Below are 118,138 nucleotides of genomic sequence, written 5' to 3'. Positions count from 1 at the left end.
GAAATTGGATTGGAATTCGAAGACGAGATTGAGGAATGTGTATTGTGTTTTTTTATTTTTTTCTAATACCATTACTGTGTATTTACTTTATTTAATTACAATTTGAATGCGATGAAAATTTAAAATTTAATTTATGCTTGGTCATTTTATCTTCACATCCTATAATTTGGCGCTTGAAGTTTACATTTTTTGCACATGATGGCAAAATGCCAAAAAGAAATTGGAATAACAAAACAAATCAGATGGTACAAGACTATACTTCTCGCACTCCCCGCAGCGGAGTGCGGGCAATTTGACTAGTTGTATCTATTGGTCATCGTGCTTGAATATTATGGCCTAATTTTTTGTTTCTTAGTTTCTTAGTTGGTTGGTTGGCTTGTTCCTTTTTTTTTTTTTTAAGGAAAAGCTCGACTGCATAAGAGAAATTTTATAGAATCAGAAAAACCAAGTGCATAAAAAATAAGTTGCACTTAGTTACGGGGAGATAAAGTTTAGCTCATAATATGAGAATAAATAATAGTAAAAAATACAATAAAAGAGCGGGGAATATAAACTTGATTAAGAAAACAAATAAAAATACAAGAAAATAAGAACGACGTGCTGCCCCGGATGGTCCTATTGGCGGGGGTGGGAGGGGGTTTGCATGCGGTCTAGCAAGGGTGCTGCGGGTCATTACAGCTAGGAGGCGGAGGCACCATACTTTTGATTGGTCTTAGGCTGCGGCGAACGGGCATCACTTTCGTGCTCAAAATATCACTTTGACATTTAAAGCAACCTTGTTCAATTATATGAGAAAATCACATAAAGCAACAAATTAGTTACCAAATAACAAAATTGGTAAAAACTAAGTCGACTTAAGTAGCTAATGCTAATGCTTGGAGATCTCATAAAAGGAAGATAATTATTAGTTATACCATGAGGAAGTAGTTCACAAGTTGCTTGGAAATCCCCCATCAGAAGCAACACTAGTGTTGTAATTGCCACCAGCTTTGCTGAAGGACCATTCATCTTCGGAAGCAGAAACAATAACTTCGAAAATCCTATCACCACAACGTGGAAATGAATGATAGTGCAAAGGGAAAGCAAGATTTATAGACTTTAACTTGCAGGGGTTTGGAAAATAATTATATGCTTCTGTTTCTTTCTTTTTTTTGGGTCAATATATGCGTATGTTTCTAATTGGACTATCAAAGGGAGGACCCTTGAGTCGTCCGCTGATGTAGAATAAATGGCAGAATGAACCAATGAGGAAATGGACCGTTGAAAGATAAAAGGACAGTGAAATTTGAATATTCAAGATTCGATTTGGGCCCGTGATAACTTTCCAAAAAGAAAATGATGCCACAAGTCCAACACACTGCTTATGCTTTGATGCATGATGGATTTTGGCCGTCCAGGATCATTTTAGCCTCCAAAATAGTGTTTAAAGTTTCAAAATAAAAATCAGACTCTTCGTTTGTAGTCCGATTAATGTTTAACTAATGTTGTTGTAATTATTAGAAGTCATTTGTGTTGTTCCAAACATTTGTAATCTTTATTTAAGTCATCTAGATGTATCAACGACAATCATTCAAGAATTAATCAAACAAAAACCCTTTGGGATTTCATTCAATTTTCTGATGGATTCTAGATTTTGTTCTGCAATAGATTACATTGATAACCCTTACATCGCTTTATGTTGCATCATCCACTCTTTTCATTTATTCTCTACCATACAAGAGATTCTTCATTTATTTATTGAAAATAGTGTAATTTTAAACACGTGACGATTTTTTATTAATCTTTAACGTCATTGAAATTAAAACTTGATTACAAATCAGAATTTCTATATACCATACACCTCAATTTAGTACAATCACCCATGTGTAGTGTGACAAGTAACTCGTCACAAGTCGCGTAAGACTCCTCAATAGGAGAGTCGTTTTTTTACCAATATGTCATTTGCATTAGGTGCCTAATTTTTTCTTGGTTAATTATCTACGAATAAAGTCTTTTCTAAGTTAATTATCTACGAGAATAAAGCGAGAAAAAAAAAAGAAATTAGAAACTTTTTATGACGGTTGCTCATATGTAGGGCTCCATTTTGCAATAGCTTCGGCCCCCAAATTTCAAGCCCCCAGCGGCGGTGCCGGAACAAACTGCTTCCTTATTTTATTTTTTATGGGTGAAGGTGGAGATGAATGATAGTGCAAAGGGTAAGCAAGATTTATAGACTTTGATTTGACTTTGATCTGCCTATGAACCTTGGCTCACGCTCTACGTATATTTTTTTTAAGTTTTCTCTAGTCATCCTAACTTATTTGCAGGGGTTTGGATTAGAGTTTCTAATTGGACTTTCAAAAGGTTGACCACAAGTTTTTCACCGTGGAATCGTGGACAATGGGTTCCTACTCTTATGATCATTTTCTTCCGCTGCGGAATCGTGGATAATGGGTTCCAGCTCTTATGATCATTTTCATCAGGAAAATTTTATTTGAATCCACATAATCTCTATTTCCCCTAACTTTTTAATTAAGCTATCAATATCTTTTTAAACTCAAAATTACCACATAAACTACCCTCACAAACCCAATTCAATATGTAAATTTATCTTTACACCTATGTTGATGCACAAAATCAGCGAAGACTTTGGTACAACAGAAAGTGTCAGGTTTTGTGACCTTCGCTTGGTTGCTTCGGTCACTAGTGAGGATAAGTACGTAAATGAATAGAGACAGAGAAGCAAACACAGGATGTACGTGGTTCACCCAGATTGGTTACGTCCACGGAGTAGAGGAGTTCTTATTAGTAGTGAAGGGCTTACACAAGTACAAAGGATCAAGCTCTCAATTTAGTGAGTTCTTGTGAATGATTTAACACAAATGGCATTAGGCCATATTGTGGGGGAATGACCCCTATTTATAGAAAAACTTGTAGCTTTGTCACATTGACATGTGTCATATTATGATTGGTTCTTGATGTCGACACGTGCTGCGCTCTGATTGGCTTCTAATCTTGACACGTGTCGAGTAGTGATTGGCTTCCTGGTCGGAGGGGAACTCTTCTGGGTCCTTGACAGTATAGCGTTGGCCGGTGCTCGGTAGTTTCGGGATTGGTCAAGTATGGTACAAACAGTGCTCCCCTAAGTTCCCGAGTGAGGGAAACTCCTCGGTTGGGGACTTGCAAGATCCAATCCCTTGAGTAATCACGAAACTTCTAAGTACCAAAGTGTGGTCTGATCTTCATCTGCCCTTCTCTGGAAGTACCTTTCCTCCATCCGGGAATGGTGTATTTAGCTGATGAAGATGCACAAGGTAATGTATCAATTTCACTTTGAAGCTTACTTGTAGTTTCGGGCTTGGTCAAGTGCGATACAAACCCTATAGTAGGAGTCCCCCAAGTCGCCGAGCTAGGAGATTTGCCGAAAGAGGTGACAGACAAGGTAAGCAGTCAAACTTCCAAGTAAGCAACCCAGGATCAAAGGTTTGACTTCGGCTTCCGGTTGATTGTTCTCCTTCTCCTTGTCTCTCATTCAACTGCCAGGATAAGGAGAAGCAAATGGATAAGAGATGATATGAGAGACTTTTGCTTTTGAAGAAGTAACTTTCCACAGGCTTATTCTTGAACTGTGCTGGAGGGTTTTCTGGTGCCCTTCAGAGTATAAGGCCGACTCAAAAATTTGAGGGTCAAAACAAGTCCATCAAATCTAGAGTACGTTCGACCTTGATGATATGGGATACTTTTGCTGTTGACGGAATAATGAATGTGGTATGGAAAGGTGTCGTGCTGTAGTGATCTGTTTCAGCTTACCGTTGAACCTTCTGCTTCAATCTTTTGCATGGTAGAAGTGGTGTGCAACCTTTGCATTTAAATGGTCATTCAGAACATTCCTTCATAGTGACTCATCCACGCTTGGCAGCTTCAGTGTAAAGAGCCAATATCTGATCAACTGTCATGAGATATTTGCCGGTGGAATTCGTGACCTTGACAGCAGTTGAGGATGAGTACTCGAGAGCAATGCTAAGTAAGCAACCAGGCAAAGGCTCCAGGCAGTCAGTTCCAAATTGGAGGTTTGATTTCAGGTTCCGACTGACTGCTCTCTTTCTCCTTGTCCTGCAGGTGTGGACAAGGACAAAGACAAAGACAGGGAGAAAGCATGATATGGGATACTCTTGCTTTCGACCCTGATGATATGAGATACTCTTGTTCTTGGTGTGGCTTATTTGCTGAGGTATTATCGGGGGGAAATAAAGCTGAGTATTTCGAGAGGTTATGTTGAGGGTGCCTTTTCGAATGCGAGAAAGGGTTGAGCATTTTTGCAGGTTTGCCTGTCCGTTGAGGAGGGAGGTCAATGTATATAGGGATTTCCCAATAACAAGTAGTAATGCTATTCCTTTACCCTTCTTGGTCACAGCAATGTAGTGGGAGCTGCCAGCTTCACGTGTTTTAATTTTGTCAGAGCACTTTGAAAAAGTGGTATGTGGTATCTGGAAAGCTGATGTTACGTGTGAAGATTACAGACAAGCTTTATCTAAGGAAATCTGGCTCTCGAAGTTCTGAGAGTTGTGCCTCTTCGGTTTTCGAACAAGCAATCCCGTCGAGGATCTGACTCTCGAGATTCGGAAAGCGGTGCTACTCCGGTTTTTGAGAAAGTAATTATGTTGGGAGTCTTTTCTCGAATGTGAGTAAAGGTTGGACGTTCTTGCCAACCTGTCTTGCCGCAAAACACGGAGGTCGACACACATAGGGACTTTCCAGTTGTCAAGCAGTGGTGCTGTTCCTTTACCCTTATGGGTAATAGTAGGGTAGCTGGAACTTCGAAATTCTCGTGCCTAAACTTTGTCAGAGATCTTTGACAAAGTTATATGTGGTACCCGAGGAGTTGATGGTGCATATGGAGAGCGGTGATTGAACAGTAAGATTCACGTGCTTTCTACTTCACCAGAAATCTTCGACAGATTGCCCGTAATTTCCGCAAAGCTGAGTGTGCATGTGACAGGTGCTGATGAGGCTGAAAAAGCAGGTGCTTCTTCGATTTCTGAGATCGGCCCTCGTGGTCTCTGAGCAGCCCAGCTTTTGAGAAAGCAAACGCCTCTTCGATTTCTGAAGCTCCGTCGAGTGCAGATTTTTATAGAGGCTGGCATTAAGTTCCACAGCACACTTGAATCTCTACCAGTAGAAGCTCATTTCTTGCACTTCTAAGATCTTGATTTGTCTGACCTCTTCCCTCTTCAACACATTTGAAAATGTCTGGACCCTCCGACCGTCGTTTTGACTTGAACCTTGGAGAAGAGACAGCCACGCCTTCTCTAGACAACATATGGCGCCCATCCTTCATATCCCCTACTGGTCCTCTTACCGTTGGGGATTCTGTGATGAAGAATGATATGACCGCTGCAGTGGTGGCCAGGAACCTTCTCACTCCCAAAGATAACAGACTACTTTCCAAACGGTCTGATGAGTTGGCTGTTAAGGACTCTCTGGCTCTTAGTGTTCAGTGTGCAGGTTCTGTGTCTAATATGGCTCAACGCCTATTTGCTAGAACCCGCCAAGTTGAATCATTGGCTGCTGAAGTGATGAGTCTCAAACAGGAGATTAGAGGGCTCAAGCATGAGAATAAGCAGTTGCACCGGCTCGCCCATGACTATGCTACAAACATGAAGAGGAAGCTTGACCAGATGAAGGAATCTGATGGTAAGGTTTTACTTGATCATCAGCGGTTTGTGGGTTTGTTCCAAAGGCATTTATTGCCTTCGTCCTCTGGGGCTGTACCTGGTAATGAAGCTTCAAATGATGAACCTCCAATGCCTCCTCCTTCTGGGGTTTTGTCAAGTACTGAGGCTCCAGATAACCACCCTCCGGTGCTTTCTCTTTCTGGGGCTCTACCGACTGCTGAGACTTCCCCTAAGCAACCTTTGTGAAGGCTCCCTTTTGTTTGTTTATTTTGACTCATGTATATGTACATATTTGTGGCTTATCGAAAATATTAATAAATAAGCTTTGCTTCATTTCAACATATTGTGTTAAATACACCAAAGCCTTCTTCATAACGTTCTTTGAATTTTTGCTTTTGTTGAAACCTGTATTGTTGAAGCTTTGTGAGTGAAGCATGTAGTTTGAGGTAGTGTTCCCTTAATTTCCCGAGTGAGGAAAACTTCTCGGTTGGAGACTTGAAAAATCCAAGTCACTGAGTGGTTGTGAGACTGCCGAGTATCAAGGTGCAGTAGCATATGGTGGGAGTCCCCCAAGTCTTCAGGCGAAGAGAGTTGCCGAATGAGGTGTCTAGCTAGTAGTCAATGTCATGAGTAGGAAAACTTCACTTGTTTCTTTTCGAAGTGGTAACCCAGGGCTCTTTCTTCATATATTGTTTTTTGTTATGAAGATGTGTTAGGCCCAAAGAAGTGGAGGCCTAGGCCCTTTTTTTTTTTTTTTTTTTTTTTTTACTCCCTCCCTTTTTCTTTGGAATGTTTGTACAGATATCTATAATGTGGCCTTTGTCATGATTTTGGAGGATGGGTGTATTCGAATCCAATGAGGGGTAGGGTATGACTCATTATCATGTGCCATGATTTTGTCTTCCTTTAGCTTTTCTTTTGCTTTGCTTTACCATTTTTGCTTTCCTTTAGTCTTCCTTTAGCTTTTCTTCAATATAACACCATTTTCTATGGCTCAGATCGCAAAACCATCTTCATGAAAGTTGTTCCTTAGCTCGTGAACTACAACATATCCGAATTGGAGATCCATCGGAGCAGTACAACTCCAGAAATTTAGGTATGATGAGTGATTGTTCGTCATTTGTATATCAACGCGTCAGACTTGTTGTGAGCTTCAAAAACTCCATTTTCTCTTGCTCAGATCAACATACTTTCTTCATCGAAGTTGTTCCTTAACTTGTGAACTACAACATATCCAAAATTGAGATCCCTCGGAGCTGTATAACTCAAGAAATTCAGGTATGATGAATGACTGGTTATTATTTTTCTGTCAACCCGTCATATTTGTTGTGATCTTCGAAACTCCATTTTCTATTGTTCAGATCAGCATGCTTTCTTCATTGAAGTTGTTCCTCAGCATCTCTTTCATAACATATCAAAAATTCAGAATGAACTAATGGTTAAATATTTCCAGATCTTCGAAACATCACAGCAGCTTCGAAATCTGCAAGAATCCGACTGTCATGTTTGGAGCTTCAACACTTTAATTTCCGTCGCTCAAACAGAAATGGTTCCTTCTTGAAAGTTGTTCATATGCTCAAAAACTATAGGGTGTCCAAAATTCAGATCCATTGGAGAAGAGCAGAGGTTGCAGAAATTTGATAGATGAAAGGAGGCGGAAGAGGGAGAGAGAGAAAAAGTCTCTTGGGTTGGATTTCTATTTTGGGGCAGATTCCAATTTTTGTAGCACCTTCATTATTGATGAATTGCTTGTACTTTTGTCCATTAAGAAACCTGGGACTTTGGCTTGTTGTTGGATCTATTATAATATGTTTGGGAACATATATAAGTAAATAAATAAGAAGGAAGATTTTGGGCCCTTGTGGGTGTAAAACAAAAAATGTTTATGTTTACCCAAGTGTTTTTGTACAAGTTCAAGGGCATCTTGGGTTTTGTGAACAAAATTTGTTTATTTGGAGCAAGGTTTTGTGTTGAAGCTTTGTAGGTGAAGCTTTGGTGTTGAAGCTTTCTAGGTGAAGCTTTGATGGTGAAGCTTTGTAGATGAAGCTTTGTAGATGAAGCTTTGATGGTGAAGCTTGGATGGTGAAAGTATGTAGAGGGAGCTTTCTAGGTGAAGCTTTTTTAGGTGAAGCTTTGTAGGTGAAGCTTTTTTAAGTGAAGCTTTTCGGGTGGAGTTTTTTGGGTGAAGCTTTGTGGGTGAAGCTTTTTAGGTGAAGCTTTGTGGGTGAAGCTTTTTTAGGTGGAGCTTTTTGGGTTAAGCTTTTTGGAGGTGAAGTTTTTTTTTTTTGGGTGAAGCTTTTTTAGGTGAAGCTTTTTGGGTGAAACTTTTTGGATGAAGCTGTTTGGGTGAAGTTTTGGAGGTGAAGCTTTTCGGGTGAAGCTTTTTGGATGAAGCTGTTTTTTTTTTTTTTTTTTTTTTTTTTTTTTGGCGCTTGACACGGTCTTCATTTGCTTGTTTTGTAGTGACTGTGGAAGACGGATTGCTTTCTGATTGAGAAGGGTTCCGGCATCGTTTTGCACCATCGTCATGTGGGTAATATAGGAACTTCCTTATGTTTTGATCATGCATGTAGTGATAGAATTTGTTTCTTCTTATTGTAGATGTCAGAGCCTGAAAGTTCTAGTGATGAGGGCTCTTCTAGCTTTAGCTCGAAGTCTGAGTCTGCAATGTCGGAGTCTTCAGGGTCTTTGTTAGAGTCCTGTACTAGAGAAACATTGGATGATCTTCCCAACCGTCAAACTTTAGCTATTGCTAGTTCTTCCTCCATGGCGTTGGGTGAGGGGGTTGTTTTTGATGCCATACCCATAGTTCGCTCTGAGTTCACAGCAGACCATCTAAAGAATAACTTGTTAGATAATGAGAAGCAGGTTGAGGCGCTAAGGCAGTCATGTAATATCCCTCGTAGTGTAGGGATACGTTTGGTACATGATGAAGAATGGCCTTCTGAGCCTCCCCAGGGTCATGTTATGTTCTATACCCAGATATTACTGACTTTAGGGGTGAGACTACCTTTACATCCGTGGTTGCAAAAGATGTTATCTTTGATCGGATATGCACCTGGGCAACTCAATCCTGGTTTCTGGGATACTTTGATTGGATTTTATATCATTTGGATGGAGTGTGGGTTGTGTGAGCCTTCCTTCCATCAGTGGCGTTACTGTTACAAGATGCGCCCAGCAAAATCATGCACTGGTTATGCCAAGTGTGCATGCCGGAGTGAGAGAGAGCGTATTGTGTATGGTAAGAAAAAGGCATACTACACATGGAAAAACCGTTGGTGCTTTCTGTATAATGATTGGGAGTATGATAAGGGTGTCACGCCTGAGCGACGTGTGCTTACTCACTTCCAGACTGTAGGTTGTAACGTATCAACCGTTCGTACTATTTGCTATTTGTTGTGGTCTTTTCTTGCTTCTAACACTTTGCTTCATGTAGTGACACGGGGCACCATCAAACTGTTTGGGCAGGAGCTATCTGACATAGAGAAGGTGTTGAGGGTGCCCAAAGAGGATAGACACTTAAGCAAGCTACGACCCTTATTTCGTCGGTACGGTTTCCAACCCTTAGTTTCCGAGAGCCAGGGACGATCGAGTAAGTTATATCCTTCATGTAAACTTTGCTCTTTTCCTTATTTTATTTGGAAAGTTGTATTTCTTATTTTGATTTTCCTTATGCAGTGGAGAAGGTAAGCAAGAAAACAGGGACTAGCACCAATAAAAGGAAAGCACCAGTGTTAGTTCCTTCGGAAGATATCCTACCGCATAAGAAAATTCATAAGTTCCGAGGGGAACCATCCGTTAGACCTAAGTCCCAAGATGGGGTCCTTAAGGGGCCTGCCTTTAGGAAGACTGGAGTCGAGGCCGTTGAAAATGCTGCTGCCGTAGTTGCAGGAGAAGGGAGCCGACTGTTGCCTCCTCCTCTTACTATGGAGCACACTGTCCAGGAAAGTGATCCTGGTTCCCGCCATGAGGGGAAAGGCAAGGAAAGAGCTGGCAGTGTCCCGTGGAAGGACTTGAGGGTTGCCACGCGGCCAAAGGATTTTGAGGATATCAACAATTGCTTGGCAGGGCGTCGATTCGCCTTCGATGAGCTCGGAGAGCCCTTAGCTAAGGATGAATCGGATTGCGACCGGATGTTGAAGCTGTCTTCATATGTGAGTGTTACTTTGTCATTGCCTTACTGTTTCCTCTTTATTATCATTATTTAGGTAGTGATGATCGTCTTGCCATGCAGGTCATGGCCGAGTATCACGACAGACTGCAAGAGGTTGAGCGGTACAAGGCAAAACTGAAGGAGAATAAGCAGCTTGTGGACGAGGCCCGAAGGAATAAGGGACTTTTGACTCAGGCTCTCCAACTGAAGGACGAAACCATGGAGAGCTTGAAAAGGCGAAATGGTGAGAACCTAAGGCTTAAGAAATTGCTTGAGGCAACTAAAAAACAGTTGGAGGTGGCTACCTTGGAGGTATCCAAGGTTAGGGGAGAATTGGATGGTGCCTTAGTTGAGATTTCTGAACTGGAGAAGAGCATTCCAACTGAAAGGGAGGCTGCTGTGCAAGAATACTTAAGTTCTTCGACCTTTCATCTTGCTATTAAACCCTACTGTGCTCAAGAAGCTCACTTTGAAAAAAGGAAATGGATGGCCGTCCTTGATCGTTATGATGATGGGAGCATTCTTCGAAAATACCACGAAGATATAGATGAGCATCATCGAAAGGGCGAGACATTTGTCCTTGCTGTTGATCCTAGCAGCGAAAATGAGTTTGATAATGAAGGTAGTGTTGATGCACAGACTCAGCATGGTGAAGAGGATCTTGGGGATGCAGAGGATGATGGTAGGACGCGGAGTGATACTGCCAGGGGTTCGGCTTCAGATGAGAATGAATAGCAGTGTCTTTACTATCTGCATGTATTCTGGATGTAGTAGTCTGATGTGTGTATAACATGTGCCCATGTTATAAGCTTGAGAGTTTTGGATTTTAGGTGTTTATGAGTGTTTGCACTATTATTAATGCATGTTTGGCTATGTATGAATAGATCTATTGTTTGGATATAAGCCATTGTTTGGTTGTTCCTTTCTTTGTATAGTCTTGTCGACACATACTTAGATTTTGTTTCGTGTTGGATATATCTGCTTTGAGGTTTCAACACTTGAGTGTTCCATTGCTAGGAATGTAAAAGAGTGAGGGCTGAGTTGGCTAAATTACCTCTTTATTGAATTCATTGCCAAATGGCCTTCATTACATAGGATGCCGAACGGCTATAGCTCAACACTTGTACATCGTGAGTCTATTTGTAGTAGTACTTCAAGTGATCAGCGTTCCATGGATGGCCAAGGGTCTTGTCATCGGAGCTTCTAAGTGTGTAAGAGCCAGGGCGACTGATGCCAATGACTTCATACGGTCCATCCCAGTTTGGACTAAGTGTGCCTTCACTCGGGACTCTGTCGCAGAGTAATCTTTTCTTTAAGACCCAGTCTCCTATTTTGAAAGAACGAGGCTTGACCCTAGAGTCATAATAGTTGGAGATGCGCTGCTTGTAGGCGACATTCCTCAAGTGAGCTTGGTTTCTGTGTTCCTCGACTAAATCCAAGTTGAGGGTGAGTTGTTTGTCATTTTCACTTTGAATGTAGTTCTGGACTCGGAATGTTGCTTGCTCGAGCTCAACAGGGACAACCGCCTCTGTGCCAAAGGCAAGTGAGAATGGAGTTTCTCCTGTTGAAGTCCGATATGAAGTGCGATATGACCAAAGAACTTGGGGTACAAATTCTGGCCAACAGCCTTTAGCTTTGTCCAAGCTGGTTTTCAAAGTGCGCTTGATTATTTTGTTGATGGCCTCAACTTGTCCATTAGACTGGGGATGAGCTGGAGAGGCAAAGCATAAGTTGATGTTGAACTTAGAGCAGAACAACCTGAACTTCTTGTTGTCAAACTGTCGCCCATTGTCAGTGACTATCGCATTGGGAATGCCGAATCTACAAAGGATGTTCTTCCACACGAAGTCTTCTATCTTTGCCTCAGTAATGGTTGCCAAGGGTTCTACTTCGGCCCACTTTGTGAAGTAGTCCACTGCAACGACTGCGTAACAGACTTTGCCCTTCCCTGCCGGCATTGGGCCGATCAAATCAAGTCCCCACTGGGCGAAGGGCCAAGGGGTGATCATAGGAGTAAGAGGCTCTGGAGGGGAATGAGGAATAGTTGCATATCGTTGACATTTGTCACATGAGCGGGATACTTTGATGGCATCCTGGTGGAGTGTTGGCCAGTAATATCCTTGGCGAAAAGTCTTGTGTGCTAGGGACCGAGATCCAGCATGATCTCCACAAACTCCCTCATGTATTTCCCGAAGGACGATTTCCGCCTCGGCAGGCGTAAGACACCTTAAGTATGGCAGGCTAAAACCTCGCTTATAGAGTTGATCATTGATGATCAGGTAGCGGGTAGACTTGTATCGAATTTGCTTAGCCTGGACTTTATCATTTGGGAGGGTGCCATGAGCAAGGAAATTATAGATCGGGGTGATCCAACTATCCCCCTGTTGTAAGTTGCATACTTCTGCGGCCATGGTGCTTGGTGTTGCCAACAGTTCGACATGAATTTTTCTTCCAATCTTGTCTTCCACAGCTGAGGCGAGGCGAGCCAGGGCGTCTGCATGACTGTTTGCCGCTCGAGGAACTTGGGTGATCTAGTAGTGGAAGTGCTTGAGCAAAAGTTGTGTTTGCGCAAGATATGCTGCCATGGAGCTGTCCTTAGCATCAAAGTTGTTGGTAACCTGGTTGACCACTAATTGGGAGTCACTGAAAATATCAATTTGTTTAACCCCGAGGTGTTTGGCCAAACGTAATCCTGCTAGAAGGGCTTCATACTCGGCCTCATTGTTTGATGCCTTGAATTTGAAACGAAGAGCATACTCCATTGCTACTTTGTCGGGCGTAGTCAAGACTAGTCCCGCTCCACAGCCCTGTTGGTTGGATGAGCCATCAACATACAGACTCCATGCTGAGGTCGTTGATTCTACTTTCTGAGCTTCCGATGGTAATGAAGCTACTGCTTCAGGTGTAGAAGCAATGTCAACAGGATATGTGAAGTCGGCGATGAAATCTGCTACTGCTTGACCTTTTTCGGCTGGTTTTGGTTGGTAGGAGATGTCAAACTCACCCAATGCTATCGCCTATTTGATCATTCGCCCAGACGTGTCAGGACTGGAGTATCTGTCGAAGAGGGTGATTGGTAAGCACGATGATGGCGTGTGCTTGGAAATAAGGGCGAAGTTTCCGAGCAGACATGACCAATGCTAGAGCTAATTTCTCAATGTTGGAGTATCGTGTCTCCGCATCTTGTAGGGCCTTGCTAGCGTAGTAGACGGGCCGTTCGACACCACTGTCCATTCGAATAAGAACAGAACTGACTGCTGAAGCCGAAACCGATAGATAGATGATGAGAGTGTCACCAACTTCTGGTTTGGATAGCAGAGGGGCTTTACTCATGTACTCTTTGAGGTTCCTGAATGCCTTGGCACATTCCTCCGTCCATGTAATGTACTTCTTATTTCCCTTGAGTGCTTTGAAGAAAGGAGCACATCTGTCTGTGGCCTTAGAGATGAATCTGGTTAAGGCTGCCACCTTGCCAGTAAGGCTTTGGATGTCTTTTGAAGTTATTGGCTCTTTCATGTCGAGGATTGCTTTGATCTTTTCAGGGTTAGCTTCAATGCCTCGTTGGCTAATCATGAAGCCTAAGAATTTGCCAGAGCCCACGCCGAAGGCACATTTGTTGGGGTTCAACCTCATTCGATACCTCTTTAGAATGGTGAAAGTTTCAGATAGGTTGGTGATGTGTTGGTCAGCATGTTTGCTTTTGACTAGCATATCATCAACGTAAACTTCCATAATCTTCCCAATTTGTTCGGCGAACATTGAATTGACCAGTCTCTGATAAGTTGCTCCTGCATTCTTTAGGCCGAAAGGCATGACTTTATAGCAATATAGTCCCCTGTCAGTAGTGAAGGCCGTGTGTTCTTGGTCTGAGGGGTTCATGAGGATTTGGTTGTATCCTGAATAAGCGTCCATAAAGCTCAAGAGCTCACACCCTGCCGTAGAGTCTATAAGCCTGTCAATAAGAGGAAGAGGGAAACTATCTTTCGGACACCCTTTGTTTAGGTCGGTGTAGTCGACACACATCCTCCACAAGACCTTTTGAAGCGAAAGATTTTCTTTGGTCGGATTTTTCCTAACAAGGACCACATTTGCTACCCATGTCGGGTAATTGACTTCGCGGACAAAGCCTATGCCTTTGAGTTTTTCAACTTCTGCTTTCATTGCCTCGTATCGTTCAGCGTCATAAGATCTTCGCTTCTGTCTCACCGGCTTGATCTTGGGGTCAATACTCAAACGATGACAGATGACATCGGGAGAGATGCATGGCATGTCCTCGTATGACCAGGCGAAGACTTCAGTGTTCTCTTTCAAAAAAGATATCAATGCTAACCGAATGGGTGGTGACAATGTGGTGCCAATATTCACCATGCGGTCTGGATGATCTCTTGAGATAGGTACCTTCTCCAACTCTTCAGCAGGTTGGGCTTGCTGGGTGAAAGAGTCGTCTCGAGGATCATCGGGTTGATTGTTGCTATCAGGAAGATCCAAGGTCGCTTCATCTAGGCTGGTCTTTGTGACTTGGTCATGTACAGACAGGGTTTCCTTGGGTCCGGGCAAGTGTTGTTGCTTAACTGAAGTGTTGTAACATGATCGTGCACTAAGCTGATCTCCTCTGATGTAGCCGTTGCCATGGGGGGTTGGAAATTTCATCAACAGCATATGCGTGGATACCATAGCCTTGAGATCATTGATGCCTGTGCGCCCAAAGATGACATTGTATGCCGTTGGGCAGTCAACCACTAGGAAGTTAGTGGTAATGGTAGCCGTGTAAGGGCCTGTACCAATAGTAAAGGGTAAATGTATGCTCCCTAAGGGTTGCACGATATCACCGGAGAAGCTTATCAGAGGAGAAATCGAGCGATCGAGCAAGTGTTCAGCTACACTGAGTGCCCTGAAAGCTTCGGCAAACATGATATTGACCGAAGCCCCTGTGTCTACGAGGATTCGTCGAACATCAAAGTTGGCTATGTGAGCCTCCACGATCAATGGGTCGTTATGAGGGTAGATGATGCCTCTTTCTTCCTCAGGGTAGAAACATATCAGATCCCAGTTAGGTTTTTGATACTTCCCTCCCCTGATGTCTTCCACGTGAAACACTTGGTGACCAGGCCTCAGACTTCGTTCACTGTTTTTCATGGCCCTATTGGAAGATTCAGATATGGGTGTGCCGCCGCTTATGGAATATATGACATTCACCTGGTGTTGGTTACGGTTATCCCTTTGAGGGTGAAGAAGGAATTGATCAATTTTTCCTTCTCGTGCCAAAGCTTCAATACGATCACGGAGGATGATACATTTCTCGCTATCATGGCCGTTATGCTCATGGTAGCAACAAAACATGCCCGCGTTATTCGGGGGCGTGTAATCTGGGTGCCTCGGCTTTGGCTTTGGTATCAGGTGAGCTATGCTGGGGTAAATGGCCGCGCATGTGGCATTCAAGGGCGTGTATGTCTCATACCTTGGGGTAGGGGGTATCTTGACGCAGGTTTGACCCACTGCATTGACTGCCTGGGGGCGAGCGTTATTGTGGCGATACCCTTGGTTATCGGGATAGTGTCCCTTACTCTTTTTACTGAAAGGAGAGTGGTGAGGATGGAAATCCTTCCTCTTGCCTTGAAATTGATATGTCTGTTGATTCGGTGAAGCATTATGCAAGGCATGGGGAGGTGCCACTGCTGTTTGGAAAGTCGAGGTCTTCTCATTTAGGTGAGTCTGGCTTCCACCTCCCACTTGTTGATAAATGATGGTTGTAGGGGGTTTCTCCTATATGTCTTTGCCTCGGCGGAGGCATGGTTATAAGCCTGCGCCATCACCTCAGAGTAAGTCTTCCAAGTATTGGCATTGATCATGTATTTAAAGAAACAATCACGTAGGCCTGCCGTGAAGGCTTTGAGGGCAGTCTTGTCGTCTGCCTCGGCACACCGGGAGTATTCATGGCTGAAGCGGCCAGCATACATACGTAATGACTCGTCTGGCTTCTGGCGGATAGTGTACAAGTCATCTGCAGAGTGCAAGCGATCGGTTTGGAAAATGTGTTGGGAAACAAATAGTTTCCTCAATTCCTCAAATGAGTCTACCGTCTCAGGTGTAAGACGACAATACCAATTTAGAGCTCCACTAGAGAGGGTGGAGGGGAAGAGAAGACATCGATCTTCGTCGGTGTGCATCCGGTATGCCATGGTGGACTCAAAGAGGTTAAGGTGCTCAATCGGGTCCTCTTTTCCAGTATAAAGTTGCAAGCCAAGCTTTTGCTTTGTCTTTGCTTGAAGGGGGGTGTTGAGGATCCTCCTTGTAAGAGGGCCAGGCCTGGGTTGGTTCCAGTCAGGTATTTCAGCCTGACGTTCAGCCTTCAACTTGTTTACTTCCTCAAGAAGTTGTAGGATAAGGGGGTCCTGAGCGGAGTTATGTGTCACTGGAGCTTTCTTTCGTAAATCTCCATCTCCTATTGGAATTAGGAATGTTTGATCAAGGGCATGTGATTTTTCCCTGGACTCGCTGTACTGGCTTCCAGGGTATGTCTGTCGGAACACCTCTGAGTCCCCTGTACCCTCATGTCTCTCTAGGACTTGTTGCCCCTTCCCCAAATTGGTGGCCGGCTTGGGCCGTGGCAGGGGACCGAGTCTCTCAGAAATCCTTGGGTCATTAATCTTTGAGCTTATATGGATGGAATTCTCTCGACGTTGCTTCAGGAAATCCCGACAATCGCGAAAGACGGCTTTCGATCCTTCTGCCCCTTCAGCAAAGAGGTGTCTCCCTCCACTTCTCATGGTTCGGGTCGAAGCAACTGGGTTAAGAGAAGCCTCATGTTGATTATCAAGTCGAGGGGTAATCTGTTCCCTATCAGGGATATCTATGTCGAATGCATGTGACCCTCCATGTTGGAGGGCACCCAGTTGATGGTTGACTTCCACGGGGGCAACAAGCTCGCGTGTCTGAGCTTGCCTAGCTTCGTGGAGTGTCTCGAAGTGCTTCTCATATTGCTCCTGGAGGACCTCATTCCTCATTGCTATCTTGTTGTTCTGAGCTTCCAACTCATCGACTTTAGCTTGAAGAAGAACTCGTTTTCCTTCCTTCTTTCGTTGTTTCGCACTATGTGCAAGGGGGGTGTCATTCTGTGTGTTGTGGCTTCCTTCGCTTCCCATGTTGGAGAGGGATGCCTGATCAAAAGAAAGTGTACGAATGATAGAAACCAGCTTGACACAGCTGAAGAGAGTAGGAATAAGTGTCGTTTCCCACAGACGGCGCCAAATGTTGATGCACAAAATCAGCGAAGACTTTGGTACAACAGAAAGTGTCAGGTTTTGTGACCTTCGCTTGGTTGCTTCGGTCACTAGTGAGGATAAGTACGTAAATGAATAGAGACAGAGAAGCAAACACAGGATGTACGTGGTTCACCCAGATTGGTTACGTCCACGGAGTAGAGGAGTTCTTATTAGTAGTGAAGGGCTTACACAAGTACAAAGGATCAAGCTCTCAATTTAGTGAGTTCTTGTGAATGATTTAACACAAATGGCATTAGGCCATATTGTGGGGGAATGACCCCTATTTATAGAAAAACTTGTAGCTTTGTCACATTGACATGTGTCATGTTATGATTGGTTCTTGATGTCGACACGTGCTGCGCTCTGATTGGCTTCTAATCTTGACACGTGTCGAGTAGTGATTGGCCTCCTGGTCGGAGGGGAACTCTTCTGGGTCCTTGACAGTATAGCGTTGGCCGGTGCTCGGTAGTTTCGGGATTGGTCAAGTATGGTACAAACAACCTATATTACTAACTTGTTGAATTTGTGATAACTTTTTCTCTTGCAGAATAACCCAATTCAATATGATTTAGATTCTGATTTATGCATTCCCTAATTTTAGTTTTTACTGAGTTTGATTTCGAGACTTACCTAGTTGCAGTTTTTCTTTAATCTTGTTATATTTTGCATTTGTTAGAAAATCATCAGTTGCTATTTTGTTTGACAGGTTTATATATACATGTTTAGGTATGGTAATTGATGTCCACCTCAGCACCCTTTGCGGTCATATTGTTGCCAATTCCATCAGCAATTTTACTCTCTTCATTGTATCATTTTTGGTGATTACATCTTTTCTATTGACATTCGGCTTTAAATCTTTGTTACATTGTTCGAAAAAAACTTGGCTAGTGATTTTCACGCTCGATTGAATCTCTTGCACTCCTTCCTTTGAGTGCAAAACACTTAAAATGAGTGTCCAAAATCGCTATCCAAAAGTTTATGTATTTTTCCTTTGACTTGTTACCACTTTTTAGCAATAACCCATAATTTTTCTATAGGTGCCTATGCTCTTTGCCATTTGAATTTAGTTATATGAATATTTACATAAATATCATGCTATCTGGTTTTGTGCTTGACCAATTTTAACTAGTACATAATCTCCATCTTCTGTCTTCTTTGCCTTGACGTTGGCGTGATTGCCTCAGTTTTCTATAGGATGGATTGGTAAGTGGTATATGCCTTCATGGACTTGTGATTTTTATGTGAGGCACTCAGTCACAAATCTAATTTCTTTGTCTCTTTTCAAGTTTCGTAGAAGAAGGATTGGTGAAAGTATTGGGTGTGGGTTTATTGATAAAATTTAGTTTTATTGTTAATTACATCTTGCACTTTATAGTAATTATGTAAGAGGTTAAAAAGGACACCTTATATTTAAAATTTAAGTTGAGTGTAGGAAGATGTTATATGGGTTCAAATAAAATTTCTCTTTTCATAATTACCTGATTAGTTTAATTCAGAATTGTGGATAATGGGTTCTGGCTCCTATGATCATTTTTATAATTCCCTCATTAGTTTAATCTGGAATCATGGATAATGAGTTATGGCTCCTATAATCATTTTCATATTTCCTTGATTGGTTTAATTCGGAATGGGATCGTTGATAATGGGTTCTAACTTTTATGATCATTTTCTTAATTCCTTGATTAGTTTAATTTAGAATCGTGGATAATGGGTTCTGGCTCCTATGATCATTTTCATAATTCCTCCCTGATTTGTTTAAGGCTAAATAGCCAAAATGATTCATTGAGATTTGCATAACTCATCACTTTGGTCCCTAACATTTCAAATCGATAAAAGTGGTCCCTGAGATTGTCCATCATCCCTCATTTTGCTTCTTCCGTTAAAAACTCCGTTAAGTGTCCTGGAGCTCTTGGCCGGAAGTTTGGACAATTTTCAAAGCTTCGGAACTCAATCGTTTCTTAACTAAATTCAACCCATAATGTATCAAAATGAAGATAGGAAAGTGTAGAATCAGATTATACCTATTTAGAAGCCCAATGGCTTCCAAAGATAGCCGGAAAATAGTCTCAAAGTTGACTGGTCCGAAGGAAAACTGGAAAACTCTCCGAAAACTAAGTAAACTTTAAACGTTCATAACTTCTTCAATACTCAACGAAATCAACTGATTCAAAAACGAAAATCATACTTCTCGACGAGACTAAGAGCATGGTACCTTTTTTATAGCTAAATCACCGTGGTTTAGCCGGAAAACGGCTCGAAAGTGGTTGTTTTGGTCTCGAGTTAGCCACTTTCGAGCCGTTTTTCGGCCAAACTACGGAGATTTAGCCGTCTACAAAGGTACCATTCTCTTTGTATCGTCGAGAATTATGCTTTTCGTGTTTTAATCACTTGATTTCGTTGAGTATTGAAGAAGTTATGAACATTTAAAGTTTACCCAGTTTCCGACGAGTTTTCCAGTTTTCCCTCGGACCAGTCAACTTTGAGGTTATTTTCCGACCATCTCCAGCATCCATTGGGCTTCCAAATAGGTATAATCTTATTCTACACTTTCCTATCTTTATTTTGATATATTATGGGTCGAATTTGGTTAAGAAACGATTGAATTAAGAAGCTTTGAAAATTGTCCAAACTTCTAACCAAGAGCTCTGAGACACTTAACGGAGTTTTTAACGGAATGACCAAAATGATGGATGATGAACAATCTCAAGGACTACTTTTATCGATTTGAAATGTTAGGGACCATAGTGATGAGTTATGCAAATCTTATGAACCATTTTGGCTATTTAGCCTTAGTTTAATTATGCCAGCTTTTACATGTTTTCTCTGTTAATGCAATTGTTTCAATAAATTATGGATTGCGATGTATGCTCAAATACGTGTTGGAACTAATATTGATACGAGATCATTGGATTCCTTGTGAAAAAATGCAACGATAAATAATGAATTTAGAAAATTAATTATGGATTGGTAGAAGAAAGGTTGCCAAAAGTTTTGTTTGGAAATTATACACAAAGATCACATCAAAAGTTGGAAGCTTCGGGTTCTCTCTCGAGTGTGAGTCTCTCTCTTTATGAGAGTATTTCTCACATCTTCGTGTGAGGCCTCCAAATTTGAGCAGAATTGGTGGCGCTGACCCTAGTTTCGGTCAGGATCGATTTCCATTCTCCTATTTCTCTCATTCTTTTCATTTTTCCTTACTTTTACTATTTTTTAGCCTTGATTGTTATACCGATTTTAGAAAGAAAATACACTTGTGAGGAGTGTAGAATGAGATTATTAAAATGCTAATAATAGTTTGCTTATAATATTAGCACGATAATTAATGTTAAATTGTGAAGTGCCAAATAATTCATAAAGAATCATTAGCATTTTTCTTAACACGCACTCTATTGTAGACTAGTTTTAGTCATGAATATGACGAGCTTGAATTTAACATACCCATATCCCTTCATATGTTAAGCTTGGCATTTGCGGCTAAAATTGAAGTTTTCACGGACAAGCGCTTCAACATCTTAATTACATAGTGTTTATCGCTACCTAACACAGACGATATTTAGAGATAATCTATATTCTGACAAATTGAAATAACATTTTCATGAGCAACTGTCATCTGTTCAGTATTATTTATGACCAAAATAGTACTCGTGGCTGAAGGGTTTGCCAGTAAAGATCATTACATAAAGACCCCCACACCTCCCCCAACCCTAAACATGTTTAATAAGAGGAGCCAAGAGTATGAAATTCTTGTCACATGGTACTACAGTTTAGTGGTATTCCTTTTTCACTTGTAAGTGAGAGATTTTAGGTTCGATTCTCGCAAAAGGAAAAATTAAACTATATTATTGTTACCCCATTGTAAGGTTTAGCCCATCTCCTCCCTGTAAATGGGTGCTTTAATGGTTTATGCCGGACATACCCTATGAAAGCAAACAAGTCATAAAGAAAAATATCTAAGAATGAGAAATGTTGACTTTCTCAAAAGTTGTACTCTATGTGGACTCCATGTCACAGTACAATTTAACGTTAATTTTTTGAGTCAACATTTTAAAACATTGTGTAAAAAACATGAGGTGACAGAATCTATAACTAATTCCACTTTTGAAAAAATCTCGTTTAACATTTCTCTGTAACAATTTCAAGAGGCACATTCCAAATTAAATATGCATTTTGATATAGGCACCTGAACTTTTATTTTTTTTCACATTAGATTCTCGTTAATTATGAACGAGAGGCATCGATGCTTGTTTGAAACTGTCTAATGCGGAGAAAATGGTGTTTAAATTTTTAACACAATTTATGGGGGAGGGGAAAGGTTTGGAAAAACATCTTCTTAGACTATATTTTGTAAACTGTATAATGATGCAGTTGATGGTTAGAATCAATTTTTAATGTTTAAAAAAAATAGAATGTCGCCCTAGAGCCATAATTGAGTTTTCATTTGAACCAAGCATAAAGTAACAAAAGAAATCAATAAAAAAAAAAAATAAAGAGTAATTTTGGTAGTACATACCATCATTATCGTTCATCTCCATCCTCGTCCCATATCAATTAAAATCATGTTATATTTTTATTGTATTGAAATTTTATATTAAATGTGATTTTACAAAGCTTAACCATAACAAATTTGCATCTGCTACCATCTCAGAGTCGCATCAAGCTGCATAAGCTATCAACACATTTGTAGAACACCATATGGCTAAGTTCAAATACCATCGAAGGAGAGATAAGAAAACAAAAACTTCGAAGAGAACTAAGAAGTTGAGACATCAGCTTCTTCATCATCTCTTCCGCTGCAGGCTGCTTCGATACAAAGCTCAACCATCACAAACTATAAGCCTCTATTTCCACCACGAAGTCACATCCTGAAGCTTTCTAAGAAATGGTCTACAAGACCACAACACTACGACAGGCTTGAAGGAAATGCAAACAAGGATCAAACTGCAAAGCATATATACCGTATGACATAATCTCTAACCCATAAATATTGCTATATTTCTCTTCTGTATGCAAATGCAAAACACAGTTGGTAGATCTCTATGGCTAGTTCAAATACCATTGAATTTGAGATGGAAGAAAATAAAGACTCTCAAGACAATGAAGAATCTGAGACATCAGCTTCTTCTTCATGTATTCCATAAAAAATATGTTGTAGAGATTTACCTGATTCTCTTTACCACTGCTTGATATATTGTTCCATCTTCCCTGAGAACCACTGGATTTCCAAAGGGAAACTTATTCGGTTACTAGTGGCTGAAGGACTGGTTCAAGAGAAAGTAGGGCAGATTATGGAGGAAGTAGCAGAAGAAAATATAAATGAATTGATCAACCAGGGCTCGCTGCAAGTATATGATGACCACCCTTACACAGGAACTAAATTGCAGGTCCCCAGGTCCCCAATCCTCTTCGAGAATTCTGTCTTCACCAAATGGAGACGTTACCTGAATACTCCAACTAGAATTCTGTCTTCATCTCTTCGAGAATTCTGTCTTCACCAACTAGAATACTCAGATTCTATGAATATCCTCCACTTGCACTGTTGCTTGCGGGCTGAAGATGTTACCTGAAGGTTTGCAGTTTCTCACTACACTTGAGCAGTTAGACTTGCTGCCTTTGATGAATGATCATGCAGAACGATTGACACCTGATGGGGGAGAGGAAAACTACAAAATTAGGCACAATGTACATATCATTTAGTACCATATCAACGGCGTAACAAATTGCTGCCACCAAGGAATTATAAGGATCTAATAAAGTTTGGAGATCTTCGGATGGAGAGGAGCCAATGCGGGTGAACAGATAATTTTTAAGCTGTCTGATATATTCAGGATCACATTTGTGACAATGCAAAGCTGTAATAGTTAGGGTTGTTTCCATATACAAGTAGTTGGCCCTCAAATATTATGATTGACTCCATACAAGTAGTTAGGGTTTTATACACACTTTCAATTCCAGTAAAACATCACAAATCAGAATAAAATCCACTGCTACGGACAGTTGCATTTGACAATTCATCGTCTTTATAGCTTAATAATTACAATATTATATCCTTCAGTTTATCATCTTCATATCTTAATAGTTGCCTCTGGCCTTCTTTATGCATCACTAGAGAGCTGCTTATAAGATCAGAAGGTAAAACAAGCAAAACCAATCCGAGATTTTATGGCATTCGATTAACGCAGAAAGTAAGAGCTTTGTCAGATTTCCGTACTTATAAAAAATATTCTGTTCCTAGCACAGATAGCTTGTTTTGTCACTAATTTTAAATCCTACTACAAGGAATATTTTGATCAAACAAAAATTCACTACCTTTAATCCAGTTGAGCCCGGGCATTTTCATCAGTTTTCCTTCTGTTATGGAATCCCTCAACTTCTTTGCATCATCCCACCTCCCATCACCACCATATATATTCGAAAGCATGACTCTGTAAGCACTTTTCTCCGAATTACTTTCAAAGAGCCTTCGGGCTACAATTTCTGCCAGCTCCAAATTTCCACATACATCACAGCACAAGAAAAGGGCTCCCCATATGCCGCTGTCCACTGGCTCAGGCAGGACAAAATTAGATAGTAAGCCTCTTCCAATCTTCCTTCCATCCCAAGAAGTTTCACCATATGAACATAATGCTCCGTTCTAGCTTGAATGCAAAACTCATCTTTCATTCTTTTGAAAACTTCCCGGCCATCTTCGACAAGGCCAGCATGGCAGCATGCACTAGGGAGAGCATAAAATGTAGACTCATCAGGTTTCAATCCGTTTCTGAGTATCTCATCAAACATTCTAAAGGCCTCGGAGGCAAGTCCATGCAAACCAAGACCCAATATTAAGGAATTGTACGAAACAATATTCTTCTCTGGCATGATCTAAAAAACACGAGTACCCATCCCCAAGAAGCCGCACTTTGAATACATGGCTATAGGTGCAGAGGAAATCATGACATCCGATTCGATTCCATGTCGAAGAACATAAGCATGTATCTCACAACCAGGCCCTACATGCGCCATCTGAGCAGCAGCAGCCAACATACTGGCAATCAAAACCGAATCCGGCTTTTTACCTTCCATGTTCAAATTCTTGAAAAAGAACAATGCCTTGTCATACTCTCCCGTCTGCGAAGACCCAGTGATCAAAGCAGACCGTGTTACTAAATCTGGCTCGAACAAACCACTAAAAACTCTATGTGCAGAATTCATTGACATACATCTCGAATACATGCTCACAAGTACACTGCTCACATGAGCATTAGAATCTAAATTCCATTTCAAACAAAGACCATGTATTCCCTCTCCAATACTTATCAAGCTCGAATCCGCTAAACCCGAAAGCAACCCAACAATTGTGTATCCATCCGGCACCATCTCCATGCTTCTCATCTCACTAAACAGCTGCAAACCTGTATCCCAAAACCCGCCACTTCCATAACCCGAAATCATCGAATTCCATAAAACCAAATCCGGCTGTCGAATCCCATTAAACACCCTGCTTGCTTCATCAACAAGGCTGAGTCTTGAGTAAGCTGAAACAAGTGCACTGCTACAAATGGAGTCCAATCCCAACCCTGCAACCATTACTCCACAATGCACAAGCTTCAGTCCATCCAAATCAAAACTATCAGCGCAGGCACGTACAATGCAAGCATGAGTGAAGTTATCCGGTTTGATTTCAGTTCTACGCATCTCAGCAAACAGAGAAAATGCATCTTCAAATCCGCGTGCTTGAGCGTGGGCTCGAATGATGGAGTTCCAAAGGTAGACACTCCGGTGGGGACTTTCGTCGAACACTCTTTACGTGCGGAGCGAACGTCTCCGTTGATTGCATAGAATCTGAGTAATCTGGTTGCGTAAAAAGGGTCGTGGGGGAGATGGGTTTTGAGAAACAGAGCATGCAATTGGTTGGTTCTTGATAACGATTGGTAAACTTTGGAGAGACAGAGGCACGGCCCCTGCATTCGAAAAATAAGTTCACTTGCAGAGGGCTCCGGCAACTTGCGAATAAGAAGAGGGTTGTGGCCCTACTTTTTCACTTTATAAAATGAAACAATTAATGTTCAGCCAAGTCCAACGGGAAAGGGATCCTCTCTCCGGATTCCTTCCACCAAATTATTTCTATTAATTAATCTGAATCTTTTAAATTTGATCAAATTGCTACAAACAAGAGTTCATTTTAAAAGTTATAATAATTATAGTCGTTTGATCAAATTTCAAGAAACCGAATTGTTTGATGGAGAGAATTTTGTGGAAGGGATCCGGAGAGGATCCCTTTCCAGTCCAACGTAAACAAAAATACCTACACGGAGTACAGTAGAATTCCCCGCTAAGGTCATTGGGGAAGGGAAAAGGATCTGGCGCCAAATCCTTTTCCTGGGGATTCCGTGATCGGGACCGTCTATCACGCAGTCAGAAATTATTTTAAAATTTAAAATTTAAAATTAAATATAAATAGTACCTAACGAAAACTGACCGTACGATGTACGATGAACGGTCGCGATCACGGATGATCCCTAGGAAAAGGATTCGGCGATGATCCTTTTCCTTGAAGAAGTACCTCTGAGGATGACTCCCATACAATTCTTTTGAGAGATGGAAAAATATCTACAGATAAAGCACCGTATTCATATAACTGCTTGCCATCTACACTTCACCAGCAAGCAATTACAGGTTTAGGAATATCACTCGGCTCGCACACAACCCGTCCAATTATGTTCAAGAGGAATTTAACATATTGATAGGCCGGTTATTCAGAGCCAGCAACTGGCTGCTAGACTTTGTCCCGCTATTAAAAGTAAATGCTTACTTAAAAATGAATAAATTGTTTGATAATCAATTTTGTTTCCAATTTTCATTTCTTATTTTCATTTTTTTTGAAAACTAAAAACTAAAATCTTAATTAGTAACTATTTTCAGTTTTTAGTTTTCAAGAAAAATAAAAATAAAAAAACCGAAAATTAAAAACTACTTTCTTGAGTTTTCAAAATTTGATCTTGAGTTTTCACTTTTTGGTTTTCAATTTTCATTTTTTGTAAAATTGAAAACTGAAAGTAATAAACAAACAAGATTTCAGTTTTCAAAAATGTGAAAACTAAAAAAATAAAAACAAAATAATCATCAAACAGCCCTTAATATCGTTGGATTCAACATTTCCTATTTTTCACTCCTCATTTATAATTTTACACCAAATTTCTTATATGACTACTAGAATTATAAAAACCGACCGTATCACATTCATTTACTTTGGCTCTAGTGGCTTTGTAGAGATTAAGACTCCAAAGCCAAACGGAAACACTAATCGTTCACATCCCGGTACTTTATACGTAGGCAAATTCTCTTCCGATTAATATAAAAATCCATGTGACATTACTCAGGCGGAGTAGCAGAATGCTTGAACGGTGACGGAGGTGGTGGTCCGGGAACGTTAATAAGGTAGTGCGTTCCTATATATATTTTTGGTGGGTATCCCGTATCGATTGAAATACTTGCAAGAAAACAGGTAATTGTAGTATGAACCATTTGTATTTAAAACTCGTACAACTGATATAAATAAATTGTATTTAAAACCTATTCTTAGCTGACTATTTAAAACAAGATTTGAAATTGTGAAAAAATAAAAGAAACAGAAAATAAAAGAATTGAAATTAGTTTTAGTAAAAACTCGGCAGCAAAGAGAAAATAAAAGATTGAAATAGTTTTGAAGAAAAAATCAATCATCTGTAGTTCTACCAATTACGTATAAGTTGACACATGCAAACCATGAAGGTTATGTTTTCCTAAAGGAAAACTAACGAAAAGTCCAAAAAAAACTTTACTTTTAATGAAAAATGACAAATAAATGTGTAGTGAATAGTACCTGGAAAAGGTAAAAATGTGGTTTTTCGTTCAAAGTGAACAATACCGGGAGTCTTTCGTTAAAACTCATTTTTTCTAATGCATATTATACTTGTGGCATTCAAGCTAGAAAGTATATGAAACATGCAATCCGTCTATGATATTTGTTGATGCACAAAATCAGCGAAGAATTTGGTACAACAGAAAGTGTCAGGTTTTGTGACCTTCGCTTGGTTGCTTCGGTCACTAGTGAGGATAAGTACGTAAATGAATAGAGACAGAGAAGCAAACACAGGATGTACGTGGTTCACCCAGATTGGCTACGTCCACGGAGTAGAGGAGTTCTTATTAGTAGTGAAGGGCTTACACAAGTACAAAGGATCAAGCTCTCAATTTAGTGAGTTCTTGTGAATGATTTAACACAAAATGGCATTAGGCAATATTGTGGGGGAATGACCCCTAGTTATAGAAAAACTTGTAGCTTTGTCACATTGACATGTGTCATGTTATGATTGGTTCTTGATGTTGACACGTGCTGCGCTCTGATTGGCTTCTAATCTTGACACGTGTCGAGTAGTGATTGGCCTCCTGGTCGGAGGGGAACTCTTCTGGGTCCTTGACAGTATAGCGTTGGCCGGTGCTCGGTAGTTTCGGGATTGGTCAAGTATGGTACAAACAGTGCTCCCCTAAGTTCCCGAGTGAGGGAAACTCCTCGGTTGGGGACTTGCAAGATCCAATCCCTTGAGTAATCACGAAACTTCTAAGTACCGAAGTGTGGTCTAATCTTCATCTGCCCTTCTCTGGAAGTACCTTTCCTCCATCCGGGAATGGTGTATTTAGCTGATGTTGACGCACAAGGTAATGTATCAATTTCACTTGAAGCTTACTTGTAGTTTCGGGCTTGGTCAAGTGCGATACAAACCCTATAGTAGGAGTCCCCCAAGTCGCCGAGCTAGGAGATCTGCCGAAAGAGGTGACAGACAAGGTAAGCAGTCAAACTTCCAAGTAAGCAACCCAGGATCAGAGGTTTGACGTCGGCTTCCGGTTGATTGTTCTCATTCTCCTTGTCTCTCATTCAACTGCCAGGATAAGGAGAAGCAAATGGATAAGAGATGATATGAGATACTTTTGCTTTTGAAGAAGTAACTTTCCACAGGCTTATTCTTGAACTGTACTGGAGGGTTTTCTGGTGCCCTTCAGAGTATAAGGCCGACTCAAAAATTTGAGGGTCAAAACAAGTCCATCAAATCTAGAGTACGTTCGACCTTGATGATATGGGATACTTTTGCTGTTGACGGAATAATGAATGTGGTATGGAAAGGTGTCGTGCTGTAGTGATCTGTTTCAGATCACCGTTGAACCTTCTGCTTCAATCTTTTGCATGGCAGAAGTGGTGTGCAACCTTTGCATTTAAATGGTCCTTCAGAACATTCCTTCATAGTGACTCATCCACGCTTGGCAGCTTCAGTGTAAAGAGCCAATATCTGATCAACTGTCATGAGGTATTTGCCGGTGGAATTCGTGACCTTGACAGCAGTTGAGGATGAGTACTCGAGAGCAATGCTAAGTAAGCAACCAGGCAAAGGCTCCAGGCAGTCAGTTCCAAATTGGAGGTTTGATTTCAGGTTCCGACTGACTGCTCTCTTTCTCCTTGTCCTGCAGGTGTGGACAAGGACAAAGACAAAGACAGGGAGAAAGCATGATATGGGATACTCTTGCTTTCGACCCTGATGATATGAGATACTCTTGTTCTTGGTGTGGCTTATTTGCTGAGGTATTATCGGGGGGAAATAAAGCTGAGTATTTCGAGAGGTTATGTTGAGGGTGCCTTTTCGAATGTGAGAAAGGGTTGAGCATTTTTGCAGGTTTGCCTGTCCGTTGAGGAGGGAGGTCAATGTATATAGGGATTTCCCAATAACAAGTAGTAATGCTATTCCTTTACCCTTCTTGGTCACAGCAATGTAGTGGGAGCTACCAGCTTCACGTGTTTTAATTTTGTCAGAGCACTTTGAAAAAGTGGTATGTGGTATCTGGAAAGCTGATATTACGTGTGGAGATTACAGACAAGCTTTATCTAAGGAAATCTGGCTCTCGAAGTTCTGAGAGTTGTGCCTCTTCGGTTTTCGAACAAGCAATCCCGTCGAGGATCTGACTCTCGAGATTCGGAAAGCGGTGCTACTCTGGTTTTTGAGAAAGTAATTATGTTGGGAGTCTTTTCTCGAATGTGAGTAAAGGTTGGACGTTCTTGCCAACCTGTCTTGCCGCAAAACACGGAGGTCGACACACATAGGGACTTTCCAGTTGTCAAGCAGTGGTGCTGTTCCTTTACCCTTATGGGTAATAGTAGGGTAGCTGGAACTTCGAAATTCTCGTGCCTAAACTTTGTCAGAGATCTTTGACAAAGTTATATGTGGTACCCGAGGAGTTGATGGTGCATATGGAGAGCGGTGATTGAACAGTAAGATTCACGTGCTTTCTACTTCACCAGAAATCTTCGACAGATTGCCCGTAATTTCTGCAAAGCTGAGTGTGCATGTGACAGGTGCTGACGAGGCTGAAAAAGCAGGTGCTTCTTCGATTTCTGAGATCGGCCCTCGTGGTCTCTGAGCAGCCCAGCTTTTGAGAAAGCAAACACCTCTTCGATTTCTGAGATCGGCCCTCGTGGTCTCTGAGCAGCCCAGCTTTTGAGAAAGCAAACGCCTCTTCGATTTCTGAAGCTCCGTCGAGTGCAGATTTTTATAGAGGCTGGCATTAAGTTCCACAGCACACTTGAATCTCTACCAGTAGAAGCTCATTTCTTGCACTTCTAAGATCTTGATTTGTCTGACCTCTTCCTTCTTCAACACATTTGAAAATGTCTGGACCCTCCGACCGTCGTTTTGACTTGAACCTTGGAGAAGAGACAGCCACGCCTTCTCCAGACAACATATGGCGCCCATCCTTCATATCCCCTACTGGTCCTCTTACCGTTGAGGATTCTGTGATGAAGAATGATATGACCGCTGCAGTGGTGGCCAGGAACCTTCTCACTCCCAAAGATAACAGACTACTTTCCAAACGGTCTGATGAGTTGGCTGTTAAGGACTCTCTGGCTCTTAGTGTTCAGTGTGCAGGTTCTGTGTCTAATATGGCCCAACGCCTATTTGCTAGAACCCGCCAAGTTGAATCATTGGCTGCTGAAGTGATGAGTCTCAAACAGGAGATTAGAGGGCTCAAGCATGAGAATAAGCAGTTGCACCGGCTCGCCCATGACTATGCTACAAACATGAAGAGGAAGCTTGACCAGATGAAGGAATCTGATGGTAAGGTTTTACTTGATCATCAGCGGTTTGTAGGTTTGTTCCAAAGGCATTTATTGCCTTCATCCTCTAGGGTTGTACCTGGTAATGAAGCTTCAAATGATGAACCTCCAATGCCTCCTCCTTCTGGGGTTTTGTCAAGTACTGAGGCTCCGGATAACCACCCTCCGGTGTTTTCTCTTTCTGGGGCTCTACCGACTGCTGAGACTTCCCCTAAGCAACCTTTGTGAAGGCTCCCTTTTGTTTGTTTATTTTGACTCATGTATATGTACATATTTGTGGCTTATCGAAAATATTAATAAATAAGCTTTGCTTCATTTCAACATATTGTGTTAAATACACCAAAGCCTTCTTCATAAAGTTCTTTGAATTTTTGCTTTTGTTGAAACCTGTATTGTTGAAGCTTTGTGAGTGAAGCATGTAGTTTGAGGTAGTGTTCCCTTAATTTCCCGAGTGAGGAAAACTTCTCGGTTGGAGACTTGAAAAATCCAAGTCACTGAGTGGTTGTGAGACTGCCGAGTATCAAGGTGCAGTAGCATATGGTGGGAGTCCCCCAAGTCTCTAGTCGAGGGAGTTGACGAATGAGGTGTCTTGCTAATAGTCCATGTCGTAAGTACCAAAACTTCATTCTTTTGTTTTCTAAGTGGTAGCCCCGGACTTTTTCTTCATAGATTTTGTTGATGAAGGTTGCTAGGCCCGAATAAGTGGAATTGCAGAAGGTGTAACCGTTGGTGCATTAACATCATAATGGAAGCATCACAATGATGGAAGCATCACAATGATGAAAGCATCATAATGATGAAAACACCATAATGATGAAACATCATAATGATGTTTCTTTGGTGGAATTGTTTTTCATTTCCCCTAACAACCGGAATTGTTTTTCAACATAACACCATCATCTGTAGGTCGAATCACAAAGTTGTCTTCATGAAAGTTGTTCGTTAATTCCTTAACTACAACATATCCAAATTGGAGAGCCATCGGAGCAGTACAACTCCAGAAATCCAGGTATGATGAGTGACTGTTTATCATTTGTCTGTCAACCCGTCAGATTTGTTGTGAGCTTTGAAACTCTATTTTCTCTTGCTCAGATCAGCATGCTTTCTTCATTGAAGTTGTTCCTCAGCTTGTGAACTACAACATATCCAAATTTGAGATCCCTCGGAGCTGTATAACTCAAGAAACTCAGGTATGATGAATGACTGGTTATTATTTTTCTGTCAACCCGTCAGATTTGTTGTGAGCTTCGAAACTCCATTTTCTCTTGTTCAGATCGGTATGCTTTCTTCATTGAAGTTGTTCCTCAGCTTGTGAACTACAACATATCCAAATTTGAGATCCCTCGGAGCTGTATAACTCAAGAAACTCAGGTATGATGAATGACTGGTTATTATTTTTCTGTCAACCCGTCAGATTTGTTGTGAGCTTCGAAACTCCATTTTCTCTTGTTCAGATCGGTATGCTTTCTTCATTGAAGTTGTTCCTCAGCTTGTGAACTACAACATATCCAAATTTGAGATCCCTCGGAGCTGTATAACTCAAGAAATTCAGGTATGATGAATGACTGGTTATTATTTGTCTGTCAACCCGTCAGATTTGTTGTGAGTTTCGAAACTCCATTTTCTCTTGTTCAGATCGGTATGCTTTCTTCATTGAAGTTGTTCCTCATCGACTCTTTCATAACATATCAAAAATTCAGGATGAACTAACGGTTAAATATTTCCAGATCTTCGAAACATCACAACAGCTTCGAAATCTGCAAGAAGCCGACTATCATGTTTGGAGCTTCAACACTTTAATTTCCGTCGCTCAAACAGAAATGGTTCCTTCTTGAAAGTTGTTCATATGCTCAAGAACTATAGGGTGTCCAAAATTCAGCTCCATTGGAGAAGAGCAGAGGTTGCAGAAATTTGATAGATGAAAGGAGGCGGAAGAGGGAGAGAGAGAAAAAGTCTCTTGGGTTGGATTTCTATTTTGGGGCAGATTCCAATTTTTGTAGCACCTTCATTATTGATGAATTGCTTGTACTTTTGTCCATTATGAAATTTGGGACTTTGGCTTGTTGTTGGATCTATTATAATATGTTTGGGAACATATATAAGTGAATAAATAAGAAGGAAAATTTTGGGCCCTTGTGGGTGTAAAACAAAAAATGTTTATGTTTACCCAAGTGTTTTTGTACAAGTTCAAGGGCATCTTGGGTTTTGTGAACAAAATTTGTTTATTTGGAGCAAGGTTTTGTGTTGAAGCTTTGTAGGTGAAGCTTTGTAGATGAAGCTTTCGAGGTGAAGCTTTGATGGTGAAGCTTTGTAGATGAAGCTTTCTGGGTGAAGCTTTGATGGTGAAGCTTTGTAGATGAAGCTTTGTAGATGAAGCTTTCGAGGTGAAGCTTTGATGGTGAAGCTTTGTAGATGAAGCTTTCTGGGTGAAGCTTTGATGGTGAAGCTTTGTAGATGAAGCTTTGTAGATGAAGCTTTCTAGGTGAAGCTTTGATGGTGAAGCTTTGTAGATGAAGCTTTCGAGGTGAAGCTTTGATGGTGAAGCTTTGTAGATGAAGCTTTCTGGGTGAAGCTTTGATGGTGAAGCTTTGTAGATGAAGCTTTGTAGATGAAGCTTTCGAGGTGAAGCTTTGATGGTGAAGCTTTGTAGATGAAGCTTTCTGGGTGAAGCTTTGATGGTGAAGCTTTGTAGATGAAGCTTTGTAGATGAAGCTTTCTAGGTGAAGCTTTGATGGTGAAGCTTTTTGGGTGAAGCTTTTTAGGTGAAGCTTTGTGGGTGAAGCTTTGTGGGTGAAGCTTTGATGGTGAAAGTATGTAGAGGGAGCTTTCTAGGTGAAGATTTTTTAGGTGAAGCTTTGTAGGTGAAGCTTTTTTAAGTGAAGCTTTTCGGGTGAAGCTTTTTAGGTGAAGCTTTGTGGGTGAAGCTTTTTAGGTGAAGCTTTGTGGGTGAAGCTTTGGAGGTGAAGCTTTTCGGGTGAAGCTTTTTAGGTGAAGCTTTGGAGGTGAAGCTTTTCGGGTGAAGCTTTTTGGATGAAGCTGTTTTTTTTTTTTTTTTTTTTTTTTGGCGCTTGACACGGTCTTCATTTGCTTGTTTTGTAGTGACTGTGGAAGACAGATTGCTTTCTGATTGAGAAGGGTTCCGGCATCGCTTGCTATGAATGTAAAAGAGTGAGGGCTGAGTTGGCTAAATTACCTCTTTATTGAATTCATTGCCAAATGACCTTCATTACATAGGATGCCGAACGGCTATAGCTCAACACTTGTACATCGTGAGTCTATTTGTAGTAGTACTTCAAGTGATCAGCGTTCCATGGATGGCCAAGGGTCTTGCCATCGGAGCTTCTAAGTGTGTAAGAGCCAGGGCGACTGATGCCAATGACTTCATACGGTCCATCCCAGTTTGGACTAAGTGTGCCTTCACTCGGGACTCTGTCGCAGAGTAATCTTTTCTTTAAGACCCAGTCTCCTATTTTGAAAGAACGAGGCTTGACCCTAGAGTCATAATAGTTGGAGATGCGCTGCTTGTAGGCGACATTCCTCAAGTGAGCTTGGTTTCTGTGTTCCTCGACTAAATCCAAGTTGAGGGTGAGTTGTTTGTCATTTTCACTTTGAATGTAGTTCTGGACTCGGAATGTTGCTTGCTCGAGCTCAACAGGGACAACCGCCTCTGTGCCAAAGGCAAGTGAGAATGGAGTTTCTCCTGTTGAAGTCCGATATGAAGTGCGATATGACCAAAGAACTTGGGGTACAAATTCTGGCCAACAGCCTTTAGCTTTGTCCAAGCTGGTTTCCAAAGTGCGCTTGATTATTTTATTGATGGCCTCAACTTGTCCATTAGACTGGGGATGAGCTGGAGAGGCAAAGCATAAGTTGATGTTGAACTTAGAGCAGAACAACCTGAACTTCTTGTTGTCGAACTGTCGCCCATTGTCAGTGACTATCGCATTGGGAATGCCGAATCTACAAAGGATGTTCTTCCACACGAAGTCTTCTATCTTTGCCTCAGTAATGGTTGCCAAGGGTTCTACTTCGGCCCACTTTGTGAAGTAGTCCACTGCAACGACTGCGTAACAGACTTTGCCCTTCCCTGCCGGCATTGGGCTGATCAAATCAAGTCCCCACTGGGCGAAGGGCCAAGGGCTGATCATAGGAGTAAGAGGCTCTGGAGGGGAATGAGGAATAGCCGCATATCGTTGACATTTGTCACATGAGCGGGATACTTTGATGGCATCCTGGTGGAGTGTTGGCCAGTAATATCCTTGGCGAAAAGTCTTGTGTGCTAGGGACCGAGATCCAGCATGATCTCCACAGACTCCCTCATGTATTTCCCGAAGGACGATTTCCGCCTCGGCAGGCGTAAGACACCTTAAGTATGGCAGGCTAAAACCTCGCTATTGTGGCGATACCCTTGACGCGGGTTTGACCCACTGCATTGACTGCCTGGGGGCGAGCGCTATTGTGGCGATACCCTTGGTTATCGGGATAGTGTCCCTTACTCTTTTTACTGAAAGGAGAGTGGTGAGGATGGAAATCCTTCCTCTTGCCTTGAAATTGATATGTCTGTTGATTCGGTGAAGCATTATGCAAGGCATGGGGAGGTGCCACTGCTGTTTGGAAAGTCGAGGTCTTCTCATTTAGGTGAGTCTGGCTTCCACCTCCCACTTGTTGATAAAGGATGGTTGTAGGGGGTTTCTCCTGATATGTCTTTGCCTCGGCGGAGGCATGGTTATAAGCCTGCGCCATCACCTCAGAGTAAGTCTTCCAAGTATTGGCATTGATCATGTATTTAAAGAAACAATCACGTAGGCCTGCCGTGAAGGCTTTGAGGGCAGTCTTGTCGTCTGCCTCGGCACACCGGGAGTATTCATGGCTGAAACGGCCAGCATACATACGTAATGACTCGTCTGGCTTCTGGCGGATAGTGTACAAGTCATCTGCAGAGTGCAAGCGATCGGTTTGGAAAATGTGTTGGGAAACAAATAGTTTCCTCAATTCCTCAAATGAGTCTACCGTCTCAGGTGTAAGACGACAATACCAATTTAGAGCTCCACTAGAGAGGGTGGAGGGGAAGAGAAGACATCGCTCTTCGTCGGTGTGCATCCGGTATGCCATGGTGGATTCAAAGAGGTTAAGGTGCTCAATCGGGTCCTCTTTTCCAGTATAAAGTTGCAAGCCAAGCTTTTGCTTTGTCTTTGCTTGAAGGGGGGTGTTGAGGATCCTCCTTGTAAGAGGGCCAGGCCTGGGTTGGTTCCAGTCAGGTATTTCAGCCTGACGTTCAGCCTTCAACTTGTTTACTTCCTCAAGAAGTTGTAGGACAAGGGGGTCCTGAGCGGAGTTATGTGTCACTGGAGCTTTCTTTCGTAAATCTCCATCTCCTCTTGGAATTAGGAAGGTTTGATCAAGGGCATGTGATTTTTCCCTGGACTCGCTGTACTGGCTTCCAGGGTATGTCTGTCGGAACACCTCTGAGTCCCCTGTACCCTCATGTCTCTCTGGGACTTGTTGCCCCTTCCCCAAATTGGTGGCCGGCTTGGGCCGTGGCAGGGGACCGAGTCTCTCAGAAATCCTTGGGTCATTAATCTTTGAGCTTATATGGATGGAATTCTCTCGACGTTGCTTCAGGAAATCCCGACAATCGCGAAAGACGGCTTTCGATCCTTCTGCCCCTTCAGCAAAGAGGTGTCTCCCTCCACTTCTCATGGTTCGGGTCGAAGCAACTGGGTTAAGAGAAGCCTCATGTTGATTATCAAGTCGAGGGGTAATCTGTTCCCTATCAGGGATATCTATGTCGAATGCATGTGACCCTCCATGTTGGAGGGCACCCAGTTGATGGTTGACTTCCACGGGGGCAACAAGCTCGCGTGTCTGAGCTTGCCTAGCTTCGTGGAGTGTCTCGAAGAGCTTCTCATATTGCTCCTGGAGGACCTCATTCCTCATTGCTATCTTGTTGTTCTGAGCTTCCAACTCATCGACTTTAGCTTGAAGAAGAACTCGTTTTCCTTCCTTCTTTCGTTGCTTCGCACTATGTGCAAGGGGGGTGTCATTCTGTGTGCTGTGGCTTCCTTCGCTTCCCATGTTGGAGAGGGATGCCTGGTCAAAAGAAAGTGTACGAATGATAGAAACCAGCTTGACACAGCTGAAGAGAGTAGGAATAAGTGTCGTTCCCACAGACGGCGCCAAATGTTGATGCACAAAATCAGCGAAGACTTTGGTACAACAGAAAGTGTCAGGTTTTGTGACCTTCGCTTGGTTGCTTCGGTCACTAGTGAGGATAAGTATGTAAATGAATAGAGACAGAGAAGCAAACACAGGATGTACGTGGTTCACCCAGATTGGCTACGTCCACGGAGTAGAGGAGTTCTTATTAGTAGTGAAGGGCTTACACAAGTACAAAGGATCAAGCTCTCAATTTAGTGAGTTCTTGTGAATGATTTAACACAAAATGGCATTAGGCAATATTGTGGGGGAATGACCCCTAGTTATAGAAAAACTTGTAGCTTTGTCACATTGACATGTGTCATGTTATGATTGGTTCTTGATGTTGACACGTGCTGCGCTCTGATTGGCTTCTAATCTTGACACGTGTCGAGTAGTGATTGGCCTCCTGGTCGGAGGGGAACTCTTCTGGGTCCTTGACAGTATAGCGTTGGCCGGTGCTCGGTAGTTTCGGGATTGGTCAAGTATGGTACAAACAATATTCATATCAAGTATGAGCATGCAAGACTCATTAAGTTTTGTGAATATTAAAAAAAAAAAAATCATGCAACACTTACGACGTGGCATTCGCCTTAAGTGAAATTACAATTATTAATCACAAGAAACCCCACTCAATTTCAGGATGACATTCCAACAGAAGTTGCATCAAATTACTTGTCTAAATATCCTAATGGTGATCAAGCATTAAAACATATAGATAGTTTAAACACGATGATTAATAATTCAAAGCAATATGCTTTAAGCAAATTGAAAAGAAATTACATATTCATACTAAGGCTCGTGGACTCACCCTAGTAAAAGGAATTAGTTACACATATTTATAATTGAAAAGTAAAAATATTATTAAGAAGAAAAGATAGAAAAGACCTTTGTAACAAATTGTCAAAAGCTCCTAAGCCGAGATCTCCAAGTCTAAAAACATTTTGGCCCTAGAAAAAGACCCAACTAAATATATATAGTGTGCACAAATGATCTAAATTAGGTCTCCCAACAAATTTGGAAACCCAATTAAAATAATAAACTAGGAAACACAATTCTATCCAAACTTGGATAATCTAGGTAGCCAAATTTGGAAACTCAAAATCAAGCCTACTAGGTGGAGTTAGAAAGATAAAAATGTCTACATTTTATAAAAAGGACTTTCCTGAAAAAACGTCATCTTGAATTACTTATGGCCCAAACAAGAACAAAATGTAAAGCTGCCAGCACTGCATGATCAACCTTCTTTGATTCGCTACGGTCAAACGGCTGAGAAATAAATTATGAAACTTTGACACAATCATCTTGAAAGACACATGAATCTACTCCAAAAAAATTTCATTTCATCATTTTTTGCTCAAAATAAATTCACATGTTCTCCAATTAAAATATAAAGTAAAGTATCAAAATTCTCACAAAATAACAAATAAATTACTTTAGTCTAAAGTAAGGATCGAAATTGGAGCTGTTCAAATGAACAGTGTTTTGAGATGGATTTTGAGTTATTTATAAAATTGCCGGTTTGCCACTGCCTTTTCTGTTTCAGTCAATTACGATTTATTTACGAAATTGCCATCGCTTCTCCGGTGCATGTGTCGACCTTCGTAGAAAGGGTTCCGTCGGGCTCAATCAGAGTGGGTTGAGGGCAGTTTGCAGAGTGACAAAGGGTACTCCGGCCTCCACACCAAGGCCAGCATCAGCCCCACCCTCATCCTCTCCAACATGTATCAGCGCCCCGATATGCTCACCAACCCCGACGCCGACCCCTAGGGCTGAGCCCTCGACCCCCGCAAGATCCAGGACAACTTCGAGATCCGTCAATTTCTCTCTCCCTCTCTCTCTCTCTCTCTCTCTTGAAAATACTTCTCGGGAAAATACTTCAATTTTCTGGTAATCTTCTCCCCTTTCTGTAAATTATGAATTTTATTGTCTTCCTTATATAAATTGATTCATACATAAGACGCTGCATGTTTGAAATTCCAATAATATTCTAAAGAGGATTTTTATGTTCATTGAAACTGCAGTTCATATAATGTAGGAGGATAGTTTGATATAGCAGTGGTCATGGTATCTCCCTGAAGAGCTGAAGAAGGAACTTGAAGATCCTCATAGTAGGTAAGGCAATATAGTCCTGTCCTTGTGTTTTGATTTCTCTTAAGCCACCAGAAAACATCAATTTGGCAGCTAGCCGCATGGATGTATTCCTTATCTTCTTCTTACCCGCATGTATTAGGTACAGTTTTGGATGAAGTCGTGGAAAAGAGAAGCTGAAATCTGGAAAGTCTGGTATCACCTTGTATTCTTTTGTTTTATAGTTTGTTTTGTCAGAAACTCCAAGAACAACTTACGATTTGCGAAGTGAAATGACTGTTATTTTACTCCTTTTCGTTTGTGTTTTGTTTTTGCATATACGTTGAAAGGCTAATTTTATGCAAATTCAATATTAGACAAGTGTACAACAGACGGATCTCTAATTCAAAGGTAAAATTGTATAGGAGCAGCAATGTCTGAGGTCACATGGTATATGGCTCAAACCAATAATTGTTTGGCCAAACTGTTGTATTTGTCGGTTACTAATAATGAGCATTCCCTATAAGGTTGTATAAAGTTGGCCAGGCCAAATTTTCTTTATGCTGGGATATATTTAGCAGCATTAACTTATTTGAAAACTTAGATTTGCACAAACACAACATAATCTTTGCGAAAGCATGTATTTGATTGATGTATTATATCATATATATTAACAGATAAGCAATGCTCTAGTGGGAGTCGACCGAAAAGACTTGATGAGGAAGCTATCAAAATTTATTTATGAGGAAGAGAAAGCTCTTGAGGTGAGGTTTTTTTTGTTCCCTGATTCATCTTAGTTTAAAGCAATGAGAAAGGTCAAGTTTATGATAGTTTCTAGATATGTAGATTGAGAAATTATCATTAAACTAAGATTTTACATGCACTTCCAAGGCCATTGTGCGTGGGTTGTACTTTTTCTTTAGGGTGCTATTTGTTTTTTCTAAGTGGGAACTTTGATTGTTCAATCCTGTATATTTGGAGTAGATATTTGTATCCTGAGCCTTACCCATAGGAGAATTAGGAGTTAATCCGTTCTCAGAATATTCAGTTACATCTTTTTGGTAAATTCACATATGTTAGTTGTATTTGATCTTGATAATGGATGTATGTTTACGTGAGCAAACACATTCATAAATTCTTGATGCATTATTAAAAGTTACAATATAGTTCAAATCCTTTGAATCATGTTCTTGAATTTTACTATATGTATCTTGTTCTTTGCATTTCGTTATCCGAACTCTGTTATTTGAATTTGGTTACTGGAATCGTGTCTAATGTTTGATGTGGTTAGTGGCTTTGTATGGCTGGCTGGTGTGATTTGGGAGTGTTTTTAGTTAATGGCAGACATAGGATCTGCTTGAAATGTACTACCTACTTGAAGAGTCCTGATTGGTGGGACGAAATTGACAGAAGTCAATTTTGAACAAAATTTATTTGTTGTTTTAAAATCCATAATTTCCTTATTTGTATTGTCTGCTCAACTTCGGTTTAGCCAAAATGGTGTGTTTTCCTACTGAGTTATCTTGCATTAGATGTAAAAAATTGTAATATTGTGTTTTCTTACTGAGTTATCCGTATTGTATTCTGTCTGTTTGATCCAGCTTTCGCATAGAGTACATTTGGGGTCCTACAATTCCTGTGTTGAGCTTTCAGTGCCCAATTGAGAGACAGGGAAGTGTGAATAGATCAAAGTTTAGGATTTTTGTTTGGCCACCATTGACGAAGTGTGTTGATGCACAAAATCCGATGGATCTTGGACTAGCGTAAATCCGACCGTGAATCACACAAGCGCACGAGAACACAAAGATATATCGTGGTTCACCTCAGGTTGAGGCTACGTCCACACTGGTGTTGATTCCGTTTCACTCTGTAAATGAATGTTGAATATACATGGAGGCTCTAGAGGCAGTGTCTGATCTCTTGGTTTCCCTCTCTCTCTTCTTGAGACCCCCCTCAGTGAAGGTGATGAGGATCCCTTTTATAGAATAAGAGTTTCCTCTTCTTACATAAATCATGGGCTCAGTAATGAAGCCAATGTATCGAGGCCCAATATATGGTACAACAGGAGTCCTTCAAGTCTTCAGTCAAGAGAGTCTTTTGGCTGGAGACTTCAAATCCAATCCATGTGCGGGCCGAAGTGACTAGATGTCCAGAACTAGTACTCGACATGAGACGGTGCTTAACGTCAAGCAATACTTAGTTAGAGGTAGCACATGTTGCGAGGTTGCTCGGCTAGAGGCAATGCTCTCAACGAGGCGGTTGCTCGGCTGGAGGCGGTGCTCGTTGCGAGACGGCTCGGCTTGTGGCGTTCTTCATCGCGAGTATGTACTCGACGTCAGCGTGAGCTCATTATGAGTTAATTCTCGACATGACTCGGATCCGCTTGTTGGGTTTGTATATGGGTCTATGCCTTGGCTGGAGACTTCAAATCCAATCCATGTACGGGCCGAAGTGACTAAATGTCGTCCAGAACTAATACTCGACATGAGACGGTGCTTAACGTCAAGTAATATTCAGCTAGAGGTAGCACACGTTGCGAGGCTGCTCGGCTAGAGGCAACGCTCTCGACGAGGCGGTTGCTCGGCTGGAGGCAGTGCTCGTTGCAAGGCGGCTCGGTTTGTGGCGTTCTTTGTCGCGAGTATGTACTCGACGTCAGTGTGAGCTCATTATGAGTTAATTCTCGATATGACTCGGATCCGCTTTGTGGGTTTGTATATGGGTCTATGTGTCGGATCCACGGATCGGGTCCACAAGTCGGGTCTTTAAGTCGCGGCCATACGTAGGGTCATCGAGTCGCGGCCGTCTGTAGGGTCTTTGAGTTGGGTTCATAAGTTGGGTCCGTGAGTCGAGGTTCGAGCTCAAGGGTGTTCAATTTCGTAGGTGCCCAAACGAATGGGTATCCAAGCTCACGGGTGTTCAGGCACATAGGTGTCCAAATAAGCAAGTGTCTGAGCAAGTGAGTGTCTGGTCAGACAAGAAATCACCATTCAGACTAAATCTTTGTCACCATTAGCATGTGGCTCAGTGATCTATAGGCTGATCCATAGTGTTGACCACCATAATTTTGGTCCTTGTTTAATCAATAAATTGTATGAGTATCGTATACAAGCAATCAATCATTAAAGTGTGCATATTGCGGGTAACATCACACATAGATCATATAAACATACAATAATGTAGTATGCCTCGTGAAATGTGTATGACAATATAATTTAATGAAATTTAATAATGTAACATAGAATGCGTGTGGTGTGGTTGCCATGAATTTATCTCCTTAGTGGGTTTTTCCAAACCGACAGTGAGACAGTGGGTAATCAAATAAAGGCTAGCTCAAAGTTTTATTCTAATATTTAAATAATGAATAAAATATTCTAAAAAATGATTAAGGTTATAGCATTTTAAAAGGAGGTGGCCGACAATATCAAAGGGTAATAATACTAAAGTTATGATAGGAATGATTATGGTTTGAGATGTGATGTGTTTCTGGTCAACATAATATTAAAATAATAAACAATGAGCTGGAAAAGATGATAACAATGCTTTTATCTCATTTGTGAGTTTTTTCGTAGGTTTGTCAGTGGGATAGTGGGTTGTACTCGTCCCCTTCATGATGAAAGTTTCATCATAACATTTAAATAATAAAGGTAGCTTAAATAATGAATGTATTGGTCAGGAATGATTAAAGATAAATAATAAAATATTAAATAAACAGTGATAATATTAAACAAATCATTTGAGAAAAGATAAAGTTCTTATCTTCTTCCATGTTCTCCCGTGGGTTGAGCATGACCGACAGTTGTAGGATGCATGACCTGCTCGCGGCCAGCGTTGACACTGATTTTTAGACGAGTTATCCAGCGTCGGCATCGCTTGGGTTGAGAAGTGATGACAGTTTTGAGTCCCCCAGAAGTAAACTGCATGGCTCCAGCAGATAAAAAAATCCATGAACTGTGTCTTCGTCAGGCAGGCCAGGCCGTTGCAGCCGTCGATGTTCATGGCGCAGGAACCGCAGATCCCTTCCCGGCAAGATCTTCGAAAGGTGAGGGTGGGGTCCATCTCGTTCTTGATCTTGGTGAGGGCGTCAAGCACTATGGGCCCGCACTCCTTGAGGTTGATCTCGTACTCCTTGAGCTTCAGCTTTTTCGGGTTGTCCGGGTTCCACCGATAGATTGAGAATGTTTTGATGTCCATTTTGTCTCGGGACTTGAGGTCCACCTGCTGGGCCTGGGCCTCCAACGCCATAGCCCGGACACAGGCGTAACGAAACGATACCGTCGTCGTTGATCCCGACGCCGCCGCAGAAGCTATGGCCCTCCGTATCAACCTCGTCGCCATTGTTGCGTCTTCGAGCTTCAACAACTGCGGACAAAGAGAGAGAGGCTGTGATTGTGTTTCCATTGCTGCTGCCGTGATCGGGAGCTGGAGCGGAAGACATGGGTTTTGCAGTGACTGTACAGGTGTTTGGTTCTTAGGTTTCTACAGATTCACGGTGGAGGTTGTGAGGTTTAATGAAAAAAGTAGAGAGAATCGACATAGCTTTTCGTATCGATTCCCACAGACAGCGCCAAATGTTGATGCACAAAATCCGGTGGATCTTGGACCAACGTAAATCTGACTGTGAATCACACAAACGCACAAGAACACAAAGATAAATCGTGGTTCACCTCAAGTTGAGGCTACGTCTACACTGGTGTCGATTCTGTTTCACTATGTAAATGAATGTTGAATATACATGGAGGCACTAGAGGCAGTGTCTGCTCTCTTGTTTTCTCTTTCTCTCTTCTTGAGTCCCCCCTCAGTAAAGGTGAAGAGGATCCCTTTTATAGAATAAGGGTTTCCTACATAGCATTTCGTATCGATTCCCACAAACGGCGCCAACTGTTGATGCACAACAGATTCACGGTGGAGGTTGTGAGGTTTAATGAAAAAAGTAAAGAGAATCGACATAGCTTTTCGTATCGATTCCCACAGACAGCGCCAAATGTTGATGCACAAAATTCGGTGGATCTTGGACCAACGTAAATCTGACCGTGAATCACACAAACGCACAAGAACACAAAGATAAATCGTGGTTCACCTCAAGTTGAGGCTACGTCTACACTAGTGTCGATTCTGTTTCACTATGTAAATGAATGTTGAATATACATGGAGGCACTAGAGGCAGTGTCTGCTCTCTTGTTTTCTCTTTCTCTCTTCTTGAGTCCCCCCTCAGTAAAGGTGAAGAGGATCCCTTTTATAGAATAAGGGTTTCCTACATAGCATTTCGTATCGATTCCCACAAACGGCGCCAACTGTTGATGCACAAAATCGGGTCGATCTTCGACCACAATAAAACCGGCCGTGAATCACACAAATGTACAAGAACACAAAGATATATCGTGGTTCACCTCAAGTTGAGGCTACGTCCACACTGACGTTGATTCTGTTTCACTGTGTAAATGAATGTTGGATATACATGGAGGCGACAGAGGTAGTGTTTGCTCTCTCCTTTCCCCTCTGTCTCTTCTTGAGTCCCCTTCAGTGAAGGTGAGGAGGATCCCTTTTATAGAATAAGGGTTTCCTTCTCTTACATAAATTATGGGCTCAGTAATGAAGCCCATGTATCGAGGCCCAATATATGGTACAATAGGAGTCACCTAAGTCTTCAGTCAAGAGTCTTTTGGCTGGAGACTTCAAATCCAATCCATGTGCGGGCCAAAGTGACTAGATGTCGTCCAGAACTAGTACTCGACATGAGACGGTGCTTAACGTCAAGCAATACTTGGCTAGAGGTAGCACACGTTGCGAGGCTGCTCGACTAGAGGCAATGCTCTTGACGAGGCAATTGCTCGGCTGGAGGAGGTGCTCGTTGCGAGGCGGCTCTGCTGGAACCATGCAGTTTACTTCTGGGGGACTCAAAACTGTTATCACTACTCAACCCAAGCGACGTTGTCGCTAGATAACTCGTCAAAAAATTAGTGTCGGCGCTGGCAAACTTGCCGCGAGCAGGTCATGCATACTACAACTGTTGATCATGCCCAACCCACAGGAGAACATGGAAGAAGATAAGAACTTTATTTTTTCTCAAATGATTTGTTTTGTTTATTTAATATTTTATTATTTATCTTTAATCATTCATGACCACTACATTCATTATTTAAACTACCTTTATTATTTAAATGTTATGATGAAACTTTCATCATGAAGGGGACGAATACAACCCACTATCCCACTGTCAAACCCACGGAAAAACTCAGAAATGAGATAAGAGCACTGTTATCATCATTTCCAGCTCATTCTTTATTATTTTAATATTATGTTGACCAGAAACACAGCATATCTCAAACCATAATCATTCCTATCATAACTTTAGTATTATTACCCTTTGATATTGTCGCCACTTCCTTTTAAAATGATATAACTTTAATCATTTTGTGAATATTTTATTCATTATTTAAATATTAGAATAAAACTTTGGACTAGCCTTCATTTGATTACCCACTGTCTCACGGTCAGTTTGGGAAAACCCACTAAGGAGATTAATCTATGGCAACCACACCACATGCATTCTATGTTACATTATTAAATTTCATTAAATTATAGTCACATACACATTTCACTAGGCGTACTACATTATTTTATATTTATATGATCTATGTGTGACGTTACCCGCAAGATCCACGGGATTTTGTGCATTAACAAAGTGAAAGGTAAGTCTTCCTGAATTTTATTATTTTGGGTTTGAAAGGAATGACAAATGAAGTTGGTCATAGTATGTTGTAGTAGGTATACTAAGGTATATCGTTATCAGAGTTTAGTGTGTTGGATTCAAAATATTTCTAAAATCTCTTTTTTTTTTTTTTTGGTATTTTCAGTGAGGCCAAAAGAGAAGAGTCGGTTGAGAGAAAAAGAAGTCTCACGGTGAGAGGCCAGTTTCATTTGTGATGTATCTCGAATGCTGTTTGTTATTCCTTTATTTTATTTTTATTTTTTTTGGTATTCTTTTGAAGCTACAGTATTTGTTAACAACTGTTTCCATTTCTACATACCCTAAACCCTCTCTGGAAATTAATTAAAATGATTTCTGGTACATGCAATATATGTTACAATTGTTATATGTGAATTCATATCTTTTACTCCCAAAACTGGGATTTATTAGTTCATCCAAGTATTTTGTAAGTTGGTCCGAAAAATCTCTTTTACATTAAGCACGTCCTTAGATTTTTGGTCAAATGGGACATGGAAACTCAAATGTTGTTTGTTATTCCTTTATTTTTTAGTATTCTTTTGAAGATCTGCATGTCGATTGCTGCTTCTGTTTCTTATACAAACACAGTATTTTTTGCGATCACAACTTTTGTGATCAGAAACGTTTAAGGTCATCCAGTTAATTGTACAATGGGTCTTGATGTCAGCTGAATTGAATGTAAATGAAAACTAAGCTGCTGATCCTACCAGCCCAGTTCACCCATCTCTTGCTTATTTAAATTAATTGAAGATGCCTATGTTTATACAAGTTCTTTTCACAAAGAAACGTATATTATAGTTTCACTTTAACTTGCTTTCGCACAGGGGGAGGTGTCTGGACATGTAATTGGGGTGTCATTACTCACTATTTTTTTTTATCCTTATCTTCTATATTAATATCACCATTTATTTTGGTGCTCAATGAGTGGTTTGGCAGATAATAGATAAAGGTTTTAATGCATTCATGTAATGTTATTGTAGATCCACTACATTCTTCAAGAAGTCCGATTTACAGAACCGGAGCTGTTTAAGTACATGATGTCCCAGTTTATAGCTGAGGTTTGATAAACTTATTTAAAAAGGGTCAATATGATCATTGCTGATCCTTAACATTTAACTATCAAAGCTTGAGTTTATATATGTCATTTTAGGGATGCTTAGGGCAGGTGTAGGAAAGGAAATGAAAATTGACATTTTGAAGCTTACCCTTTGGTTGGTGGCTGAGAAAAATGGGGGAAAAGGAAAAGAAAATTGTAGTGTTGAGTAGCTCAATGGTGGTGTTTATGTAGTGCATTTTTTTTTTTAAATTAAGTCTAAATGCATTTTTGTTTGTGTGTGAATCTGCCACAGATTAAGTGCACTGCACTGTCATAGATTAAATCCATTATGTTGTCGCAGGTTAAGTTCATTTCCCTGTGTCCATTTGTTTTCACCTCAAATTCTTACTCTGAATCTCTCTTTTTCGCAGTTTAGTTCGGCCACCATCTCTTATCTGCAAAGCGAAGAAGAACTCAGCAGATTGTATGTTACTCCTCCCCAATATTTTCTGTATGTTTTCTTCAATTATTTGTTTTTGGGTTTGTTTCTTTCCCAAGAATAAGAAAGAAACAGGAAAAATTAATATTGGGTAGTTAATTTATGTTGGAGTGTTATATTTATTCAAGACATCCAGGGGAATTAGGTACTTAATTGATTGATGACCTGATTGAATTTCTTTGATTTTTCTGAAAGAATTTGTTTTTTATTCTGGGGTTTTGATTGTTTTGTAGGCAAGACTGACGCCGATGATGCCGAATGAAGCGGAACTGATGAGTTTTGGCAAGATTTTGGAGAACAACATGACAGTGGGTCAGTGTAAATTACCTTTGGTTGGATTGGTTGAGGAATTGTCGTGATGTGTGTTGTTGTACAGCCAGCTATGGGAAAATCTAAAACAGGTAATGTTTCCGTTAGGAGCTTAATCTTGGGTTTTGTATTAAGGGGTTGGGTGGCCTAAGACAAGAACATATTAAATTTGTTGTTTAGCGTGCTTAAACTGGTAGGGATGATCAGAATTGATGTTTTTAGTTATTAAAACGTGGTATTTATCCTGAATACTACACCAAGGGGACAGGGGTTGGTTAGAACTTTGAACCCGGGATGCAGTGGGGCTAAGAGAATTACCCTCCCTACCTGGCCAATCAATCACTTGCAGAATTGTTAAAATCCCTCTGCTAAAAATATGAGCTTTGCTTCATGTACTTTATTTTTACTGTGATGTGGAAATAGTCTTTACAATGGCTTATTTGTGATAGTTGATGAAGAGGTTTGTGTTTAAGACGAGAGTAGTGCAGTCTCTTTCTTGCAGTGAAATATGTATTTGTGAATGTGGGTTTGTGGGATTTGCTGCTTTGATAGGTGAATATCTTTGTCCTGCAACTTTTCCTTTCAATTTGATTGAACAATTAGTTTGCAACATGCTATCGTGCTTTGTCTATTGTTTGGTATGAAGCTGAATTGCAATGTCTTTAACCCTTTTTATATTTTTGGCAAAGTGTCTTTAACCCTTTTATTCACCCACTGTAAGCTTACTTAGCTCCAGCTGAAGCCATTCAAGTCAAATTCACAAACTTATTAATTAATTTAAAAGTTGGGAAAAAATTTTGGAATGCTTTTGCATTCATCCATGCCACAATGGTAAATTCAAATTTTTTTGTCCTGCCAGATGGACCCAGTAAGTTCATCAAACCCAGATTTTACTAGTGTTGATGGTGCGGCTGTAGTGGAGGGGAAATAAGAAAAGTAAATCCACTGTTTGATTTTACAGTTTTCTTCTCCTGTGTTATGCTTCCTAACCTTAGTTCTATATTATCTTATTCAGGCAAATGAGAAAACTGAATACACTATTTCATACCTGGTGGTTTGTGTTCTAACAATAAAGATGTGCTTCAGGCTGTTTCTTCAATCAGCAAGAATAATTGGAACAGGTATTAACATCACTACAAAGACTTAGTTTAGATAAGTAAGAGTAAGGTCACTTTTATACTTTTGCTTTTAAACGGAATTTAAAAAATGATTGACCATCAAGTACTTTGTCAAAGTATTTGGTCTAGAAAGCATCATGTTCGATGATCTTACTACTAAATTCATTTTGTAATGATTCAATTTCATGTTTGATGATGGTAATTTTTGTTGGTTTTCTATTCAGGTTGAACCAAAAACTCTCCAAGATGCCAATTTTCTTAAAGGCAGTGTTAAGGTAAATTTTAATTACCATTATTCCACATGGTATACATTCTGAAAACATCTTTGACAAAATTTATGATCTAGGAAGCCTCTCAATAGCTTTTGGCATTTGATTCAACAGGTAATGCACTGTTTCCTCCCTAGATTTCTCTGTTTCGTCCACTATATCCACCAGCCAAAAAGCACAAAAGCAGTTCCACTGAACACACACACACTCACACACACACCCCCACAACTGACCACCCCACCTCCATTTCAGCTCAGCTCAGCTCAGTTCCGGGTGTCCAAATCAATCAGTTTTCCAACCCATCCTTCTGAAAGCCATGCCTGCTTGCTAAGCTTCACAATCCCGAACCCGGAAATCCTTTCAATTTCTCAGTAAAACTATATTCGATGGCTTGAATGTCTTCAGGTACTTTTCTGTTTCTTTTGGTTCCTTTTTTTTTTTTGTTGCTTAAATTCATGTGATTATCTGCTGTTTATTTTAGCATGGATTTTACTATCACTCTTACTTTCAGAGTGCATCTCAATATTCTTTGATCTTCATTGCTTTTAGCTTTACCTTCTGACTAGCCTTGCTATATTGAATCAGTGATAAAATATATATGTATATAAGTGGTAATATGTGTGTGTGTGTGTGTGTGTGTGTGTGGATTGCACAGATGCTCGGACATGCCACCCATGCCTAAACATTAGAAAAGGTTTGTTCTCCTTAGTTGGTAATAGAATTTGGCATCTTTCAGTGCACGATGAAGGTATATTGTCAATAATAAAGTTGGGATTGTTATTATGAGAATTTGTTTAGGAATTGAGAGATTGAATTGCTGTTTCGGAATTTGGAAAATTTCTGTCTTCTGTGTGATCATTTTGGTTTAGGAATAGATAGATTGTTTTCTTTGATGCATAATATTGAATTTGGATGGAATTGATTAAATTTTGTGTTGTTTTAGTCCGTTGTGTATATTAAGTCCGTAGTCAAAATTAGGGACTGTTTTGTATAATTTTCTACATTCGTGATTGTTCGACATGATAAAAAATAGGGTTTTTTTGGTTTGCTGATTTTCATGTGCTATGTATTCATGATTGTTTATTTTGTAAAGGAAATGCGGAATATGATAGAGATGCAAGCAAATTTCTAATCTTTGTCTATCCGGTTTTCACTTTGTTCAATTTGATCTGATTTATCCTCCTTTGCGTTGCTTTTGAGGAAACCAAATTAAATTTGCCCTTCGATCGTTGTATGTCATGCTTATGTTCTCCTTTATTGGGAGACTGATTTACTGTTTAAAATTTGTTACATTCTCTTGAGTTGCCCTTTCTGTTGGTTCTGAAAAAGCAAACTGACATGTGGATTTCTGTCTTTCTATATCATGCTTATGTTGAAATGTTATACCTGCCAAAACCATATGTTGAAATGTTGGATTGGTAAATGTTTTTTGTTGTTCTGTTTTTAGGACTTCATTAACCGTTTAGAAGCGGAGCCGACGATGCGAGAGCAGAAGGGGAGCAAGCATGTGAGGTAATTTTTTATATTGAATTAAGTGGTTCTGAATTCAGTCAAACATTTGTGTGCAAGTTTGCAGTGATATTATTGTAACATCAATCCTAAAATGTATTGTGTCAAGAACCAATAAAAGGAATGTAATGTGTAAGTGCATTTGATCATTCAAATGCAAATTTTTTTAATTTTTAGAATGAGTTGCAATTAAAATTAACGGACTGCTGAGCAGAAGTTTAATTAATTCAGTTTTGATAAATGATTGAAGGTTTCTCTATGATTCTATTGCTGTTTTGATAATTATAAGTTTAGATAACTAAAGAGAGAATGAAAATGAAAGCATAGAATATGGTGAATAATATGTTGGTATGTGTGTGTGTTCTATTCGGGAGAATCAGTTGCTGTTTTGATAAATTGTAAAATTTATTTTGCTTGGTCTGAATGTACGTCCGATTGCTTGCCTTCCCATAGATGGGTAGAGTTGGACATCCAGAAGAATTTGTTTGCATAGGAATTTTTTTTTTCTTTTCGCTATAATCTGTTTTGTTAAGGGTGATGATAAAGATTTATCAATATTGTTTGTTCGGAGTTAGGTGGAAATTGGAAGGGAGTAAATTGTGATCGTTTATGCAGCATTTGATAAAATTGGGAAATAAGATTGGAGAAATAATGTTAACGGTTTGTAGATGCTTAGGAGACTGTCTGGGGCTGCTTAAATTTTATATATTCAGTTGCATAGAGTCGACATGACATGCACGACAATGGTCAGATTGCCACCCTTAGTTGATGGTATTATCTTTACAACACATTCAAATTGAGGATTTAGAAAATCTAATAATAAATCTGAAATATATGTTCCATGCTTTTTGTTTTTATTTTGGGTTAAAAAGTTGGAGATTTGGATTGGGATTTACCTTTATTAACCTATAATATTGTGCTCAAGACACCATCTTGGGAGTCTTAACATGATTGTTCTTCTATTTCATAGATTCGAAATGTGTTTAGTATCTCATTTAATTGGTGTACCTATGCACATTTAACTCAAATTTAATATGATTTGGTCCTCCAATTTCTCTGAATTGCTAACGGATTTACTTTCTTTGGAAATTTCAGGAACTCTGGTTGTGGGAGGAAGAAGCTGGTTCCTTGCTATTTTTAGGTATACGATTATGTGCCCTGATTGCATGTTTATTTATCTTTGCAAAGCTTTCGTACTTGGATTTTAAATATGTGATTGGTTTGTGAAAAATAAATGAGAAGACTAATCATGGGGACATTCTTATTCAACTTAAATGTGTTTTATTCATCTGATTACGCCTGAAACAGCTGGTTTTCGCAGCAACGTGCGGGCCTATTTTCTAGTTATAACTAAGATTAGGGTAAAAATATAGAATAATATCGACTCATCACCTATCGATTGAAATCTTTTGCTTAATAAATTGGATGTGTCCTTTTTTCTCTTTGGTTGAAATTTGATGTTCTTTGAATTCAATTTTTTTTTTATTATTATTCAATTGCATTGATGAATGTTAATAGAATTCAATTATATCTATCTGTCATCTTGCTTGAATATTATGGCTTAATTTTCTGTTTCTTAGTTTCATGGTTGGTTGGTTGGTTTGTTCCATTTTTTTTAAAGAAACCTTGACTGCATAAGAGAAATTATATAGAATTAGAAAAAGAAGTTGCACTTGTTAAGGGGACATAAAGTTTAGCTCATAATATAAGAAGAAATAATAAAGTGAAGAATACAATAAAAGAGCGGGGAATATAAACTTGACTCTTAAGAAAACAAATAAAAATACAAGAAAATAGGAACGATGCGGTCCCCCGGATGTTCCTCAGGGGTCTGCTGCAGGGGCGTTTTGGGGGGAGGGGGTGTGGGGGTAGGTCAAGCCTTATTTGGAGTTTCTGGAGTTTTTTTTTTTTGGGGGGGGGGGGGGGGAGGGGGGTTGGGGAAGGGTCGGTGGATATGCAATTGCGGTTGATTTGGAGTTTCTAGAGGGGTGGGGTCTGCCACCAATGCGATTGCTGATTGCGAGCAGGTGGAGGTGGCGGGCTATTGAATGGTGTTCTTAGGCTGCGGCGGACGGGCACCACTTTGGAGCTCAAAATATCACTTTGACATTCAAAGCAACCTTGTTCAATTATATGAGAAAATCAAAAGAAGCAATAAATTAGTTACCAAATAATAAAATTGGTAAAAACTAAGTCGATATAAGTAGCTAATACTAATGCTAATGTTTGGAGATCTCATAAAAGGAAGATAATTATTAGTTATACCATGAGGAAGTAGTCCACAAGTTGCTTGGAAATCCCCCATCAGAAGCAACACTATTGCTGTAATTGCCGCCAGCTTTGCTGAAGAACCATTCATCTTCGGAAGCAGAAACAATAACCTCGAAAATCCTTTCACCACAACTTGGAGATGAATGATAGTGCAAAGGGAAAGCAAGATTTATAGACCTTAACTTGTAGGGGTTTGGACAATAATTATATGCTTCTGTTTCTTTCTGTTTTTTTGGGTCAATATATGCTTATGTTTCTACTTGGACTATCCAAGGGAGGACTCTTGAGTCGTTCGTTGATGTAGAATAAATGGCAGAATGAACCAAAGAGGAAATTTGAATATTTGAGATTCGATTTGGGCCCGTGATAAATTTCCAGAAAGAAAATGGTGCCACAAGTCCAACACAGTGCTTAGGTTTTGATGTATGATGGATTTTGGCCGTCCGGGGTAATTTCAGCCTCCAAAATAGCGTTTAAAGTTTCGAAATAAAAATCGGACTCTTTATTTGTAGTCCGATTAATGTTTAACTAATGTTGTTGTAATTATTAGAAGTAATTTGAGTTGTTCCAAACATTTGTAATCTTTATTTAAGTCATCTGGATGTATCAATGACAATCATTCAAGAGTTAATCAAACAAAAACCCTTTGGGATTTCTTTCAATTTTCTGATGGATTTCTAGATTTTGTTGTGCAATGGATTACATTGATAACCCTTACATCGCTTTATTCTGCGTCATCCACTCTTTTCATTTATTCTCTACCATACAAGAGATTCTTCATTTGTTTATTGAAAATAGTGTAATTTTAAACACATGACAATTTTTTATTAAACTTTAACGTCATTGAAATTAAAACTTGATTACAAATTAGAATTTCTATATACCATACACCTCAATTTAGTACAATCACTCATGTGTAGTGTGACAAGTAACTCGTCACAAGTCGCGTAAGACTCCTCAATACCAGAGTCCTTTTTTTACCAATATGTCATTTGCATAATTTTTTCTTGGTTAATTATTTACGAATAAAGTCTTTTCTAAGTTAATTATCTGCGAGAATAAAGTGAGAAAAAAACAAAGAAATTAGAAACTTTTTATAACGGTTGCTCATATGTAGGGCTCCATTTTGCGATCACTTCGGCTCCCAAATTTCAAGCCCCCAGCGGCGGTGCCGGAACAAATTCCTTCCTTAATTTATTTTTTATGGGTGAAGGTGGAGATGAATGATAGTGCAAAGGGTAAGCAAGATTTATAGACTTTGATTTGACTTTGATTTGACTTTGATCTGCCTATGAACCTTGGTTCACACTCTACGTATTTTTGTTTTAAGTTTTCTCGAGTCACTAACTTATTTGCAGGTGTTTGGATTAGAGTTTCTAATTGGACTTTCAAAAGGTTGACAAGTCTTTCACCGTGGAATCGTGGATAATGGGTTCCAGCTCTTATGATCATTTTCATCAAGAAAATTTTATTTGAATCCATATAGTCTCTTTCCACATAACTTTTTAATTAAGCTATTAATATCTTTTTAAACCCAAATTTACTATATAAACTACCCACACAAACCCAATTCAATATGTAAATTTATCTTTACACCTATATTACTAACTTGTTGAAATTGTGATAACTTTTTCTCTTGCAGAATAACCAAATCAATATGATTTAGATTCTGATTTATGCATTCCTTAATTTTAGTTTTTACTGAGTTTGATTTCGTGACTTAGCTACTCGCAGTTTTTCTTTAATCTTGTTATATTTTGCATTTGTTAGAAAATCGTTAGTTGTTATTTTGTTTGACAGGTTTATATATACATGTTTAGGTATGGTAATTGATGTCCGCCTTAGCACCCTTTGCGGTCATATTGTTGCCAATTCCATCAACAATTTTACTCTCTTCATTGTATCCTTTTTGGTGATTACAGCTTTTCTATTGACATTCGGCTTTAAATCTTTGTTACATTGTTCGAAAAAAACTTGGCCAGTGATTTTCACGCTCGATTGAATCTCTTGCACTCCTTCCTTTGAGTGCAAAACACTTAAAATGAGTGTCCAAAATCGCTATCCAAAAGTTTACGTATTTTTCCTTTGACTTGTTACCACTTTTTAGCAATAACCCATAATTTTTCTATAGGTGCCTATGCTCTTTGCCATTTGAATTTAGTTATATGAATATTTACATAAATATCATGCTATCTGGTTTTGTGCCTGACCAATTTTAACTAGTACATAATCTCCATCTTCTGTCTTCTTTGCCTTGACGTTGGCGTGATTGCCTCAGTTTTCTATAGGATGGATTGGGAAGTGGTATATGCCTTCATGGACTTGTGATTTTTATGTGAGGCTTTCAGTCACAGATCTAATTTCTTTGTCTCTTTTCAAGTTTCGTAGAAGAAGGATTTGTGAAAGTATTGGGTGTGGGTTTGTTAATAAAATTTAGTTTTATTGTTAATTACATCTTGTACTTTATAGTAATTATGTAATAGGTTAAAAAGGACACCTCATATTTAAAATTTAAGTTGAGCGTAGAAAGATGTTATATGGGTTCAAATAAAATTTCTCTTTTTATAATTACCTGATTAGTTTAATTCAGAATTGTGATAATGGGTTTTGGCTCCTATGATCATTTTTATAATTCCCTCATTAGTTTAATCCGGAATCATGGATAATGAGTTCTGGCTCCTATAATCATTTTCATATTTCCTTGATTAGTTTAATTTGGAATGTGATCGTTGATAATGGGTTCCAACTCTTATGATCATTTTCTTAATTCCTTGACTAGTTTAATTCAGAATCGTGGATAAGGGGTTCTGGCTCCTATGATCATTTTCATAATTCCTCCCTGATTAGTTTAATTATTCCAGCTCTTACATGTTTTCTCTGTTAATGCAATTGTTTCAATATATTATGGATTGCGATGTATGCTCAAATACGTGTTGGAACTAATATTGATACGAGATCGTTGGATTCCTTGTGAAAAATGCAACGATAAATAATGAATTTAGAAAATTAATTATGGATTGGCAGAAGAAAGGTTGCCTAAAGTTTTGTTTGGAAATTATACACAAACATCACATCAAAAGTTGGAAGCTTCGGGTTCTCTCTCGAGTGAGAGTCTTTCTCTATTTATGAGAGTATTTCTCACATCTTCGTGTGAGGCCTCCAAATTTGAGCAAAATCGGTGGCGCCGACCCTAGTTTCGACTGGGATCGATCTCCGTTCTCCCATTTCTTTCCTTCTTTTCATTATTCCTTACTTCTACTATTTTTTAGCCTTGTTATACCGATTTTAGAAAGAAAATACATTTGCGAGGAATGTAAAATGAGATTATTAGAATGCTAATAATAGTTCTCTTATAATATTAGCACAATAATTAATGTCAAATTGTGAAGTGCCAGATAATTCATAGAGAATCATTAGCATTTTTCTTAACACGCACTCTATTATAGACTAGTTTTAGTAATTAATACGAAGAGCTTGAATTTCACATACCCATATCCCTTCATATGTTTAAACTTGGCATTTGCGGCTAAAATTGAAGTTTTCGCGAACAAGCGCTTCAAGATCTTAATTACGTAGTGTTTATCACTACCCAACACAGACGATATTTAGGGATAATCTATATTCTGACAAATCGAAATGGCAACTTCATGAGCAACTGTCGTCTGTTCAGTATTATTTATGACCAAAATTGTACTCGTGGCTAAAGGGTTTACCAGTAAAGATCCTTATATAAAGACCCCCACACCTCCCCCAACCCTAAACATGTTTAAGAAGAGCCAGGAGTATGAAATTTTTGTCACTTGGTACTACAGTGTAGTGGTATTCATTTTCACTTGTAAGTGAGAAATTTTATATTCGATTCTTGCCAAAAAAAAAATTAAACTGCATTATTGTTACTCCATTATGAGGTTTAGCCCATCTGCTCCCCGTAAATGGGTGCTTTAATGGTTTCCAAGCTTGGTATGCCGGACATACCCTATGAAAGGATAAGTCATAAAGAAAAATATCTAAGAATGAGAAATGTAAGGACTTTCTCAAAAGTTGTACCCTTCGTGGACTCCATGTCACGGTATAATTTAACTTTAATTTTTTGAGTCAACATTTTAAAACATTGTGTAAAAAACATAAGGTAACATAGAGTCTATGACTAATCTCACTTTTGAAAAAATCTCGTTAGCATTTCTCTGTATCAATTTCAAGGGGCACATTCCAAATTAAATATGCATTTTGATATAGGCACCTGAACTTTATTTTTTTTTTTTCACATTAGATTCTCGTTAATTATGAACGAGAGGCGTCAATGCTTGTTTGAAACGGTCTAAATGCGGAGAAAATGGTGTTTAAATTTGTAACACAATTTATGGGGGAGGGGAAAGGTTTGGAAAACCATATTCTTAGACTATATTTTGCAAATAATGAGGCAGTTGATGGCTAGAATCAATTTTTTAATGATTTAAAAAAAGAACCAAGCACAAAGTAACAAAAGAAATCAATAAAAAAATGATTGTCGCCCTAGCGCCATAATTAAGTTTTCATTTGAACCAAGCACAAAGTAACAAAAGAAATCAATAAAAAAAATAACATAAAATAAAGAGTAATTTTGGTAGTACATACTATCATTATCATTCATCTCCATCCTCATCCCATATCAATTAAAATCATGTTTTATTTTTATTGTATTGAAATTTTATATTAAATGTGATTTTACAAAGCTTAACCATAACAAATTTGCATCTGCTACCATCTCAGAGTCGCATCAAGCTGCATAAGCTATCAACACACCATATGGCTAAGTTCAAATACCATCGAAGGAGAGACAAGAAAACAAAAACTTCGAAGAGAACTAAGAAGTTGAGACATCAGCTTCTTCATCATCTCTTCCGCTGCAGGCTGCTTCGATACAAAGCTCAACCATCACAAACTATAAGCCTCTATTTCCACCACGAAGTCACATCCTGAAGCTTTCTAAGAAATGGTCTACAAGACCACAACACTACGACAGGCTTGAAGGAAATGCAAACAAGGATCAAACTGCAAAGCATATATACCGTATGACATAATCTCTAACCCATAAATATTGCTATATTTCTCTTCTGTATGCAAATGCAAAACACAGTTGGTAGATCTCTATGGCTAGTTCAAATACCATTGAATTTGAGATGGAAGAAAATAAAGACTCCCAAGACAATGAAGAAGCTGAGACATCAGCTTCTTCTTCATGTATGCCATAAAAAATATGTTGTAGAGATTTACCTGATTCTCTTTACCACTGCTTGATATATTGTTCCATCTTCCCCGAGAACCACTGGATTTCCAAAGGGAAACTTATTCGGTTACTAGTGGCTGAAGGACTGGTTCAAGAGAAAGCAGGGCAGATTATGGAGGAACTAGCAGAAGAAAATATAAATGAATTGATCAACCAGGGCTTGCTGCAAGTATATGATGACCGCCCTTACACAGGAACTAAATTGCAGGTCCCCAGGTCCCCAATCCTCTTCGAGAATTCTGTCTTCACCAAATGGAGGCGTTACCTGAATACTCCAACTAGAATTCTGTCTCCATCTCTTTGAGAATTCTGTCTTCATCTCTTTGAGAATTCTGTCTTCACCAACTAGAATGCTCAGATTCTATGAATATCCTCCACTTGCACTGTTGCTTGTGGGCTGAAGACGTTACCTGAAGGCTTGCAGTTTCTCACCACACTTGAGCAGTTAGACTTGCTGCCTTTGATGAATGATCATGCAGAACTATTGACACCTGATGGGGGAGAGGAAAACTACAAAATTAGGCACATTCCACATATCATTTATTACCATATCAACGGCGCAACAAATTGCTGCCACTAAGGAAGTATAAGGATCTAATAAAGTTTGGAGATCTTCGGATGGAGAGGAGCCAATGTGGGTGAACAGATAACTTTTAAGCTGTCTGATATATTCAGGATCACATTTGTGACAATGCAAAGCTGTAATAGTTACGGTTGTTTCCATATACAAGTAGTTGGCCCTCAAATATTATGATCGACTCCATACACACTTTTCTTTCTTTGTACACCTCATGGATATCATACTTTCTGGTTTTACCAGCACCATGTCAGCACACTACAACCTTCCTTATGATGAATTATATATATAGTTTTTCTATAAAATTGCACGCACACACACACACACACACATATATATATATATATATATATATATATTATGAACTGAGAGAAGCAACCTCTTATCACGAATAATAACCCACCGTACAGGACACTGTACGGGCAAGACATAATGACTGCCAAAACACACTCCCTTCAATATTTCATCCTAAAATGTCAGGGAATTCCACAACAGCTCAGATTGATTTTCCCTACGCACCACTGAATTGGTAAATTATCGCAAATTACATAACTCCAATTCAGTGTTGATATTATTCCATACACAATAATTTACCAATTCATTTCATACATCACATGTTGCAAGGATTCAATTTCAGGATAAATGTTTAAAAAAATAGAAACTTCTATTTCTAACTAAACAAATTAGAACACCACAGAGAATAAGCATATGTCCTCACGTACAAAACACCACTGCTATCAATAAAAGAAAAGTCGATTCACCAACAAAACTCAACAATAAACAAAGCTGTTAAAACATTAGGAATAATGGAATTAAAACATGCATTAATCGATTAGTTACCTGCTTCATTTAAATAGGAAATCCATATACAATTAGGAAGGAATGAAGGCAGGGAATACATAACCAAACCAACAGTAGCCTTCGAACTCCTGTTAAATCTCAGATTTATCAGCGGAGTAAACCAAACGCAAAATCCACTCTTAGCCGACAAAGCCTCAACAAACTGCCACAACTCAGCATAAAATCAAATTGTTAAGGTTTCGTTCAAATCAATGCAAATTCGAAATAACTCTCATATAAGGGTTGCAGAACTTACCTGAGTTAAATAATTTTTTTTTTTACGATGATCTGAACAAAGATCGCACCCAGACCGCACCAAAAATTGGTCGGAAAGCCGATGACAATTGGGGAGAAACGATTTACAAAGATGCAGAACTTGTCTCAAAACAGAGAACCCAAACAAACTCCCCAAAAAAAAGGAACACAACGATCTTTGCGATGAATATTTTGCAAAACGAAAAACACAGGATTACAGACGAAAGGAAGGCGAGACCAAGATGGAGAGAAGCAGAGATTGCCGACACAGAAAAGGCAAAGCAAATGGTAAACCAACGAAAACCTATTCGACGCATAAACTGAACGATGACAGACGCGTGGCCATGAGGGCTAAAACAGACTTTTCACTGCACAAAATAGCAGAGAGCACCGCAAGCAAACAAGAATCCGAGGGCAGTTTCGCCCTTTCACTGTTGGTGAACAGTGCCGGGGGAACTGAGTTTTAGCATATATGACTAGCAATAGTGCCCGCGCGTTGCTGCGGGTCTTAAAACTACTGGACATAAAAGAAGAAAACGGCCAGTGCAAACTTGTAATGGATAGTTTGTAATTAACAGGTTTTTAGCATGTTCATGCTATTTAAACACAGAAAAATATAATAAGAAAAAGAAGCAGAGTGTTGGCAGAAAGTGATGTAATTTGCGCCATACCTGTAGTCAAGTCTGTGTAATAGATTTTAGTTGTGAACACCGGTAACATGTATAACTCAGAGAACAAAAAACAGCAGAAACTGAAGAAGAAAATGATGTGCACATAGATTATACTGCAGTAACTATAAATTAAGGTTAGAAGTGTTTTAATATCGATATAAATTTGTGGTGGAGAATTATGCATAAGAGGATAACTGCTTTTATGAGTAAGTATATAATACGTCAAAACGATTATTAATAATTAACGAAATGTTTGAAGTAAAAAAATATACATTTGATGTTGAAATTCGAGATAATAAATGTAGCTGTAACTTATTAGGAGTGTTTAAATTGGCATTAACTGGTCTAGAACAGTTTGTCCAATTATATTGAATATCATTAGATCATGTTACAATACGATGTTACATGAAAACAAAGAAAAAATTATATAAGCTATTAGAAACAATATATAATTGCAAATGTAAAGTTGTATCATTTGATTCTTAATAAGCATGTATATATACCATTTGGATATGAAGAATTAAAAAGCATATAGAGCTGTACACTTGTTGAGGTAAGAGTTTAGATGATAGGAATCCATGCTGAAAAGTTGTTGAGGATAACAAAACTTGAGTTTAATGTTGTTCTGTCAGATGGAAACAGACAGAAAGAACAACAACAACAACAACAACAAAGTCTTTTCCCACTAAGTAGGGTCGGCTCTATGAATCCTAGAACGCCATTGCGCTAGGTTTTGTATCATGTCCTCCGTTAGATCCAAGTAATCTAAGTCTTTTCTTAGGGTCTTTTTCAAAGTTTTCCTAGGTCTTCCTCTACCCCTTCGGCCCTGAACCTCTGTCACGTAGTCACATCTTCGAACCGAAGCGTCAATAGGCCTTCTTTGCACATGTCTAAACCACCATAACCGATTTTCTCTCATCTTTCCTTCAATTTCGGCTACTCCTACTTTACCTCGGATATCCTCATTCCTAATTTTATCATTTCTCGTGTGCCCACACATCCAACGAAGCATCCTCATCTCCGCTACACCCATTTTGTGTACGCGTTGATGCTTCATCGCCCAACATTCTGTGTCATACAGCATCGCCGGCCTAATTGCCGTCCTATAAAATTTTCCCTTGAGCTTCATTGGCCTACGACGGTCACACAACACGCTGGATGCACTCTTCCACTTCATCCATCCAGCTTGTATTCTATGGTTGAGATCTCCATCTAATTCTCCGTTCTTTTGCAAGATAGATCCTAGGTAGCGAAAACGATCGCTCTTTGGTATTTCTTGATCTCCGATCCTCACCCCTAACTCATTTTGGCCTCCGTTTGCACTGAACTTGCACTCCATATATTCTGTCTTTGATCGGCTTAGGCGAAGACCTTTAGATTCCAACACTTCTCTCCAAAGGTTAAGCTTCGCGTTTACCCCTTCTTGAGTTTCATCTATCAACACTATATCGTTTGCGAAAAACATACACCAAGGAATATCATCTTGAATATGTCCTGTTAACTCATCCATTACCAACGCAAAAAGGTAAGAACTTAAGGATTGTTGATGCACAAAATCAGTGAGGACTTCGGTACAACAGAAAGTATTAAGTTTGTGATCTTCGCTAGATTGCTTCGGTCATTAGTGTGGATAAGTATGTAAATAGATAGAGACAGGAAAGCAAACACAAGATGTATGTGGTTCACCCAGATTGGCTACGTCCATGGAGTACAGGAGTTCTCATTAATTGTGAAGAGTTTACACAAGTACATAGGTTCAAGCTCTTCTTTAGTGAGTACAAGTGAATGGTTTAGTACAAATGACATTAGGAAATATTGTGGAAGAATGATCTCGTAATCACGAAACTTCTAATTACCGAAGTGTGGTATCGTCTTCACTTGCCTTATCTGTCTCATAGGTAGATGTCACATCTTCTCTGGAAGTACTCTTACTCCATCCAGGGGTGGTATCTTTAACTGGTAGAGATGCACAAGGTAATGTATCAATTTCACTTGAAGCTTACTTGTAGTTTCAGGCTTGGTCAAGCGCGATACAAACCATGTAGTAGGAGTCCCCCAAGTCGCCGAGCTATGGGATCTGCTGGAAGAGGTGACAGACAAGGTAAGCAATCAGAGCTCCAAGCAATCAGTCCCAGATCAGAAGTTTGATTTCGAGTTCCGGCTGATTGTTCTTATTCTCCCTATCTTGCAGGCAGCATGAAGGATAAAGAGAAGAAAAGGAGAAGATGTGATATGAGATACTTTTGCTTTTGAAGAAGTAACTTTCCACAGGCTTATTCTTGAACTGGTCTGGAGGGTTTTCTGGTTTCCTCCAGAGTATAAGGCCGACTGAAGAATTTGAGGGTCAAAACAAGTCCATCAAATCTAAAGTACGTTCGACCCTGCTGATATGAGATACTTTTGCTGTTGACAAAGTAGTGGATGTATCAACACGTGTTCTGTTACGCTTCTCTCCACATGTTTCCTTGTATCCTTCTCACTTGCCCTATCTGTTCCTCAGGCAGATGTGGTATTTTCTCTGGAAGCATAAGATGTTGAAGATGAGTACTCGAGAGCAATGCCAGGTAAGTAATCAGGTAAGAGATTCCAGGCAGTTAGTTCCTGACTGGAAGCTTGATTCCAAGTACTGACTGATTGCTCTCTTTCTCCTTGTCTTGCAGGTAAGAACAAGGCCAAAGGAAAAAAATGATTGTCGCCCTAGCGCCATAATTAAGTTTTCATTTGAACCAAGCACAAAGTAACAAAAGAAATCAATAAAAAAAATAACATAAAATAAAGAGTAATTTTGGTAGTACATACTATCATTATCATTCATCTCCATCCTCATCCCATATCAATTAAAATCATGTTTTATTTTTATTGTATTGAAATTTTATATTAAATGTGATTTTACAAAGCTTAACCATAACAAATTTGCATCTGCTACCATCTCAGAGTCGCATCAAGCTGCATAAGCTATCAACACACCATATGGCTAAGTTCAAATACCATCGAAGGAGAGATAAGAAAACAAAAACTTCGAAGAGAACTAAGAAGTTGAGACATCAGCTTCTTCATCATCTCTTCCGCTGCAGGCTGCTTCGATACAAAGCTCAACCATCACAAACTATAAGCCTCTATTTCCACCACGAAGTCACATCCTGAAGCTTTCTAAGAAATGGTCTACAAGACCACAACACTACGACAGGCTTGAAGGAAATGCAAACAAGGATCAAACTGCAAAGCATATATACCGTATGACATAATCTCTAACCCATAAATATTGCTATATTTCTCTTCTGCATGCAAATGCAAAACACAGTTGGTAGATCTCTATGGCTAGTTCAAATACCATTGAATTTGAGATGGAAGAAAATAAAGACTCTCAAGACAATGAAGAATCTGAGACATCAGCTTCTTCTTCATGTATTCCATAAAAAATATGTTGTAGAGATTTACCTGATTCTCTTTACCACTGCTTGATATATTGTTCCATCTTCCCTGAGAACCACTGGATTTCCAAAGGGAAACTTATTCGGTTACTAGTGGCTGAAGGACTGGTTCAAGAGAAAGTAGGGCAGATTATGGAGGAAGTAGCAGAAGAAAATATAAATGAATTGATCAACCAGGGCTCGCTGCAAGTATATGATGACCACCCTTACACAGGAACTAAATTGCAGGTCCCCAGGTCCCCAATCCTCTTCGAGAATTCTGTCTTCACCAAATGGAGACGTTACCTGAATACTCCAACTAGAATTCTGTCTTCATCTCTTCGAGAATTCTGTCTTCACCAACTAGAATACTCAGATTCTATGAATATCCTCCACTTGCACTGTTGCTTGCGGGCTGAAGATGTTACCTGAAGGTTTGCAGTTTCTCACTACACTTGAGCAGTTAGACTTGCTGCCTTTGATGAATGATCATGCAGAACGATTGACACCTGATGGGGGAGAGGAAAACTACAAAATTAGGCACAATGTACATATCATTTAGTACCATATCAACGGCGTAACAAATTGCTGCCACCAAGGAATTATAAGGATCTAATAAAGTTTGGAGATCTTCGGATGGAGAGGAGCCAATGCGGGTGAACAGATAATTTTTAAGCTGTCTGATATATTCAGGATCACATTTGTGACAATGCAAAGCTGTAATAGTTAGGGTTGTTTCCATATACAAGTAGTTGGCCCTCAAATATTATGATTGACTCCATACAAGTAGTTAGGGTTTTATACACACTTTCAATTCCAGTAAAACATCACAAATCAGAATAAAATCCACTGCTACGGACAGTTGCATTTGACAATTCATCGTCTTTATAGCTTAATAATTACAATATTATATCCTTCAGTTTATCATCTTCATATCTTAATAGTTGCCTCTGGCCTTCTTTATGCATCACTAGAGAGCTGCTTATAAGATCAGAAGGTAAAACAAGCAAAACCAATCCGAGATTTTATGGCATTCGATTAACGCAGAAAGTAAGAGCTTTGTCAGATTTCCGTACTTATAAAAAATATTCTGTTCCTAGCACAGATAGCTTGTTTTGTCACTAATTTTAAATCCTACTACAAGGAATATTTTGATCAAACAAAAATTCACTACCTTTAATCCAGTTGAGCCCGGGCATTTTCATCAGTTTTCCTTCTGTTATGGAATCCCTCAACTTCTTTGCATCATCCCACCTCCCATCACCACCATATATATTCGAAAGCATGACTCTGTAAGCACTTTTCTCCGAATTACTTTCAAAGAGCCTTCGGGCTACAATTTCTGCCAGCTCCAAATTTCCACATACATCACAGCACAAGAAAAGGGCTCCCCATATGCCGCTGTCCACTGGCTCAGGCAGGACAAAATTAGATAGTAAGCCTCTTCCAATCTTCCTTCCATCCCAAGAAGTTTCACCATATGAACATAATGCTCCGTTCTAGCTTGAATGCAAAACTCATCTTTCATTCTTTTGAAAACTTCCCGGCCATCTTCGACAAGGCCAGCATGGCAGCATGCACTAGGGAGAGCATAAAATGTAGACTCATCAGGTTTCAATCCGTTTCTGAGTATCTCATCAAACATTCTAAAGGCCTCGGAGGCAAGTCCATGCAAACCAAGACCCAATATTAAGGAATTGTACGAAACAATATTCTTCTCTGGCATGATCTAAAAAACACGAGTACCCATCCCCAAGAAGCCGCACTTTGAATACATGGCTATAGGTGCAGAGGAAATCATGACATCCGATTCGATTCCATGTCGAAGAACATAAGCATGTATCTCACAACCAGGCCCTACATGCGCCATCTGAGCAGCAGCAGCCAACATACTGGCAATCAAAACCGAATCCGGCTTTTTACCTTCCATGTTCAAATTCTTGAAAAAGAACAATGCCTTGTCATACTCTCCCGTCTGCGAAGACCCAGTGATCAAAGCAGACCGTGTTACTAAATCTGGCTCGAACAAACCACTAAAAACTCTATGTGCAGAATTCATTGACATACATCTCGAATACATGCTCACAAGTACACTGCTCACATGAGCATTAGAATCTAAATTCCATTTCAAACAAAGACCATGTATTCCCTCTCCAATACTTATCAAGCTCGAATCCGCTAAACCCGAAAGCAACCCAACAATTGTGTATCCATCCGGCACCATCTCCATGCTTCTCATCTCACTAAACAGCTGCAAACCTGTATCCCAAAACCCGCCACTTCCATAACCCGAAATCATCGAATTCCATAAAACCAAATCCGGCTGTCGAATCCCATTAAACACCCTGCTTGCTTCATCAACAAGGCTGAGTCTTGAGTAAGCTGAAACAAGTGCACTGCTACAAATGGAGTCCAATCCCAACCCTGCAACCATTACTCCACAATGCACAAGCTTCAGTCCATCCAAATCAAAACTATCAGCGCAGGCACGTACAATGCAAGCATGAGTGAAGTTATCCGGTTTGATTTCAGTTCTACGCATCTCAGCAAACAGAGAAAATGCATCTTCAAATCCGCGTGCTTGAGCGTGGGCTCGAATGATGGAGTTCCAAAGGTAGACACTCCGGTGGGGACTTTCGTCGAACACTCTTTACGTGCGGAGCGAACGTCTCCGTTGATTGCATAGAATCTGAGTAATCTGGTTGCGTAAAAAGGGTCGTGGGGGAGATGGGTTTTGAGAAACAGAGCATGCAATTGGTTGGTTCTTGATAACGATTGGTAAACTTTGGAGAGACAGAGGCACGGCCCCTGCATTCGAAAAATAAGTTCACTTGCAGAGGGCTCCGGCAACTTGCGAATAAGAAGAGGGTTGTGGCCCTACTTTTTCACTTTATAAAATGAAACAATTAATGTTCAGCCAAGTCCAACGGGAAAGGGATCCTCTCTCCGGATTCCTTCCACCAAATTATTTCTATTAATTAATTTGAATCTTTTAAATTTGATCAAATTGCTACAAACAAGAGTTCATTTTAAAAGTTATAATAATTATAGTCGTTTGATCAAATTTCAAGAAACCGAATTGTTTGATGGAGAGAATTTTGTGGAAGGGATCCGGAGAGGATCCCTTTCCAGTCCAACGTAAACAAAAATACCTACACGGAGTACAGTAGAATTCCCCGCTAAGGTCATTGGGGAAGGGAAAAGGATCTGGCGCCAAATCCTTTTCCTGGGGATTCCGTGATCGGGACCGTCTATCACGCAGTCAGAAATTATTTTAAAATTTAAAATTTAAAATTAAATATAAATAGTACCTAACGAAAACTGACCGTACGATGTACGATGAACGGTCGCGATCACGGATGATCCCTAGGAAAAGGATTCGGCGATGATCCTTTTCCTTGAAGAAGTACCTCTGAGGATGACTCCCATACAATTCTTTTGAGAGATGGAAAAATATCTACAGATAAAGCACCGTATTCATATAACTGCTTGCCATCTACACTTCACCAGCAAGCAATTACAGGTTTAGGAATATCACTCGGCTCGCACACAACCCGTCCAATTATGTTCAAGAGGAATTTAACATATTGATAGGCCGGTTATTCAGAGCCAGCAACTGGCTGCTAGACTTTGTCCCGCTATTAAAAGTAAATGCTTACTTAAAAATGAATAAATTGTTTGATAATCAATTTTGTTTCCAATTTTCATTTCTTATTTTCATTTTTTTTTAAAACTAAAAACTAAAATCTTAATTAGTAACTATTTTCAGTTTTTAGTTTTCAAGAAAAATAAAAATAAAAAAACCGAAAATTAAAAACTACTTTCTTGAGTTTTCAAAATTTGATCTTGAGTTTTCACTTTTTGGTTTTCAATTTTCATTTTTTGTAAAATTGAAAACTGAAAGTAATAAACAAACAAGATTTCAGTTTTCAAAAATGTGAAAACTAAAAAAATAAAAACAAAATAATCATCAAACAGCCCTTAATATCGTTGGATTCAACATTTCCTATTTTTCACTCCTCATTTATAATTTTACACCAAATTTCTTATATGACTACTAGAATTATAAAAACCGACCGTATCACATTCATTTACTTTGGCTCTAGTGGCTTTGTAGAGATTAAGACTCCAAAGCCAAACGGAAACACTAATCGTTCACATCCCGGTACTTTATACGTAGGCAAATTCTCTTCCGATTAATATAAAAATCCATGTGACATTACTCAGGCGGAGTAGCAGAATGCTTGAACGGTGACGGAGGTGGTGGTCCGGGAACGTTAATAAGGTAGTGCGTTCCTATATATATTTTTGGTGGGTATCCCGTATCGATTGAAATACTTGCAAGAAAACAGGTAATTGTAGTATGAACCATTTGTATTTAAAACTCGTACAACTGATATAAATAAATTGTATTTAAAACCTATTCTTAGCTGACTATTTAAAACAAGATTTGAAATTGTGAAAAAATAAAAGAAACAGAAAATAAAAGAATTGAAATTAGTTTTAGTAAAAACTCGGCAGCAAAGAGAAAATAAAAGATTGAAATAGTTTTGAAGAAAAAATCAATCATCTGTAGTTCTACCAATTACGTATAAGTTGACACATGCAAACCATGAAGGTTATGTTTTCCTAAAGGAAAACTAACGAAAAGTCCAAAAAAAACTTTACTTTTAATGAAAAATGACAAATAAATGTGTAGTGAATAGTACCTGGAAAAGGTAAAAATGTGGTTTTTCGTTCAAAGTGAACAATACCGGGAGTCTTTCGTTAAAACTCATTTTTTCTAATGCATATTATACTTGTGGCATTCAAGCTAGAAAGTATATGAAACATGCAATCCGTCTATGATATTTGTTGATGCACAAAATCAGCGAAGAATTTGGTACAACAGAAAGTGTCAGGTTTTGTGACCTTCGCTTGGTTGCTTCGGTCACTAGTGAGGATAAGTACGTAAATGAATAGAGACAGAGAAGCAAACACAGGATGTACGTGGTTCACCCAGATTGGCTACGTCCACGGAGTAGAGGAGTTCTTATTAGTAGTGAAGGGCTTACACAAGTACAAAGGATCAAGCTCTCAATTTAGTGAGTTCTTGTGAATGATTTAACACAAAATGGCATTAGGCAATATTGTGGGGGAATGACCCCTAGTTATAGAAAAACTTGTAGCTTTGTCACATTGACATGTGTCATGTTATGATTGGTTCTTGATGTTGACACGTGCTGCGCTCTGATTGGCTTCTAATCTTGACACGTGTCGAGTAGTGATTGGCCTCCTGGTCGGAGGGGAACTCTTCTGGGTCCTTGACAGTATAGCGTTGGCCGGTGCTCGGTAGTTTCGGGATTGGTCAAGTATGGTACAAACAGTGCTCCCCTAAGTTCCCGAGTGAGGGAAACTCCTCGGTTGGGGACTTGCAAGATCCAATCCCTTGAGTAATCACGAAACTTCTAAGTACCGAAGTGTGGTCTAATCTTCATCTGCCCTTCTCTGGAAGTACCTTTCCTCCATCCGGGAATGGTGTATTTAGCTGATGTTGACGCACAAGGTAATGTATCAATTTCACTTGAAGCTTACTTGTAGTTTCGGGCTTGGTCAAGTGCGATACAAACCCTATAGTAGGAGTCCCCCAAGTCGCCGAGCTAGGAGATCTGCCGAAAGAGGTGACAGACAAGGTAAGCAGTCAAACTTCCAAGTAAGCAACCCAGGATCAGAGGTTTGACGTCGGCTTCCGGTTGATTGTTCTCATTCTCCTTGTCTCTCATTCAACTGCCAGGATAAGGAGAAGCAAATGGATAAGAGATGATATGAGATACTTTTGCTTTTGAAGAAGTAACTTTCCACAGGCTTATTCTTGAACTGTACTGGAGGGTTTTCTGGTGCCCTTCAGAGTATAAGGCCGACTCAAAAATTTGAGGGTCAAAACAAGTCCATCAAATCTAGAGTACGTTCGACCTTGATGATATGGGATACTTTTGCTGTTGACGGAATAATGAATGTGGTATGGAAAGGTGTCGTGCTGTAGTGATCTGTTTCAGATCACCGTTGAACCTTCTGCTTCAATCTTTTGCATGGCAGAAGTGGTGTGCAACCTTTGCATTTAAATGGTCCTTCAGAACATTCCTTCATAGTGACTCATCCACGCTTGGCAGCTTCAGTGTAAAGAGCCAATATCTGATCAACTGTCATGAGGTATTTGCCGGTGGAATTCGTGACCTTGACAGCAGTTGAGGATGAGTACTCGAGAGCAATGCTAAGTAAGCAACCAGGCAAAGGCTCCAGGCAGTCAGTTCCAAATTGGAGGTTTGATTTCAGGTTCCGACTGACTGCTCTCTTTCTCCTTGTCCTGCAGGTGTGGACAAGGACAAAGACAAAGACAGGGAGAAAGCATGATATGGGATACTCTTGCTTTCGACCCTGATGATATGAGATACTCTTGTTCTTGGTGTGGCTTATTTGCTGAGGTATTATCGGGGGGAAATAAAGCTGAGTATTTCGAGAGGTTATGTTGAGGGTGCCTTTTCGAATGTGAGAAAGGGTTGAGCATTTTTGCAGGTTTGCCTGTCCGTTGAGGAGGGAGGTCAATGTATATAGGGATTTCCCAATAACAAGTAGTAATGCTATTCCTTTACCCTTCTTGGTCACAGCAATGTAGTGGGAGCTACCAGCTTCACGTGTTTTAATTTTGTCAGAGCACTTTGAAAAAGTGGTATGTGGTATCTGGAAAGCTGATATTACGTGTGGAGATTACAGACAAGCTTTATCTAAGGAAATCTGGCTCTCGAAGTTCTGAGAGTTGTGCCTCTTCGGTTTTCGAACAAGCAATCCCGTCGAGGATCTGACTCTCGAGATTCGGAAAGCGGTGCTACTCTGGTTTTTGAGAAAGTAATTATGTTGGGAGTCTTTTCTCGAATGTGAGTAAAGGTTGGACGTTCTTGCCAACCTGTCTTGCCGCAAAACACGGAGGTCGACACACATAGGGACTTTCCAGTTGTCAAGCAGTGGTGCTGTTCCTTTACCCTTATGGGTAATAGTAGGGTAGCTGGAACTTCGAAATTCTCGTGCCTAAACTTTGTCAGAGATCTTTGACAAAGTTATATGTGGTACCCGAGGAGTTGATGGTGCATATGGAGAGCGGTGATTGAACAGTAAGATTCACGTGCTTTCTACTTCACCAGAAATCTTCGACAGATTGCCCGTAATTTCTGCAAAGCTGAGTGTGCATGTGACAGGTGCTGACGAGGCTGAAAAAGCAGGTGCTTCTTCGATTTCTGAGATCGGCCCTCGTGGTCTCTGAGCAGCCCAGCTTTTGAGAAAGCAAACACCTCTTCGATTTCTGAGATCGGCCCTCGTGGTCTCTGAGCAGCCCAGCTTTTGAGAAAGCAAACGCCTCTTCGATTTCTGAAGCTCCGTCGAGTGCAGATTTTTATAGAGGCTGGCATTAAGTTCCACAGCACACTTGAATCTCTACCAGTAGAAGCTCATTTCTTGCACTTCTAAGATCTTGATTTGTCTGACCTCTTCCTTCTTCAACACATTTGAAAATGTCTGGACCCTCCGACCGTCGTTTTGACTTGAACCTTGGAGAAGAGACAGCCACGCCTTCTCCAGACAACATATGGCGCCCATCCTTCATATCCCCTACTGGTCCTCTTACCGTTGAGGATTCTGTGATGAAGAATGATATGACCGCTGCAGTGGTGGCCAGGAACCTTCTCACTCCCAAAGATAACAGACTACTTTCCAAACGGTCTGATGAGTTGGCTGTTAAGGACTCTCTGGCTCTTAGTGTTCAGTGTGCAGGTTCTGTGTCTAATATGGCCCAACGCCTATTTGCTAGAACCCGCCAAGTTGAATCATTGGCTGCTGAAGTGATGAGTCTCAAACAGGAGATTAGAGGGCTCAAGCATGAGAATAAGCAGTTGCACCGGCTCGCCCATGACTATGCTACAAACATGAAGAGGAAGCTTGACCAGATGAAGGAATCTGATGGTAAGGTTTTACTTGATCATCAGCGGTTTGTGGGTTTGTTCCAAAGGCATTTATTGCCTTCATCCTCTAGGGTTGTACCTGGTAATGAAGCTTCAAATGATGAACCTCCAATGCCTCCTCCTTCTGGGGTTTTGTCAAGTACTGAGGCTCCGGATAACCACCCTCCGGTGTTTTCTCTTTCTGGGGCTCTACCGACTGCTGAGACTTCCCCTAAGCAACCTTTGTGAAGGCTCCCTTTTGTTTGTTTATTTTGACTCATGTATATGTACATATTTGTGGCTTATCGAAAATATTAATAAATAAGCTTTGCTTCATTTCAACATATTGTGTTAAATACACCAAAGCCTTCTTCATAAAGTTCTTTGAATTTTTGCTTTTGTTGAAACCTGTATTGTTGAAGCTTTGTGAGTGAAGCATGTAGTTTGAGGTAGTGTTCCCTTAATTTCCCGAGTGAGGAAAACTTCTCGGTTGGAGACTTGAAAAATCCAAGTCACTGAGTGGTTGTGAGACTGCCGAGTATCAAGGTGCAGTAGCATATGGTGGGAGTCCCCCAAGTCTCTAGTCGAGGGAGTTGACGAATGAGGTGTCTTGCTAATAGTCCATGTCGTAAGTACCAAAACTTCATTCTTTTGTTTTCTAAGTGGTAGCCCCGGACTTTTTCTTCATAGATTTTGTTGATGAAGGTTGCTAGGCCCGAATAAGTGGAATTGCAGAAGGTGTAACCGTTGGTGCATTAACATCATAATGGAAGCATCACAATGATGGAAGCATCACAATGATGAAAGCATCATAATGATGAAAACACCATAATGATGAAACATCATAATGATGTTTCTTTGGTGGAATTGTTTTTCATTTCCCCTAACAACCGGAATTGTTTTTCAACATAACACCATCATCTGTAGGTCGAATCACAAAGTTGTCTTCATGAAAGTTGTTCGTTAATTCCTTAACTACAACATATCCAAATTGGAGAGCCATCGGAGCAGTACAACTCCAGAAATCCAGGTATGATGAGTGACTGTTTATCATTTGTCTGTCAACCCGTCAGATTTGTTGTGAGCTTTGAAACTCTATTTTCTCTTGCTCAGATCAGCATGCTTTCTTCATTGAAGTTGTTCCTCAGCTTGTGAACTACAACATATCCAAATTTGAGATCCCTCGGAGCTGTATAACTCAAGAAACTCAGGTATGATGAATGACTGGTTATTATTTTTCTGTCAACCCGTCAGATTTGTTGTGAGCTTCGAAACTCCATTTTCTCTTGTTCAGATCGGTATGCTTTCTTCATTGAAGTTGTTCCTCAGCTTGTGAACTACAACATATCCAAATTTGAGATCCCTCGGAGCTGTATAACTCAAGAAACTCAGGTATGATGAATGACTGGTTATTATTTTTCTGTCAACCCGTCAGATTTGTTGTGAGCTTCGAAACTCCATTTTCTCTTGTTCAGATCGGTATGCTTTCTTCATTGAAGTTGTTCCTCAGCTTGTGAACTACAACATATCCAAATTTGAGATCCCTCGGAGCTGTATAACTCAAGAAATTCAGGTATGATGAATGACTGGTTATTATTTGTCTGTCAACCCGTCAGATTTGTTGTGAGCTTCGAAACTCCATTTTCTCTTGTTCAGATCGGTATGCTTTCTTCATTGAAGTTGTTCCTCATCGACTCTTTCATAACATATCAAAAATTCAGGATGAACTAACGGTTAAATATTTCCAGATCTTCGAAACATCACAACAGCTTCGAAATCTGCAAGAAGCCGACTATCATGTTTGGAGCTTCAACACTTTAATTTCCGTCGCTCAAACAGAAATGGTTCCTTCTTGAAAGTTGTTCATATGCTCAAGAACTATAGGGTGTCCAAAATTCAGCTCCATTGGAGAAGAGCAGAGGTTGCAGAAATTTGATAGATGAAAGGAGGCGGAAGAGGGAGAGAGAGAAAAAGTCTCTTGGGTTGGATTTCTATTTTGGGGCAGATTCCAATTTTTGTAGCACCTTCATTATTGATGAATTGCTTGTACTTTTGTCCATTATGAAATTTGGGACTTTGGCTTGTTGTTGGATCTATTATAATATGTTTGGGAACATATATAAGTGAATAAATAAGAAGGAAAATTTTGGGCCCTTGTGGGTGTAAAACAAAAAATGTTTATGTTTACCCAAGTGTTTTTGTACAAGTTCAAGGGCATCTTGGGTTTTGTGAACAAAATTTGTTTATTTGGAGCAAGGTTTTGTGTTGAAGCTTTGTAGGTGAAGCTTTGTAGATGAAGCTTTCGAGGTGAAGCTTTGATGGTGAAGCTTTGTAGATGAAGCTTTCTGGGTGAAGCTTTGATGGTGAAGCTTTGTAGATGAAGCTTTGTAGATGAAGCTTTCGAGGTGAAGCTTTGATGGTGAAGCTTTGTAGATGAAGCTTTCTGGGTGAAGCTTTGATGGTGAAGCTTTGTAGATGAAGCTTTGTAGATGAAGCTTTCTAGGTGAAGCTTTGATGGTGAAGCTTTGTAGATGAAGCTTTCGAGGTGAAGCTTTGATGGTGAAGCTTTGTAGATGAAGCTTTCTGGGTGAAGCTTTGATGGTGAAGCTTTGTAGATGAAGCTTTGTAGATGAAGCTTTCTAGGTGAAGCTTTGATGGTGAAGCTTTTTGGGTGAAGCTTTTTAGGTGAAGCTTTGTGGGTGAAGCTTTGTGGGTGAAGCTTTGATGGTGAAAGTATGTAGAGGGAGCTTTCTAGGTGAAGATTTTTTAGGTGAAGCTTTGTAGGTGAAGCTTTTTTAAGTGAAGCTTTTCGGGTGAAGCTTTTTAGGTGAAGCTTTGTGGGTGAAGCTTTTTAGGTGAAGCTTTGTGGGTGAAGCTTTGGAGGTGAAGCTTTTCGGGTGAAGCTTTTTAGGTGAAGCTTTGGAGGTGAAGCTTTTCGGGTGAAGCTTTTTGGATGAAGCTGTTTTTTTTTTTTTTTTTTTTTTTGGCGCTTGACACGGTCTTCATTTGCTTGTTTTGTAGTGACTGTGGAAGACAGATTGCTTTCTGATTGAGAAGGGTTCCGGCATCGCTTGCTATGAATGTAAAAGAGTGAGGGCTGAGTTGGCTAAATTACCTCTTTATTGAATTCATTGCCAAATGACCTTCATTACATAGGATGCCGAACGGCTATAGCTCAACACTTGTACATCGTGAGTCTATTTGTAGTAGTACTTCAAGTGATCAGCGTTCCATGGATGGCCAAGGGTCTTGCCATCGGAGCTTCTAAGTGTGTAAGAGCCAGGGCGACTGATGCCAATGACTTCATACGGTCCATCCCAGTTTGGACTAAGTGTGCCTTCACTCGGGACTCTGTCGCAGAGTAATCTTTTCTTTAAGACCCAGTCTCCTATTTTGAAAGAACGAGGCTTGACCCTAGAGTCATAATAGTTGGAGATGCGCTGCTTGTAGGCGACATTCCTCAAGTGAGCTTGGTTTCTGTGTTCCTCGACTAAATCCAAGTTGAGGGTGAGTTGTTTGTCATTTTCACTTTGAATGTAGTTCTGGACTCGGAATGTTGCTTGCTCGAGCTCAACAGGGACAACCGCCTCTGTGCCAAAGGCAAGTGAGAATGGAGTTTCTCCTGTTGAAGTCCGATATGAAGTGCGATATGACCAAAGAACTTGGGGTACAAATTCTGGCCAACAGCCTTTAGCTTTGTCCAAGCTGGTTTCCAAAGTGCGCTTGATTATTTTATTGATGGCCTCAACTTGTCCATTAGACTGGGGATGAGCTGGAGAGGCAAAGCATAAGTTGATGTTGAACTTAGAGCAGAACAACCTGAACTTCTTGTTGTCGAACTGTCGCCCATTGTCAGTGACTATCGCATTGGGAATGCCGAATCTACAAAGGATGTTCTTCCACACGAAGTCTTCTATCTTTGCCTCAGTAATGGTTGCCAAGGGTTCTACTTCGGCCCACTTTGTGAAGTAGTCCACTGCAACGACTGCGTAACAGACTTTGCCCTTCCCTGCCGGCATTGGGCTGATCAAATCAAGTCCCCACTGGGCGAAGGGCCAAGGGCTGATCATAGGAGTAAGAGGCTCTGGAGGGGAATGAGGAATAGCCGCATATCGTTGACATTTGTCACATGAGCGGGATACTTTGATGGCATCCTGGTGGAGTGTTGGCCAGTAATATCCTTGGCGAAAAGTCTTGTGTGCTAGGGACCGAGATCCAGCATGATCTCCACAGACTCCCTCATGTATTTCCCGAAGGACGATTTCCGCCTCGGCAGGCGTAAGACACCTTAAGTATGGCAGGCTAAAACCTCGCTATTGTGGCGATACCCTTGACGCGGGTTTGACCCACTGCATTGACTGCCTGGGGGCGAGCGCTATTGTGGCGATACCCTTGGTTATCGGGATAGTGTCCCTTACTCTTTTTACTGAAAGGAGAGTGGTGAGGATGGAAATCCTTCCTCTTGCCTTGAAATTGATATGTCTGTTGATTCGGTGAAGCATTATGCAAGGCATGGGGAGGTGCCACTGCTGTTTGGAAAGTCGAGGTCTTCTCATTTAGGTGAGTCTGGCTTCCACCTCCCACTTGTTGATAAAGGATGGTTGTAGGGGGTTTCTCCTGATATGTCTTTGCCTCGGCGGAGGCATGGTTATAAGCCTGCGCCATCACCTCAGAGTAAGTCTTCCAAGTATTGGCATTGATCATGTATTTAAAGAAACAATCACGTAGGCCTGCCGTGAAGGCTTTGAGGGCAGTCTTGTCGTCTGCCTCGGCACACCGGGAGTATTCATGGCTGAAACGGCCAGCATACATACGTAATGACTCGTCTGGCTTCTGGCGGATAGTGTACAAGTCATCTGCAGAGTGCAAGCGATCGGTTTGGAAAATGTGTTGGGAAACAAATAGTTTCCTCAATTCCTCAAATGAGTCTACCGTCTCAGGTGTAAGACGACAATACCAATTTAGAGCTCCACTAGAGAGGGTGGAGGGGAAGAGAAGACATCGCTCTTCGTCGGTGTGCATCCGGTATGCCATGGTGGATTCAAAGAGGTTAAGGTGCTCAATCGGGTCCTCTTTTCCAGTATAAAGTTGCAAGCCAAGCTTTTGCTTTGTCTTTGCTTGAAGGGGGGTGTTGAGGATCCTCCTTGTAAGAGGGCCAGGCCTGGGTTGGTTCCAGTCAGGTATTTCAGCCTGACGTTCAGCTTTCAACTTGTTTACTTCCTCAAGAAGTTGTAGGACAAGGGGGTCCTGAGCGGAGTTATGTGTCACTGGAGCTTTCTTTCGTAAATCTCCATCTCCTCTTGGAATTAGGAAGGTTTGATCAAGGGCATGTGATTTTTCCCTGGACTCGCTGTACTGGCTTCCAGGGTATGTCTGTCGGAACACCTCTGAGTCCCCTGTACCCTCATGTCTCTCTGGGACTTGTTGCCCCTTCCCCAAATTGGTGGCCGGCTTGGGCCGTGGCAGGGGACCGAGTCTCTCAGAAATCCTTGGGTCATTAATCTTTGAGCTTATATGGATGGAATTCTCTCGACGTTGCTTCAGGAAATCCCGACAATCGCGAAAGACGGCTTTCGATCCTTCTGCCCCTTCAGCAAAGAGGTGTCTCCCTCCACTTCTCATGGTTCGGGTCGAAGCAACTGGGTTAAGAGAAGCCTCATGTTGATTATCAAGTCGAGGGGTAATCTGTTCCCTATCAGGGATATCTATGTCGAATGCATGTGACCCTCCATGTTGGAGGGCACCCAGTTGATGGTTGACTTCCACGGGGGCAACAAGCTCGCGTGTCTGAGCTTGCCTAGCTTCGTGGAGTGTCTCGAAGAGCTTCTCATATTGCTCCTGGAGGACCTCATTCCTCATTGCTATCTTGTTGTTCTGAGCTTCCAACTCATCGACTTTAGCTTGAAGAAGAACTCGTTTTCCTTCCTTCTTTCGTTGCTTCGCACTATGTGCAAGGGGGGTGTCATTCTGTGTGCTGTGGCTTCCTTCGCTTCCCATGTTGGAGAGGGATGCCTGGTCAAAAGAAAGTGTACGAATGATAGAAACCAGCTTGACACAGCTGAAGAGAGTAGGAATAAGTGTCGTTCCCACAGACGGCGCCAAATGTTGATGCACAAAATCAGCGAAGACTTTGGTACAACAGAAAGTGTCAGGTTTTGTGACCTTCGCTTGGTTGCTTCGGTCACTAGTGAGGATAAGTACGTAAATGAATAGAGACAGAGAAGCAAACACAGGATGTACGTGGTTCACCCAGATTGGCTACGTCCACGGAGTAGAGGAGTTCTTATTAGTAGTGAAGGGCTTACACAAGTACAAAGGATCAAGCTCTCAATTTAGTGAGTTCTTGTGAATGATTTAACACAAAATGGCATTAGGCAATATTGTGGGGGAATGACCCCTAGTTATAGAAAAACTTGTAGCTTTGTCACATTGACATGTGTCATGTTATGATTGGTTCTTGATGTTGACACGTGCTGCGCTCTGATTGGCTTCTAATCTTGACACGTGTCGAGTAGTGATTGGCCTCCTGGTCGGAGGGGAACTCTTCTGGGTCCTTGACAGTATAGCGTTGGCCGGTGCTCGGTAGTTTCGGGATTGGTCAAGTATGGTACAAACAATATTCATATCAAGTATGAGCATGCAAGACTCATTAAGTTTTGTGAATATTAAAAAAAAAAAAAATCATGCAACACTTACGACGTGGCATTCGCCTTAAGTGAAATTACAATTATTAATCACAAGAAACCCCACTCAATTTCAGGATGACATTCCAACAGAAGTTGCATCAAATTACTTGTCTAAATATCCTAATGGTGATCAAGCATTAAAACATATAGATAGTTTAAACACGATGATTAATAATTCAAAGCAATATGCTTTAAGCAAATTGAAAAGAAATTACATATTCATACTAAGGCTCGTGGACTCACCCTAGTAAAAGGAATTAGTTACACATATTTATAATTGAAAAGTAAAAATATTATTAAGAAGAAAAGATAGAAAAGACCTTTGTAACAAATTGTCAAAAGCTCCTAAGCCGAGATCTCCAAGTCTAAAAACATTTTGGCCCTAGAAAAAGACCCAACTAAATATATATAGTGTGCACAAATGATCTAAATTAGGTCTCCCAACAAATTTGGAAACCCAATTAAAATAATAAACTAGGAAACACAATTCTATCCAAACTTGGATAATCTAGGTAGCCAAATTTGGAAACTCAAAATCAAGCCTACTAGGTGGAGTTAGAAAGATAAAAATGTCTACATTTTATAAAAAGGACTTTCCTGAAAAAACGTCATCTTGAATTACTTATGGCCCAAACAAGAACAAAATGTAAAGCTGCCAGCACTGCATGATCAACCTTCTTTGATTCGCTACGGTCAAACGGCTGAGAAATAAATTATGAAACTTTGACACAATCATCTTGAAAGACACATGAATCTACTCCAAAAAAATTTCATTTCATCATTTTTTGCTCAAAATAAATTCACATGTTCTCCAATTAAAATATAAAGTAAAGTATCAAAATTCTCACAAAATAACAAATAAATTACTTTAGTCTAAAGTAAGGATCGAAATTGGAGCTGTTCAAATGAACAGTGTTTTGAGATGGATTTTGAGTTATTTATAAAATTGCCGGTTTGCCACTGCCTTTTCTGTTTCAGTCAATTACGATTTATTTACGAAATTGCCATCGCTTCTCCGGTGCATGTGTCGACCTTCGTAGAAAGGGTTCCGTCGGGCTCAATCAGAGTGGGTTGAGGGCAGTTTGCAGAGTGACAAAGGGTACTCCGGCCTCCACACCAAGGCCAGCATCAGCCCCACCCTCATCCTCTCCAACATGTATCAGCGCCCCGATATGCTCACCAACCCCGACGCCGACCCCTAGGGCTGAGCCCTCGACCCCCGCAAGATCCAGGACAACTTCGAGATCCGTCAATTTCTCTCTCCCTCTCTCTCTCTCTCTCTCTCTTGAAAATACTTCTCGGGAAAATACTTCAATTTTCTGGTAATCTTCTCCCCTTTCTGTAAATTATGAATTTTATTGTCTTCCTTATATAAATTGATTCATACATAAGACGCTGCATGTTTGAAATTCCAATAATATTCTAAAGAGGATTTTTATGTTCATTGAAACTGCAGTTCATATAATGTAGGAGGATAGTTTGATATAGCAGTGGTCATGGTATCTCCCTGAAGAGCTGAAGAAGGAACTTGAAGATCCTCATAGTAGGTAAGGCAATATAGTCCTGTCCTTGTGTTTTGATTTCTCTTAAGCCACCAGAAAACATCAATTTGGCAGCTAGCCGCATGGATGTATTCCTTATCTTCTTCTTACCCGCATGTATTAGGTACAGTTTTGGATGAAGTCGTGGAAAAGAGAAGCTGAAATCTGGAAAGTCTGGTATCACCTTGTATTCTTTTGTTTTATAGTTTGTTTTGTCAGAAACTCCAAGAACAACTTACGATTTGCGAAGTGAAATGACTGTTATTTTACTCCTTTTCGTTTGTGTTTTGTTTTTGCATATACGTTGAAAGGCTAATTTTATGCAAATTCAATATTAGACAAGTGTACAACAGACGGATCTCTAATTCAAAGGTAAAATTGTATAGGAGCAGCAATGTCTGAGGTCACATGGTATATGGCTCAAACCAATAATTGTTTGGCCAAACTGTTGTATTTGTCGGTTACTAATAATGAGCATTCCCTATAAGGTTGTATAAAGTTGGCCAGGCCAAATTTTCTTTATGCTGGGATATATTTAGCAGCATTAACTTATTTGAAAACTTAGATTTGCACAAACACAACATAATCTTTGCGAAAGCATGTATTTGATTGATGTATTATATCATATATATTAACAGATAAGCAATGCTCTAGTGGGAGTCGACCGAAAAGACTTGATGAGGAAGCTATCAAAATTTATTTATGAGGAAGAGAAAGCTCTTGAGGTGAGGTTTTTTTTGTTCCCTGATTCATCTTAGTTTAAAGCAATGAGAAAGGTCAAGTTTATGATAGTTTCTAGATATGTAGATTGAGAAATTATCATTAAACTAAGATTTTACATGCACTTCCAAGGCCATTGTGCGTGGGTTGTACTTTTTCTTTAGGGTGCTATTTGTTTTTTCTAAGTGGGAACTTTGATTGTTCAATCCTGTATATTTGGAGTAGATATTTGTATCCTGAGCCTTACCCATAGGAGAATTAGGAGTTAATCCGTTCTCAGAATATTCAGTTACATCTTTTTGGTAAATTCACATATGTTAGTTGTATTTGATCTTGATAATGGATGTATGTTTACGTGAGCAAACACATTCATAAATTCTTGATGCATTATTAAAAGTTACAATATAGTTCAAATCCTTTGAATCATGTTCTTGAATTTTACTATATGTATCTTGTTCTTTGCATTTCGTTATCCGAACTCTGTTATTTGAATTTGGTTACTGGAATCGTGTCTAATGTTTGATGTGGTTAGTGGCTTTGTATGGCTGGCTGGTGTGATTTGGGAGTGTTTTTAGTTAATGGCAGACATAGGATCTGCTTGAAATGTACTACCTACTTGAAGAGTCCTGATTGGTGGGACGAAATTGACAGAAGTCAATTTTGAACAAAATTTATTTGTTGTTTTAAAATCCATAATTTCCTTATTTGTATTGTCTGCTCAACTTCGGTTTAGCCAAAATGGTGTGTTTTCCTACTGAGTTATCTTGCATTAGATGTAAAAAATTGTAATATTGTGTTTTCTTACTGAGTTATCCGTATTGTATTCTGTCTGTTTGATCCAGCTTTCGCATAGAGTACATTTGGGGTCCTACAATTCCTGTGTTGAGCTTTCAGTGCCCAATTGAGAGACAGGGAAGTGTGAATAGATCAAAGTTTAGGATTTTTGTTTGGCCACCATTGACGAAGTGTGTTGATGCACAAAATCCGATGGATCTTGGACTAGCGTAAATCCGACCGTGAATCACACAAGCGCACGAGAACACAAAGATATATCGTGGTTCACCTCAGGTTGAGGCTACGTCCACACTGGTGTTGATTCCGTTTCACTCTGTAAATGAATGTTGAATATACATGGAGGCTCTAGAGGCAGTGTCTGATCTCTTGGTTTCCCTCTCTCTCTTCTTGAGACCCCCCTCAGTGAAGGTGATGAGGATCCCTTTTATAGAATAAGAGTTTCCTCTTCTTACATAAATCATGGGCTCAGTAATGAAGCCAATGTATCGAGGCCCAATATATGGTACAACAGGAGTCCTTCAAGTCTTCAGTCAAGAGAGTCTTTTGGCTGGAGACTTCAAATCCAATCCATGTGCGGGCCGAAGTGACTAGATGTCCAGAACTAGTACTCGACATGAGACGGTGCTTAACGTCAAGCAATACTTAGTTAGAGGTAGCACATGTTGCGAGGTTGCTCGGCTAGAGGCAATGCTCTCAACGAGGCGGTTGCTCGGCTGGAGGCGGTGCTCGTTGCGAGACGGCTCGGCTTGTGGCGTTCTTCATCGCGAGTATGTACTCGACGTCAGCGTGAGCTCATTATGAGTTAATTCTCGACATGACTCGGATCCGCTTGTTGGGTTTGTATATGGGTCTATGCCTTGGCTGGAGACTTCAAATCCAATCCATGTACGGGCCGAAGTGACTAAATGTCGTCCAGAACTAATACTCGACATGAGACGGTGCTTAACGTCAAGTAATATTCAGCTAGAGGTAGCACACGTTGCGAGGCTGCTCGGCTAGAGGCAACGCTCTCGACGAGGCGGTTGCTCGGCTGGAGGCAGTGCTCGTTGCAAGGCGGCTCGGTTTGTGGCGTTCTTTGTCGCGAGTATGTACTCGACGTCAGTGTGAGCTCATTATGAGTTAATTCTCGATATGACTCGGATCCGCTTTGTGGGTTTGTATATGGGTCTATGTGTCGGATCCACGGATCGGGTCCACAAGTCGGGTCTTTAAGTCGCGGCCATACGTAGGGTCATCGAGTCGCGGCCGTCTGTAGGGTCTTTGAGTTGGGTTCATAAGTTGGGTCCGTGAGTCGAGGTTCGAGCTCAAGGGTGTTCAATTTCGTAGGTGCCCAAACGAATGGGTATCCAAGCTCACGGGTGTTCAGGCACATAGGTGTCCAAATAAGCAAGTGTCTGAGCAAGTGAGTGTCTGGTCAGACAAGAAATCACCATTCAGACTAAATCTTTGTCACCATTAGCATGTGGCTCAGTGATCTATAGGCTGATCCATAGTGTTGACCACCATAATTTTGGTCCTTGTTTAATCAATAAATTGTATGAGTATCGTATACAAGCAATCAATCATTAAAGTGTGCATATTGCGGGTAACATCACACATAGATCATATAAACATACAATAATGTAGTATGCCTCGTGAAATGTGTATGACAATATAATTTAATGAAATTTAATAATGTAACATAGAATGCGTGTGGTGTGGTTGCCATGAATTTATCTCCTTAGTGGGTTTTTCCAAACCGACAGTGAGACAGTGGGTAATCAAATAAAGGCTAGCTCAAAGTTTTATTCTAATATTTAAATAATGAATAAAATATTCTAAAAAATGATTAAGGTTATAGCATTTTAAAAGGAGGTGGCCGACAATATCAAAGGGTAATAATACTAAAGTTATGATAGGAATGATTATGGTTTGAGATGTGATGTGTTTCTGGTCAACATAATATTAAAATAATAAACAATGAGCTGGAAAAGATGATAACAATGCTTTTATCTCATTTGTGAGTTTTTTCGTAGGTTTGTCAGTGGGATAGTGGGTTGTACTCGTCCCCTTCATGATGAAAGTTTCATCATAACATTTAAATAATAAAGGTAGCTTAAATAATGAATGTATTGGTCAGGAATGATTAAAGATAAATAATAAAATATTAAATAAACAGTGATAATATTAAACAAATCATTTGAGAAAAGATAAAGTTCTTATCTTCTTCCATGTTCTCCCGTGGGTTGAGCATGACCGACAGTTGTAGGATGCATGACCTGCTCGCGGCCAGCGTTGACACTGATTTTTAGACGAGTTATCCAGCGTCGGCATCGCTTGGGTTGAGAAGTGATGACAGTTTTGAGTCCCCCAGAAGTAAACTGCATGGCTCCAGCAGATAAAAAAATCCATGAACTGTGTCTTCGTCAGGCAGGCCAGGCCGTTGCAGCCGTCGATGTTCATGGCGCAGGAACCGCAGATCCCTTCCCGGCAAGATCTTCGAAAGGTGAGGGTGGGGTCCATCTCGTTCTTGATCTTGGTGAGGGCGTCAAGCACTATGGGCCCGCACTCCTTGAGGTTGATCTCGTACTCCTTGAGCTTCAGCTTTTTCGGGTTGTCCGGGTTCCACCGATAGATTGAGAATGTTTTGATGTCCATTTTGTCTCGGGACTTGAGGTCCACCTGCTGGGCCTGGGCCTCCAACGCCATAGCCCGGACACAGGCGTAACGAAACGATACCGTCGTCGTTGATCCCGACGCCGCCGCAGAAGCTATGGCCCTCCGTATCAACCTCGTCGCCATTGTTGCGTCTTCGAGCTTCAACAACTGCGGACAAAGAGAGAGAGGCTGTGATTGTGTTTCCATTGCTGCTGCCGTGATCGGGAGCTGGAGCGGAAGACATGGGTTTTGCAGTGACTGTACAGGTGTTTGGTTCTTAGGTTTCTACAGATTCACGGTGGAGGTTGTGAGGTTTAATGAAAAAAGTAGAGAGAATCGACATAGCTTTTCGTATCGATTCCCACAGACAGCGCCAAATGTTGATGCACAAAATCCGGTGGATCTTGGACCAACGTAAATCTGACTGTGAATCACACAAACGCACAAGAACACAAAGATAAATCGTGGTTCACCTCAAGTTGAGGCTACGTCTACACTGGTGTCGATTCTGTTTCACTATGTAAATGAATGTTGAATATACATGGAGGCACTAGAGGCAGTGTCTGCTCTCTTGTTTTCTCTTTCTCTCTTCTTGAGTCCCCCCTCAGTAAAGGTGAAGAGGATCCCTTTTATAGAATAAGGGTTTCCTACATAGCATTTCGTATCGATTCCCACAAACGGCGCCAACTGTTGATGCACAACAGATTCACGGTGGAGGTTGTGAGGTTTAATGAAAAAAGTAAAGAGAATCGACATAGCTTTTCGTATCGATTCCCACAGACAGCGCCAAATGTTGATGCACAAAATTCGGTGGATCTTGGACCAACGTAAATCTGACCGTGAATCACACAAACGCACAAGAACACAAAGATAAATCGTGGTTCACCTCAAGTTGAGGCTACGTCTACACTAGTGTCGATTCTGTTTCACTATGTAAATGAATGTTGAATATACATGGAGGCACTAGAGGCAGTGTCTGCTCTCTTGTTTTCTCTTTCTCTCTTCTTGAGTCCCCCCTCAGTAAAGGTGAAGAGGATCCCTTTTATAGAATAAGGGTTTCCTACATAGCATTTCGTATCGATTCCCACAAACGGCGCCAACTGTTGATGCACAAAATCGGGTCGATCTTCGACCACAATAAAACCGGCCGTGAATCACACAAATGTACAAGAACACAAAGATATATCGTGGTTCACCTCAAGTTGAGGCTACGTCCACACTGACGTTGATTCTGTTTCACTGTGTAAATGAATGTTGGATATACATGGAGGCGACAGAGGTAGTGTTTGCTCTCTCCTTTCCCCTCTGTCTCTTCTTGAGTCCCCTTCAGTGAAGGTGAGGAGGATCCCTTTTATAGAATAAGGGTTTCCTTCTCTTACATAAATTATGGGCTCAGTAATGAAGCCCATGTATCGAGGCCCAATATATGGTACAATAGGAGTCACCTAAGTCTTCAGTCAAGAGTCTTTTGGCTGGAGACTTCAAATCCAATCCATGTGCGGGCCAAAGTGACTAGATGTCGTCCAGAACTAGTACTCGACATGAGACGGTGCTTAACGTCAAGCAATACTTGGCTAGAGGTAGCACACGTTGCGAGGCTGCTCGACTAGAGGCAATGCTCTTGACGAGGCAATTGCTCGGCTGGAGGAGGTGCTCGTTGCGAGGCGGCTCTGCTGGAACCATGCAGTTTACTTCTGGGGGACTCAAAACTGTTATCACTACTCAACCCAAGCGACGTTGTCGCTAGATAACTCGTCAAAAAATTAGTGTCGGCGCTGGCAAACTTGCCGCGAGCAGGTCATGCATACTACAACTGTTGATCATGCCCAACCCACAGGAGAACATGGAAGAAGATAAGAACTTTATTTTTTCTCAAATGATTTGTTTTGTTTATTTAATATTTTATTATTTATCTTTAATCATTCATGACCACTACATTCATTATTTAAACTACCTTTATTATTTAAATGTTATGATGAAACTTTCATCATGAAGGGGACGAATACAACCCACTATCCCACTGTCAAACCCACGGAAAAACTCAGAAATGAGATAAGAGCACTGTTATCATCATTTCCAGCTCATTCTTTATTATTTTAATATTATGTTGACCAGAAACACAGCATATCTCAAACCATAATCATTCCTATCATAACTTTAGTATTATTACCCTTTGATATTGTCGCCACTTCCTTTTAAAATGATATAACTTTAATCATTTTGTGAATATTTTATTCATTATTTAAATATTAGAATAAAACTTTGGACTAGCCTTCATTTGATTACCCACTGTCTCACGGTCAGTTTGGGAAAACCCACTAAGGAGATTAATCTATGGCAACCACACCACATGCATTCTATGTTACATTATTAAATTTCATTAAATTATAGTCACATACACATTTCACTAGGCGTACTACATTATTTTATATTTATATGATCTATGTGTGACGTTACCCGCAAGATCCACGGGATTTTGTGCATTAACAAAGTGAAAGGTAAGTCTTCCTGAATTTTATTATTTTGGGTTTGAAAGGAATGACAAATGAAGTTGGTCATAGTATGTTGTAGTAGGTATACTAAGGTATATCGTTATCAGAGTTTAGTGTGTTGGATTCAAAATATTTCTAAAATCTCTTTTTTTTTTTTTTTGGTATTTTCAGTGAGGCCAAAAGAGAAGAGTCGGTTGAGAGAAAAAGAAGTCTCACGGTGAGAGGCCAGTTTCATTTGTGATGTATCTCGAATGCTGTTTGTTATTCCTTTATTTTATTTTTATTTTTTTTGGTATTCTTTTGAAGCTACAGTATTTGTTAACAACTGTTTCCATTTCTACATACCCTAAACCCTCTCTGGAAATTAATTAAAATGATTTCTGGTACATGCAATATATGTTACAATTGTTATATGTGAATTCATATCTTTTACTCCCAAAACTGGGATTTATTAGTTCATCCAAGTATTTTGTAAGTTGGTCCGAAAAATCTCTTTTACATTAAGCACGTCCTTAGATTTTTGGTCAAATGGGACATGGAAACTCAAATGTTGTTTGTTATTCCTTTATTTTTTAGTATTCTTTTGAAGATCTGCATGTCGATTGCTGCTTCTGTTTCTTATACAAACACAGTATTTTTTGCGATCACAACTTTTGTGATCAGAAACGTTTAAGGTCATCCAGTTAATTGTACAATGGGTCTTGATGTCAGCTGAATTGAATGTAAATGAAAACTAAGCTGCTGATCCTACCAGCCCAGTTCACCCATCTCTTGCTTATTTAAATTAATTGAAGATGCCTATGTTTATACAAGTTCTTTTCACAAAGAAACGTATATTATAGTTTCACTTTAACTTGCTTTCGCACAGGGGGAGGTGTCTGGACATGTAATTGGGGTGTCATTACTCACTATTTTTTTTTATCCTTATCTTCTATATTAATATCACCATTTATTTTGGTGCTCAATGAGTGGTTTGGCAGATAATAGATAAAGGTTTTAATGCATTCATGTAATGTTATTGTAGATCCACTACATTCTTCAAGAAGTCCGATTTACAGAACCGGAGCTGTTTAAGTACATGATGTCCCAGTTTATAGCTGAGGTTTGATAAACTTATTTAAAAAGGGTCAATATGATCATTGCTGATCCTTAACATTTAACTATCAAAGCTTGAGTTTATATATGTCATTTTAGGGATGCTTAGGGCAGGTGTAGGAAAGGAAATGAAAATTGACATTTTGAAGCTTACCCTTTGGTTGGTGGCTGAGAAAAATGGGGGAAAAGGAAAAGAAAATTGTAGTGTTGAGTAGCTCAATGGTGGTGTTTATGTAGTGCATTTTTTTTTTTAAATTAAGTCTAAATGCATTTTTGTTTGTGTGTGAATCTGCCACAGATTAAGTGCACTGCACTGTCATAGATTAAATCCATTATGTTGTCGCAGGTTAAGTTCATTTCCCTGTGTCCATTTGTTTTCACCTCAAATTCTTACTCTGAATCTCTCTTTTTCGCAGTTTAGTTCGGCCACCATCTCTTATCTGCAAAGCGAAGAAGAACTCAGCAGATTGTATGTTACTCCTCCCCAATATTTTCTGTATGTTTTCTTCAATTATTTGTTTTTGGGTTTGTTTCTTTCCCAAGAATAAGAAAGAAACAGGAAAAATTAATATTGGGTAGTTAATTTATGTTGGAGTGTTATATTTATTCAAGACATCCAGGGGAATTAGGTACTTAATTGATTGATGACCTGATTGAATTTCTTTGATTTTTCTGAAAGAATTTGTTTTTTATTCTGGGGTTTTGATTGTTTTGTAGGCAAGACTGACGCCGATGATGCCGAATGAAGCGGAACTGATGAGTTTTGGCAAGATTTTGGAGAACAACATGACAGTGGGTCAGTGTAAATTACCTTTGGTTGGATTGGTTGAGGAATTGTCGTGATGTGTGTTGTTGTACAGCCAGCTATGGGAAAATCTAAAACAGGTAATGTTTCCGTTAGGAGCTTAATCTTGGGTTTTGTATTAAGGGGTTGGGTGGCCTAAGACAAGAACATATTAAATTTGTTGTTTAGCGTGCTTAAACTGGTAGGGATGATCAGAATTGATGTTTTTAGTTATTAAAACGTGGTATTTATCCTGAATACTACACCAAGGGGACAGGGGTTGGTTAGAACTTTGAACCCGGGATGCAGTGGGGCTAAGAGAATTACCCTCCCTACCTGGCCAATCAATCACTTGCAGAATTGTTAAAATCCCTCTGCTAAAAATATGAGCTTTGCTTCATGTACTTTATTTTTACTGTGATGTGGAAATAGTCTTTACAATGGCTTATTTGTGATAGTTGATGAAGAGGTTTGTGTTTAAGACGAGAGTAGTGCAGTCTCTTTCTTGCAGTGAAATATGTATTTGTGAATGTGGGTTTGTGGGATTTGCTGCTTTGATAGGTGAATATCTTTGTCCTGCAACTTTTCCTTTCAATTTGATTGAACAATTAGTTTGCAACATGCTATCGTGCTTTGTCTATTGTTTGGTATGAAGCTGAATTGCAATGTCTTTAACCCTTTTTATATTTTTGGCAAAGTGTCTTTAACCCTTTTATTCACCCACTGTAAGCTTACTTAGCTCCAGCTGAAGCCATTCAAGTCAAATTCACAAACTTATTAATTAATTTAAAAGTTGGGAAAAAATTTTGGAATGCTTTTGCATTCATCCATGCCACAATGGTAAATTCAAATTTTTTTGTCCTGCCAGATGGACCCAGTAAGTTCATCAAACCCAGATTTTACTAGTGTTGATGGTGCGGCTGTAGTGGAGGGGAAATAAGAAAAGTAAATCCACTGTTTGATTTTACAGTTTTCTTCTCCTGTGTTATGCTTCCTAACCTTAGTTCTATATTATCTTATTCAGGCAAATGAGAAAACTGAATACACTATTTCATACCTGGTGGTTTGTGTTCTAACAATAAAGATGTGCTTCAGGCTGTTTCTTCAATCAGCAAGAATAATTGGAACAGGTATTAACATCACTACAAAGACTTAGTTTAGATAAGTAAGAGTAAGGTCACTTTTATACTTTTGCTTTTAAACGGAATTTAAAAAATGATTGACCATCAAGTACTTTGTCAAAGTATTTGGTCTAGAAAGCATCATGTTCGATGATCTTACTACTAAATTCATTTTGTAATGATTCAATTTCATGTTTGATGATGGTAATTTTTGTTGGTTTTCTATTCAGGTTGAACCAAAAACTCTCCAAGATGCCAATTTTCTTAAAGGCAGTGTTAAGGTAAATTTTAATTACCATTATTCCACATGGTATACATTCTGAAAACATCTTTGACAAAATTTATGATCTAGGAAGCCTCTCAATAGCTTTTGGCATTTGATTCAACAGGTAATGCACTGTTTCCTCCCTAGATTTCTCTGTTTCGTCCACTATATCCACCAGCCAAAAAGCACAAAAGCAGTTCCACTGAACACACACACACTCACACACACACCCCCACAACTGACCACCCCACCTCCATTTCAGCTCAGCTCAGCTCAGTTCCGGGTGTCCAAATCAATCAGTTTTCCAACCCATCCTTCTGAAAGCCATGCCTGCTTGCTAAGCTTCACAATCCCGAACCCGGAAATCCTTTCAATTTCTCAGTAAAACTATATTCGATGGCTTGAATGTCTTCAGGTACTTTTCTGTTTCTTTTGGTTCCTTTTTTTTTTTTGTTGCTTAAATTCATGTGATTATCTGCTGTTTATTTTAGCATGGATTTTACTATCACTCTTACTTTCAGAGTGCATCTCAATATTCTTTGATCTTCATTGCTTTTAGCTTTACCTTCTGACTAGCCTTGCTATATTGAATCAGTGATAAAATATATATGTATATAAGTGGTAATATGTGTGTGTGTGTGTGTGTGTGTGTGTGTGTGTGTGTGGATTGCACAGATGCTCAGACATGCCACCCATGCCTAAACATTAGAAAAGGTTTGTTCTCCTTAGTTGGTAATAGAATTTGGCATCTTTCAGTGCACGATGAAGGTATATTGTCAATAATAAAGTTGGGATTGTTATTATGAGAATTTGTTTAGGAATTGAGAGATTGAATTGCTGTTTCGGAATTTGGAAAATTTCTGTCTTCTGTGTGATCATTTTGGTTTAGGAATAGATAGATTGTTTTCTTTGATGCATAATATTGAATTTGGATGGAATTGATTAAATTTTGTGTTGTTTTAGTCCGTTGTGTATATTAAGTCCGTAGTCAAAATTAGGGACTGTTTTGTATAATTTTCTACATTCGTGATTGTTCGACATGATAAAAAATAGGGTTTTTTTGGTTTGCTGATTTTCATGTGCTATGTATTCATGATTGTTTATTTTGTAAAGGAAATGCGGAATATGATAGAGATGCAAGCAAATTTCTAATCTTTGTCTATCCGGTTTTCACTTTGTTCAATTTGATCTGATTTATCCTCCTTTGCGTTGCTTTTGAGGAAACCAAATTAAATTTGCCCTTCGATCGTTGTATGTCATGCTTATGTTCTCCTTTATTGGGAGACTGATTTACTGTTTAAAATTTGTTACATTCTCTTGAGTTGCCCTTTCTGTTGGTTCTGAAAAAGCAAACTGACATGTGGATTTCTGTCTTTCTATATCATGCTTATGTTGAAATGTTATACCTGCCAAAACCATATGTTGAAATGTTGGATTGGTAAATGTTTTTTGTTGTTCTGTTTTTAGGACTTCATTAACCGTTTAGAAGCGGAGCCGACGATGCGAGAGCAGAAGGGGAGCAAGCATGTGAGGTAATTTTTTATATTGAATTAAGTGGTTCTGAATTCAGTCAAACATTTGTGTGCAAGTTTGCAGTGATATTATTGTAACATCAATCCTAAAATGTATTGTGTCAAGAACCAATAAAAGGAATGTAATGTGTAAGTGCATTTGATCATTCAAATGCAAATTTTTTTAATTTTTAGAATGAGTTGCAATTAAAATTAACGGACTGCTGAGCAGAAGTTTAATTAATTCAGTTTTGATAAATGATTGAAGGTTTCTCTATGATTCTATTGCTGTTTTGATAATTATAAGTTTAGATAACTAAAGAGAGAATGAAAATGAAAGCATAGAATATGGTGAATAATATGTTGGTATGTGTGTGTGTTCTATTCGGGAGAATCAGTTGCTGTTTTGATAAATTGTAAAATTTATTTTGCTTGGTCTGAATGTACGTCCGATTGCTTGCCTTCCCATAGATGGGTAGAGTTGGACATCCAGAAGAATTTGTTTGCATAGGAATTTTTTTTTTCTTTTCGCTATAATCTGTTTTGTTAAGGGTGATGATAAAGATTTATCAATATTGTTTGTTCGGAGTTAGGTGGAAATTGGAAGGGAGTAAATTGTGATCGTTTATGCAGCATTTGATAAAATTGGGAAATAAGATTGGAGAAATAATGTTAACGGTTTGTAGATGCTTAGGAGACTGTCTGGGGCTGCTTAAATTTTATATATTCAGTTGCATAGAGTCGACATGACATGCACGACAATGGTCAGATTGCCACCCTTAGTTGATGGTATTATCTTTACAACACATTCAAATTGAGGATTTAGAAAATCTAATAATAAATCTGAAATATATGTTCCATGCTTTTTGTTTTTATTTTGGGTTAAAAAGTTGGAGATTTGGATTGGGATTTACCTTTATTAACCTATAATATTGTGCTCAAGACACCATCTTGGGAGTCTTAACATGATTGTTCTTCTATTTCATAGATTCGAAATGTGTTTAGTATCTCATTTAATTGGTGTACCTATGCACATTTAACTCAAATTTAATATGATTTGGTCCTCCAATTTCTCTGAATTGCTAACGGATTTACTTTCTTTGGAAATTTCAGGAACTCTGGTTGTGGGAGGAAGAAGCTGGTTCCTTGCTATTTTTAGGTATACGATTATGTGCCCTGATTGCATGTTTATTTATCTTTGCAAAGCTTTCGTACTTGGATTTTAAATATGTGATTGGTTTGTGAAAAATAAATGAGAAGACTAATCATGGGGACATTCTTATTCAACTTAAATGTGTTTTATTCATCTGATTACGCCTGAAACAGCTGGTTTTCGCAGCAACGTGCGGGCCTATTTTCTAGTTATAACTAAGATTAGGGTAAAAATATAGAATAATATCGACTCATCACCTATCGATTGAAATCTTTTGCTTAATAAATTGGATGTGTCCTTTTTTCTCTTTGGTTGAAATTTGATGTTCTTTGAATTCAATTTTTTTTTATTATTATTCAATTGCATTGATGAATGTTAATAGAATTCAATTATATCTATCTGTCATCTTGCTTGAATATTATGGCTTAATTTTCTGTTTCTTAGTTTCATGGTTGGTTGGTTGGTTTGTTCCATTTTTTTTAAAGAAACCTTGACTGCATAAGAGAAATTATATAGAATTAGAAAAAGAAGTTGCACTTGTTAAGGGGACATAAAGTTTAGCTCATAATATAAGAAGAAATAATAAAGTGAAGAATACAATAAAAGAGCGGGGAATATAAACTTGACTCTTAAGAAAACAAATAAAAATACAAGAAAATAGGAACGATGCGGTCCCCCGGATGTTCCTCAGGGGTCTGCTGCAGGGGCGTTTTGGGGGGAGGGGGTGTGGGGGTAGGTCAAGCCTTATTTGGAGTTTCTGGAGTTTTTTTTTTTTGGGGGGGGGGGGGGGGGAGGGGGGTTGGGGAAGGGTCGGTGGATATGCAATTGCGGTTGATTTGGAGTTTCTAGAGGGGTGGGGTCTGCCACCAATGCGATTGCTGATTGCGAGCAGGTGGAGGTGGCGGGCTATTGAATGGTGTTCTTAGGCTGCGGCGGACGGGCACCACTTTGGAGCTCAAAATATCACTTTGACATTCAAAGCAACCTTGTTCAATTATATGAGAAAATCAAAAGAAGCAATAAATTAGTTACCAAATAATAAAATTGGTAAAAACTAAGTCGATGTAAGTAGCTAATACTAATGCTAATGTTTGGAGATCTCATAAAAGGAAGATAATTATTAGTTATACCATGAGGAAGTAGTCCACAAGTTGCTTGGAAATCCCCCATCAGAAGCAACACTATTGCTGTAATTGCCGCCAGCTTTGCTGAAGAACCATTCATCTTCGGAAGCAGAAACAATAACCTCGAAAATCCTTTCACCACAACTTGGAGATGAATGATAGTGCAAAGGGAAAGCAAGATTTATAGACCTTAACTTGTAGGGGTTTGGACAATAATTATATGCTTCTGTTTCTTTCTGTTTTTTTGGGTCAATATATGCTTATGTTTCTACTTGGACTATCCAAGGGAGGACTCTTGAGTCGTTCGTTGATGTAGAATAAATGGCAGAATGAACCAAAGAGGAAATTTGAATATTTGAGATTCGATTTGGGCCCGTGATAAATTTCCAGAAAGAAAATGGTGCCACAAGTCCAACACAGTGCTTAGGTTTTGATGTATGATGGATTTTGGCCGTCCGGGGTAATTTCAGCCTCCAAAATAGCGTTTAAAGTTTCGAAATAAAAATCGGACTCTTTATTTGTAGTCCGATTAATGTTTAACTAATGTTGTTGTAATTATTAGAAGTAATTTGAGTTGTTCCAAACATTTGTAATCTTTATTTAAGTCATCTGGATGTATCAATGACAATCATTCAAGAGTTAATCAAACAAAAACCCTTTGGGATTTCTTTCAATTTTCTGATGGATTTCTAGATTTTGTTGTGCAATGGATTACATTGATAACCCTTACATCGCTTTATTCTGCGTCATCCACTCTTTTCATTTATTCTCTACCATACAAGAGATTCTTCATTTGTTTATTGAAAATAGTGTAATTTTAAACACATGACAATTTTTTATTAAACTTTAACGTCATTGAAATTAAAACTTGATTACAAATTAGAATTTCTATATACCATACACCTCAATTTAGTACAATCACTCATGTGTAGTGTGACAAGTAACTCGTCACAAGTCGCGTAAGACTCCTCAATACCAGAGTCCTTTTTTTACCAATATGTCATTTGCATAATTTTTTCTTGGTTAATTATTTACGAATAAAGTCTTTTCTAAGTTAATTATCTGCGAGAATAAAGTGAGAAAAAAACAAAGAAATTAGAAACTTTTTATAACGGTTGCTCATATGTAGGGCTCCATTTTGCGATCACTTCGGCTCCCAAATTTCAAGCCCCCAGCGGCGGTGCCGGAACAAATTCCTTCCTTAATTTATTTTTTATGGGTGAAGGTGGAGATGAATGATAGTGCAAAGGGTAAGCAAGATTTATAGACTTTGATTTGACTTTGATTTGACTTTGATCTGCCTATGAACCTTGGTTCACACTCTACGTATTTTTGTTTTAAGTTTTCTCGAGTCACTAACTTATTTGCAGGTGTTTGGATTAGAGTTTCTAATTGGACTTTCAAAAGGTTGACAAGTCTTTCACCGTGGAATCGTGGATAATGGGTTCCAGCTCTTATGATCATTTTCATCAAGAAAATTTTATTTGAATCCATATAGTCTCTTTCCACATAACTTTTTAATTAAGCTATTAATATCTTTTTAAACCCAAATTTACTATATAAACTACCCACACAAACCCAATTCAATATGTAAATTTATCTTTACACCTATATTACTAACTTGTTGAAATTGTGATAACTTTTTCTCTTGCAGAATAACCAAATCAATATGATTTAGATTCTGATTTATGCATTCCTTAATTTTAGTTTTTACTGAGTTTGATTTCGTGACTTAGCTACTCGCAGTTTTTCTTTAATCTTGTTATATTTTGCATTTGTTAGAAAATCGTTAGTTGTTATTTTGTTTGACAGGTTTATATATACATGTTTAGGTATGGTAATTGATGTCCGCCTTAGCACCCTTTGCGGTCATATTGTTGCCAATTCCATCAACAATTTTACTCTCTTCATTGTATCCTTTTTGGTGATTACAGCTTTTCTATTGACATTCGGCTTTAAATCTTTGTTACATTGTTCGAAAAAAACTTGGCCAGTGATTTTCACGCTCGATTGAATCTCTTGCACTCCTTCCTTTGAGTGCAAAACACTTAAAATGAGTGTCCAAAATCGCTATCCAAAAGTTTACGTATTTTTCCTTTGACTTGTTACCACTTTTTAGCAATAACCCATAATTTTTCTATAGGTGCCTATGCTCTTTGCCATTTGAATTTAGTTATATGAATATTTACATAAATATCATGCTATCTGGTTTTGTGCCTGACCAATTTTAACTAGTACATAATCTCCATCTTCTGTCTTCTTTGCCTTGACGTTGGCGTGATTGCCTCAGTTTTCTATAGGATGGATTGGGAAGTGGTATATGCCTTCATGGACTTGTGATTTTTATGTGAGGCTTTCAGTCACAGATCTAATTTCTTTGTCTCTTTTCAAGTTTCGTAGAAGAAGGATTTGTGAAAGTATTGGGTGTGGGTTTGTTAATAAAATTTAGTTTTATTGTTAATTACATCTTGTACTTTATAGTAATTATGTAATAGGTTAAAAAGGACACCTCATATTTAAAATTTAAGTTGAGCGTAGAAAGATGTTATATGGGTTCAAATAAAATTTCTCTTTTTATAATTACCTGATTAGTTTAATTCAGAATTGTGATAATGGGTTTTGGCTCCTATGATCATTTTTATAATTCCCTCATTAGTTTAATCCGGAATCATGGATAATGAGTTCTGGCTCCTATAATCATTTTCATATTTCCTTGATTAGTTTAATTTGGAATGTGATCGTTGATAATGGGTTCCAACTCTTATGATCATTTTCTTAATTCCTTGACTAGTTTAATTCAGAATCGTGGATAAGGGGTTCTGGCTCCTATGATCATTTTCATAATTCCTCCCTGATTAGTTTAATTATTCCAGCTCTTACATGTTTTCTCTGTTAATGCAATTGTTTCAATATATTATGGATTGCGATGTATGCTCAAATACGTGTTGGAACTAATATTGATACGAGATCGTTGGATTCCTTGTGAAAAATGCAACGATAAATAATGAATTTAGAAAATTAATTATGGATTGGCAGAAGAAAGGTTGCCTAAAGTTTTGTTTGGAAATTATACACAAACATCACATCAAAAGTTGGAAGCTTCGGGTTCTCTCTCGAGTGAGAGTCTTTCTCTATTTATGAGAGTATTTCTCACATCTTCGTGTGAGGCCTCCAAATTTGAGCAAAATCGGTGGCGCCGACCCTAGTTTCGACTGGGATCGATCTCCGTTCTCCCATTTCTTTCCTTCTTTTCATTATTCCTTACTTCTACTATTTTTTAGCCTTGTTATACCGATTTTAGAAAGAAAATACATTTGCGAGGAATGTAAAATGAGATTATTAGAATGCTAATAATAGTTCTCTTATAATATTAGCACAATAATTAATGTCAAATTGTGAAGTGCCAGATAATTCATAGAGAATCATTAGCATTTTTCTTAACACGCACTCTATTATAGACTAGTTTTAGTAATTAATACGAAGAGCTTGAATTTCACATACCCATATCCCTTCATATGTTTAAACTTGGCATTTGCGGCTAAAATTGAAGTTTTCGCGAACAAGCGCTTCAAGATCTTAATTACGTAGTGTTTATCACTACCCAACACAGACGATATTTAGGGATAATCTATATTCTGACAAATCGAAATGGCAACTTCATGAGCAACTGTCGTCTGTTCAGTATTATTTATGACCAAAATTGTACTCGTGGCTAAAGGGTTTACTAGTAAAGATCCTTATATAAAGACCCCCACACCTCCCCCAACCCTAAACATGTTTAAGAAGAGCCAGGAGTATGAAATTTTTGTCACTTGGTACTACAGTGTAGTGGTATTCATTTTCACTTGTAAGTGAGAAATTTTATATTCGATTCTTGCCAAAAAAAAAATTAAACTGCATTATTGTTACTCCATTATGAGGTTTAGCCCATCTGCTCCCCGTAAATGGGTGCTTTAATGGTTTCCAAGCTTGGTATGCCGGACATACCCTATGAAAGGATAAGTCATAAAGAAAAATATCTAAGAATGAGAAATGTAAGGACTTTCTCAAAAGTTGTACCCTTCGTGGACTCCATGTCACGGTATAATTTAACTTTAATTTTTTGAGTCAACATTTTAAAACATTGTGTAAAAAACATAAGGTAACATAGAGTCTATGACTAATCTCACTTTTGAAAAAATCTCGTTAGCATTTCTCTGTATCAATTTCAAGGGGCACATTCCAAATTAAATATGCATTTTGATATAGGCACCTGAACTTTATTTTTTTTTTTTCACATTAGATTCTCGTTAATTATGAACGAGAGGCGTCAATGCTTGTTTGAAACGGTCTAAATGCGGAGAAAATGGTGTTTAAATTTGTAACACAATTTATGGGGGAGGGGAAAGGTTTGGAAAACCATATTCTTAGACTATATTTTGCAAACCGTATAATGAGGCAGTTGATGGCTAGAATCAATTTTTTAATGATTTAAAAAAAGAACCAAGCACAAAGTAACAAAAGAAATCAATAAAAAAATGATTGTCGCCCTAGCGCCATAATTAAGTTTTCATTTGAACCAAGCACAAAGTAACAAAAGAAATCAATAAAAAAAATAACATAAAATAAAGAGTAATTTTGGTAGTACATACTATCATTATCATTCATCTCCATCCTCATCCCATATCAATTAAAATCATGTTTTATTTTTATTGTATTGAAATTTTATATTAAATGTGATTTTACAAAGCTTAACCATAACAAATTTGCATCTGCTACCATCTCAGAGTCGCATCAAGCTGCATAAGCTATCAACACACCATATGGCTAAGTTCAAATACCATCGAAGGAGAGACAAGAAAACAAAAACTTCGAAGAGAACTAAGAAGTTGAGACATCAGCTTCTTCATCATCTCTTCCGCTGCAGGCTGCTTCGATACAAAGCTCAACCATCACAAACTATAAGCCTCTATTTCCACCACGAAGTCACATCCTGAAGCTTTCTAAGAAATGGTCTACAAGACCACAACACTACGACAGGCTTGAAGGAAATGCAAACAAGGATCAAACTGCAAAGCATATATACCGTATGACATAATCTCTAACCCATAAATATTGCTATATTTCTCTTCTGTATGCAAATGCAAAACACAGTTGGTAGATCTCTATGGCTAGTTCAAATACCATTGAATTTGAGATGGAAGAAAATAAAGACTCCCAAGACAATGAAGAAGCTGAGACATCAGCTTCTTCTTCATGTATGCCATAAAAAATATGTTGTAGAGATTTACCTGATTCTCTTTACCACTGCTTGATATATTGTTCCATCTTCCCCGAGAACCACTGGATTTCCAAAGGGAAACTTATTCGGTTACTAGTGGCTGAAGGACTGGTTCAAGAGAAAGCAGGGCAGATTATGGAGGAACTAGCAGAAGAAAATATAAATGAATTGATCAACCAGGGCTTGCTGCAAGTATATGATGACCGCCCTTACACAGGAACTAAATTGCAGGTCCCCAGGTCCCCAATCCTCTTCGAGAATTCTGTCTTCACCAAATGGAGGCGTTACCTGAATACTCCAACTAGAATTCTGTCTCCATCTCTTTGAGAATTCTGTCTTCATCTCTTTGAGAATTCTGTCTTCACCAACTAGAATGCTCAGATTCTATGAATATCCTCCACTTGCACTGTTGCTTGTGGGCTGAAGACGTTACCTGAAGGCTTGCAGTTTCTCACCACACTTGAGCAGTTAGACTTGCTGCCTTTGATGAATGATCATGCAGAACTATTGACACCTGATGGGGGAGAGGAAAACTACAAAATTAGGCACATTCCACATATCATTTATTACCATATCAACGGCGCAACAAATTGCTGCCACTAAGGAAGTATAAGGATCTAATAAAGTTTGGAGATCTTCGGATGGAGAGGAGCCAATGTGGGTGAACAGATAACTTTTAAGCTGTCTGATATATTCAGGATCACATTTGTGACAATGCAAAGCTGTAATAGTTACGGTTGTTTCCATATACAAGTAGTTGGCCCTCAAATATTATGATCGACTCCATACACACTTTTCTTTCTTTGTACACCTCATGGATATCATACTTTCTGGTTTTACCAGCACCATGTCAGCACACTACAACCTTCCTTATGATGAATTATATATATAGTTTTTCTATAAAATTGCACGCACACACACACACACACACATATATATATATATATATATATATATATATTATGAACTGAGAGAAGCAACCTCTTATCACGAATAATAACCCACCGTACAGGACACTGTACGGGCAAGACATAATGACTGCCAAAACACACTCCCTTCAATATTTCATCCTAAAATGTCAGGGAATTCCACAACAGCTCAGATTGATTTTCCCTACGCACCACTGAATTGGTAAATTATCGCAAATTACATAACTCCAATTCAGTGTTGATATTATTCCATACACAATAATTTACCAATTCATTTCATACATCACATGTTGCAAGGATTCAATTTCAGGATAAATGTTTAAAAAAATAGAAACTTCTATTTCTAACTAAACAAATTAGAACACCACAGAGAATAAGCATATGTCCTCACGTACAAAACACCACTGCTATCAATAAAAGAAAAGTCGATTCACCAACAAAACTCAACAATAAACAAAGCTGTTAAAACATTAGGAATAATGGAATTAAAACATGCATTAATCGATTAGTTACCTGCTTCATTTAAATAGGAAATCCATATACAATTAGGAAGGAATGAAGGCAGGGAATACATAACCAAACCAACAGTAGCCTTCGAACTCCTGTTAAATCTCAGATTTATCAGCGGAGTAAACCAAACGCAAAATCCACTCTTAGCCGACAAAGCCTCAACAAACTGCCACAACTCAGCATAAAATCAAATTGTTAAGGTTTCGTTCAAATCAATGCAAATTCGAAATAACTCTCATATAAGGGTTGCAGAACTTACCTGAGTTAAATAATTTTTTTTTTTACGATGATCTGAACAAAGATCGCACCCAGACCGCACCAAAAATTGGTCGGAAAGCCGATGACAATTGGGGAGAAACGATTTACAAAGATGCAGAACTTGTCTCAAAACAGAGAACCCAAACAAACTCCCCAAAAAAAAGGAACACAACGATCTTTGCGATGAATATTTTGCAAAACGAAAAACACAGGATTACAGACGAAAGGAAGGCGAGACCAAGATGGAGAGAAGCAGAGATTGCCGACACAGAAAAGGCAAAGCAAATGGTAAACCAACGAAAACCTATTCGACGCATAAACTGAACGATGACAGACGCGTGGCCATGAGGGCTAAAACAGACTTTTCACTGCACAAAATAGCAGAGAGCACCGCAAGCAAACAAGAATCCGAGGGCAGTTTCGCCCTTTCACTGTTGGTGAACAGTGCCGGGGGAACTGAGTTTTAGCATATATGACTAGCAATAGTGCCCGCGCGTTGCTGCGGGTCTTAAAACTACTGGACATAAAAGAAGAAAACGGCCAGTGCAAACTTGTAATGGATAGTTTGTAATTAACAGGTTTTTAGCATGTTCATGCTATTTAAACACAGAAAAATATAATAAGAAAAAGAAGCAGAGTGTTGGCAGAAAGTGATGTAATTTGCGCCATACCTGTAGTCAAGTCTGTGTAATAGATTTTAGTTGTGAACACCGGTAACATGTATAACTCAGAGAACAAAAAACAGCAGAAACTGAAGAAGAAAATGATGTGCACATAGATTATACTGCAGTAACTATAAATTAAGGTTAGAAGTGTTTTAATATCGATATAAATTTGTGGTGGAGAATTATGCATAAGAGGATAACTGCTTTTATGAGTAAGTATATAATACGTCAAAACGATTATTAATAATTAACGAAATGTTTGAAGTAAAAAAATATACATTTGATGTTGAAATTCGAGATAATAAATGTAGCTGTAACTTATTAGGAGTGTTTAAATTGGCATTAACTGGTCTAGAACAGTTTGTCCAATTATATTGAATATCATTAGATCATGTTACAATACGATGTTACATGAAAACAAAGAAAAAATTATATAAGCTATTAGAAACAATATATAATTGCAAATGTAAAGTTGTATCATTTGATTCTTAATAAGCATGTATATATACCATTTGGATATGAAGAATTAAAAAGCATATAGAGCTGTACACTTGTTGAGGTAAGAGTTTAGATGATAGGAATCCATGCTGAAAAGTTGTTGAGGATAACAAAACTTGAGTTTAATGTTGTTCTGTCAGATGGAAACAGACAGAAAGAACAACAACAACAACAACAACAAAGTCTTTTCCCACTAAGTAGGGTCGGCTCTATGAATCCTAGAACGCCATTGCGCTAGGTTTTGTATCATGTCCTCCGTTAGATCCAAGTAATCTAAGTCTTTTCTTAGGGTCTTTTTCAAAGTTTTCCTAGGTCTTCCTCTACCCCTTCGGCCCTGAACCTCTGTCACGTAGTCACATCTTCGAACCGAAGCGTCAATAGGCCTTCTTTGCACATGTCTAAACCACCATAACCGATTTTCTCTCATCTTTCCTTCAATTTCGGCTACTCCTACTTTACCTCGGATATCCTCATTCCTAATTTTATCATTTCTCGTGTGCCCACACATCCAACGAAGCATCCTCATCTCCGCTACACCCATTTTGTGTACGCGTTGATGCTTCATCGCCCAACATTCTGTGTCATACAGCATCGCCGGCCTAATTGCCGTCCTATAAAATTTTCCCTTGAGCTTCATTGGCCTACGACGGTCACACAACACGCTGGATGCACTCTTCCACTTCATCCATCCAGCTTGTATTCTATGGTTGAGATCTCCATCTAATTCTCCGTTCTTTTGCAAGATAGATCCTAGGTAGCGAAAACGATCGCTCTTTGGTATTTCTTGATCTCCGATCCTCACCCCTAACTCATTTTGGCCTCCGTTTGCACTGAACTTGCACTCCATATATTCTGTCTTTGATCGGCTTAGGCGAAGACCTTTAGATTCCAACACTTCTCTCCAAAGGTTAAGCTTCGCGTTTACCCCTTCTTGAGTTTCATCTATCAACACTATATCGTTTGCGAAAAGCATACACCAAGGAATATCATCTTGAATATGTCCTGTTAACTCATCCATTACCAACGCAAAAAGGTAAGAACTTAAGGATTGTTGATGCACAAAATCAGTGAGGACTTCGGTACAACAGAAAGTATTAAGTTTGTGATCTTCGCTAGATTGCTTCGGTCATTAGTGTGGATAAGTATGTAAATAGATAGAGACAGGAAAGCAAACACAAGATGTATGTGGTTCACCCAGATTGGCTACGTCCATGGAGTACAGGAGTTCTCATTAATTGTGAAGAGTTTACACAAGTACATAGGTTCAAGCTCTTCTTTAGTGAGTACAAGTGAATGGTTTAGTACAAATGACATTAGGAAATATTGTGGAAGAATGATCTCGTAATCACGAAACTTCTAATTACCGAAGTGTGGTATCGTCTTCACTTGCCTTATCTGTCTCATAGGTAGATGTCACATCTTCTCTGGAAGTACTCTTACTCCATCCAGGGGTGGTATCTTTAACTGGTAGAGATGCACAAGGTAATGTATCAATTTCACTTGAAGCTTACTTGTAGTTTCAGGCTTGGTCAAGCGCGATACAAACCATGTAGTAGGAGTCCCCCAAGTCGCCGAGCTATGGGATCTGCTGGAAGAGGTGACAGACAAGGTAAGCAATCAGAGCTCCAAGCAATCAGTCCCAGATCAGAAGTTTGATTTCGAGTTCCGGCTGATTGTTCTTATTCTCCCTATCTTGCAGGCAGCATGAAGGATAAAGAGAAGAAAAGGAGAAGATGTGATATGAGATACTTTTGCTTTTGAAGAAGTAACTTTCCACAGGCTTATTCTTGAACTGGTCTGGAGGGTTTTCTGGTTTCCTCCAGAGTATAAGGCCGACTGAAGAATTTGAGGGTCAAAACAAGTCCATCAAATCTAAAGTACGTTCGACCCTGCTGATATGAGATACTTTTGCTGTTGACAAAGTAGTGGATGTATCAACACGTGTTCTGTTACGCTTCTCTCCACATGTTTCCTTGTATCCTTCTCACTTGCCCTATCTGTTCCTCAGGCAGATGTGGTATTTTCTCTGGAAGCATAAGATGTTGAAGATGAGTACTCGAGAGCAATGCCAGGTAAGTAATCAGGTAAGAGATTCCAGGCAGTTAGTTCCTGACTGGAAGCTTGATTCCAAGTACTGACTGATTGCTCTCTTTCTCCTTGTCTTGCAGGTAAGAACAAGGCCAAAGGAAAAGACGGGAAAAAAGCATGATATGGGATACTCTTGCTTTTAACCCTGATGATATGAGATATTCTTGCTCTGGTGTAGCATGTTTGCAGAGGTATTATCGGGGGGAAAGAAAGCTGAGTATTTCGAGAGGCTTCGTTAGGAGTGCCTTATCAGATATGAGGAAGGGTTGAGCATTTTTGCAGGTCTGCCTGTCCTTTGAGGATGGAAGTCAACATATATAGGAGTCTCCCTAACTAGTAATGTTATTCCTTTACCCTGCTTGGTCATAGCACAGTAGTGGGAGCTGTCAGCTTCACGTGTTTTAACTCTGTCAGAGCACTTTGAAAAAGTGGTCTGTGGTATCTGGAAAGCTGATGTTGCGTGTGAAGATTACAGACAAGCTTTATCTAAGGAGATCTGGCTCTCGAAGTTGAGAAAGTGGTGCCTCTTCTGTTTTCGAACAAACAATCCTGTCGGGGATCTGGCTCTCGAGATTTGGAGAACGGTGCCTCTTCTATTTTTGAGAAAGCAATCCTGCTGGGAGTCTGGCTCTCGAGATTCGGAGAGCGGTGTCTCTTCGATTTTTGAGAAAGTAATCATGTTGGGAGTCTGGCTCTCGAGATTCGGAAGGCGGTGCCTCTTCGATCTTGGAGCAAGCAATCTTGTTGTGAATGTTTTCTCGAATGTGAGTAAAGGTTGGGCATGTTTGCAAGTCTACCTTGCCACGGAGCACAGAGGTTGACACACAGGGACTTTCCAATTATCCCACAGTGGTCCTGTTCCTTTACCCTTGTGGGTAATAATATGGTAGCTAGACCTTCAAAATTTATGTGTCTAAACTTTGTTAGTGTTGTTTCTTTGCTATTCTTTTACCCTTCTTGGTCATAGCGATGTAATGGGAGTTGCAAGCTTCACGTGGCTAAACTTTGTCAGAGATCTTTAGCAAAGTTATCTGTGGTACCCATAAGTTGATGTTGCATGTGGAAAATGGATGATTGAATAGTAAGATTCACGTGCTTTCTACTTCACCAGAAATCTTCGACAGAATGCCCGTAATTTCCGCAAAGTTGAGTGCATGTGACAGGTGCTGACAAGGCTGAAAAAGCAGATACCTCTTCGATTTCTAATATCGGCCCTCGTGGTCTCTAAGCAGCCTAGCTTTTGAGAAAACAAGCGCCTCTTCGATTTTTGAGATCGACCTTCGTGGTCTTTGAGCAGCCCAGCTTTTGAGAAAGCAAACGTCTCTTCGATTTCTGAGATCAATCCTCATAGTCTCTGAGCAACCCAGCTTTTGAGAAAGCAAACGCCTTTTCGATTTCTGAGCAGACGCCTCTTCGATTTCTGAAGCTCCGCCGAGTGCAGATTTTTATTTATCTATTTTCATTAAAACTAAAGTTTTTAAGGACTTTTCGTTAGTTTTCCCTAGTTTTTATGCAATAATGGATCAAAACATAATAATGGAAAATAAAAATGGGGCCCAAATTAATGTTCAGCTATGTCCAATGTAAACAAAAGTACATGCATGGAGTAAAGTAGAATTCACGGTAAGATCATTGGGGAAGTACCTCTTAGGATGACTCCCATACAATTCTTACGAGAGCTGAAAAAACGTCTACGGATAAAGCATCGTATCCATGTAACTGCTTACCAACTACGCTTCACAAGCAATTCCAGGTTTAGGAATGTCACTCGGCTCGCGCACAACCCCGCCCAATTATGTTATAGAGGAATTGAACATATTGATGGGTTGCTTATTCAGAGCTAGCAACTGGCTGTTAGATTTTGTCCCACAATTAGAAGTAAATGTTTCCTTAAAAATAGATAAATGGTTTGATAGTCAATTTCGTTTTCAATTTTCATTTCTTATTTTCATTTTTTTTAAAACTAAAAACTGAAATCTTAATTAGTAACTATTTTCAGTTTTTAGTTTTCAAGAAAAATAAAAACAAAAAAAAAACTACTTTCTTGAGTTTTCAAAATTTGATCATGAGTTTTCAATTTTTGGTTTTCAGTTTTCATTTTTTTGTAAAATTGAAAACTGAAAGTAGTTAACAAACAAGATTTCAGTTTCAAAAAAAAGTGAAAACGAAAAAATAAAAACAAAATAATCATCAAACAGCCCCTTAATATCGTTGGATTCAACATTTCCTACTTTTCACTCCTCATTTATAATTTTACACCAAATTTCTTATATGACTACTAGATATAAAAAAAACCGACCGTATCACATTCATTTACTTTGGCTCTAGCGGCTTTGTAGAGATTAAGACTCCAAAGCCAAATGGAAACACTAGTCGTTCACATCCAGGCACTATATACATAGGCAAATTTTCTCTTCCGACTAATATAAAAATCCATGTGACATTACACATGCGGAGTAGCGGAACGCTTGAACGGGTGATGGAGGTGGTGGTTCGGGAACGTTAATAAGGTGGTGCCTTCCTATATATATTTTTTGTGGGTATCGATTGAAATACTTGCAAGAGAACAGGTAATTGTCATACCATTTGACACACCCCGTCCCGAAGGAGGGCATGCTGGCCGTCACGTGAGAGTGACGTAACCATTTGCACAGTACGGAAGCTTTAAGATACAATTTATAAGTTGATACACCCGAAGGTGAGTCCTAATTTTGTCCAATCTGTCAGAACACCGTCGAATTCCTCGTAGTCACCACACCTTTGTGATTCCTGAACCTGGAGGGGCGCAAAACCAAAATTGAGTGGGTCAGTAAAACAATTCTTTTCCATATCCAAACATTTCTCAAAACGTTGTAACCCCTCTCCGTAAAACCTGTATACTTTCCCAGAAATGTAAAATATAAATATACATATATATTCTCAAACTTCATTTTTACTATCTCAACATTTTTCTTTATCAATCATGCCATGCCATGTCTAATTCAACAGTTAAGTATGGATGCATCAACAATAATCATATCAGGTGCAAGAAAGAAATCAACCGGAGGCCCTCTAATAGCCCTGTACGGTTGAATTTAGAGCTCAAAATCTATCACTATCACTCTGCCGGAGTCACCTCTGTGACCTGTACGGCCTTCTGCACATAGGTTACGCTCTAGTGCTTCTCTCATTAATCATCTGTGCACATAATCTAAGGTCACCCACCAGTCGAAATCTCACTAACACTCTTCGACTGGCCCGTCGCACCCACTCCGCGTGGACTGTGCGACCAGCATCTACTTGGATCCAAGGCGAGCGTGCGATGCGGTGAATACTATAAGCACTAAACCAAGGTGCAGGATTTGAGCTCAATATACATCAACATCATCATAACAGTAATTAAATACTCACCTGATACTCACCTGTGCGTCCGCCGCACCATTCATTCATATGCATCATATATCTCAAATCATACTTTTCATATCATTTCATGCATGGCAATTCAATTTACATTTCCATATATATTTCATATACTTCTATGCATGATCTTTCAATTCACGTTTTCATATCATTCTATATACCTTTCATTTTAAACATAATTTCATTCTAATTCAATTTCTGGGAAAGCGTCAAGTATATATATATATATATATATACGGAAAACAAAACTGCCCACTCACAGATTACATCGACGTCTCGTAGGTCCCTGAGCATCCTTTGGCCATGCCCGATGCCTGCATAAACCTCACCTATACAAGAGTAACCAATTTGACGTTATTTAACGCCTAACCCAAATCTTAGTTAATAACTCCTCATATATTGCTCAAATTGGGTATATGAATATACCACCGTGACCTACACAACCTCAGGATCATCCCCATATTTTTAAAATAATTTTTGGAGTCCTCACGCGCCCCCACGCGCCTGACGTGGCACGGACCTACGCGCCCCCACGCGCGGCCACGTGCCAAGCACACTGACGGTGTCAATTGATGCCGTCAGGAATATTCCGTTAAACCCCGGAATATTCCGTTAAAACCTAACCGTTCCGTTAACGGCGTCAGGAATATTCCGTTAGAACTAACAGAATATTCCTGCTTCTTCTCCGATGGACTCTCGCCGGACTTCGGTCACCGGAAAACTGGGAAAAATTTCTATTTAACTATTCTCACTCGTTTTTCGTCCATTTTTTTCGTACTTTATACCAAAATGAAGCCCTAAACACCTACTATCACGTTGGAATGGTTTTAAGGTCTAAAAACAACGAAATCATACCTTTCCAATAATTCCAAAATTCGGCCAAACTCGAACCAAGTGATCCCGACGTCCATTTTGTTCAAACGAGGCACTCCGAGCCTCCTCGTGACCTCCTTAAGCTCACTGTGAGCTTGAAATTCCCTGAAACATCAAGATTTACGTGTGCATGAACAGTGCACTTTCACGGGGAGTTTAGAATCTAGGTTTTCCGAAGTAAAACTTACCTGAAATTGGTGTCTACGTGATCGTGGAGTCCTCAGGAGTGCAATGGTAGTTTTAAATCCGGCGTTGGTATAGATTTAGGGTGGTTTTGATGGTTGCCCGTGTGTTCGAGAGGGTGAGAGAGAGAGAGTGAGGTCTGAGGAAAAGAGAGAGAGAATGACAGTATACGGGAAATGAGGAGGGATTTAGGGTGTGAGGCCCTACCTGAACCCCAAACACAAAATCAAACGTAGAAATGTAAACCTAAATCCTAGTTTAAGTTCCTAACACCAAATAACTTAGGAACTTTAAGTAAACCAATTGTTAAATTTTCGCCCCTTAGTCCCGTTTAAGGGCATTTTCGTCTTTTCACGTCCTCGGAATTAAAATTCCGGGACGGGCTGTGACACCATTTGTATTTAAAACTCACAAGACTAATATAAATAAATTGTATTTAAAACCGATTCTTAGCTGACCATTTAAAACAAGATTTGAAATTGTGAAAATAAAAGAAACAAAATATAAAAGAATTGAAATTGGTTTTAGTAAAAACTCGGCGGCAAAGTGAAAATTAAATAGTTTTAAAGAAAAAAAAATCAATCATATGCAATTCTACCAATTACGTATGAGTTGACACATGCAAACTATGAAGGTTAGGCTTTTCTAATGCATATTCTACTTGTGACATTTAAGTTAGAACGTATGTCAAACATGCAATCCGTCTGTGATATTTATATCAAATATGAGCATGCAAGACTCATTAAGCTTTGTGAATTTTTTTTTTTTTTTGAAAATCATGCAACACTTACGACATGGCATTCGCCTTAAGTGAAATTACAATTATCAATCACAAGAAACCCTACTCAATTTCAGGATGATATTCTGACAAAAGTTGCATCGAATTACTTGTCTAAACATCCTAATGGTGATCAAGTATTAAGACATATAGATAGTTTAAACATGATGATTAATAATTCAAAGCAATATATCATAAGCAAATTGAAAAGAAACTACATATTCATACTAAAGATCGTGGACTCGCTCTAGCAAAATGAATTAGTTACGCATATTTATAATTGAAAAACAAAAATATTATTAAGAAGAAAAGATAGAAAACACCCTTGTAACAAACCGTCAAAAGCTCCAAAGCCTAGAAAAAGACCCAAACTAAATATATATAGTGTGCACAAATTATCTAAATTAGGCATCCCAACAAAATTGGAAACCCAATTAAAATAATAAACTAGGAAATACAATCCTATCCTAACTTGGACAATTTGGGCAGCCAAATAGTCAACACATTTCCTAGACGAATATGCTAAAATCAGGGATGCCAGGTGGCGTTAAAAAGTCAAGTTGCCAACATTGCATGATCAGCCTTCTTTTATTTGCTACAATCGGAAATAAATTATGAAACTTCGATACAATCATCTTAAAAGACGCATGAATCTACTCCAAAAAATGTATCAAAATTCTCACAAAATAACAAATAAATTATAACTAAAATTAGGTTAAAAATATAGAATAATATTGACTCATCACCTATCGATTGAAATCTTTGTTTAATAAATTGGATGTGTCCTTTTTTGTTTCTTTGGTTGAAATTTGATGTTCTTGGAATTCAATTTCACTGGTGAATGTTATTAGAATTCAATTATATCTATCGGTCATCTTGCTTGAATATTATGGCTTAATTTTCTGTTTCTTAGTTTCTTGGTTGGTTGCTTGGTTTGTTCCATTTTTATAAGCAAATCTTGACGGTACAAGAGAAATTTTATTGAATTAGATAAAGAAGTTACACTTTGTTAAGATGACATAAACCTTAGCGCATAATATAAGAAGAAATAATAAAGTAAAAATACGAGAAAAGAGGGGGAGACATCAACTAAACTTTTCTTAAAAAAAACAAATAAAAATACAAGAAAAGAAGGACGGAGGGGGCTGCGGGATAGGGGTAGGGGGCATCAAGTCTGTTCGTGCGGAGTGTGTCTTACATTCCTATCAGGTGCAGGTGGCTGCGGCCCACTGAATGATCTTAGGATGCGGCGAACGGGCACTTTCGTGCTCAAAATATCACTTTGACATTCAAAGCAACCTTGTTCAATTATATGAGAAAAAACACAAGGAGCAAGAAATTAGTTCCCAAATAATAAAATTTGTAAAAACTAAGTCGATTTACGTAGCTAATGGTAATGCTTGGAGATCTAACAAAAGGAAGATAATTATTAGTTATACCATGAGGAAGTAGTCCACAAGTTGCTTGTAAATCCCCCATCAGAAGCAACAGTATTGTTGTAATTGCCACCAGCTTTGATGAAGAACCATTCATCATCGGAAGCAGAAACAATAACTTCGAAACTCCTATCACCACAACTTGGAGATGAATGATAGTGCAAAGGGAAAGCAAGATTTATAGACTTTAACTTGCAGGGGGTTGGACAATATTATATGCTTCTGTTTCTTTTTTTTTTTTTTGGTCAATATGTGCTTGTGTTTCTTATTGGACTTTCAAAGGATTGACCCCTAAGTCATCCGCTAATGTAAAATAAATGGCAGAATGAATCAAAGACGAAATGGACCATCGAAAGATAAAAAGACGCAATGGCATTTTGCATATTCGAGCTCTGATTTAGGCCCGTGATAACTATTCGAAAAGGAAAATTGCACCATGAGGCCAACACACTGTTTAGGCTGTGATGTATGATGGATTTTGGCCATCGGGGTCATTTCAGCCTCCGAAACAATGTTTAAAGTTTCGTAATAAAAATCGGACTCTTTGTTTGTCGTTCGATTAATGTTTAACTAATGTTGTTTTAATTATTAGAAGTCATTTGAGTTGTTCCTAACATTTGTAATCTTTATTTAAGTCATTTGGATGTATCAATGACAATTGTTTGTACCATACTTGACCAATCCCGAAACTACCGAGCACCGGCCAACGCTATACTGTCAAGGACCCAGAAGAGTTCCCCTCCGACCAGGAGGCCAATCACTACTCGACACGTGTCAAGATTAGAAGCCAATCAGAGCGCAGCACGTGTCGACATCAAGAACCAATCATAACATGACACATGTCAATGTGACAAAGCTACAAGTTTTTCTATAAATAGGGGTCATTCCCCCACAATATTGGCGAATGCCATTTGTGTTAAAATCATTCACAAGAACTCACTAAATTGAGAGCTTGATCCTTTGTACTTGTGTAAGCCCTTCACTACTAATAAGAACTCCTCTACTCCGTGGACGTAGCCAATCTGGGTGAACCACGTACATCCTGTGTTTGCTTCTCTGTCTCTATTCATTTACGTACTTATCCTCACTAGTGACCGAAGCAATCAAGCGAAGGTCACAAAACCTGACACTTTCTGTTGTACCAAAGTCCTCGCTGATTTTGTGCATCAACAACAATCATTCAAGAATTAATCAAACAAAACCCTTTGGGATTTCTCTCAAATTTTCTGATGGATTCTAGATTTTGTTCTGCAATGAATTACGTTGGTAAACCTTTCATCGCTTTATGCTACGTCATCCACTCTTTTCATTTATTCTCTGCTATACAAGAGATTTTTCATTTGTTCATTAAAAATAATGTAATTTTAAACAAGTAACAATTTTTTTTATTAAACTTTAACATCTTTGAAATTAAAACTTGATTACAAATAAGAACTTCTATATACCATACACCTCAATTTAGTACAATCACCCATGTGTAGTGTGACAAGTAACTTGTCACAAGTCGCGTAAAACTCCTCAATTGGAGAGTCGTATTTTGACCAATATGTCATTTGCATTAGGTGCCTCATTTTTCTTGGTTAATTACTTAATTATCTACGAGAATAAAGTCTTTTTTTAGTTAATTATCTACGAGAATAAAGTGAGAAAAAAAATTAGTAATTTTTAAGTAGTTTTAAAGAAACATTTTCAATACTATTTACTTTTAACGAAAATGATATTTTTACTCTAAAATGTCATTCTGATACTATTCACTTATAACATATTTTTATCATTTTGATTAAAACTCAAAATTTTCAAAATTATTTCATTAGTTTTTTTTTAACTTTTTATGACGGTTGCTCATAAGTAGGGCTTCATTTTGTGGTCGTTTCGGCCCCCAAATTTCAAGACTCCAGCTGCTGCCGCGGTACTGGAACAAACTGCTTCTTTAATTTATTTTTTATGGGTGAAGGTGGAGATGAATGACAGTACAAAGAGAAAGCCTATAGCCTTTGATTTGACTTCTTTAATTTATTTTTTACGGGTGAAGGCGGACATGAATGATAATGCAAAGGGAAAGCAAGATTTATGGCCTTTAATTTGACTTTGATCCGTGAACCTTGGTTCACGTTCTGCGTATTTTTTTCTTTTAAGCTTTCTCGACTCATCTTAACTAACTTGCAGGGGTTTGGACAAGAGTTTCTAATTGGACTTTCAAAAGGTTGACGACAAGTCTTTCCTTGTGGAATCGGGGTTGATGGAATCTAACTCCTATGATCATTTTCATAATTTCCTAATTGGTTTAATTCGGAATTGTAAATAATGGGTTTTGGCTCCTATGATCATTTTCATATTTCCTTGATTAGTTTAATTAGGAATGAGATCATTGATAATGAGTTCCGGCTCCTATGATCATTTTCAAAATTCCTTGATTAGTTTAATTCAGAATCATGGATAATGGGTTCTGGCTCCTATAATCAATTTCATAATTCCCTGATTAGTTTAATTAATCCAGCTCTTACATCTTTTCTCTGTTAATGCAATAGTTTCAATATATTACAGATTGCGAACAAATATGCGTTGGAACTAATATTGATACGAGATCATTGGACTCCTTATGAAAAATGCAACGATAAATAATGAATTTAGAAAATTAATTATGTGTTGGAACTAATATTGAGGTTCCACCATAAAATCAATTGGCAATATGGAGAATAACTCAATTACTTATATGCACATGCAAGGTCCCTTATTTCCCCATTGTGATTCATACTCTGAACAAACCCCATCACTTGTGACTAAATTTTCATGTCTAACAAGTGGACTACAAAAAATAGGTCATTTATACTCTCAACAATCTCCTTTACTTGTGGCGAATTTTCAAACCTAATATTTAGCAAATTTTCAAGTCTGGACAATGAAAAATCGGGTGACGTGAAGTGTGTGTGGCCGTTGGACTTCACACGTGAGAAAACCTGCTATGATACGATGAAAAAAGTTGAGGTTTCACCATATTAATTGACAATATGAGGAGTAGCTTAATCACTTACAAGCACATTAAAAGTCTCTTTTTTTTTCTCGATGTGGAATTCACTCTCTCAAGAATTTGTAGAAAGACCCCAAAGACAATATGGACTTGCAAATGAGACCACAATTAGTTGAAACCTATATTCCCCATGGCAACAATTGAGTTTCCGGATCTAACAAACATCATTTTCCGTCATGTCCCCAACATCAACAATACATGTTGGTTTGCTAAAGATGGAATGGATATTTCATTTCACGATACAGCCTACTCAAATTTCATGATAAAATCACATTTATTCTACAAGTTGTTTCATTTCAACTTTTCACATCATGTATGTATGTATATGTATGTGTGTTTATATATAAAGGCTAAGATAAAATAACCCACAGCATCGTGAGCAATTTTTACTAATATTTACTTTGTCTTTTTCTTTCCTTTGAACATTAGTGGACAACAAATATACATGTCTTTTCAATTCATTGCTGCTTCAACTTTAGTTGGTTGATTGAGATTTTGAAAGAAACTAAAAAGTTAACCATCTCAGTCGAATATTTATAGCTCTCCTTTATTAAGAAAATGTCATTTTCATAGGTGTATAAACACTTAAAGAACTCGCATGAAAGATATGAATAGTTCTCACCACACCAAAAATGGTTAGCTGCCTACATGGGCTTTTATCCAAGTTGGTATCTTCATCTTTTGAAGATGAAAACAGAATTGATGAAAGAAAGAGTACCACTCCATATTGGCGTCCCCAAACAAGACCAAGACGGTCAAGACGGGGAGGATGAATAGAAAAAAAAAATTACCGCTTTGATGTTGATATCCCGAACAAGAGTTAGACATAGCTGGTTAAGTAACACATGAATGTCGTAGTGGGTGATCGAGACGAGGCAACACAATCATGTGATTAAGACTGCTATAATCATTTTAGGTAAATTACACTTTACCACTTCAAGTTTAGGGTCGATTTCAATTTCTTACAACATCTTTAAAACATTTCAATTTCATACCTCAAATACTATTTTATTTCAATATAATACATCCGTTACATTTTCCATCCATTGATCCGTTAAAAGTTGACGTGACTGCCACATTTGTGCCACGTGGCAAAAAAAAATAATTTTTTTATTCATTTAAAAATAATAATTATTAAAAAAAAACAAACCAACCCAAAACTCATCTTCCCCCTACAACCCCCCTTCTCCCTCTCCTCCCTCTTCACCTCCCCGACCTTCATCCCTTCCCTTCACCACCAAAACCTCAACTTTTCCCTTTTCGTCACTTTCCCTGATCGCAAGCCCCTCATCAATTACCTCACTGGAAAGATCTCCTCCTCCGACTCCATTGAGTTCCTCCTCCCTCCTAGAACGACGCCATACACCACCCCCAAATCCCAACCACCCTCGATTACGCGCACGAAAACCCCCACTCTCACAGCTTCGCTCACCGGAACAAACAGAAACCACAGAGTAGCTGACGATGAACCTCGAAGACCTCGATGCGACCAGACACACCCCTTCCTGGCCCAATCGGTTTGTGCCCCGATCCTCCAAGGTTAAGCCTAAACCCAAATCCGAACTCGTGCGAGTATGTTTTGGATGTGGTGACATTGTTGCCTACACTGCTATCACTACCAAAAAAAAGGGCTAAGAACACAAAAGATTTGTGTCCTTTATATTTTCATTGTGCACAAATGCATAGTTGTGCTTTTTGAACTTCATTGAGCACTAAACTATCTCAAATGTGCCCTCTAAATGAAAGGCACATTAGTTGGTGTCCTGCATTTGTGCCCATTAAAATGTTTGCACCAAAATTTGTGTCACTGTTTATAAATATCAGTAATCATAATTTTTTATTAATTTACGTACACATATAAATAATTTTTATGCCCTTTGATTTAGTATATTTAAATTATTTAATTTTATACGCATAAGTATATTGTCTTACTTCAACAATCTGAAGACAAAATCTTATTTTAATATATTTTTATTGTTCAAAACCCACCATACACCCCCCTTTCTTTCTTTTTACTCTCTCATCTCTCTCTTCGTCTCTCTAATTTCTCTTTTCCTATCTCTCATCTTTCCTTCTCTTTTACTTTCCTTATCTCTTTCATTCATCTCTGCTTCCTCATATTTAGTCCAACCACCCTTTCTATCTCTACTTTCCCCAGATCCAGTCTATCTATCTGCTTCCCTAGATTTAGTCCAACCACCCTTTCTATCTCTACTTTCCCCAGATCCAGTCTATCTCTCTCAATTTCCTGATCTTCTCTCATCTTTGCCTCCCTCAGAATCTCCTTCTCTCACCACCGCATCTGCTCAACAACCACCGCATCACCAACTCCTCTCATCCCTATCAGATTTGGGTTTTTTTTGTTTATTTTTTCTTTGATTTTTGTGTAATTTTTTAACAATTTATTTTTGTAGGCGGGTTTCTGTGAGCTCGTGTGCCCCACAATGGAAGTCGGAGTCGGTTTTCTGAATTAGGTTAGTCATCTTAACGATTATAGACTGAGTTGATACGGTCTTTGCTAGCTGCCATTTCAGTGTTGTCAACGAGAACAAGCTCTATAACTATACTTTGGACTCTCTTATCCCTTTCTTCCCTCACGGCGTCCAAAGCGAAGATGGGTACTCTCTCTCTCCCCATTTTTCTGCTATGTTCAATACCGACACCTCTTTCAGATCTGGGCTTTTCCTTTGTTTTGTTTAATTTTTAATTTTTATTTTATTTTTTGTATTTGATCCTGCAGGAAACTCAACGTCACCTCAGTTAACGATTTTTGTTTGAAATTCTTTTTACTTTTGCCAATAAATTCATAAGCTTGATGGAACTCTGCTTGTGGGAATGATGAATTTATTTGTGGAGCAACAAAGATGGGATGAACAAAGCTTTCTGGGGAAGATGTTGTTGTCCAGAAATGATTGTTTTCGAGTGTTATCTTTGTTGATGCACAAAACCGGAGGTCTTGGAACAACAGAAAGTGTCAGGTTTTGTGACCTTCGCTTGGTTGCTTGGTTGCTTCAGTCACTAGTGAGGATAAGTACGTAAATAAATAGAGACAGAGAAGCAAACACAGGATGTACGTGGTTCACCCAGATTGGCTACGTCCACGGAGTAGAGGAGTTCTTATTAGTAGTGAAGGGCTTACACAAGTACAAAAGATCAAGCTCTCAATTTAGTGAGTTCTTGTGAATGATTTAACACAAAAATGGCATTATTGTGGGGGAATGACCCCTATTTATAGAAAAACTTGTAGCTTTGTCACATTGACATGTGTCATGTTGTGATTGGTTCTTGATGTCGACACGTGCTGCGCTCTGATTGGCTTCTAATCTTGACACGTGTCGAGTAGTGATTGGCCTCCTGGTCGGAGGGGAACTCTTCTGGGTCCTTGACAGTATAGCGTTGGCCGGTGCTCGGTAGTTTCGGGATTGGTCAAGTATGGTACAAACAGTGCTCCCCTAAGTTCCCGAGTGAGGGAAACTCCTCGGTTGGGGACTTGCAAGATCCAATCCCTTGAGTAATCACGAAACTTCTAAGTACCGAAGTGTGGTCTGATCTTCATCTGCCCTTCTCTGGAAGTACCTTTCCTCCATCCGGGAATGGTGTATTTAGCTGATGTTGACGCACAAGGTAATGTATCAATTTCACTTGAAGCTTACTTGTAGTTTCGGGCTTGGTCAAGTGCGATACAAACCCTATAGTAGGAGTCCCCCAAGTCGCCGAGCTAGGAGATCTGCCGAAAGAGGTGACAGACAAGGTAAGCAGTCAAACTTCCAAGTAAGCAAACCAGGAGCAGAGGTTTGACTTCGGCTTCCGGTTGATTGTTCTCATTCTCCTTGTCTCTCATTCAACTGCCAGGATAAGGAGAAGCAAATGGATAAGAGATGATATGAGATACTTTTGCTTTTGAAGAAGTAACTTTCCACATGCTTATTCTTGAACTGTGCTGGAGGGTTTTCTGGTGCCCTTCAGAGTATAAGGCCGACTCAAAAATTTGAGGGTCAAAACAAGTCCATCAAATCTAGAGTACGTTCGACCTTGATGATATGGGATACTATTGCTGTTGACGGAATAATGAATGTGGTATGGAAAGGTGTCGTGCTGTAGTGATCTGTTTCAGCCCACCGTTGAACCTTCTGCTTCAATCTTTTGCATGGCAGAAGTGGTGTGCAACCTTTGCATTTAAATGGTCCTTCAGAACATTCCTTCATAGTGACTCATTCACGCTTGGCAGCTTCAGTGTAAAGAGCCAATATCTGATCAACTGTCATGAGGTATTTGCCGGTGGAATTCGTGACCTTGATAGCAGTTGAGGATGAGTACTCAAGAGCAATGCTAAGTAAGCGACCAGGCAAAGGCTCCAGGCAGTCAGTTCCAAATTGGAGGTTTGATTTCAGGTTCCGACTGACTGCTCTCTTTCTCCTTGTCCTGCAGGTGTGGACAAGGACAAAGACAAAGACAGGGAGAAAGCATGATATGGGATACTCTTGCTTTCGACCCTGATGATATGAGATACTCTTGTTCTTGGTGTGGCTTATTTGCTGAGGTATTATCGGGGGGAAATAAAGCTGAGTATTTCGAGAGGTTATGTTGAGGGTGCCTTTTCGAATGCGAGAAAGGGTTGAGCATTTTTGCAGGTTTGCCTGTCCGTTGAGGAGGGAGGTCAATGTATATAGGGATTTCCCAATAACAAGTAGTAATGCTATTCCTTTACCCTTCTTGGTCACAGCAATGTAGTGGGAGCTGCCAGCTTCACGTGTTTTAATTTTGTCAGAGCACTTTGAAAAAGTGGTATGTGGTATCTGGAAAGCTGATATTACGTGTGAAGATTACAGACAAGCTTTATCTAAGGAAATCTGGCTCTCGAAGTTCTGAGAGTTGTGCCTCTTCGGTTTTCGAACAAGCAATCCCGTCGAGGATCTGACTCTCGAGATTCGGAAAGCGGTGCTACTCCGGTTTTTGAGAAAGTAATTATGTTGGGAGTCTTTTCTCGAATGTGAGTAAAGGTTGGACGTTCTTGCCAACCTGTCTTGCCGCAAAACACGGAGGTCGACACACATAGGGACTTTCCAGTTGTCAAGCAGTGGTGCTGTTCCTTTACCCTTATGGGTAATAGTAGGGTAGCTGGAACTTCGAA

General features: G+C 39.3%; 4 protein-coding genes, 6 long non-coding RNA genes and 1 pseudogene across 111 annotated transcripts; 6 read left to right on the top strand and 5 right to left on the bottom strand.

The window, feature by feature from the left end:
- Window positions 1-6,432: 6,432 nt before the first annotated feature.
- Window positions 6,433-7,254, top strand: LOC139197110 (uncharacterized). The gene is made up of 4 exons (XR_011582215.1): window positions 6,433-6,522; window positions 6,653-6,750; window positions 6,835-6,932; window positions 7,108-7,254. It is a non-coding gene; the product is annotated as an uncharacterized lncRNA (long non-coding RNA).
- Window positions 7,255-9,433: 2,179 nt separating this feature from the next.
- Window positions 9,434-10,737, top strand: LOC139197101 (uncharacterized). Its single transcript, XM_070823733.1, has 2 exons — window positions 9,434-9,808; window positions 9,889-10,737. Exons 1-2 carry the CDS (start codon window positions 9,581-9,583, stop codon window positions 10,540-10,542), a joined length of 882 nt encoding a protein of 293 aa, XP_070679834.1. The 5' UTR covers window positions 9,434-9,580; the 3' UTR covers window positions 10,543-10,737.
- Window positions 10,738-21,613: 10,876 nt separating this feature from the next.
- LOC139197107 (uncharacterized) lies at window positions 21,614-22,355 on the bottom strand. The gene is made up of 2 exons (XR_011582212.1): window positions 22,230-22,355; window positions 21,614-22,007 (listed from the first exon to the last, which is right to left on the bottom strand). It is a non-coding gene; the product is annotated as an uncharacterized lncRNA (long non-coding RNA).
- A 225-nt stretch (window positions 22,356-22,580) lies between these two features.
- Window positions 22,581-24,866, bottom strand: LOC114825493 (putative pentatricopeptide repeat-containing protein At1g64310; annotated as a pseudogene).
- Window positions 24,867-30,964: 6,098 nt separating this feature from the next.
- LOC139197109 (uncharacterized) lies at window positions 30,965-32,264 on the top strand. Its single transcript, XR_011582214.1, has 5 exons — window positions 30,965-31,198; window positions 31,282-31,379; window positions 31,463-31,560; window positions 31,644-31,741; window positions 31,917-32,264. It is a non-coding gene; the product is annotated as an uncharacterized lncRNA (long non-coding RNA).
- A 5,659-nt stretch (window positions 32,265-37,923) lies between these two features.
- On the top strand, window positions 37,924-51,190 carry LOC139197104 (uncharacterized). 50 transcript variants are annotated; one of them, XR_011582208.1, is made up of 15 exons: window positions 37,924-38,274; window positions 38,409-38,499; window positions 38,618-38,670; window positions 39,132-39,218; window positions 45,309-45,354; window positions 46,162-46,239; window positions 46,649-46,701; window positions 46,950-47,117; window positions 47,885-47,961; window positions 48,041-48,146; window positions 48,368-48,418; window positions 48,490-48,526; window positions 48,665-48,817; window positions 49,860-49,924; window positions 51,017-51,190. XR_011582208.1 is itself a non-coding variant. In XM_070823769.1 (15 exons), the coding sequence occupies exons 3-8, from the start codon at window positions 38,630-38,632 to the stop codon at window positions 46,957-46,959; spliced, it is 357 nt and encodes a 118-aa protein (XP_070679870.1). In that variant the 5' UTR covers window positions 37,924-38,274; window positions 38,409-38,499; window positions 38,618-38,629; the 3' UTR covers window positions 46,960-47,117; window positions 47,885-47,961; window positions 48,041-48,146; window positions 48,368-48,418; window positions 48,490-48,526; window positions 48,665-48,817; window positions 49,860-49,924; window positions 51,017-51,190. The 50 variants fall into 50 exon arrangements, 20 of the variants coding, with proteins under 20 accessions (XP_070679870.1, XP_070679864.1, XP_070679860.1 ...); XR_011582206.1 differs by lacking the exon at window positions 46,162-46,239 and adding an exon at window positions 38,805-38,865 and having other exon boundaries at window positions 46,649-46,728; XR_011582202.1 differs by lacking the exon at window positions 47,885-47,961 and adding an exon at window positions 38,805-38,865 and having other exon boundaries at window positions 48,494-48,526; window positions 48,670-48,817.
- Window positions 51,191-56,840: 5,650 nt separating this feature from the next.
- On the bottom strand, window positions 56,841-59,641 carry LOC139197106 (uncharacterized). Its single transcript, XR_011582211.1, has 4 exons — window positions 59,132-59,641; window positions 58,876-59,038; window positions 57,446-57,949; window positions 56,841-57,223 (listed from the first exon to the last, which is right to left on the bottom strand). It is a non-coding gene; the product is annotated as an uncharacterized lncRNA (long non-coding RNA).
- A 3,936-nt stretch (window positions 59,642-63,577) lies between these two features.
- LOC139197103 (putative pentatricopeptide repeat-containing protein At1g64310) lies at window positions 63,578-100,570 on the bottom strand. 4 transcript variants are annotated; one of them, XR_011582146.1, is made up of 4 exons: window positions 100,061-100,570; window positions 99,805-99,967; window positions 98,373-98,876; window positions 97,768-98,150 (listed from the first exon to the last, which is right to left on the bottom strand). XR_011582146.1 is itself a non-coding variant. In XM_070823734.1 (2 exons), the coding sequence occupies exon 1, from the start codon at window positions 65,751-65,753 to the stop codon at window positions 64,941-64,943; it is 813 nt and encodes a 270-aa protein (XP_070679835.1). In that variant the 5' UTR covers window positions 65,754-66,048; the 3' UTR covers window positions 63,578-63,720; window positions 64,386-64,940. The 4 variants fall into 4 exon arrangements, 1 of the variants encoding a protein (XP_070679835.1); XR_011582147.1 differs by having other exon boundaries at window positions 97,768-98,122; window positions 100,061-100,357; XR_011582148.1 differs by lacking the exons at window positions 97,768-98,150; window positions 98,373-98,876; window positions 100,061-100,570 and adding exons at window positions 63,600-63,720; window positions 99,368-99,475.
- On the top strand, window positions 71,975-73,274 carry LOC139197108 (uncharacterized). The gene is made up of 5 exons (XR_011582213.1): window positions 71,975-72,208; window positions 72,292-72,389; window positions 72,473-72,570; window positions 72,654-72,751; window positions 72,927-73,274. It is a non-coding gene; the product is annotated as an uncharacterized lncRNA (long non-coding RNA).
- On the top strand, window positions 78,836-92,112 carry LOC103413709 (uncharacterized). 50 transcript variants are annotated; one of them, XR_011582178.1, is made up of 15 exons: window positions 78,836-79,186; window positions 79,321-79,411; window positions 79,530-79,582; window positions 80,044-80,130; window positions 86,221-86,266; window positions 87,074-87,151; window positions 87,561-87,613; window positions 87,862-88,029; window positions 88,797-88,873; window positions 88,953-89,058; window positions 89,280-89,330; window positions 89,402-89,438; window positions 89,577-89,729; window positions 90,782-90,846; window positions 91,939-92,112. XR_011582178.1 is itself a non-coding variant. In XM_070823749.1 (15 exons), the coding sequence occupies exons 3-8, from the start codon at window positions 79,542-79,544 to the stop codon at window positions 87,869-87,871; spliced, it is 357 nt and encodes a 118-aa protein (XP_070679850.1). In that variant the 5' UTR covers window positions 78,836-79,186; window positions 79,321-79,411; window positions 79,530-79,541; the 3' UTR covers window positions 87,872-88,029; window positions 88,797-88,873; window positions 88,953-89,058; window positions 89,280-89,330; window positions 89,402-89,438; window positions 89,577-89,729; window positions 90,782-90,846; window positions 91,939-92,112. The 50 variants fall into 50 exon arrangements, 19 of the variants coding, with proteins under 19 accessions (XP_070679850.1, XP_070679845.1, XP_070679844.1 ...); XR_011582176.1 differs by lacking the exon at window positions 87,074-87,151 and adding an exon at window positions 79,717-79,777 and having other exon boundaries at window positions 87,561-87,640; XR_011582173.1 differs by lacking the exon at window positions 88,797-88,873 and adding an exon at window positions 79,717-79,777 and having other exon boundaries at window positions 89,406-89,438; window positions 89,582-89,729.
- An 8,959-nt stretch (window positions 100,571-109,529) lies between the features above and the next one.
- On the bottom strand, window positions 109,530-110,122 carry LOC139196785 (uncharacterized). Its single transcript, XR_011581851.1, has 2 exons — window positions 109,983-110,122; window positions 109,530-109,842 (listed from the first exon to the last, which is right to left on the bottom strand). It is a non-coding gene; the product is annotated as an uncharacterized lncRNA (long non-coding RNA).
- Between the last annotated feature and the right edge of the window lie 8,016 nt (window positions 110,123-118,138).

Source organism: Malus domestica, chromosome 06 (genome assembly GCF_042453785.1).
Source record: "Malus domestica chromosome 06, GDT2T_hap1".
Lineage (NCBI taxonomy): Eukaryota > Viridiplantae > Streptophyta > Magnoliopsida > Rosales > Rosaceae > Malus > Malus domestica.
Note: the sequence above shows the minus strand (reverse complement) of the source record. Positions and strands in the feature narration are given on the sequence as shown.

Excerpts from the sequence above, each read along its gene's own strand:
- LOC139197104 (XM_070823758.1), top strand. The coding sequence starts at position 38,630 with ATGAAGTCGTGGAAAAGAGAAGCTGAAATCTGGAAAGTCTG. Across the intron at positions 38,866-39,131 it reads GACGGATCTCTAATTCAAAG|ATAAGCAATGCTCTAGTGGG; the intron begins GTAAAATTGTAT and ends ATATATTAACAG. Across the intron at positions 39,219-46,653 it reads AGGAAGAGAAAGCTCTTGAG|TTCGGCCACCATCTCTTATC; the intron begins GTGAGGTTTTTT and ends TTCGCAGTTTAG.
- LOC139197103 (XM_070823734.1), bottom strand. The coding sequence starts at position 65,753 with ATGCGTAGAACTGAAATCAAACCGGATAACTTCACTCATGCTTGCATT.
- LOC103413709 (XM_070823739.1), top strand. The coding sequence starts at position 79,542 with ATGAAGTCGTGGAAAAGAGAAGCTGAAATCTGGAAAGTCTG. Across the intron at positions 80,131-87,565 it reads AGGAAGAGAAAGCTCTTGAG|TTCGGCCACCATCTCTTATC; the intron begins GTGAGGTTTTTT and ends TTCGCAGTTTAG. Across the intron at positions 87,641-87,861 it reads ACTCCTCCCCAATATTTTCT|GCAAGACTGACGCCGATGAT; the intron begins GTATGTTTTCTT and ends ATTGTTTTGTAG.
- LOC139197101 (XM_070823733.1), top strand. The coding sequence starts at position 9,581 with ATGGAGCACACTGTCCAGGAAAGTGATCCTGGTTCCCGCCATGAGGGG. Across the intron at positions 9,809-9,888 it reads TGTTGAAGCTGTCTTCATAT|GTCATGGCCGAGTATCACGA; the intron begins GTGAGTGTTACT and ends CTTGCCATGCAG.